Source organism: Phyllobates terribilis, unplaced genomic scaffold, assembly GCF_046119375.1.
Source record: "Phyllobates terribilis strain yellow unplaced genomic scaffold, ASM4611937v1 Scaffold_89__1_contigs__length_6337102, whole genome shotgun sequence".
NCBI classification, from domain to species: Eukaryota; Metazoa; Chordata; class Amphibia; order Anura; family Dendrobatidae; genus Phyllobates; species Phyllobates terribilis.
In genome coordinates, this window is record NW_027362849.1 from 5,822,345 (window position 1) to 5,966,523 (window position 144,179).

The following is a 144,179-nucleotide window of genomic DNA, read 5'->3' on the forward strand; positions in this document are numbered from 1 at the left end:
TCAATGCCCCTTGGAAGAGTGGTGGTGGTTACAGTGGAATTTAAAGAAAATATCAATGCCCCTTGGAAGAGTGGTGGAGGTTACAGTGGAATAAAAAGACAATATCTATGTCCCTTGGAAGAATGGTGGAGGTTACAGTGGAATAAAAAGACAATATCAATGCCCATTGGAAGAGTGGTGGAGGTTCCAATTAAATAAAAAGACAATGCCCCTTTGAAGATCTGTGGAGTTCAGAGTGGTTTAACAATACGGTTTTAATGCCCCTTGGAAGAGACGTGGAGGTCACAGTAGCTTAAAATGACGGTTTTATGCCACAAGGAAGAGTGGTGGTGGTCGCACTGGATTAAAAAGACAATATTAATGCCCCTTGGAAGAGTGGTGGAGGTCACAGTGGAATAAAAAGACAATATCAATGCCCCTTGGAAGAGTGGTGGAGGTTACAGTGGAATAAAAAGACAATATCAATGCCCAGTGGAAGAGATGTGGAGGTCACTGTAGCTTAACAAGACAGTTTTAATGCCTCTTGGAAGCGTGGTGTAGGTCGCAGTGGAATAAAAAACAATGTCAATGCCCTTTGGAAGAGTGGTGGAGGTTAGAGTGGAAGAAAAAGACAATACCAATGCCCCTTGGAAGAGCTGTGGAGTTAAGATTGGTTTAACCAGAAGGTTTTATTGCCCCTTGGAAGAGAATTGGAGGTCACAGTAGCTTAACAAGACGGTTTTAATGCCCCTTGGAAAAGTGGTGGAGGTCTCATTGGATTAAAAAGACAATATCAATGCCCCTTGGAAGAGTTGTGGAGGTCGCAGTGGAATTAAAAAACAATATCAGTGCCCCGTGGAAGGGACGTGGAGGTCACAGTAGCTAAACAAGATGGTTTTAATGCCACTTGGAAGAGTGGTGGAGATCGCAGTGGATTAAAAAGACAACATCAATGCCCCTTGGAAGAGTGGTGGAGGTTACAGTGGAATAAAAAGTCAATATCAATGCCCCTTGGAAGAGTGGTGGAGGTTACAGTCGAATAAAAAGACAATATCAATGCTCCTTGGAAGAACTGTGGAGTACAGAATGGTTTAACCAGACGGTTTTATTGCCCCTTAGAAGAGACGTAGAGGTCACAGTAGCTTATCAAGACTGTTTTAATGCCCCTTGGAAGAGTGCTGGAGGTCGCAGTGGTTTAAAAAGACAATATCACTGCCCCTTAGAAGAGTGGTGGAGGATACATTTGAATAAAAAGACAATATCAATGCCCTGTGAAATAGACATGGAGGTTACAGCAGCTTAACAAGACAGTTTGAATGCCCCTTGGGAGAGTGGTGGAAGACGCAGTGGAATAAAAAGACAATATCAATGCCCTGTGGAAGAGTGCTGGAGATTACAATGGAATAAAAAGACAATATCAATGCCTCTTCCAAGAGCTGTGGAGTTCAGAGTGGTTGAAATTGACGGTTTCAATGCCCCTTGGAAGAGAAGTGGAGGTCACAGTAGCTTAACAAGACAGTTTTAATGCCCATTGGAAGAATGGTGGAGGTCGCAGTGGAATAAAAAGACAATGTCAATGCCTCTTGGAAGAGTGGTGGAGGTTAGAGTGGAATTTAAAGACAATATCAATGCCCAGTGGAAGAGATGTTGAGGTCACTGTAGCTTAACAAGACAGTTTTAATGCCCCTTGGAAGAGTGGTGGAGGTCGCAGTGGAATAAAAAGACAATGTCAATGCCCCTTGGAAGAGTGGTGGAGGTTAGAGTGGAATAAAAAGACAATACCAATGCCAGTTGGAAGAGCTGTGAAGTACAGAATGGTTTAATCAGATGGTTTTAATGTCCATTGAAAGTGACGTGGAGGTCACAGTAGCATAAAAAGACATTTTTAAAGTCCCTTGGAAAAGTGGTGGAGGTCGCAGTGGATTAAAAAGACAATATCAATGCCCTTTGGAAGAGTGGTGGAGGTTGCAGTGGAATAAAAAGACAATATCAATGCCCCTTGAAAGAATGATGGAGGTCGCAGTGGAATAGAAAGACAATGTCAATGCCCCTTGGAAGAGTAGTGGAGGTTAGAGTGGAAAAAAAAGACAACACCAATTCCCCTTGGAAGAGCTGTGGAGTTCAGAGTGGTTTAACCAGATGGTTTTATTGCCCCTTGGAAGACACGGGGAGGTCACAGTAGCTTAACAAGACGGTTTTAATGCCCCTTGGAAGAGTGGTGGAGGTCGCAGTGGAATAAAAAGACAATATCAATGCCCCTTGAAAGAGTGGTGGAGGTTACAGTGAAATAAAAAGATAATATCAATGCCTCATGAAAGAGCTATGGAGTTCAGAGTGGTTTAACCAGATGGTTTTAATGTCCCTTGGAAGAGTGGTGGAGGTCGCAGTGCATTAAAAAGACAATATCAATACCCCTTGGAAGAATGGTGTAGGTTACAGTGGAATAAAAAGACAATATCAATGCCCCTTGGAAGAGTGGTGGAGGTCGCAGTGGAATAAAAAGACAAAATCAATGCCCCTTGGAAGAGTGGTGGAGGTTACAGTGGAATAAAAAGACAATATCAATGCCCATCGGAAGAGCTGTGGAGTTCAGACTGGTTTATCCAGACGGTTTTAATGCCCCTTTGAAGAGACGTGGAGGTCACAGTAGCTTAACAAGACTGTTTTAATGCCCCTTGGAAGAGTGGTGGAGGTCGCAGTGGATTAAAAAGACAATATTAATGCCTGTTAGAAGAGAGGTTGAAATACCAGTGGAATAAAAAGACAATATCAATGCCCCTTGGAAGAGTAGTGTAGGTCGCAGTGGAATAAAAAGATAGTATCAATGCCCCTTGGAAGAGTGGTGGAGGTGACAGTGGAATAAAAAGACAATATCAATGCCCCTTGGAAGAGCTGTGGAGTTCAGAGAAGTTAAACCAGACGGTTTTAATGCCCCTTGGAAGTGACGTGGAGGTCACAGTAGCTTAACAAAACGGTTTTAATGCCCCTTGGAAAAGTGTTGGAGATCGTAGTGGATTAAAAAGACAATATCAATGCCTCTTGGAAGAGTGGTGGAGGTCGCAGTGGAAAAAAAAGACAATATCAATGCCCCTTGGAAGAGTGGTGGAGGTCGCAGTGGAATAAAAAGACAATATCAATGCCCCTTCTAAGAGTGGTGAAGGTTACAGTGGAATAAAAAGACAATATCAATGCCCCGTGAAAGAGACGTGGATGTCACAGTAGCTTAACAAGACGGTTTTAATGCCCCTTGGAAGAGAGGTGGAAGTCGCAGTGGAATAAAAAGACAATATCAATGCCCCTTCTAAGAGTGGTGAAGGTTACAGTGGAATAAAAAGACAATATCAATGCACTTTGCAAGAGCTGCGGAGATGAGAGTGGTTTAAATTGACTGTTTTAATGCCCCTTGCAAGAGACGTGGAGTTCACAGTAGATTAACAAGACTGTTTTCATGCCCCTTGGAAGAGTGGTGGAGGTCGAAGTGGATTAAAAAGACAATGTCAATGCTCCTTGAAGTAGTGGTGGAAGTCTCAGTTGAATAAAAAGACAATATCAATGCCCCTTAGAAGAGTGGTGGAGGTTACATTGGAATAAAAAGACAATATCAATGCCCCATGGAATAGACATGGAGGTTACAGCAGCTTAACAAGACAGTTTTAATGCCCCTTGGGAGAGTGGTGGAAGACGCAGTGGAATAAAAAGACAATATCAATGCCCCTTGGAAGAGTGCTGGAGGTTACAGTGGAATAAAAAACAATATCAAAGCCCCTTGCAAGAGCTGTGGAGTTGAGAGTGGTTTAAATAGACGGTTTTAATGCCCCTTGGAAGAGACATGGAGGTCACAGTAGATTAAGAAGACTGTTTTAATGCCCCTTGGAAGAGTGGTGGAGGTCGCAGTGGAATAAAAATACAATATCAATGCCCCTTGGAAGATTGATGAAGGTTACAGTGGAATAAAAAGACAATATCAATGCCCCGTGGAAGAGATGTGGAGGTCACTGTAGCTTAACAATATGGTTTTAATGCCCCTTGGAAGAGTGGTGGAGGTTAGAGTGGAATAAAAAGACAATACAAATGCCCCTTGGAAGAGCTGTGGAGTTCAGAGTGGTTTAACCACATGGTTTTAATGCCCCTTGGAAGAGAAGTCGACGTCACAGTAGCTTAACAAGACTGTTTTAATGCCCCTTGGAAGAGTGGTGGAGGTCGCAGTGGATTAAAAAGACAATATTAATGCCCCTTAGAAGAGAGGTGGAAGTCGCAGTGGAATAAAAAGACATTGTCAATGCCCATTGGAAGGGTGGTGGAAGTTAGAGTGGAATAAAAAGACAATACAAATGCCCCTTGAAAGAGCTGTGGCGTTCAGAGTGGTTTAACCAGATGGTTTTAATGCCCTTGGAAGAGAAGTCGACGTCACAGTAGCATAACAAGACGGTTTTAATGTCCCTTGGAAGAGTGGTGGAGTTCGGAGTGGATTAAAAAGACAATATCAATGCCCCTTGGAAGAGTGGTGGAGGTCGCAGTGGAATAAAAAGACAATATCAATGATTCGTGGAAGGGACGTGGAGATCACAGTAGATTAACAAGACTGCTTTAATGCCCCTTGGAAGAGTGGTGGAGGTCGCAGTGGAATAAAAAAACAATATCAATGCCCCTTGGAAGATTGGTGGAGGTTACAGTGGAATAAAATGACAATATGAATGCCCCGTGGAAGAGATGTGGAGGTCACTGTAGCTTAACAATTTGGTCTTAATGCCCCTTGGAAGAGTGGCGGAGGTCGCAGTGGAATAAAAAGACAATGTCAATGCCCCTTGGAAGAGTGGTGGAGGTTAGAGTGGAATAAAAAGACAATACAAATTCCCCTAGGAAGAGCTGTGGAGTTCAGAGTGGTTTAACCAGATGATTTTAATGCCCCTTGGAAGAGAAGTCGACGTCACAGTAGCATAACAAGACGGTTTTAATGCCCCTTGGAAGAGTGGTGGAGTTCGCAGTGGATTAAAAAGATAATATCAATGCCCCTTGGAAGAGTGGTAGAGGTCACAGTGGAATAAAAAGACAATATCAATGACCCGTGGAAGGGACGTGGAGGTCACAGTAGCTTAACAAGACGGTTTTAATGCCCCTTGGAAGAGTGGTGGAGGTTGCAGGGAATTAAAAAGACAATAACAATGCCCATTAGAAGAGTGGTGGAGGTCACAGTGGAATAAAAAGACAAAATCAATTCCCATTGGAAGAGTGGTGGAGGTTACAGTGGAATAAAAATGCCCCTTGTAGAGCTGTGGAGTTCAGAGTGGTTTAACCAGACGATTTTAATGCCCCTTGGAAGAGACGTGGAGGTCACAGTAGCTTAACAAGACTGTTTTAATGCCCCTTGGAAGAGAGGTGGAAGTCGCAGTGGAATAAAAAGACAGTGTCAATGCCACTGGGAAGAGTGGTGGAGGTTACAGTGGAATAAAAAGACAATATCAATGCCCCGTGGAATAGACATGGACGTGACAGTAGCTTAACAAGACGGCTTTAATGCCCCTTGGAAGAGTGGAGGAGGTTGCAGTGGATTAAAAAGACAATATCAATGCCCATTGGAAGAGTGGTAGAGGTTGCAGTGGAATAAAAGGACAAAATCATTACCCCTTGGAAGAGTGTTGGAGGTTGCAGTGGATTAAAAAGACAATATCAAAGCCCATTGGAAAGGTGGTAGAGGTCGCAGTGGAATAAAAAGTCAAAATCAATGACCCCTTGGAAGAGTGGTGGAGGTTACAGTGGAATAAAATTACAATATCATTACAACATGGAAGAGTTGTGGAGGTCACTGTAGCTTAACAATATGGTCTTAATGCCCCTTGGAAGAGTGGTGGAGGTCGCAGTGGAATAAATAGACAATGTCAATGCCCCTTGGAAGAGTGGTGGAGGTTAGAGTGGAATAAAAAGACAATACCAGTGCTCCTTGGAAGAGCTGTGGAGTTCAGAGTGGTTTAAATTGACGGTTTTAATGCCCCTTGGAAGAGACATGGAGGTCACAGTGGAATAAAAAGACAATATCAATGCCCCTTGGAAGAGTGGTGGAGGTTGCAGTGGATTAAAAAGACAATATCAATGCCCATTGGAGGGGACGTTGAGGTCACAGTAGCTTCACAATACGGTTTTAAAGGCCCTTGGAAGAGAGGTGGAGGTCGCAGTTGATTATTAAGACAATATCAATGCTCCTTGGAAGAGAGGTGGAGGTCGCAGAGGAATAAAAAGACAATATCAATGCCGCTTGGAAGAGTGGAGAATGTTACAGTCGAATAAAAAGACAATATCAATGCCTCTTGTAAGAGCTGTGGAGTTCACAGTGTTTAACCAGATGGTTTTAATGCCCCTTGGAAGAGACGAGAAGGTCACAGTAGCTTAACAAGACTGTTTTAATGCCCCTTGGAAGAGTGGTGGAGATCGTTGTGGATTTAAAAGACAATATCAATGCCCCTTAGAAGAGTGGTGGAGGTCGCAGTGGAATAAAAAAACAATATCAATGCCCCTTGGAAGATTGGTGGAGGTTACAGTGGAAGAAAAAGACAATATCAATGCCCCTTGGAAGAGTGGTGGAGGTTACAGTGGAATAAAAAGACAATATCAATGCCCTGTGTAAGAAACTTGGAGGTCACAGTAGCTTAACAAGACGGTTTTAATGCCCCTTGAAAGAGTCGTGGACGTCGCAGAGCAATAAAAAGACAATATCAATGCACTTGGAAGAGTGCAGAAGGTTACTATGGAATAAAAAGACATTGTCAATGCCCCTTGAAATAGCTGTGGAGCTTAGAGAGGTTTAAAAAGACGGTTTTAATGCCCCTTGGAAGAGTCTTGGAGGTCACAGTAGCTTAACAAGACGGTTTTATCCTAACCTCTGCAGCTAGACTAATTCACCTGTCCCCCAATTATTCCGCGGCCTCTCCTCTCTGTCAATCTCTTCACTGGCTCCCCATTGCCCAGAGAATCCAGTTCAAAACTCTAACCATGGCATACAAAGCCATCCACAACCTGTCTCCCCCATACTTCTGTGACCTAGTCTCCCGGTACTTACCTGCACGCAACCTCCGATCCTCACAAGATCTCCTTCTCTACTCCCCTTTTATCTCCTCCTCCCACAATCGTATACAAGATTTCTCCCGTGCATCCCCCCTACTCTGGAACTCTCTACCCCAACACATCAGATTCTCGCCGACCGTGGAAACCTTCAAAAGAAACCTGAAGACCCACCTCTTCCGACAAGCCTACAACCTGCAGTAACCACCGCAGCACGACCAGCTCTACCCTCACCTAATGTATCCTCACCCATCCCTTCTAGAATGTGAGCCCTCGCGGGCAGGGTCCTCGCTCGTCCTGTACCAGTCGCTGACTCGTTTTGTTAAGATTATGTAAATGCTTTTGTTATGTATATCCCTATCACATGTAAAGCGCCATGGAATAAATGGCGCTATAATAATAGATAATAATAATAATAATAATAATAATAATAATAATAAAAAGACAATATCAATTCCCATAGGAAAAGTGGTGGAGGTTACAAGTGGAATAAAAAGACAATATCAATGCCCCTTTGATGAGCTTTGGAATTCAGAGTGGTTTAACCAGATGGTTTTAATGCCCCTTGGAAGAGACGTGGAGGTCATAGTAGCTTAATAAGATGTTTTTAATGCCTCTTGGAAGAGTGGTGGAGGTCGCAGTGGTTTAAAAAGACAATATCACTGCCCCTTAGAAGAGTGGCGGAGGTTACATTGGAATAAAAAGACAATATCAATGCCCCGTGGAATAGACATGGAGGTTACAGCAGCTTAACAAGACAGTTTTAATGCCCCTTGGGAGAGTGGTGGAAGACGCAGTGGAATAAAAAGACAATATCAATGCCCCTTGGAAAAGTGCTGGAGGTTACAGTGGAATAAAAAACAATATCAAAGCCACTTGCAAGAGCTGTGGAGTTGAGAGTGGTTTAAATTGACGGTTTTAATGCCCCTTGGAAGAGTGGTGGAGGTCGCAGTGGAATAAAAAAACAATATCTATGCCACTTGGAAGATTGGTGGAGGTTACAGTGGAATAAAAAGACAATATCAATGCCCCGTGGAAGAGATGTGGAGGTCACTGTAGCTTAACAATTTGGTCTTAATGCCCCTTGGAAGAGTGGTGGAGGTCGCAGTGGAATAAAAAGACAATGTCAATGCCCCTTGGAAGAGTGGTGGAGGTTAGAGTGGAATAAAAAGACAATACAAATTCCCCTAGGAAGAGCTGTGGAGTTCAGAGTCGTTTAACCAGATGGTTTTAAAGCCCCTTGGAAGAGAAGTCGACGTCACAGTAGCATAACAAGACGGTTTTAATGCCCCTTGGAAGAGTGGTGGAGTTCGCAGTGGATTAAAAAGACAATATCAATACCCCTTGGAAGAGTGGTGGAGGTCGCAGTGGAATAAAAAGACAATATCAATGCCCCGTGGAAGGGACGTGGAGGTCACAGTAGCTTAACAAAACGGTTTTAATACCCATTGGAAGAGTGGTGGAGGCTGCAGGGGATTAAAAAGACAATAATAATGCCCATTGGAAGAGTGGTGGAGGTCGCAGTGGAATAAAAAGACAAAATCAATGCCCCTTGGAAGAGTGGTGGAGGTTACAGTGGAATAAAAAGACAATATCAATGCCCCTTGGAAGAGCTGTGGAGTTCAGAGTGGTTTAACCAGACGGTTTAATTGCCACTTGGAAGAGACGTGGAGGTCACAGTAGCTTAACAAGACTGTTTTAATGCCCCTTGGAAGAGTGGTGGAGGTCGCAGTGGATTAAAAAGGCAATATCAATGCCCCTTAGAAGAGAGGTGGAAGTCGCAGTGGAATAAAAAGACAATGTCATTGCCACTTGGAAGAGTGGTGGAGGTTACAGTGGAATAGAAAGACAATATCAATGCCCCGTGGAATAGACATGGACGTGACAGTAGCTTAACAAGACGGCTTTAATGCCCCTTGGAACAGTGGTGCAGGTTGCAGTGGATTACAAAAGACAATATCAATGCCCATTGGAAGAGTGGTTGAGGTAGCAGTGGAATAAAAAGACAAAATCAATGCCCCTTGGAAGAGTGGTGGAGGTTACAGTGGAATAAAAAGACAATATCAATGCCCCATGGAAGAGTTGTAGAGGTCACTGTAGCTTAACAAGATTGTCTTAATGTCCCTTGGAAGTGTGGTGGAGGTCGCAGTGGAATAAATAGACAATGTCAATGCCCATTGGAAGAGTGGTGGAGGTCGCAGTGGAATAAAAAGACAAAATCAATGCCCCTTGGAAGAGTGGTGGAGGTTACAGTGGAATAAAAAGACAATATCAATGCCCCTTGGAAGAGCTGTGGAGTTCAGAGTGGTTTAACCAGACGGTTTAATTGCCACTTGGAAGAGACGTGGAGGTCACAGTAGCTTAACAAGACTGTTTTAATGCCCCTTGGAAAAGTGGTGGAGGTCGCAGTGGATTAAAAAGACAATATCAATGCCCCTTAGAAGAGAGGTGGAAGTCGCAGTGGAATAAAAAGACAATGTAATTGCCACTTGGAAGAGTGGTGGAGGTTACAGTGGAATAAAAAGACAATATCAATGCCCCGTGGAATAGACATGGACGTGACAGTAGCTTAACAAGACCTCTTTAATGCCCCTTGGAAGAGTGGTGCAGGTTGCAGTGGATTACAAAGACAATATCAATGCCCATTGGAAGAGTGGTTGAGGTAGCAGTGGAATAAAAAGACAAAATCAATGCCCCTTGGAAGAGTGGTGGAGGTTACAGTGGAATAAAAAGACAATATCAATGCCCCATGGAAGAGTTGTGGAGGTCACTGTAGCTTAACAAGATTGTCTTAATGCCCCTTGGAAGAGTGGTGGAGGTCGCAGTGGAATAAATAGACAATGTCAATGCCCATTGGAAGAGTGGTGGAGGTTAGAGTGGAATAAAAAGACAATACCAGTACTCCTTGGAAGAGCTGTGGAGTTCAGAGAGGTTTAAGTTGACGGTTTTAATGCCCCTTGGAAGAGACGTGGAGGTCACAGTGGATTAAAAAGACAATATCAATGCCCCTTGGAAGATTGGTGGATGTCGCAGTGGATTAAAAAGACAATATCAATTGCCCTTGGAAGAGTGGTGGAGGTCGCAGTGGAATAAAAAGACAATATCAATGCCCCGTGGAAGGGACGTGGAGGTCACAGTAGCTTCACAAGACGGTTTTAATGCCCCTTGGAAGAGAGGTGGAGGTCGCAGTTGATTAAAAAGACAATATCAATGCCCCTTGGAAGAGTGGTGGAGGTCGCAGTGGAATAAAAAGACAATATCAATGCCGCTTGGAAGAGTGGTGGATGTTACAGTCGAATAAAAAGACAATATCAATGACTCTTGTAAGAGCTGTGGAGTTCAGAGTGTTTAACCAGATGATTTTAATACCCCTTAGAAGAGACGAGGAGGTTACAGTAGCTTAACAAGACTGTATTAAAGCCCCTTGGAAGAGTGGTGGAGATCGTTGTGGATTTAAATGACAATATCAATGCCCCTTAGAAGAGTGCTGGAGGTCGCAGTGGAATAAAAAGACAATATCAATGCCCCTTGGAAGATTGGTGGAGGTTACAGTGGAATAAAAAAACATCAATTCCCCTTGGAAGAGTGGTGGAGGTTACAGTGGAATAAAAAGACAATATCAATGCCCTGTGTAAGAAACTTGTAAGTCACAGTAGCTTAACAAGACGGTTTCAATGCCCCTTGGAAGAGTCGTGGACGTCGCAGAGGAATAAAAAGACAATATCAATGCACTTGGAAGAGTGCAGAAGGTTACAATGGAATAAAAAGACATTGTCAATGCCCCTTGGAAAAGATGTGGAGCTCAGAGCGGTTTAACCAGACGTTTTTAATGACCCTTGGAAGAGACTTGGAGGTCACAGTAGCTTAACAAGACGGTTTTAATGCCCCTTGGAAGAGTGGTGTAGGTCTCAATGGAATAAAAAGACAATATCAATGCCCCGTGCAAGGGACGTGGAGGTCACAGTAGCATAACAAGACGGTTTTAATGCCCATTGGAAGAGTGGTGGAGTTCGCAGTGGAAAACAGAGACAATATCAATGCCCCTTGGAAGAGTGGTGGAGGTTACAGTCGAATAAAAAGACAATATCAATGCCTCTTGGAAGAGCTGTGGAGTACAGAGTGGTTTAACCGGATGGTTTAATGCCCCTTGGAAGAGACGTGGAAGTCACAATAGCTTATCAAGACTGTTTTAATGCCCCTTGGAAGAGTGGTAGAGGTCGCAGTGGAATAAAAAGACAATATCAATTCCCCTTGGAAGAGTGGTGGATGTCGCAGTGGAATAAAAAGACAATATCAATGCCTCGTGGAAGAGACTTGGAGGCCACAGTAGCTTAACAAGATGGTTTTAATACCCCTTGGAAGAGAGGTGGAGGTCGCAGTTTAATAAAAAGACAATATTAATGCCCCTTGGAAGAGTGGTGGAGGTTACAGTGGAATAAAAAGACAATATCAATGACCCTTGGAAGAGTGGTGGAGGTCGCAGTGGAATAGAAAGACAATATTAATGCCCCTTGGAAGAGTGGTGGAGGTCGCAGTAAAATAAAAAGACCATATCAATGCCCCTTGGAAGAGTGGTGGAGGTTACAGTGGAATAAAAAGACAATATCAATGCCCCTTGAAAGAGCTGTGGATTTCACAGTGGTTTAACCAGAAGGTTTTAAGGCACCATGCCGCTACTTTCTCTCAGTGGGAGCCCGCCAGAAACGGGGGGCCACTGGTTGAGGTCGCCGGCCCTGGAAGTCTCCAAAGTCGCAGCTATTCTATCCCAGGGGGGCGGAGAAGGAAGCGTGAGGCTGTGTAATGTTGTACCATCTTGGGTATTTGCTGGGACTGTTCTGTGTGTTTATTGTCCGCTTTGTGGTTCAATAATGTATTGCCACACTTTTTACCCTCACCCTACATTGTCTGAGAAGCGTTACGCCCACATAAGATCCCGGGTCTTCACACAGACTACCCTGCATTGCAACATTTCATCAAATTTTCTTTGTCATCCACGACCCGGAAAATTAGCTATAGTGCCATGGGTTATAAACCTCTTGATTATGTTGCACACCATGGACAAAGGAACATCAATCTGGAGATTGTAGATCATTTTCAAAACAATTTTGGTTCTCAAGTCCTCAGACAGTTCTCTTTCTGCTCTCAATGCTTAGTGTGGCACACAATGCAAAGACTGAGGCAACTTCTTCCCTTTTTATCGGTTTTCAGATGTGATTTTCATATTACCCACACCTGTTACTTGCCATATGTGAGTGTGAACGAGAGTCACATGCTTGAAACAAACTTGTTTACCCACAGTTTTGGAAAGGTGCCAACAAATTTGTCCGTCCCATTTTTGGGGGTTTTATGTGAAATGATGTCCAATTTAACTTTTTTTTTTTCTTTTTTTTTTTTTTGTTGTTCCAATCCACACAAATGAAGTACACATGTGTATAACAAAACATGTGTAATTGCAATAATTTTCTGGGAAAAATACTAGATTTTCTGGGACAATGTCAAGGTTGACAACACTTGCAGCCATGACTGTATAATGAATATAATTTCTCTGGTTACCTAGTTAGACTACCTATCTCACCCTTTCCGATCTATGTATATGCATACGGATATTGAAGATAGAAAGATTTAGGGAGTAAATAACATGGAAAATGCATTTAGTTAACATATAGATAATACAGTGCTGGCCAAAAGTATTGGCACCCCAGCAATTCTGTCAGATAATACTCAGTCTCTTCCTGAAAATGATTGCAATCACAAATTCTTTGGTATTATTCTCTTCATTTAATTTGCTTGCAAGGAAAAAACACAAAAGAGAATGAAGCAAAATTCAAATCATTGATCATTTCACACAAAACTCCAAAAAAGGGCCGGACAAAAGTATTGGCACCCTCAGCCTAATACTTGGTTGCACAACCTTTAGCCAAAATAACTGCGAACAACCGCTTCCGGTAACCATCAATGAGTTTCTTACAATGCTCTGCTGGAATTGTAGACCATTCTTCTTTGGAAAACTGCTCCAGGTCCCTGATATTTGAAGGGTGCCTTCTCCAAACTGCCATTTTGAGATCTCTCCACAGGTGTTCTATGGGATTTAGGTCTGGACTCATTGCTGGCCACCTTAGAAGTCTCCAGTGCTTTCTCTAAAACCATTTTATAGTGCTTTTGGAAGTGTGTTTTGGGTCATTGTCCTGCTGGAAGACCCATGACCTCTGAGGGAGACCCAGCTTTCTCACACTGGGCCCTACATTATGCTGAAAAATTTGTTGGTAGTCTTCAGACTTCATAGTGCCATGCACACGGTCAAACAGTCCAGTGCCAGAGGCAGCAAAGCAACCCCAAAACATCAGGGAACCTCCGCCATGTTTGACTTTAGGGACTGTGTTCTTTTCTTTGAATGCCTCTTTTTTTTCCCTGCACACTCTATGTTGATGCTTTTTCCCAAAAAGCTCTACTTTTGTCTCATCTGACCAGAGAACATTCTTCCAAAACGTTTTAGGCTTTCTCAGGTAAGTTTTGACAAACTCCAGCCTGGCTTTTTTATGTCTCGGGGTAAGAAGTGGGGTCTTCCTGGGTATCCTACCATACAGTCCCTTTTCATTCAGATGTCGACGGATAGTATGGGTTGACACTGTTGTACCCTCGGACTGCAGGGCAGCTTGAACTTGTTTGGATGTTAGTCGAGGCTCTTTATCCCCCATCCGCACAATCTTGCGTTGAAATCTCTCGTAAATTTTTCTTTTCCGTCCACATCTAGGGAGGTTAGCCACAGTGCCATGGGCTTTAAACTTCTTGATGACACTGCGCACGGAAGACACAGGAACATTCAGGTCTTTGGAGATGGACTTGTAGCCTTGAGATTGCTCATGCTTCCTCACAATTTGGTTTCTCAAGTCCTCAGACAGTTCTTTGGTCTTCTTTCTTTTCTCCATGCTCAATGTGGTACACACAAGGACACAGGACAGATGTTGAGTCAACTTTAATCCATGTTAACTGGCTGCAAATGTGATTTAGTTATTGCCAACACCTGTTAGGTGCCACAGGTAAGTTACAGGTGCTGTTAATTACACGAATTAGAGAAGCATCACATGATTTTTCAAAGGGTGCCAATACTTTTGTCCACCCCCTTTTTTAGGTTTGGTGTGGAATTATATCCAATTTGGCTTTAGGACAATTCTTTTTGTGTTTTTTTCATTGAAGACAAATTAAATGAAGAGAATAATATCAAAGAATTTGTGATTGCAATCATTTTCAGGAAGAAGCTGAGTATTATCTGACAGAATTGCAGGGGTGCCAATACTTTTGGCCAGCACTGTAGATAGCTAGATATGTAGAGATAGATACTAGAAATTATATCTATCTCCGAGGAGTTTGTGAGTTGTTTAAATACCACCATTCTGATGGAAAAAAAGTATATACATAAAAAGGGGGGCCATTGCGAAATTTGGTAAATAGTGTGGACACTGGATTAAATGCCCAGCGGTAGTGTTGGAGGTATTAGCAAGAGATGTCATATTTAACTTACTTCTCCTTTAAAAACGAACCAATATTTCAGATCTGAAACACCTTACTGTATGTTCCTCATGTTTAAACTGTTGTCTAGTTATTGTACTCGATATATTAAAATGTGAGTTCAGATAAGTGAGAGGGAAGGGTGTGAGGAATCCTATGACAGGCATTGTATTCCTGTCATAAACAATGATTGATACAAAATTGTACTCAATTTGTTGGGATTATATAATATGATTATTTTATCAACCAATTTGTAAGATGCAAAAGTTTGCCCAATAAAAATGTTTTTGATAAATTAAAAAAACGCAAATCTGATTTTGTCCCCACAGGCGTCATTTTTGTATCATCGGCGTCTCTGCATCCTGATAGGCAGAGACGCCGCCCCCCTTACCACTGCGCTCCTGGCCCGGCGTCTTCCTGCTCCCCTGCTGCCGCTGTCGGCGCGCGCAGCTTCCTGGGCACTGTGTTTAGGGCGCGTGCGCTTCCTCCCTCTTAAAGGGGCCGAGTGCCGTTCTAAAGAGTCCCCGGCCAATGACCGAAGGACCTCTCATATATAAGGCACCTCCTCCAAAATGGAGGTGCCAGTGCAAGGTTGTTGCTCTGTGTACTAAACTCTGCTTCAACCCTCAGGTCCCGCTGCCAGTCTGACTACCAGTCCAGTCCGCTAGCCTGACTACCAGTCCAGCCCGACAGTCTGCTTACAGCCCAGTCCGCCAGTCTGTCTATGGGCTTGGCCAGTCCACTTATACGGAGCCTTTACCTGCTACCTGTCTCCGCCAGCTAGTATACACTCCAGCCCAACAGTCTGCCTATGGTCCAACCCGCCAGTCTGTCTATGGGCTTGGCCAGTCTGTTCACCCGGAGAACTTACCAGTAACCTGTGGTGTCTGCCAGCCAGCCTACCTGGAGGCATTACCTAGAGGGGGCTCTGCACCCGGTGGTCATCTACACTGATCACAAAAACCTGGCCTATTTACAAAACGCTCAAAGACTCAATCCGCATCAGGCCCGGTGGTCTCTGTTCTTTGCCTGTTTCAGCTTTACCCTACATTAATACCCTGCGGACAAGAACGTTAAAGCCGATGTTTTATCCCTATCTTTCCTGTCCTCCGATCAAGAGGAGGAGCCTATGTATATCATCGATCCTTCCAAAGTGATGAATGTGGCTCCGTTGGACCTGTCTCGTCTTCCATCCGGTAAGACATTTGTAGCGGTTCCGGATCGTAAAAAGGTTCTTCACTGGGGCCATTCATCTAAACTAGCCGGCCACGCTGGCCAGAGGAAGACCTTCCGGCTCATTACCCAGCATTACTGGTGGCCTTTCCTGCGCAAGGAGGTTGTAGACTTCATCACGGCCTGTTCATCCTGTGCCCGCAACAATGTTCCAAGACATCTTCCAGCCGGCCGTCTACTGCCTCTTCCCGTACCTGCTGCCCCGTGGCAACACAATGCTATGGACTTTATTACGGATCTCCCTGTTTCTGCCGGTTGTGCTATCATTTGGGTGGTCGCTGACCGCTTTTCTAAAATGGCGCACTTTATCCCTCTGCCTGGTCTCCCGTCTGCATCTGTGCTGGCTAAGGACTTCATCCATCACATCTTTCGTCTCCACGGCCTACCCCTCCACATTGTGTCTGATCGCGGGGTCCAGTTCACTTTGCGCTTCTGGAGAGCTACGTGCAAGCTGCAGGATGTCTCCCTGGATTTCTCCTCTGCTTATTATCCTCAGTCCAATGGCCAAGTGGAACGTATCAACCAGATCCTTACCAGCTTCCTCCGGCACTTCGTCAACGCTCACTATACCGATTGGGTAGAGCTTCTACCATGGGCCAAGTTCTCCTATAACAACCATGAGAGCGAATCTTCTTCTAAGTCCCATTCTTTGTGGTCTACGGTCAACACCCCGGATTCAGTTTCCCGTCTCAGCTTCAGTGGACAATCCTGCCGCGGAGTCTCTGGTCAACGAATTTTCTACCATTTGGGAGGACACTAGATCCGCAATTCTTCAATACTCCGAGCGGATGAAGAGACATGCCGATAAGAGACGTCTGGATCCGCCTCAATTCCGTCCAGGAGACAAGGTTTGGCTCTCATCCAAACATGTTAGTCTCAAAATACCCTCATATAAGATGGGTCCGCGGTTCATCGGTCCGTTTGAAGTCCTCAAGCAAATCAATCCAGTGGCCTGCAAGTTAAAACTCCCAGCCACCTTACGGATCCCCAACTCCTTCCACGTATCTCTCCTCAAAGCAGTTGTTCTTAATTCTTTTTCAGACGATCCAGGTACCACCCCAGCTGCGGTCTCCGCTGAGGACGTCTATGAGGTAGAGAACATTCTGGCCACCAAAAGGGTAAGAGGAAAAACCTTTTTTCTGGTGGATTGGAAGAGGTTTGGCCCAGAGGAGAGGAACTTGGGACCCCAGGGAGAATATCCACGCCCCTCTTCTTCTTAAAGAATTTCTTACAGGCCTAAAAAAGAGGGGCCGTAAAGGAGGAGAGTGCTGTAGCATCAGTGTCTCTGCCCCCAGACAGATAGAGACGCCGTCCCACCTTACCGCCGCGCTCCTGGCCCGGCATCTTCCTGCTCCCCTGCTGCTGCTGTCGGCGGGCGCATCTTTCCGGGCACTGTGCTTAGGGAGCACGTGCGCGCTTCCTCCCTCTTAAGGGGGCCACGCGCGCCGCTCTAAAGAGTCCCCGGCCAATGACCGAAGGACCTCTCATATATAAGGCACCTCCTCCAAAATGGAGGTGCCCGTGCAAGGTTGTTGCTCTGTGTACTAAACTCTGCTTCAGCCCTCAAGTCCCGCTGCCAGTCTGACTACCAGTCCAGTCTGCCAGCCTGACTACCAGTCCAGCCCGACAGTCTGCTTAAAGCCCAGTCCGCCAGTCTGTCTATGAGCTTGGCCAGTCCGCTTACCCGGAGCCTTTACCTGCTACCTGTCTCTGCCAGCCAGTACACACTCCAGCCCGACAGTCTGCCTATGGTCCAACCCGCCAGTCTGTCTATGGGCTTGGCCAGTCTGCTTACCCGGAGGACTTACCAGTAACCTGTGGTGCCTGTCAGCCACCCTACCTGGAGGCTCCTGCCTGTTAAATGTCGTGCCCACCAGCCTGGCTCCCTGGAGGCTCCTGCCTGTTACCTGTCGTGCCTACCAGCCTGCCTACCTGGAGGCGCCTGCCTGTTACCTGTCGTGCCCACGAGCCTGCCTACCTGGAGGCTCCTGCCTGTTACCTACCATGCCTACCAGCCTGTCTACCTGGCAGCTCCTGCCAGTTACCCGTGGTGTCCGCCAGTTCGTCTACCCGGACCACCTGTCAGCCTGCCTGCCGTACTCATCTGCTGTACCTGTCAGTCCCTGCCATCTGACCGTGGGAGTCACCTGCTCTCATACAAGGTCTGGCCCAGAGTGGCACCTGGTCCCTCTGCTCGGTCCCTCCCTGGTCACGGAGTCGATTGAGCCGCCGTGCGACCTTGGTCAGTCCGAGTTGATACTTAGTTACGCCCCTCTGGTCCCTCCTTGCACCGCAGCACAGAGGTTCCACCACCCGGATCCGTAACAATTTTCATCAGTATTACAAAGCCAGGATCTCTTTAAACAGACTGTCAGCACAGAATGACTGTCCAAACTAAATCCTGCAGCTCAGTGCTACACGGCGGAGCCAAACATTTAAATACACCTTCCCACCTGCTTGTTTTCTCTCAATATCCAGCCTCATGTTCTTTGATTCACAACTCTGGCATCGTAGATCCAGAGAAGGATGAAGATAGAGGAGCAGGTGAAAAGGTGCACTGAACTGATAGGCCACGCCAAGGGTACAGCATGCTGTGTTGACAGAGTCACTTTAAAAAAAGACGTTTTTGCTTCTTAAAAACCTACTCCACAGCTGCAGTTTAAAAAGTACTAAATGAATCTCTGACACTGCTCTCGGTGTTTGTTATTGTCTACAATGCTGACATCACGCCCAGGGCCGGCGTCAGCACCCGGCGAACCCGGGCAAATGCCGGGGCCCTGAGCAGGCAGAGGGGCCCACTGGCGGTCGCGCACCCCGCTGGGCTATGGGCGGAGGAGAGCGGTGTCAGCGCCCGCCCTTCTCCGCCGCTTGCTCAGGGCCCCGGCAGCTGGATACTTACCTCTCCCCGTGCCGCGTCAGATCCGCTGTCTTCCTGCTCTGCGCTCCCTGTGACGTCTCAGGTCAGAGGGCGCGGTGACGTCTTTACACCGCGCCCTCCCCTGAGCCGTCACAGGGAGCGCTGAGCGGGAAGACGCTGACAACGCTGGAGTTCGGACCCGAGCAGCGGGCAGCAGGTAGCAGGTGAGGAGAAGGGAGGTGAGTATTTGATTTTTTTTTTTTTATGTATGGAGGCATGGGGCAGTATAAAGAGAAGGGGGGGGAGGGGGTGGCATCCTCCATGGAGCATTATAAAGAGAGGGGGGGGCATCCTGCATGAGGCATTATAAAGAGGGGGGGGTGACATCCTGCATGGGGCATTATAAAGAGGGGGGGGACAGCCTGTATGGGGCATTATAAGGTGGGGAACAGCCTGCATAGTGCATTATAAGGGGGGGGGGCAGCCTGTATGGGGCATTATGTGGGGGGTAACAGCCTGCATGGAGCATTATAAGGGGGGGACAGCCTGTATGGGGCATTATGTGGGGGGTAACAGCCTGCATGCAGCATTATATGGGGGCCAGTATCCTGTATGAAGCGTTAAAAGGGGACCGGTATCCTGTATGGAGCGTTATAAGGGGACCGGTATCCTGTATGGAGCGTTATATGGGGGCCAGTATCCTGTATGGAGTTTTATAAGGGGACCAGTATCCTGTATGGAGCGTTATATGGGGGCCAGTATCCTGTATGGAGCTTTATAAGGGGACCAGTATCCTGTATGGAGCGTTATATGGGGGCCAGTATCCTGTATGGAGTTTTATAAGGGGACCAGTATCCTGTATGGAGCGTTATATGGGGACCGGTATCCTGTATGGAGCGTTATATGGGGGCCAGTATCCTGTATGGAGTTTTATAAGGGGACCAGTATCCTGTATGGAGCGTTATATGGGGGCCAGTATCCTGTATGGAGCTTTATAAGGGGACCAGTATCCTGTATGGAGCGTTATATGGGGGCCAGTATTCTGTACGGACCTTATATGGGGGCCAGTATTCCGTATGGAGCCTTATATGGGGGCCAGTATTCCGCATGGAGCCTTATATGGGGGCCAGTATTCTGCATGGAGCCTTATATGGGGGCCAGTATTCCACATGGAGCCTTATATGGGGGCCAGTATTCCGCATGTAGCCTTATATGGGGGTCAGTATTCCGTATGGGGCCTTATATGGGGGCCAGTATTCCTTATGGGGCCTTATATGGGGGACAGTATTCCGTATGGGGCCTTATATGGGGGCCAGTATTCCGTATGGGGCCTTATATGGGGGCCAGTATTCCGTATGGGGCCTTATATGGGGGCCAGTATTCTGTATGGAGCGTTATATGGGGGACAGTATTCTGTGTGGAGCGATTCACCGGTTTCTGAGCTATTGTGGAATTTACAATAGATATCACTCATGTAATGTAAGAAGTGAAATCTTTGCATTGTACTATATATAGTTGACGCGCCCCCTGGGCCTGTGCTGCTGCTGCTGTGCAGGGGGAATACCCGGAGCCGGATCGCTGGGGGTTGTAGTTCTCCGTGGCGGTGACCCGGTCCGTGCCCAGGGTGGTCAAACCAGTGGCAGTCTAAATGTTGTAATAAGTGTCCGACTACGCCACCCGTGGATTGCGGTCAGTGGGGACCGCCGCTGCGCTGCCGACCGCTGAGGCTGATGTTGTTTGCGCAGCTGAGTATGGGATGACTCCCCACGGGAGGAGTATTGCCTCAGGGCAGCTAATGTGGAAGATGATGGGAGTGATGGTGTGAGTGTCCCAGTGCTAGTGGTGCTGGAGCGGCAAGGAATCACAGAGACGTGTGGTGCAGTTTCCAAAGCTTTACTCACAGTTGTTGCTCTGGTCACTTCGGCCAGCAGTGACTGCCCGAGCCGTGCTGCGTCCACCAGGTGAGGGACTCGGTCAACTCCCAGGCAATTCCAGAGTGTGGCTGAAAGCTCCCCTCTCTTCCTTTCTACTGGCCGTCCCCACCAGTGACCCACCTTTGTCCAGCTTCCTCGGGCCTTCTGTTGGTGAAACCTCTCTCCGGTCTCCCTGACCCTATGCGGTATGCCTTTCTGGTGGATGTAGTGAGGGGTCGCACCAAGATGTGGTCACAACCTCCGGTTTTGGCTGAGGATTAGTCGCCTCCACCAATTCGGGTTCCGGTACCCTGCTCTGCCAACCCTTCACCCAGTATCTCCTCTGGGAATATGGGGTTCCTTCTGCCTTCGTGTCTCTGGGCCTTTCTTTGTGTTCCTTGCCTCCTTTCTCCTCCGTTTCAGTTCCTTTCTTACTTTCCTTCCTGTTCCTTCTCCTTTCTCTTTCTGCTGTTTCTGGCCTCCACTCCAGGCCTGCCTCTGGAGCTGGGCCCAGACTGAGCCACAGCTCCCTGTCAGCTCTCTCTGGCTGAGCTCCTCTCTGAACTGACCACTGACCTAAGATAGTGCCCACCTTATATACCTCCTTCTGACACCCGAGCCCAGGTGACTAGCAACCAATGGGCTCCTACCTATGCCCAGAAACCCACCCCTATCTGCTCCTACACCACTGGGTTTTCCTCCCCCTCCCTCCTCCAGCCAGGAACAGAAGCTGTTGTGCCTGCACTCTGTCTAGTGGGAGCACCGTTGGTCTGTTCCTCGGAAATGGGGTGTGTGTGGTGCATGCAGCCTACTGAGCCCCGGTCCACACTCCATCCTTACCCGGGAGTGGAATATCACACCTCTGGTTCGAGGTGCAATACCCCTGTAGCAGCCGAGTCCTCGGGGTGCTACATATATATTTCTCCGCCGTATCTCTGCATCATGAATCATGGTATGTGTTAAAGGGGCCCACTGAGACTCTTTCGCCCGGGGCCCAGAAAAACCTGGAGCCGGCCCTGATCACGCCAACAGCACAGCAGTCAACTGAGCACAGCGAATCCGCCTAGAGTTGACCAAGATCAACAGTGGAGCTTCAATGCGGGGAGTCAGAGAAATTCGAGTAAAGAACAGGCTTTTTAACAGACTGCAGACACTGGACAAAAGGTTTTCCAAAACTCGAAAAATGTCTTAACATGACAATGACATTTAAGGGGTTAATAGCACTGCTTTTTAATGGATTAAAGGTGCGAGAAAAATCAGCCCCCCACCCACTCTGAAGGACCTGCCACCATCATCTTCTACTTTATATAGTCAAAAGGTAATAAAAGTTAATACACACAGGTGCATCTCACTAAATTAGAATATCAAAAAGTTAATTTATTTCAGTTCTTCAATGCAAAAAGTGAAACTCATTATATAGAGTCTTTACAAACAGAGTGAGCTATTTCAAGAGTTTATTTCTGTTAATGTTGATGATTATGGCTTACAGCCAATGAAAACACAAAAGTCATTATCTCAGTAAATTAGAATACTTTATAACAAGAGCTTGAAAAATGATTTTAAAATCCGAAATGTTGGCCTACTGAAATATATGTTCAGTAAATGCACTCAATACTTGGTCGGGGCTCCTTTTGCATCAATGCAGTGTGGCATGGAGGTGATCAGCCTGTGGTACTGCTGAGGTGTTATGGAAGCCCAGGTTGCTTTGATAGCAGCCTTCAGCTCGTCTTCATTTTTGGGTCTGGTGTCTCATCTTCCTCTTGACATTACCCCATAGATTCTCTATGGGGTTAAGGTCAGGCGAGTTTGAAGGCCAATCAAGCACTGTGATACTGTTGTTTTTAAACCAGGCATTGGTACTTTAGGCAGTTTGGACAGGTGCCAAGTCCTGCTGGAGAATGAAATTTCCATCTCCAAAAAGCTTGTCGGCAGAGGGAAGCATGAAGTGCTCTAAAATTTCTTCGTAGACGGCTGCGCTGACTTTGGTCTTGATTAAACAGTTTGTGGAAACTTCACACTAGGCCTCAAGCAGCTTGGATTGTGTGCCTCTCCACTCTTCCTCCAGACTCTGGGACCTTGATTTCCAAATGAATATTGGAACTCTGGGACCTTGTGGAGTGTGTCAATGACTGCCTTCTGGACATGTCAAGTCAGCAGTCTTCGCCATGATTGTGGAGCCTACTAAAACAGACTAAGGGACCTTTTTAGATGCTTAGGAAGCCTTTGCAGGTGTTTTTGTTAATTATTTTAATTTATTGAGATGACTTGTGTTTTCATTGGCTGTAAGCCATAATCAACATTAACAGAAAAACACTTGAAATAGATCACTGTTTGTAATGACTCTATATCAGACCTGGGCAAAGTGCAGCCCGCGGGCAACATCTGGCTGTTCAGTCCGGCCCGCAGACTGAGAGCTGAAGGACTAAAGCAGTGGCCCATGGACCGCACCATACCTGCCCCCTGCTGTCACCGCTGCCTGACCGTGTCTTCATGTGCGCACCGCTGAGTGCATTGGTATAGGAGGGGCCTCCAGCCCCTTCCCCCGCCAATCAGCGTGTGAAGCAGCTGACGCGATGACATCATTGCAGGAGCAGAGGCACAGCACCGGGGGAATGGGAGCAAGGTGAATATGTGTTTTCTTAATGTGTATGGGATGTTTGGCAGGACATGGGCAGGCTATGGGGGGTCTGCTGCAGGACATGGGCAGGCTATGAGGGTCTGTTGCTGGACGTGGGGAGGCTATGGGGCTCATACGGTATATAGAAGGGGTTGTATTCGTGTTCAAACGGTATATAATGGGATGTCAGCATACTTCTGCTCAATATTAAGTCATGCAATTAATATTAATCTAATAATTATAATCAATATATTGATATCAATATGGAGCAAAATTAATTTCAGCCTATTGGTTCGGCCCTCCACAACCATCAGTCTTATGTGGCCCCTCGGGAAAATGAATTGCCCACCCCTGCTTTATATGGTATATGAGATTCACTTTTTTTCATTGAAGAACTGAAATAAATTAACTTTTTGTTGATATTCTAAATTTATTGAGAAAAAAATAAACAAATAGGAAAGGGAAAAGAAGGGAAAAGGGTGTGAGTAAAAGTGAAATTCTTCATTAAATATTAATATTAAAACCTAGTAGATCATTATAATGGATCATGATTATATAAATGGCGTCATGATCCACTAAATTCCTGATAGAGTCAGACAGTAAATCAAATTATTAGTAAAATAAGCCCCTAGCCAATGTCCCTTATAATTGATGGCTGGGTTTATGCTTACAAAATAGATGCCATAGATTATATCAAAAGTGTGCTGAATTGTACTAGTATCCTCAGCCAGGAGAGATTTTATTAAATAAAGGCTCATATGGCCAGTGTGAATTCAATAGTAAAAAATTATCCTAGCCCATTGGATACACTCCCAATATTATATAAGGTGACATCAAAAGTGTGGCAGGTCTAGTAGATATAAGTGTAATGGGCCCTTGTACAGAGGTTATCAGGGCACTGATCAGGGAATTTAGTGGATCATGATCCATTATACATCCCTAATGGGATGTATGATTTACTAGGTTTTAATATTATTATTTAATAAAGAATTTCACTTTTACTCACACCCTTTTCCCTTCTTTTCCCTTTCTTTTCCCTTTTGGTGGTGTTCACCTTTGTGAGTACTGTCTGATGAGATCAGACAATACTTTGATTATAAATTGATTGAGATACACCTGTAGTTGGCTTCTTTTTTTGCAGCTATAACAGCCTCCATTGTCTGTGAAGGCTTTCTACAAGATGGTAAAGTGACTATGGAAATTTGTGGCCAATACACCATTTGTGAGGTCAGGCGCTGATGACTGATGGGATGTTTTGGTTTGTCGGTGCTGTGCCAATGCTTCACTTAGTTGATTGATAAGTTTTGAGTACAGGAATTTGAGTTGTTTGCACAAAGCCTTGACCTCAATCTATGTCATTTTGGACCTTGGTTTTGGCACAAAGCTACAGACATCTTCAAACTTATATTGAAAATTCTGTAAAATGCAACTGTACCTTTCACTGGAAATAAAGGGAGTCCAGCCCAAACCCTGAAAAGTACCCAAATCATATTATACCTAGTCTCTCAAATTTGACAGTCGCCAGTAAAAGGTTTAAGTAGGTGATGTGCGCCAGGATTCGTCCATCAGACTGGCTTATAGTAACACGATTGATCTCTTCAGAGGAAGTTTCCACTGTTTGAGCTGTCATGCTTCTACACCACTCCAGCTGCCGCATGGGTGTAGCTCATAAAATCCTTCTAGGACCTATATTAAGTTGTTATCTTGACCAGTTTAGAAAATAACCAGCTCTTAAGAATCTACATCTCCTCCAAAATTGTTTCCCTTTATTCTGCACCAATTTTACATAGTATACATAGTAACATGGTAACATAGTTTTTAAGGTTGAAGGAAGACTAAGTCCATCTAGTTCAACCCATAGCCTAACATGTTGATCCAGAGGAAGGCAAAAAAAAAATGTGGCAAACACTAAACTCCGCATTGGGGAAAAAAATTCCTTCCCGACTCCATACGACAATCAGACTAGTTCCCTGGATCAACGCCCTATCAAGGAATCTAGTATATATAACCTGTAATATTATACTTTTCAAGAAAGGCATTCATGCCCTTCTTAAATTTAATAGTGAATCACTCATTACAACATCATGTGGCAGAGAGTTCCATAGTCTCACTGCTCTTACAGTAAAGAATCCCCATCTGTGATTATGATTAAACCTTCTTTCCTCCAGACGTAGAAGATGCCCCCTTGTCCAAGTCTCTGGCCTCAGAGTAAAAAGATCAGTAGAAAGGTCTTTGTACTGTCCCCTCATATACTTGCACATAGTAATAAGATCACCCGTAAGCCTTCTTTTTTCCACACTAAATAACCCCAAGTGTAATAACCTGTCTTGGTATTGCAGACCCCCCAGTCCTCTAATAACCTTGGTCGCTCTTCTCTGCGCCCTCTCTAGTTCAGCTATGTCTTTCTTATACACCAGAGACCAAAACTGTACACAGTATTCTAAGTGTGGTCGCACTAATGACTTGTATAGAGGTAAAATTATGTTCTCCTCATGAGCATCTATGCCTTTTTTAATGCCTCCCATTATTTTATTTGCCTTTGCAGCAGCTGCCTGACACTGGCCACTAAACGTCAGCTTGTCGTCCACCAATACACCCAGGTCTTTTTCAGTGACAGTTTTGCCCAGTGTTTTACAATTAAGCATATAATTATACATTTTATTTCCTCTGCCCAAGTGCATTACCTTACATTTATCCCCATTAAAGCTCATTTGCCATTTATCAGCCCAAGCTTCTAGTTTAGATAGATCCTCCTGTAATATAAAATTGTCCTCCTCTGTATTGATTACCCTGCAGAGTTTAGTGTCATCTGCAAATATTGAAATATTACTCTGTATGCCCCCTACAAGGTCATTAATAAATATGTTAAAAAGAAGGGGGCCCAATACTGACCCCTGTGGTACCCCACTATTAACTGAGGCCCAGTCTGAGTGTGTTCCATTAATAACCACCCTTTGTTTCCTATCACTGAGCCAATTCTTAACCCACATACATATATTTTCCCCTATCCCCGTTGTTCTCATTTTATGTATCAACCTTTTGTGTGGAACCGTATCAAAAGCTTTTGAAAAGTCCATATACACAACATCCACTGCATTTCCTTGGTCCAGTCGAGAACTTGCCTCCTCATAAAAACTGATCAGATTAGTTTGACAGGAACGGTCCCTTGTAAACCCATGTTGATATTGGGTCATGAGGTTATTCTTCTTCAGATACTCTATTATAGCATCTCTTAGGAAACCCTCCAGGATTTTACCCACAGTAGAGGTTAAGCTTACTGACCTATAATTTCCAAGTTCAGTTTTTGTCCCCTTTTTGAATATTGGCACCACATTTGCTATACGCCAGTCCTGTGCTACAGACCCTGTTATTATGGAATCTTTAAAGATTAAAAATAATGGTCTATCTATGATGTTACTTAATTCCTGCAGTACTCGCGGGTGTATCCCATCCGGGCCCGGGGATTTGTCAACTTTAGTGGTTTTTAGACGCCGCCGTACTTCCTGCTGGGTTCAGCAAGTGACATTTAATGAAGAATTTTTGAGAGTTCTTCCCCATTTACTGTTGAAATGGTTTCTGCTGAATGTCTTAACACTGTTCTTCCAATTAAATTTCTATTCTGATGAGCTGTAACACACTTGGGTTCCGCCGCTAACAAAATGCACCAATCCAAATTATGAATCATACATGAACAATGCCAATATTTTATTAATATGCTGAGAACAGACATGCATACAGAACTGACATCAGACTGCACAGTACAGTAATAAGTGCTAGAAGAGCAATACATTGCTAACCTGAGACAATGGCATCATGTACAATAAGAACATAGATCCTTAAAGTGGTTTTATACTAGTTTAATAGGGGCACATTTTTTTTGCACAATACTGGTCTGTGGGTCTAATGACTTTAATAACAGCACGAAGAGAACGTGACTTTAGACTGAAGTCTCACTACATGGATAACATACTTTTTTTTTTCTTAAAATAATCTTACAGAATGCTACCACTAATTTCCAAGAATCTTCTAGCTATAAGAATACTAAGGAGGACCCTGCTGTGTATCTCAGATTCAGGTAGTCTCTTGTTAAAAATGAATGGAAAGATAAGGAAACTTCTAGTGTTCTGTTCATCTGTAAGGAGATCACATATAAAATACATATAGGACGATATGTACACAGTTCTCCGGGTAGTAACACAGTTGAACGTTTCCTGTACGTCACCAATAAATAATAACCAGCTTCCTTGGATCTCATCCTTTGCTGCTGGATGAGCTAGAGCTTTTTCTAGATCTTTCTGAGGACTTTACTCTTCCAGCAAATAGTCTGGCAAGCACTGGCTCTTTTCCACTTGATTGTTCGTAGTTAGCAGCGGTACATAAACCTACGCAAATGGAGCACAGAAGACAGTGATCACACATGGGAACACTCACTCTGGTTTTACTAGAGCAACTCGGTGTCCAGGTACCAGACCAAGCAAATGAACTAAAGCAGAAGTCACATGCGATCTTATGGCAACCTGCCTGTGGTTTTTGTCAGTCAAACCACATCTCTAAAACAGCACAACAGTAAGTTGCACAAATGTTTTTGGCTATGTGAGCAGAGTTGCTGGCTAGCCCAAGCCTAACTGTTTTAGATACCAAACCATCAGCTAAAAATGTGTTTGAGCGTACCTCTTTACCATAGTCATTCTTGATCACCTGCTGTGCCTTCAGAACTTTTGTTTCTGCGATTGCCGAGGTTAAACATTGTGAACAAGAACAATTGTGTAATCCATCTACATTTGTGGCACCCTGCTGTTCACAGGTACCACAGGACCCAAAAGGGCGCATGGACGGACTTCTCCTCAAGAGGCCCTCAATACATACAGACACCTCCACCATTCCACCTCATACCACCAGAGGGAGCCCTGTTAGGGATATATATACTGGAGGGTGGAGTTAGGTAGTCAGAGTGTGCTGACGCTAGGAGATCAGCGAAGAAGCAGCACGCTGGCTGCTGTGCTGAGGCAAGCCAAGGCCTACAGCACGTGCTGAAGCCTGAGGGGGCCCCGAGTGTGGCCGGAGGCAAAGCAGAGAGAAGTGATAAGGGGGCAGAGGAGCATCATAGGCTCACCCCAGAATACAAACTTGACACCGGGTCCGCGCCTACAGGGTCCTCTACACCCAGTAGGGATTACCGGCATACCAGGAGGACTACAAGTACTGGTCGACCTGACGCTAAATCCATTTACAGGACTAGGAACCACGAAGGCCCCAGCGTCCAGGGATCGTGGTAGCCAGAAGAAAGTCCTACTACCAAGCCGACAGGTGAGAGAGTGAAACAGCATAGAAGCTAGGCCCAGTTGCAGGCTGGCCAGGAGCTTAGAGAGAGGAAGAAACAGACCAGGAGGCCTTATACCCGCTCACTGGGGAGAGTCCAGAAGTGCACCCTTCCTACCGAGTACCCTGGACCGTACCTGTTATTTACACCAGTAAAGGTACAAAGTGAATCTCCTGTGTGCGTGTCCGTCATTCCCCGTGATCCGACCTGGCCCCCTCTCACCTGCATCCCTAGCGAGCTGGACAGTCTGCGCTCTGAAGTGCGTCAGTTAAGTAAAACTCTGACCACTGTCCTGAGCGCCCTGCAGCTACAGACAGAGCCCGAGACGGATGGAAGGATCCTACTCGCCGACAGCCCTGAGGATGTCCCCTGGATGAGGAGAAGAAGGAGGACAACACCACCCCGTGGGAGGACCAACGATCAACGTCGCCCTCCAAGAGAATTCGTCTGCTACTGTTGCCACAAGGCAGGCCACCCCGCATGGACCTGTAATTTAAACGGGTCGAGGGCCGACACCCAGGAGTAGACCGACCAGGCCCATCAAGCTGGTACTACCGGTTCGTGGGAGGAAGACCTTTCCTGTCCATTGTGCTGGACAGCATCGCAACACCTGCCCTACTGGACACCGCATCACAGGTAACCATCATACCTGATGTCCTCTACAAAAGGTACTGGTCCATAGATTAACTCCACCCGCCAAACCCAAACCTCTCTGTGTATGCCTCCAATGGCCTTCCTCTTAGCCTAGTCGGGGTTAAGGACGTGACAGTGAAGATGGGAAGAGCAGAACTAAAGGACCAAGGACTGATTGTAGTAGAGTCTAACCCTGGCGATACAGACTTATATATGATACTTGGTACAAATGTTGTTGTTAATTGTTTGGGAGAAGTGTTGTTCTTACTCCAACAGATGGCTGACACTGCCAAACCAGGGAAGAGGAAGGTGCTCCAGAAAGAAATTTGAGCCCTCCTGTACCAGCAACAGGTAAAACTAACAGGTGGTGAAATTGGTATTGTACGGGTGACAGACCCGATACCCATTGTGATTCCCCCGCTAAGTGAAATGCTGATTTGGTGTAGGGCAGCAATAGGCCTCAGGGGACAGAACTACCAGGCGGTAGTAGAGCCCGTTAACTCAGAACACAGACCTAACTGCTAGAGGGGTAGTTGATGTGCACAATGGAAGGGTGCCCGTACGCCTCCTAAACTATGGGGGGGGGGGAAGAAGTCAAATTGCCACGATATTCCACTGTTGCCAGATTGTATACTGTGAATAATGATGCTATACACACAGTGGAACCCTTGACCCCACCAGACATGGTGGAGGACAATGACTCCAAAGCTCAGCTGGAGGAATGGTGTCAGCAGCTCCATGTTGGAACTGACGCCACTCCTGTCCATCAAAAACACGGTGTCTACAGGGTGGTTCAGGAATATGAACAGGTGTTTAGTAAACACTCAATTGATTTTGGAAGGGTCAAAGGGGTACAACATCACCTACCCACAGGTAATCATCCACCCATCAAGGAGCATTACAGACTCATACCACCAGCGCATTACCTGAAAGCGAAAGAAATGTTGCATGACATGAAAAGGGCAGGGGTAGTAAGGGATAGCTGTAGCCCCTGGGCAGCTCCCCTGGTCCTGGTCAGGAAGAAGGATGGTATCATGAGGATGTGTGTAGATTACAGGCAAATTAATTGAATAACACATAAAGATGCATACCCTTTGCCCTGTATAGAGGAATCCCTGGCGGCACTAAAATCTGCCAATTACTTTTCCACATTGGATCTCACTAGTGGGTACTGGCAAGTCTCTGTTGCTGAGGAAGACCGGGAGAAGACAGCTTTCACCGCCTCTATGGGATTATGCGAGTTCAACAGTATGCCGTTTGAACTCTGCAACGCCCCTGGAACGTTCCAGAGGTTGATGGAGTGTTGCTTAGGACACCGGAATTTCGAGACAGTGCTGCTATACCTGGATGACGTTATCGTGTACTCAAAGACGTATGAAGACCATCTGAAGCACCTGGCGGAGGTATTTGAAGCATTGTCCCGGTATGGGATGAAACTAAAGCCTTCCAAGTGCCACTTGCTCAAACGGAAGGTTCAGTACCTGGGGCACATAGTCAGCTCAGAGGGAGTAGCACCAGACCCGGAGAAGGTCACTGCCATCCAGAAGTGGCCTGAACCGAGAAACATCAAGGAAGTACGTCAGTTTCTGGGACTGGTCGGGTACTACAGGAGGTTCATAAAGGACTACACCAAAAAGGCAGCACCTTTACAAGATCTCCTAATAGGACAGTCCAAGAGAGGTAAAAGTCCCCCATTCCAGTGGGGCAAGGAACAGACTGAATCCTTTGCAGTGATGAAGGAGATCCTAACTGGTGAAGAAATCCTGGCTTTCCCTGACTACAGCCAACCTTTCCTGTTGTACACCGACGCCAGCAACGAGGGACTGGGAGCTGTGCTATTCCAGAAGCAAAACGGCAGATAAAAGGTAATTGCCTATGCCACCAGGAAGGTTCGCCCTACTGAGAGGAACCCGGAGAATTACAGTTCCTTCAAGCTGGAGTTCCTGGCCTTGGTCTGGGCTATCACTGAAAGATTCAAGCATTACCTAGCCTCAACTAAATTTACAGCCTTTACTGACAACAACCCCTTGACACACCTGGAAACAGCCAGGTTGGGAGCCATGGAACAGCGTTGGGTGGCCAGATTGTCGAATTACCAGTTCACAATCAAGTACCGGGCAGGTCACAAGAACACCAATGCTGATGCCTTGTCAAGAATACCCCACCAGTCAGACACCGAGGATGAAGTGGAGGATCTCGAAGAAATTGAACTACCTGCTTTCCACAGAAATGGAATGGTCCACGAGCAGCGCGCCTCCAGAAGATGTCGTGGTAAGACACTAAACCCTTTACCTCATCACAACTGGAAGGAAACCCAGGACAGTGACCCGGTTGTCAGCCTCATCAAAGGACTGATAACCCAAGAAGGTACTCACCTGGAGAAGGATGCTCCTCCACAAGCCAAACAACTGTGGAATGAGAGAAGCCGGCTGTTCATCTATAGAGAGAAGCTGTGCAGAAGGTATGTCAACCCTAGAACCCATGAAATGGCATGGCAGATTGTAGTACCCAGGACAGACATCCAGATGGTGTTAGAGGCCTACCAGGATCAAGCAGGTCACTTTGGCTGGAAGAAGCTGGAAACCCTGCTGAAGGACCGGTTCTATTGGGTTGGAATGCGGAGCTCCATAGAAAGGTGGTGCCGGAATTGTGGACCCTGTAGCCTCAGAAGGAAAGACTACGGCGGCCAGAAAGCACCCTTGCAGTCCATCAAAACAACCCAACCACTGGAGATTGTCGCTCTGGATCACGTCAAACTGACACCCAGCAGATAAGGCTATTCCTATGCACTGACTATGGTGGATCACTATTCCGGGTTCCTGGTGGTAGCCCCTGTCAAGGATCTGACAGCAGAAACTGCAGCAAGAACGTTCCAAGCCTACTTCTGCAGACCCCATGGATATCTGGAAAGGTGCTCACAGATCAAGGCCCTGCCTTTTTGAAGTCGAGCTATTTAAAGAATTCTGTCACCTGTATGGATGTAAGAAGATCAGGGCTACGCCGTATCACCCTCAAACCAACGGTATGTGCAAGAAAATGAACAACATAGACCTGTTGAAAATCTTACCTTTGGAAGAGAGGAACCAGTGGCCAGATAAACTACCTGACCTGGTAGACCTGTATAACCACATACCTGTGAGTTCTACTCATGAGAGCAAGACCTGGAAAATTGCCCATGAACCTGGAACTCGGAGTGGTAGAACCTACTGCAGATATGTCCACTGAAGACTGGGACACAAGTCGGCAAGAGCAGTACAGGAAAGTACAGGCCTGTGTCGAAGACAGTCTAAACAGAGTAAGGGAAAGGCAAGAAGAACAGTACAATAAGCATGCACCAGCAGAACCCTTGGCACCTGGAGAAATAGTGCTAAAGCGGAAGAGAAGAGGTCACAAGCTCGATGACCAGTGGGAAAGAGAGCCCTACACTGTGTTAAATTGCAGATTTGACAACAGCAAAACCTGCCTGATCAGCAAAAATGGAGGTTAGACAACCGCAACAGTTTCAAGATATCACTTGAAATTGTGCCCAGGTCTACTGAAGACACAGGGGGAAGAAGTACCTCTTATAGTGACGTGCCCCCAGGGCCGTGGGTCACTCGGTGCCGGGCCTATAGATGCTGGGGAAGGGAAATGTCACAGTGGCGGCGGCCCGGTCCGTGGCCCAGGGCGGTCAACAAAAAGGGGAAGGAAAATATTTTTATATGGGATTTGTAGTTCTTAGGAAGTGTTCGTCATGCCACCTGTGGTTTCTGGTAATAGGTACCAGCGCTGCTTCAGACCTCTGGGGCGGTTGTTAGAGCAGCTGGGTTGGAACGGCTCCCCACAGGTGGAGCGGGCCCCAGGGCAGTGTAGTATTGATGGTGGTGATGCTGGGGCTAGAGGTGCAGGAGAGATGGCGCAGCAAAAATAACTGACTGAGGCAGTGGAGTGCAGTCATCCGAGTTTACTCACAGTTCTGTTTAAGTTCCTCAGGTACACTGTACGGGTGTCAGCCTCTTGCGTCGTACTGCGTCTACCAGACAAGGGGTTCAGCACTTTCTCAAGTATATCAGGAACGCTTGACGGAACCCCGCTTTCTTTATGTTCCTTACTAGACCGACTTCCCGCGCTGGGTCTTCTCCCTCCTGCCCTGCGCTTCCCCACACACAGTCCCGATCGGGTGCTCTGAAGTCCTTCTGGGCAACCTGGAGTTCCCGTACCTACTTGATGCCCTTCACAGTGACTAGGTTGAGACTGTGGCAACTGCACCATGGAAGTGCAGAAGCCTCCGGTTTTCCAGCCAAGACCTAGAGTAACACTGCTGGTCCAGGGACCGGTTCCCTTCTTGTGGCCTGATCCCTCTAACACTTGGCAGATTCGGGCGTACGGGTGCCGTCCTGCACTCACCGTACCCCCTGGGATCCCTTCTGTTACCGGAGCCTTCCTCCTCTGCTCCCCCCCCCTGGCCTCTTCTTACTAGGCCCCACTCATGGAGCAGAGCTCCTGAAGAGACTCTGCTCCCCTCTTCTCCTTTCACTGAGTCCACACTCACTAACTAACTAACTAACTAACTCTTTCTAAGATGGCCCCCCTTTATATACACCTCCTCTATAAGTGCTCCACTGTTCTGCATCCTCCACCTACACCCACTACTGGTACCCTCTCTCTTTGGTTCACCTCACTCCATCCAAGGACAGGGCTCAGCAGAACACAGTGCATCTTGCCCTTCCAGCCGGCCTGGAGCAGTGTAGTGTTGAATGCGGGTGTTGGGGTTCCGGGCAGCACTCCCTCCTTACCTGAGAGAAGGAGACACCACATCTCTGGGTGAGGTGCAGTACCTCTGTGGCGACTGAACCCTCAGGGGCGCCACACTAGCATTGGAAGAGCCCAAGGAAGATGTAATTCATACAGTTCTAGGAGACTTCCCTGTGGACTCTCCTCAACTTGATGGAGCAGTTATCATACCAGTGATACACTTCTATCAGCAACCAAAAGAACCTCCACCACAAGTAGAACCTGTAAGCGCCCTAGAAGAACCTGCTCAGGAACAGGAAGAGTCCCCAGTAAGAGGAGGGTCACCAGTTGAAGCAGAGCCTGAAGGCCCAGTAAACAGTGCACTTGCCAGTCCTATAGAGAGATTGAGGCATTTCTATAACTTACCTACATGTAGATCTGATAGGTTAGCAGATAGTGCATACACAGACACCAGTATCACTCCAGTGCTACGAAGATCCACATGCAGCACATAAGGCCAAATCCATGCCAGGTTTAGGGATTAAAATACAAAATGCCTAAAGTGTAAATAGTTACCCAGTTGGGTATTGCCTACTATTATTTATTGTGTGAACTGAAAAAGTTATATATGTGTGTTGCCCAGTTACCCATAAGGGTATAAAGACTTGTAGGCTGAGGACTGTGAGCAGCCAAAAACTGTCATGTAAATAGTTGCACTTATTAAAGTGCCCTTATTGATTGTATGCAACAGATGACCACTGAACAAATACCCGTTTGGCGTGGCGGAAGACGTGGTCCAACGTCGGATCACCTATGCCCTGCAGCCACGCCCAGGGCCTATGTTGAGGGTTTTCGGACAGGTCCCTCATGCTGCTCGATTTGCATCTTTATCAGTGAGATGGACACCTGTTTTATGGAACTCACTGTAACTTTAAGAAAATATATTACTGTTATTATAATTGTCATTGTTGTAACCTGTTACAAAATGCTTCAGTCCAGGAGTACTGAATTTTACTAGGGGGGAACGTGGCACCCTGCTGTTCACAGGTACCACAGGACCAAAAAGGGTGCATGGACGGACTTCTCCACAAGAGGCCCTCACTACATACAGACACCTCCACCCTTCCACCTCATACCACCAGAGGGAGCCCTGTTAGGGATATATATACTGGAGGGTGGAGTTAGGTAGAGAGAGTGTGCTGACGCTAGGAGATCAGTGAAGAAGCAGCACTCTGGCTGCTGTGCTGAGGCAAGCCAAGGCCTACAGTACGTGCTGAAGGCTGAGGGGGCCCCGAGTGTGGCCGGAGGCAAAGCAGAGAGAAGTGACTAGGGGGCAGAGGAGCATCATAGGCTCACCCCAGAATACAAACTGGACACCGGGTCCGCACCTACAGGGTCCTCTACACCCAGTAGGGATTACCAGAATACCAGGAGGACTACAAGTCCCTGGTCGACCTGAAGCTAAATCCATTGACAGGACTAGGAACCATGAAGGCCCCAGCGTCCAGGGATCGTGGTAGTCAGAAGAAAGTCCTACTACCAAGCCGACAGGTGAGAGAGTGAAACAGCATAGAAGCTAGGCCCAGTTGCAGGCTGGCCAGGAGCTTAGAGAGAGGAAGAAACAGACCAGGAGGCCTTATACCTGCTCACTGGGGAGAGTCCAGAAGTGCACCCTTCCTCCCGAGTACCCTGGACCGTACCTGTTATTTACAGCAGGGAAGGTACCAAAGTGAATCTCCTGTGTGCGTGTCCGTCATTCCCCCTGATCCGACCTGGCCCCCTCTCACCTGCATCCCTTCCTCCACACTGCCCTGGGGCCCGCTCCACCTGTGGGGAGCCGTTCCAACCCAGCTGCCTTGTCAACCGCCCCAGAGGTCTGCAGCAGCGCTGGTTACCTATTACCAGAAACCACAGGTGGCGTCACAAGACAAAACTGCTAACCGCTCTATCAAGTGACAAAGCCCCTTTTCAAGAGAGACCCCAGAGTACGGGCCCGGGAGCCGACTGTCATGACATCCTACAACGAAGGTAAATGCCCGGGTACCGAGTTCTCCCATATCCCCCTGGGCGAGTCACATTCATGGGGAGAGGGTGCAAAAAGAAAATGACAAATGTTGTAAGAAGATTACTGTAACCATGACGACTTCCTAACACACTTCAGATCTGTAGAAGCTGAAATATTACGTAAGAGGACATACCCCACTAGAATATACACTCCCCAACACTGAAATTGCAACACTAAGAAGGAATAGTCGTAGAATTATGGAAATCACAGGATTGACAGATATGTTAATGATATGCAAATTAAACAATGGACAGGACATCACCAGGACCCATGCTGCTCATGCCATTTTGAGAAACCTATGAGGCCTAAACATGCTGCAATGGCCTGCAGGGTCTCTGGAAATGTCTTCCATCGATCACATCTGGGATGTCATTGTCTATTACAAAGGGAGCTGCCAGCAGCGGATCTTGATGATTTGAGTGCCTAAGTGTATTCAGCGTAACAGAACATTTCTTAGACAACCATTAATAACTACCCTGATAGCAGCTGAGGTGTGTAATTGTATTTCTGCATGTGACACTCATACTCCATGCTGAATAAATCGAGCGGTTTTGAAAAATTTGCTTCCATTTTGTCAACATGTGCTAATAACATATCTATCCATCCTGTGATTGTCATAATTCCATGACTTTTCCATCTTTGTTTTGCAATTTCAATGCTGAATGCATAGAACTAGCTAGCAGATCGACTGTGCCTCTTGTCAGAGCTTCCTTTTCTTGCTTGCTAAAATGTGCACAAATAACACAATGTTAATTTCTGTAATTAAACTGATCAATTGGTAGAGTAAGGCTATGTGCACATGGAGTATTTGTAACGTGTTGAAACACTCGCCAAACAACGCGTAGATTATTTTCTTGTAGCAGCTTTGAATCATTTCGGCAGAGGTATTTTCCTAAGTTTTGCAGTCTTTTGATTGGATAGCGCTTAGTTTGGAGTGATTTCCATCAGGAAACGCTTACAAAGAAGTGAGATGCACTTTGTTTCCCACCAGGTGTTTTTTAAAACCTGAAGAGGAAAAACATGTTCAAAAGACTGAACATATGAACAGCAAGTTGTTTTACTATACAAATGAAACTCTGTGTGCACATACCTTAAAGTAAACCTGTCACCTGAAAAAGCAGTATAATCTGCAGGCATCATGTTATAAAGCAGGAGGAGCTCAGCAGATTGATGTATAGTGCTGTGAGAAAAGACTAGGTATAACCTGTGTTTTCATCATTTAATACTCTGCTCTTTCTGGCATGTATGGTCCAGTGGGCGGGGCTATCAATAACTGACAGCTATCTGTGTATAAGTGTGCATAGAGAAATAACTGTCAGTCACTGATAGGACCGCCCACTGGACCGGAAGTCCCGGAAGTCCCAGAGAGAGCAGAGCTATAAATAAATGAATAAATCACAGGTTATACTGAATCTTTTCTCACAAAATCACATATCATTCTGCACACCTCCTCCTTCTCTATAACCTGGTGCGCTCAGATCGCATTGCATTTTCTTTTTCTTACAGGTTCACTTTAAGTGTTTTGTATTCATAACGCACCTGTTTTTTGAAGGATACCATTATTTCCACATGGCAGAACAATGAGAATCTGAATTCGACAAGACAGTATCATGTTGTTTACAGCTAGCTGTCCGCTCTTCTGACATATCTCCATGCTGCATAAAACAAGTCCCATAACTCTGCATTGTGCTATATTTCTATTAATCTGACTACTGTACATGGTGTACGACTCTTGGTAAGTGGGCAGAGTCAAGTGTGCGCAAGCCAGTTATTCATACATTTGTTAAAGGACTACTGCGCTAGTGTACTGAGTTCAGGAAAGATACAAGAGGATTGGTTGATAAAAGCGGTTTATTAAATTTAAAAGTAAAAATTCATAGAAAGCAATAATTAAAATTCATAGATAGGGATGATAAATTGCATGGGCAGAGGGGAGGGAAGGGGAATCTTGGCTGGGGAATTTTTTGCTGTTGAGAATATGAGGTACCACTGTATTGAGGGTTGAGGTTCACTTTAGTGGGTCTTTCTGAGTGATCCAAGGCGTGTGGATACTTGTGAAGGGTATATACAATTGCTATAATATGCTGCTTCAGATGAGTTATCAGGTTACCTTTTTAGGAAGTGGACCGTATATACCTGGAGCACAATTAGGTGGTGTGTATGTTCTATTTGAGAGTAGGTAGGCGTCTCTGGTCAGCTGTATACAGGGCGACCAGCTGAAAGGGAAAAAACAACTGGATTAAGGGACGTTGTTTGGCCCCTCTTTTATCTTAGTACAATTGACGCGCCCCCTGGGCCGTGGGGTACTCGGCAGCCGGGCCTCTGGTTGCTGGGGGAATATCACGGTAGCTTGCCCGGTCCGTGACCCAGGGTGGTTAGTAAAAGGGGGAATAGTTTATAGGGGATTTGGGAAAGTGTTTGTGATGCCACCTGTGGAATGCAGCTAAGGGGTGCTGCCACTGCGGAGGAGTCCTCTGGAGTTGGTGTGATGGCAGCAGGGATGGTGCGGCTCTCCACAAGTAGAGATAGCTCCAGGGCAGCGTTGGGTGTAATGGATGGTGGTGCAGGGGACAGACGGCAGGACGGTCCCGGAGGAAAGACGGACACTCACACGGGGGTAAGCTTCAGTACCTTTACTGGTGATGGTGCAGGCACGGTCCAGGGTACTCCGGGCGAAGGGCGCACTTTTGGACTCTCCCCAGTGAGCGGGTATAGGGCCTCCTGATCCGTGGCTTTACTCGCTAAGCTTCTGACCTGCCTGGAGCTAGGCCTAGCTTGGTTACTGTCTCTCTTTGCACCTGCTGACCTGGTGGTAGGGCCTTCTCTTGGAGATCACTCTCCTTGGATGCTGGGGCCTCCGTGACTCCTAGCCCTGGTACTGTAATCAGCGTTTGGTGAACCTGGGAACTGTAGTCCTCCAGGAGTTCCGGTGGTTCCTACTGGGTGTAAAGGGTCCCTGTAGGCGCGGAGACGGTGTCCGGTATATATATCGGGGTGAGCCTGGTATGCTCCTCTGCCCCCTCACTACTTCTTCCTTCTCCTCTCGCCTTCGGCCACTCAGGGCCCTCACTAGGCCTTCACACGTGCTGTAGGCCTTGGCTTGCCTAAGCACAGCAGCCAGCGTGCTGCCTCTTCGCTGCTCTCTGAGCGTCAGCACGCTCTCAGCTCAACTCTGAGCTCTGTCCCTCTCTATGTCTGAGTAGGACCTGTCTGAACTCACTTCAGACTAAAACACAAACTGAGCTGCCTGGCTCCACCCTCCCTATATATATATCCCTAACGGGCTCCCTCTGCTGGTGTGAGGTGGTAGGGTGGAGATGTGTGAATGTGTGAAGGCCTCTTGTGGAGAAGTCCATCCATGCACCCTTCTGGGTTCTGTGGCACCAATGCGCAGCAGGGTGCCACACAGTAAATCTAGATAATTACCTGTTTTAGTTGGCTGAAGAGTGGGTTTTGATTATTGATCCTGGTGTTCCGGGGAGCCACTTGTGTTTGTATGGCTAGAGAGGTAGTTTACTGTGGGGACTAAATGGTAACATTAGGTATGATCTGGACAAATAGACATGTACCTGACAAAACATATAATACACAAATTGCGATAGGGTAAAATACGTTACCAGTAAGGAAATGATGATTGATTAGGTGAACTCTATTTGGTTCAGTTCTACCCAACGGCTTGTTCTATGGTAAGTATGACTACTTCGGTCACAGTTTAGTCCACAATTTCACTGTGTTAACCTGTAGGGACTTGAAGTGAGTTAATTAGTAAGGGTATATTTATCCCTCGTACTGATGTTATATAGTTTATAAAATATAGAATAAAATTACCACTGGCTGGTTTAGGTGGTAAATTTAATTATACTAGGGGGGCTGGTTGGCCGGTGTATTTTGGCTGCAGGATTCCTGTTCCTGTTAGTCTGAGGTACAAACGTTGGTTGGCTATTCAGTTTTAGAATTAGGCATAAGAATTCCCTGTAGTGTCCAGAGAGCCTTTTGGCTCTATAGTGTGTACCATAGGCGGAAGTTCCTATATAGGCAGCTGTCTTGAAAACATTGGTGAGGCAGTGCGGTACCTTAAGTAGTTATTGATCCGTGGTGTTGCGGCTTTCCTCCTGATGCAGTGCAGAGGTGTACTGCTGGCAGAGCAAGGCAGGAGCTGGTGGATGTCGGAGTCCAGGCCGGAGACTCCGGCATCAGCGTGCAGCGTCCGGAAGTAGAGTGGCGTCTGTGTATAAGGACCTGTGTAGCGTCAGGTCTTAGTTGGTCACGTGACCGAAGTTGAAGACGGAGAGCAGGGAGGACCAATGATCCATTACCTATGGGGTATATGGTGCCCCTCACTTCTTGCTGCAAGTAATACTGACTATATCCACCAGCACCCCTAAACCCCACTTTCTTTCTCTACATAGTTATTAATACATATTTCTAGAAGTGTTTATTTAATAAAAAATAGATCTAGATAGAAAAAAAAAAACCTATTGGAAGATCAGGTTTTCTTTGTCTGTCAGGTCGAATAATGCTATTAACCTGCAGGTTAGCAGGTGCCCAGCGGCGGCGAGTCTCCCAGGAGAATATGAACTTTATTTCTCCCCGATACTGGCGACTTTCAGTCATGCAGGTGTGGCACCCCAGGGGTCTGGTTGCCGCAGTGGTAGAAATACCTTGTCTGAGAGCGAGCATGGGTTTTCCTGGTCAGGAACATTATTGCATGCCACACCTCCTGCCCCAGTCCAGGGAGGGGAGGAACCTGCCCTTTATAAACTGGAGCTGGGGCGGGGTTAGTCTAGTCTAGTCCAGAGAGAGGGACAGAGCAGCAGCAAGGAGCTCTGTAGGAGCCAGGAGCTGAAGACCAGGGACTGGAGCCGCGGAGCTCGTCCTGGCAGAAGACGCAGAGAACCGGACACCGGAGTCCGAGGCTGTGGGGATTCTACACCCAGCAGCAGAAACCACCTGGCAGGGGATTTCAGGTCCTCTGGCCATAGAAAGGCCAGACGCTAAGTCACACGCAAGGGACAGGCACCGCCATCGAGGAGCGGAAGTCAACAAAGGCCCCAAGTCACCAGCCATACGGGTGAGCACCACACGGTACACTCAGGGACGTGGGCTACTACACGACTACAGCAGGGTAGCCAGGAAGAGTGCAGTCAGATGGGAAGGCCTACACCTCCACCTGGCCAGGGGGACTCTTGTTCGCTCACAGAGTGACCAGACCTCTAATGTTAGCCAGTACTCCCGGCAGGGCCTTCTTCCTTACCAACAGTAAAGACCCTGAACTGCACTGCACGGACTCTGAGTCATTTCTGCTGCGCCCATGTACCACAACCCTCACCATCTACACACGCTGCCCTGAGGCTATACTCCTCCCGTGGGGAGTTATACTACCCTTTGCTGCGCACACAACATCAGCCTCAGTGACCGCAATCCATGGGTGGCGTAGTCGGACATTTAAACATTACAAAACCAAGTTAACAGATCCGCCACTGGTTTGACCACCCTGAGCCACGGGACCGGGTCGCCGCCACGGAGACTACAACCCCTAGCATCACACAGAGATCCGGCTCCGGGTATTCCCCCACACACGGCCCAGGGGGCGCGTCAACTTTGGCGTAGTCAGCAGGATTTTGTGCCCGCAACCACCGGGTACTGCGTGCCTGAAGAAAGACTGTGATACTTACCGTGGTGAAGTTTCCCGCCATCCGCAACCATTTTCCCACCATCCGCAGCCATTTTCCCGCCATTGGGCGCCATTTCCGGGACGCCGCGCTGGAAGAAGTGGGGCGTGGACACCAAAAGCGCGCGAGAGCTGAAGCCCCACCTTACGCACTGACGCTGTGCAAGGTCCTGGAAGGAGCCCCGCGGACGCCGACATCACCAGCGCGCGACGCAAAGTCCTCGACCCCCGACGATCGACTGCGGAGCCGCGGCCTACAGAGAAAAAGCAACGAAAGGTAGGCCACGGTTAACTAGGGGGGAGGAAGACACCAGGAATGGAGGGAGCTCCCACCGCCAGCGCGGCTGCTGCCGCAGTGATGCCTTTCACGATGCCGTATATCCCAGGAGCGGCATGGTTACCCCAGTACTCAGGGGAGTCGCATACCCTGAGTGACTTTAAAGAAAGACTGTATAGCCTATTCAAAGTATACCCCCTGTCCGAGGAACAAAAAGTGAGCATCCTGACAGGTCAGTTAATCGGGGCAGCCCAAAGAGAAGTAAAGTCCTGGTCAGCCAGGGGAAAGGGGACTGTAAAGGAAATACTGGCCCGTCTAAAGGACACTTTTGATACCCGCACCTCAGCAGAGATCAAGTTAAAATTTTATGGATGCAAGCAACGGGCACAAGACAGTATACGGGACTATGCTTTCAATTTGCAGGAGGCCCTGAGAGCCATTAAGCAGGCAGACCCTGACAGTGTGCAGAATGAGGATAAGCTGTTGACTGAACAGTTCATTGAGGGTCTACTGTCCAGCGCCCACCGAACCCAGTTGCGTGTTATTTCCCTCCAGAACCCTGATTTAGACTTTGCGCAGTTTAAAGACAGGGCCATCTGGGTGCTCCGAGAACCGGCACCAGGTGGCTCTGTAACCCACAGGCGCCCTGCTATCACCTACCACCAGGAGGCGGCGCCCTTGTCTGCAGAGCCTGTGGGAGCTGATGCACAGGCTTTGGACAAAACCCCGGCTGCAGATCTGCACCATCAGGTCCAAGAACTGACCAAAAGCGTTGCCGCGCTAACCAGAACTGTGCAGTCTTTACAGGTGTCTTCCCCAGGAAAGATCCAGCCGGCTTCCAGTCTGGAGGATGTCCCTTGGAGTCGATGGAGGAGGATCCCATCATCCAGAGGAAGGCCAAGCAACCGCTACGACCAGGACGGACAACCCATCTGCCGCCGCTGCAACCAACCAGGACATATGGCAAGGTACTGTCATTTAAACGGGCCCAACATGGGGCAGAGGGCCGACCCCCAGGCATAAGATCTTCAGGCCCATCGAGCTGGCGTGATAAGTACGTAGGGGGACGACCGGTTTTACCCGTGGTGCTGGATGGCATCCCTATGAGTGCACTACTGGACACCGGGTCACAAGTAACCACCATCCCCTATGTGCTCTTTAAGCGGTACTGGAATGACTCGGATATTACCCGCTACCCAGATGACGATTTGAGCATCATTGCCAGCAATGGTCAGCCCGTACCGTAGGTGGGATTCAAGGAGGTGACCATAAAAATTGGTAAAGTTGGACTGCCAGCGCAAGGACTGATTATTGTGGACATTGACCGTCGTGAAAGCCACCCTAAGATAACCTTGGGTACTAATGTTATTGAAAATTGTCTTGTAGAGATAACTGTCATATTACAGCAGCTTGCGATGAACGCCAGCTCCAGCCAGCAGCGTGTCTTACAAAAAGAGATCAGAGCCCTGATGAAAAGGCAACAGGTAGAACTGTCTGGTGGTGAGATTGGTAGTGTTAGGATGAGCGACCCGTTCCCTATCGCCATGCCCCCAAAGAGTGAGATGGTGATCTGGTGCCGGACTGCAATCGGGTTAAGAGAAAGGGACTACCAAGCCATGGTAGAACCTGTCTACTCAGACAGTAGGCCCACCATTTTGACAGCACGGGGGGTGGTCGATGTACCCCATGGGGGGGTACCCGTCCGCATCCTAAACATTGGGGAAAGAGAAGTATACTTGCCCCGGTATGCCACACTAGCCAAATTGTTCACTGTTAACCAAAATGGCCGTGGAACCTTTGCCTCCATCTCAACCAGAGGAGGGTAACGGCTCCAAGAAACAAATGGAGGACTGGTGTCAGAAGCTGCATGTGGGCACCAACTCCACTCCCTCACACCAAAAACAGGGAGTCTACCGGGTGGTGCAGGAGTACGAAAGGGTCTTTAGCAAACACTCGCTAGACTTTGGGCAAGTAAAGGGGGTAGAACATCACATCCCCACGGGAGACCATCCACCCATAAAGGAAAGATACCGACCTGTACCCCCTGCACACTATCAGAATGCCAAGGGAATGTTGCGAGAAATGAAGGAGGCTGGGTTAATCAGGGACAGCTGTAGCCCCTGGGCAGCTCCACTAGTTCTTGTGAAAAAGAAAGATGGCACTATGAGAATGTGTGTCGATTACAGAAAGGTCAACCGTATCACACACAAAGATGCGTACCCGTTACCTAGGATAGAGGAATCTTTAGCTGCATTAAAGTCTGCTAACTTCTTCTCCACTTTGGATCTTACTAGCGTGTACTGGCAGGTTCCTGTAGCAGAGGCTGACAAGGAGAAGACCGCGTTCACCACCCCGATGGGTCTCAGCGAATTCAACTGTATGCCGTTCGGGCTCTGCAGCGCACCAGGAGCCTTCCAGCGGCTGATGGAGTGCTGCCTAGGGCACAGGAATTTTGAGACGGTCCTGCTCTACCTAGACGATGTCATCGTGTGTTCCAAAACATATGAGGACCATCTGAAACACCTGGCAGAGGTGTTTGACGCCCTGGCAGGCTACGGCCTAAAGGTGAAACCCTCCAAGTGTCATCTACTGAAACCAAAGGTACAGTACCTGGGACATGTGGTGAGTGCTGACGTAGTAGCTCCAGACCCTGATAAGATCACAGTGATTAAGGACTGGCCAAAACCCTCCAGCATAAAGGAAGTGCGGCAGTTCCTCGGGTTGGTAGGCTACTACCAAAGATTCATCTCCGGGTTCACCAAGATGGCAGCCCCTATGCAAGATCTCCTGTTGAGTCAGTCAAAGACCAAGAATCAGAAGCCGCCCTTCAGGTGGGACAAGCAGGAAGAGGAGTCTTTCCGCCAGCTGAAGATGGCCCTCACGGAGGATGAGGTCCTGGCTTACCCTGATTACGGCCAGCCTTTCATCCTCCACACAGACGCCAGTAACGTGGGGCTGGGAGCCGTACTATCCCAGATGCAACAGGGCAGAGAACGGCTAATTGCTTATGCCAGCAGAAAGGAATCCTGAAAATTACAGCTCCTTCAAGCTAGAGTTCCTCGCGGTGGTATGGGCAGTGACAGAGCGCTTTAAACATTACCTTGCCTCTTCCAAGTTCACCGTGTACATGGACAACAACCCGTTGACACACCTGGACACTGTAAAACTTGGTGCCCTGGAGCAGAGATGGGTGGCCCGCCTACCCAACTATGAGTTCACCATCAAATACCGGGCGGGACGCACAAATGCGAACGCAGACGCCCTGTCCAGGATGCTGAACTTGCCAGACGGGTGGAAGATCCAGAAGAACTGGAAGAGATTGAACTCCCTGCGTTCCACCGTCGTGGGATTACCCAGTATTCCCACCGTGTAAGGGACAGGCACTCTGCCACGTTCAATCCCTTACCCCACTACAGCTGGGAGGAGACGCAAGACAGTGACCCAGCCGTCCACCTGGTAAAAGAGATGCTGACACAGGCTGGTGCCCGCCTTGACCCAGACGCTCCGGAAGAAACCAAACAGCTGTGGAAGGAGAAGAGTAAACTGTTTCTCTACAAGGGGAAGCTGTGCCGGAGGATTGTCAACTCCCGGACACATGAGCTGACCTGGCAGGTAGTGGTCCGGAGACGAGACGCGGCTATGGTCCTGGAGGCATACCACGACGGAGCAGGGCACTTTGGATGGAAGAAGTTGGAGTTCCTGTTGCGTGAATGGTTCTTCTGGGTAGGCATGAGAGGGGCAAGATAGATGGTGCAGAGACTGCGGCCCGTGCAACCTGAGAAGAAAGGACCATGCCAGCCAGAAGACTCCCCTGCAGTCCATCATTACCAAGCAGCCACTAGAACTGGTAGCCCTGGTCCATGTGAAGCTGGCTCCAAGTAGGTCCGGGTACGTCTACGCCCTCACCATCGTAGACCACTACTCTCGGTTCCTGGTGGTGGTCCCTGTCAAGGACTTAACAGCTCAAACAGCAGCCAGAGCCTTCCAGCAGCACTTCTGCCGTCCACACGGGTATCCGGAGCAAGTGTTGACTGATCAAGGTCCAGCCTTCGAAGCGGAGGTCTTCCAGGAGTTCTGCAACCTCTATGGCTGCAAGAAGATAAGGACAATGCCCCATTACCCCCAAACCAATGGATTGTGTGAGAAGATGAACCAGGTGGTGATAGACTTGCTGAAAACGTTGCCCCTGGAAGAATGCAGTCTGTGGCCTGAAAAACTGCCTGATCTGGTGGACTTGTATAACCACATCCCAGTAAATTCCACCAACTGCACCCCGGCTTACCTAATGAGAGCAAGACCTGGTAAGCTGCCTATTGACCTGGATATGGGAGTCCTGACACCTGAGGACACCTCGCCAGAGGCAGACTGGGATACAGAACGGCAGCAGCAGTACCGGAAAGTGCAGGAGAGTGTTGAGAGAAGTCTGTCTCAAGCAAGAGAAAGGCAAGAGAGGACTTACAACCAGCATCCTCCCGCTGCTCCCCTGGTGCCTGGAGAGCAGGTCTTGAAGAGGAAAAAGCGGCTCCATAAGTTGGATGACCAGTGGGAGAAAGACCTGTACACAGTACTGCCCTCAAGTCATGAAAATCCGAAAGTGTGCATTACCAGTAAGGATGGAGGAGAGACCACAGCCACTGTCTCCAGAGACCACCTGAAGAAGTGTCCCGAGCAGCTGCAAAGCACTGATGAAGACCAAGATAGCCCTCAACCCGCAGAGGAAAGGGAAGAAATGGTCAGTACAGTACTCGGAGAATTTCCCCGGTTCTGGACACAGATTAACAACGCTATTGTGGTACCCGTCCTTACCTTTCTCCAGCCAGCCCCTCAAGGGCCTACAGAAGAGCAAGTAGTGTTGGGAGAGCAACCGGCCCCGGAGGCAGAAGATTCCATATCAGCAGCCCAGGAGAATCAACCCTCTGCTAGTAGTGAGCCTGCCGTGCCCGTGGTATGCCAAAGAGTATGCAGAAAGCTGCCCAGCCTACCCGTAACATCCCCAAACACCTGTAGTGCAGACACTAGCGAGCCCACTACACAAGGGGTGGAAATAGGGGACCCAGAAAGAACACCACCAGATAGTGTGTTACGTAGGTCAACCAGGAGCACTAGAGGTCAGAGGCCCGCTTGCTGGAGAATCTAGAAAAAGAAATGATAAATACCTGTATTTTGCAAATGTTAAAATGTTTTATGTTTGTTACCCGAATACTAATTATGTTTCTCTAGTTACCTGACAGGGTTTATGGACTGACAGGTTATAGACAATGAATAACCGGATCTGTACCTTGTAAATAGTTGCACCTGTTAAGTGCCCCCTTTATGCCAGACCACAGAACAAAAACCCGTGGAGGTGGCTGAAGACGTGGTCCAACGCCAGATCATCTATGCCCTGTAGCCACCCCAGGGCCTACGTGGAGGGTTTGGGACGGGTCCCTCAAAATGCATCTTTGGTGACATGGACACCTGGTTACGGAAGCGCCGTGACCTATAAAAACTGAACTCCTTGTACATATGTTGTTGTGTTATTGCTTATATATGTTGTTAGAAATGTGTTTAGTCTCGGAGTACTAAAATTTACTAGGGGGGAATGTGGCACCCCAGGGGTCTGGTTGCCACAGTGGTAGAAATACCATGTCTGAGAGCGAGCATGGGTTTTCCTGGTCAGGAGCATTATTGCATGCCACACCTCCTGCCCCAGTCCAGGGAGGGAAGGAACCTGCCCTTTATAAACTGGAGCTAGGGCGGGGTTAGTCTAGTCTAGTCCAGAGAGAGGGACAAAGCAGCAGCAAGGAGCTCTGTAGGAGCCAGTAGCTGAAGACCAGGGACTGGAGACGCGGAGCTCGTCCTGGCAGAAGACGCAGAGAACCGGACACCGGAGTCCGAGGCTGTGGGGATTCTACACCCAGCAGCAGAAACCACCTGGCAGGGGATTTCAGGTCCTCTGGCCATAGAAAGGCCAGACGCTAAGTCACACGCAAGGGACAGGCACCGCCATCGAGGAGCGGAAGTCAACAAAGGCCCCAAGTCACCAGCCATACGGGTGAGCACCACACGGTACACTCAGGGACGTGGGCTACTACACGACTACAGCAGGGTAGCCAGGAAGAGTGCAGTCAGATGGGAAGGCCTACACCTCCACCTGGCCAGGGGGACTCTTGTTTGCTCACAGACTGACCAGGCCTCTAATGTTAGCCAGTACTCCCGGCAGGGCCTCCTTCCTTACCAACAGTAAAGACCCTGAACTGCACTGCACGGAGTCATTTCTGCTGCGCCCATGTACCACAACCCTCACCATCTACACACGCTGCCCTGAGGCTATACTCCTCCCGTGGGGAGTTATACTACCCTCTGCTGCGCACACAACATCAGCCTCAGCGGTCTGCCCCGCAGCGGCGGTTTTCAGTGACCGCAATCCACGGGTGGCGTAGTCGGATATTTAAACATTACAAAACCAAGTAAACAGATCCGCCACTGGTTTGACTACCCTGAGCCACGGGACCGGGTCTCCGCCACGGAGACTACAACCCCTAGCATCACACAGAGACCCGGCTCCGGGTATTCCTCCACACACGGCCCAGGGGGCGCGTCACAGGCGTTACTGGAACAATTACAGTCACTACTCACAGCATTAAGAGAGATGGCATATGCCCGTATTCAGCAATGCATCAGTGCAAAGCTAGTTGTCAGTCAGTGCCGGGGCCTGGACACAGCCACTCCGCTCAGTGCTGTGAGCAGTGACTCATTTCTACTAATACACCTGCATGACTGAAAGTCCCAGGCTCCTGGGAGAAATAAAGTTACATTTTCTCCTAGGCAAGCACTTTCAGCACTATGGCAGGGAACCTTCATAACAATATTAACTTGAAGATTAACCCTATAGCTGCAGGTTAATAGCAACACTGGACAAGACAGCTTCCGTAACTAACACTATTCTATCTGTGAACCCTTTCTAGGAAAATCCAGTTCATTTCTTGCACCCTTTTAAAAAGTACTTTTTGTCAGATTTACTTTTAAAACCAGATGAAACAGGACACATGATAAAGGCTACAAGAGCAAGCTCCAGATGGATCATTTACTTTTCACAATAAAAGGTACAGCAAAAGGATAGGCATCCTGTTTTGACAGGTTTTTTTTTTTTCCAATTTTGGCGAGGAGAAAAAAAAAAAAAAAGTTGAGTGAAGTTTCATAGACTAGGTTGTTAAAGGGGTGCTCCAGGAATGTAATGAAATCGCAATCACAATTCAAACACAGCATGTCCTAGTCACATGTCAGGAAGAGCGAAGAAATCGAGAGAAGAGAATAGAAAGAAAAAAGAAATCTTCTTGGCTGACTGAATACAAAGGATATTCGTATGCAGTCTCAGTCATCTGTGCTCAGTCAGCTGAAGAGAAGATTTTCTTCTTCTTCAGTCACAGGCTTCCCCTCAGATCATGTAAGTATGTGTGCGTACGATACAGCTTCTGACAGTTGACACACAGGTCTCAGAAGCAGTGTTTTTTTCAGAGTGCAGCCAGTCCTGACGAGTAGAAAGGGTTGCATTTAAATTATGTGACGGGGCCATTTTATTACGTTCTTGGAGGAGAACCCCTTTAAACAGAAGCTTGCTTACTGGATTAACAAGCATCAAGCTTACTCAGATGTACCGTATTTTTCAGACCATAAGACGCACTTTTCCCCCCCAAATTTGGGAGGAAAATGGGGGGTGCGACTTATGTTCCAAACGCTGCTTACCTGCGGTGGTGGTGGAGCGAGATAGCGGGGCCTCCCTCCTTCAAGAACCCGGTGGTGGTGGTGGCAGCAAAGGAGGTGAGATGCTGCGGGTGTCTGGCTGGGGGCAGACGCGGTTTGGACTTGATACGGGAAGTGTCTGGCTTTGGGCCCTGTGAGCGGCACAGGTTTCCAGTGTGCACGGTCATCTTCCTGAAGCTGTGATCCGCAGGAAAATGGCCACCCGAGCCGGCGCATGCGCTGACTTGAAGCTCAGGCAGCCATTTTCATGTAGATAGCAGCTTCAGGAAGATGGCCGCACACACCGGAAACCTGCGCCGCTCACCTGCCCAAGCCCGCAGCTAGACACTGCCTGCATCCAGTCCATCCCGCACCTTCTCCCAGACAGAAACTCGCAGCATCTCACCTCCTCCTCCTTTGCTGCCGCTGCCACCACCACCGGTCCCCAGGCAGGCCTCAGTGGCGCGCAGCCACGCCAGATCGCCAAGCCCCGGGCCTCAGCCAGGCCACCAGCCATGGACCGGGTCTCAGCCAGGCCCCCAGCCATGGACCGGGCCTCAGCCAGGCCCCTAGCTATGGACCGGGCCCCAGACATGGATCGGGCCCCAGCCAGCCACCGGGCCCCAGCCAGCCACCGGGCCCCAGCCAACTCTTCTGCTGCAGGGCAGTGCAGGGTTGATGGTAATGCTGGGGGTTGTAGTGCAGGAGAGATGGCGCAGCGAAAATAACTGACAAAGGCAGTGGAGTGCAGTCATCCGAGTTTACTCACAGTTCTTTTTAGGTTCCTCAGGTACACTGTACGGGTGTCAGCCTCCCGCGTCGCACTGCGTTTGCCAGACAGGGGTTCAGCACTCTCTCTAGTATATGAGAAGCGCTTAACGGGACCTCATTTTTGTATGTTCCTTTCTTGACCGACTTCCCGCGCTTTGTCTTCTCCCTCCTGCCCTGCGCCTCGCAAACAAAGTCCCGAACGGGTACTCTGAGATCCCGGACCTACTTGGTGCCCTTTTCGGTGGCTTAGATGAGAGTATGGCAACTGCACCTTGGAAGTGCAGAAGCCTCCGGTTTTCTGGCTGAGACGTGGAGTACTCGGCCAGTCCAGGGACCGGTTCCCTTCTTGCGGCCTGATCCCTCTGACACCTGGCAGATTCGGGTGTACGGGTGGCCTCCTGCTCCTTCCATACCCCTGGAATCCCTTTCCTTACTGGAGCCTTACTCCTCTGCTCCCCTCCTGGGCCTTCCTTACTAGACCCCACTGTGGAGCAGAGCTCCTGAAGAGACTCTGCTCCCCTCCTCTTTCTTGCTTCCTCTCCGACTGAACTGAACGCTGTTTCTAAGATGGCTTCCCTTTTTATATCTTCCTAAAGTGCTCCCCTGAACTACGTCCTCCACCCACATCCACTACATGGTTCCCCCTCTCTTTGGTTCCCCCTTCTCCAGCCAGGGACGGGGAAGCAAAACAAGTGCATAAGGCCCTTCCAGCCGGCCTGGAGTAGTGTGGTGTTGAGTGCAGGTGTTGGGGTCCCGGGCAGTACTCCATCCTTACCTGAGAGAAGGAGATACCACACCTCTGGGTGAGGCGCAGTAACTCTGTGGCGACTGAACCCTCAGGGGCGCCACAGAGGGCCCTGCAATCCAGCTCCACCGCAACTCCCCGCTGCTGGAGCACCGGATTCCTGAAGGACCCTGCCTCCTGTGACCTTCGCTCCACTGCCCCCCAGATAAGATACTGTACCTATTCAGACTATAAAACGGACCCCCATCTTATAAAAATATATTTTTTTCTATATTCCACCCCAAAATTTGGGGTGCGTCTTATAGTCCGAAAAATATGGTATATGCCTCATAATAAATTTGGCACATCTTGTGCTGCAGGTGCGCCAACACAAACTCCAACATTTATGAACTGACTCAAATTTCCGCTACAATTTACATCAATCCCTCCCACTAAAACCCACCACACTCTGTTTTATGAAAATTGGTGCGACAGCAGTGTAATTTTTTTTCTCCACAAAACAGCAATCCCAAGTTAAAATATTTTTTCATTTTTTCCTACCTCTGTGACCAGGTCTGGCTTCACTCGCACAGTGCACCTTCTGATTGCTGTCTGAAATGTAAAGCTGATGACACCTTTCACCTTTAATAATGTTTCTTAACATAGGTATTTCCTATCCTGAAAGTCCATAGTGGTCACTTCTTCCTACAAAAAAAAAAAAAATTAAACAAAATAAATTAGGCAGAATTTTGCAGCTTAATATTTACCTGAATAGAGAGATATTTTAAGCCATTCTTTAAAAAAAAAAAATCTTGGACGCCCTTTTAAAAAGTGGATCGAAGCTATAATAAGTTCTGTGTGCAGTATGGCAATATCAAACAGATGACCCTTACCAGATCATCAAGTCCATGGATGTGGAGTGTTATGGTTTCGGCTCTTTTGTTTGCACTTGAAATGAAGAACTGTAGGTTGTTTTGCTTGTTCTTGGTTTCTGGTGTAAGCAAGTGACCTGGCACACCTAATGACACGTGAATCTGATGGGCGAGTACTTTGCTACGATTATTCATGTCACTGAAAAAAAATAGAATTTATCCATATATCACAGGAGAGCTCTGTTGTCTTCTTGTTCTGGAAAAGGTCACTATAAAAAGTACTGATTAAAGGGGTTGTATCATCCTCTTTCTTCAGGAGTGTGCCACCTCTCGGCCTCCTAGCTTCCTAGGGAGCAGTGCTCTTCTGAAGACTGACGGTTCTTTCCAGCGGCATGACTGAGCAGCTCACCCAAAAAACACACTTTCCGCATTGGAAAAGCCGCCATCAGTGCAGCCTAGGAAATCGGCCACTGCAGAAGTGGACAATAACAATAAATAAGTAAATTGCAAAGTTGCCCTGATTTTACAAGCACTTTGCAATATTAACTTGCAAATTTGAGACAACCCCTTTAATAAACATTAAAGAGTTTATTATTATTTGTCTGGCTGTTTTTTTCAGGAAAGTTGTGTCCCAAGGTGCAATTTGTTGTGAAACAAAGAAACTGTGCTTTACTTACTGCTGAGTCGAACCATGGCTCTTATTTTATTATTTGGAGCACTGATATCACGACGACAATGCTGCAGGAAATCAGTGAGGTCAGCGGCTCATGCTGTCTACAAGGACAAAGCCGCTGAGGTCACTGATTGGCTTCAGCACTGCCGACGTGATGACGGCACTGCAGACAATAACAGACACCCGGAGAAGCAGCACTCAGCACTGGATCCTTCGAGGATGCATAATACAGTTCGTTTTTATTACAATAAATTGCGTGTAAGGACAACTTTCCTGAAAATGGAAGACCCCTTTAAATATTACAAAATGGAAAATTGTTCTAGATACACAACACCCGCTTGTCTAGTGCACACACTAGAGCTAATGGTGGACTACATTTAATTCATGACAATTTGTATGAAAAATATGAAGATCATCAAAAGACTGGCTACAGAGAGAGTTGTCCAAACAAGGATACATATGCCAAGGCATACAATGCAGTGAGGACTACCCAAAAACACAGGCCCATGTGCCCAGACATCCAGGGCATTACAGTGACAGCATTTCTGCTGGATGTACACTCACTTTGTACGGACACCACTACTACCAGCTAATACTTCACGACAGCTGTACACAAGCTCAGCCCCAGCATTACACGCAATGAGTTTACCTGTTCTTAATGTTCTCCAGGCTCACCATCATACCTAGCTCACTCCTCGGTCTTTTACAGTGATTAGGATTTTCACACAATTAGTGAATTGCCTGTAAAAGATGTAATACCGTTATATAGAAAATTGGCTTCAAGGGTGAAAGTTATAGTGTTCCCCCAATTATGTTCTATTTTATGTAACTAATGAATGGCCAATTCTTTGTTACCACAAATGAATCCTGAGCAGGCTTTTCAATAGTAAAGGGGGCCTGTCATTCGATTCATGCTGCTCGAACCACGGGCAGGATGAATCAGAGCCTGTCTGTGCGATTGCAGACAGGTAGGTTTGAAAAACCAGGCGGAGACTATTGGGAGAGACCCAGCTAATTTGATGATGTACTCAGCTGGCTTCTTTCCGCCCCACTCCAGATGACTGAGGGAGTCCCTTATCACATCAGACTAATCACATCTCTCTCCTTATGGTTCCTGGACGTCATTTAAAATTATATTTTCTCGGAAACAAGAGAGGGTCAAGAGGAAAACATACTTTGCAGCAATCATGCACAGGGCTGTGGAGTCGGTAAGCCAAACCTCCAACTCCACGACTCCGACTCACTCCCTTATACATGGCTCATGTTTAAGTGATAAATTTACTGTAGCACAGATTCATCTCAGCTAAAAGTCTAGACCCTTTGATCAGGAATAGGACAGACATTTATAGGACATTTCATAACTTTCCCAAATTCTTATGAAAAATATTCCCCACAAACTACATTGAACTACTGTACCCAATTTATTATATGTTTTAGGTGACTCTTCGTCTTCCTTTCCTGGGGCGGTCCTCATGTGAGCCAGTTTCTTTGTAGCGCTTGATGGTTTTTGCAACTGCACTTGGGGACACTTTCAAAGTTTGCCCAATTTTTCACGCTGACTGACCTTCATTTCTTAAAGTAATGATGGCCACTTGTTTTTCTTTACTTAGCTGCTTTTTTCTTGCCATAATACAAATTCTGACAGTCTATTCAGTAGGACTATCAGCTGTGTATCCACCTAACTTCTGCACAACACAACTGATGGTCCCAACCCCATTTATAAGGCAAGAAATCCCACTTATTAAACCTGACAGGGCACGCCTGTGAAGTGAAAACCATTTCCGGTGACTACCTCTTGAAGCTCATCAAGAGAATGCCAAGAGTGTGCAAAGCAGTCATCAAAGCAAAAGGTGGCTGCTTTGAAGAACCTAGAATATAAGACATATTTTCAGTTGTTTCACACTTTTTTGTTAAGTATATAATTCCACATGTGTTAACTCATAGTTTTGATGCCTTCAGTGTGAATGTACAATTTTCATAGTCATGAAAATACAGAAAAATCTTTAAATGAGAAGGTGTGTCCAAACTTTTGGTCTGTACTGTATATGGAGATGCTATCTGCTGTTATTACTCCATGGTGATGGTTCCTCTGTTTCTATATATATTTAAAATCAATGATTTTATTATGTGTAATGTTGGATCTATTTTGGGGGTCGCTATGTGGGGAGGGTCATTTTTTAGCTTCACATATTATCTGCACTTACCCCTGTTGTGTGCCTAATTGATTATCTGTAATAAATTTGTTATAACTTTGTCTTTTTTCCCTGTGCTCTCTATGTCTATTTGACGATGGAGCCTATATTGTCCATAATATGGTAGTATTGAGTATAACATTATATGTAATGGTGATTTAAAATATACATTAGAATTGTGGTGTACATACTACTTTTTCCATGAATTGTGCTATTTTACATTGTTAATGTGGTAAATGACTATTCTAGCTGCAAAAGTCTTGTTTTTATTGCAATATCTACATAGGTGAATAGAGGCCCATTTCTAACAACCACCACTCCAGTGTTTTAATGGTACATTGTGTTTGCTAACTGTGTAAGAAGGCTAATGGATGTTTAGAAAACCCTAGAAAACCCTTGCACAAGTATGTTAGCCCAGCTGAAAATGGTTTGGCTGATTTGAGAAGCTATAAAGTTGACCTTCCATTGAGCTAGTTGAGAATCTGGAGCATTACATTTGTTTGTTCTATGAAACTCTCAAAATGGCCAGAAAAAGAGAACTTTCATGTGAAACTCGACAGTCTATTCTTGTTCTTAGAAATGAAGGCTATTCCATGTGAGAAATTGCCAAGAAACTGAAGATTTCCTACAATGGTGTGTACTACTCCCTTCAGAGGAGAGAACAAACAGGCTCTAACCAGAGTAGAAAGAGAAGTGGGAGGCCCCGCTGCACAACTGAGCAACAAGACAAGTACATTAGAGTCTCTAGTTTGAGAAATTGACGCCTCAAAGCTCCTCAAATGGCAGCTTCATTAAATAGTACACGCAAAACGCCAGTGTCAACGTCTACAGCGAAGAGGAGACTCCGGGATGCTGGCCTTCAGGGCAAAGTGGCAAAGAAAAATCCATATTTGAGACTGGCTAATAAAAGGAAAAGATTAATATGGGCAAAAGAACACAGACATTGGACAGAAGAAGATTGTAAAAAAGTTTTATGGACAGACGAATCAAAGTTTGAGGTGTTTGGATCACACAGAAGAACATTTGTGAGATGCAGAACAACTGAAAAGATGCTGGAAGAGTGCCTGACGCCATCTGTCAAGCATGGTGGAGGTAATCTGATGGTCTGGAGTTGCTTTGGTGCTGGTAAAGTGGGAGATTTGGACAAGGTAAATGGGATTTTGAGTAAGGAAGGTTATCACTCCATTTTGCAACGCCATGCCATACCCTGTGGACAGCGCTTGATTGGAGCCAATTTCATCCTACAACAGGACAATGACCCAAAGCACACCTGCAAATTATGCATGAACTATTTAGGGAAGAAGCAGGCAGCTGGTATTCTATCTGTAATGGAGTGGCCAGCGCAGTCACCAGATCTCAAACCCATTTATCTGTTGTGGGAGCAGCTTGACCGTATGGTACGCAAAAAGTGCCCATCAAGCCAATCCAACTTGTGGGAGGGGCTTCAGGAAGCATGGGGGGAAATTTCTCAAGATTACCTCAGCAAATTAACAGCTAGAATGCCAAAGGTCTGCAATGCTGTAATTGCGGCAAAAGGGAGCATTCTTTGACAAAAGCAAAGTTTGAAGGAGAAAATTATTCTTTCAAATAAAAATCATTATTTCTAACCTTGTCAATGTCTGGACTATATTTTCTATTCATTTGGCAACTCATTTGATAAATAAAAGTATGATTTTTCATGGAAAACACAAAATTGTCTGGGTGACCGCAAACTTTTGAACGGTAGTGTACACACACACACACACAGACACACACACAGACACAGACACAGCCCCTCTGCAGAATATAAACCAGAATGTAAACCTATATTTCTCTGCGGTATCTGTGCATCATGAATCATTGTATGTATTAAAGGGGCCCACTGAGACTCAAAAACCTGGAGCCGGCCCTGTGTGTGTATGTATTTTACACAGGAGCAGTGTGTGTGTATATATTTTGCAGAGGGGCTGTGTGTGTGTGTGTGTGTGTGTGTGTGTGTGTGTGTATTTTGCAAGTCTCCTGTAATGTCCACACCTGCCCCAGGTTAAATCTCTGACTGACGCAGCGCTCTGACTGGCGCAGCGCTCTGACTGATGCAGCCCCCTGACTGATGCAGCGCTCTGACTTACACAGCGCTCTGACTGATGCAGCCCCCTGACTGATGCAGCCCCCTGACTGACACAGCCCCCTGACTGATGCAGCGCTCTGACTGATGCAGCGCTCTGACTGACGCAGCGCTCTGACTGATGCAGCGCTCTGACTGACACATCGCTGTGACTGACGCAGCCCCCTGACTGATGCAGCGCTCTGACTTACACAGCGCTCTGACTGACCCAGCCCCCTGACTGATGCAGCCCCCTGACTGACACAGCCCCCTGACTGACACAGCCCCCTGACTGATGCAGCGCTCTGACTGATGCAGCGCTCTGACTGACGCAGCGCTCTGACTGATGCAGCGCTCTGACTGACGCATCGCTGTGACTGACGCAGCCCCCTGACTGACGCAGCCTCCTGACTGACACAGCCCCCTGACTGATGCAGCGCTCTGACTGATGCAGCGCTCTGACTGACGCAGCGCTCTGACTGATGCAGCGCTCTGACTGACGCAGCGCTCTGACTGGCGCAGCGCTCTGACTGACGCAGTGCTCTGACTGGGGCAACGCTCTGACTGACGTATCGCTGTGACTGACGCAGCCCCCTGACTGACGCAGCACTCTGACTGACACAGCGCTCTGACTGGCGCAGCCCCCTTACTGATGCAGCACTCTGACTGATGCAGCCCCCTGACTGACACAGCGCTCTGACTGACACAGCCCCCTGACTGATGCAGCGCTCTGACTGACGCAGCGCTCTGACTGATGCAGCGCTCTGAATGACGCAGCGCTCTGACTGACGCAGCGCTCTGACTGGTGCAGCGCTCTGACTGACGCAGTGCTCTGACTGGGGCAACGCTCTGACTCACGTATCGCTGTGACTGACGCAGCGCTCTGACTGACGCAGCCCCCTGACTGACGCAGCGCTCTGACTGGCGCAGCGCTCTGACTGACGCAGCGCTCTGACTGACGCAGCCCCGTGACTAATGCAGCGCTCTGACTGATGCAGCCCCCTGACTGACGCAGCGCTCTGACTGACGCAGCGCTCTGACTGACGCATCGCTGTGACTGGCGCAGCGCTCTGACTGATGCAGCGCTCTGACTGGTGCAGCGCTCTGACTGACGCAGCCCCCTGACTGACGCAGCGCTCTGACTGACGCAGCGCTCTGACTGACGCATCGCTGTGACTGGCGCAGCGCTCTGACTGGCGCAGCGCTCTGACTGATGCAGCCCCCTGACTGATGCAGCGCTCTGACTTACACAGCGCTCTGACTGATGCAGCCCCCTGACTGATGCAGCCCCCTGACTGACACAGCCCCCTGACTGATGCAGCGCTCTGACTGATGCAGCGCTCTGACTGACGCAGCGCTCTGACTGATGCAGCGCTCTGACTGACACATCGCTGTGACTGACGCAGCCCCCTGACTGATGCAGCGCTCTGACTTACACAGCGCTCTGACTGACCCAGCCCCCTGACTGATGCAGCCCCCTGACTGACACAGCCCCCTGACTGACACAGCCCCCTGACTGATGCAGCGCTCTGACTGATGCAGCGCTCTGACTGACGCAGCGCTCTGACTGATGCAGCGCTCTGACTGACGCATCGCTGTGACTGACGCAGCCCCCTGACTGACGCAGCCTCCTGACTGACACAGCCCCCTGACTGATGCAGCGCTCTGACTGATGCAGCGCTCTGACTGACGCAGCGCTCTGACTGATGCAGCGCTCTGACTGACGCAGCGCTCTGACTGGCGCAGCGCTCTGACTGACGCAGTGCTCTGACTGGGGCAACGCTCTGACTGACGTATCGCTGTGACTGACGCAGCCCCCTGACTGACGCAGCACTCTGACTGACACAGCGCTCTGACTGGCGCAGCCCCCTTACTGATGCAGCACTCTGACTGATGCAGCCCCCTGACTGACACAGCGCTCTGACTGACACAGCCCCCTGACTGATGCAGCGCTCTGACTGACGCAGCGCTCTGACTGATGCAGCGCTCTGAATGACGCAGCGCTCTGACTGACGCAGCGCTCTGACTGGTGCAGCGCTCTGACTGACGCAGTGCTCTGACTGGGGCAACGCTCTGACTCACGTATCGCTGTGACTGACGCAGCGCTCTGACTGACGCAGCCCCCTGACTGACGCAGCGCTCTGACTGGCGCAGCGCTCTGACTGACGCAGCGCTCTGACTGACGCAGCCCCGTGACTAATGCAGCGCTCTGACTGATGCAGCCCCCTGACTGACGCAGCGCTCTGACTGACGCAGCGCTCTGACTGACGCATCGCTGTGACTGGCGCAGCGCTCTGACTGATGCAGCGCTCTGACTGGTGCAGCGCTCTGACTGACGCAGCCCCCTGACTGACGCAGCGCTCTGACTGACGCAGCGCTCTGACTGACGCATCGCTGTGACTGGCGCAGCGCTCTGACTGACGCAGCGCTCTGACTGACGCAGCGCTCTGACTGACGCATCGCTGTGACTGGCGCAGCGCTCTGACTTTTATATGTATGTGCACAGCGCTGACCCACTACCCGCGTCACATGACTATGGGAGACATACATGAGGGGCCAGGTGGTAGACTTTTGGCTGGTGTAGAAATTAAAGTTTTGCCCTTTTTCCATCACAGGTGAGAAAGGCTGCAGAGTCCGGCTCCACAGTCAGGAGCCATCATAGGAGCACACAGGATGCAAAGTATGCTGGCCCTGTGACGCAGGAACACTTCCATGGAGCCAGAGGCTGGAGCTCATAGAGACCGCGGCGGTGAGCCCTCTAGCACCCGGCCACCCCCCATGTATACACGGCCACTTACACCTCACCGGCCACTCAGCTCTCCTGGACGCAGCACGTACACCGGGGTCACACAACAACCTCTCCAGCCTCAAGCACACGGCGACCGTTACCTAACCCCGCCCACAGCGACACCTGCAGCTGATTGGCTCTGGAATCTGTCACATGTCTTCACACAGCTGGACGTAATCTCACAGCGCTGGGTTTGAATGAGTCTCGTCCGTTCTCCTCGTCCTGTCCCGGAGCTGCGCGGAGACACCGAGAGCTGACACTACCCCCGGGCGGACACGGTGAGTGACGTCCTGTGCTCCGTACATACCGGGGCCTGTTTCCGGCCTAAAGTGGCTGATCACAGAGAACAATAGCTTGAACGTAAAGTGACTGATACCAGAGAGCACCAGCAGGCATAGATTGCTGCAGCCAGGTCAGTGAGCTTTCATTGTTGTTTTCCAGGAGGAAGGAATCCTGTGTCCGCCATCACCTCTGCAGCTGGAGCTGATCCACCAGCTGTCGGAATACCTGGGAGTGCCCACTGAGCAGGTGAGTGGTGATCGGGCCTGGGACTGGCGCACATGTATAGGGGCTCCAGCCTTATGTTGTACTTTATATATGGTACCAGTGATTGCTCACTGACACCCCCATGTTCCTTCATATCGCTACCCGTAGCGACCACGCACCAATGGCAGAAAAGGAGAAGTGACCTCTCCAGCAGGACAGGGGGGCATGGGGGATTCATAGCTGAGTATACTCAGGACATACAGTACAGACCAAAAGTTTGGACACACCTTCTCATTTAAAGATTTTTCTGTATTTTCTTGACTATGAAAATTGTACATTTACACTGAAGGCATCAAAACTATGAATTAACACATGTGGAATTATATACTTAACAAAAAAGTGTGAAACAACTGAAAATATGTCTTATATTCTAGGTTCTTTAAAGTAGCCATCTTTTGCTTTGATGACTGCTTTGTACACTCTTGGCATTCTCTTGATGAGCTTCAAGAGGTAGTCACCGGAAATGATCTTCCAACAATCTTGAAAGAGTTCCCAGAGATGCTTAGAACTTGTTAGCCCTTTTGCCTTCATTCTGTGGTCCAGCTCACCCCAAACCATCTCGATTGGGTTCAGGTCTGGTGACTGTGGAGGCCAGGTCATCTGGCGTAGCACCCCATCACTCTCCCTCTTGGTCAAATAGCCCTTACACAGCCTGGAGGTGTGTTTGGGGTCGAAAAATAAATGATGGTCCAACTAAACGCAAACCGGATTGAATAGCATGCCGCTGCAAGATGCTGTGGTAGCCATGCTGGTTCAGTATGCCTTCAATTTTGAATAAATTCCCAACAGTGTCAAAAGCAAAACATCCCCACACCATCACACCTCCTCCTCCATGCTTCACGGTGGGAACCAGGCATGTAGAGTACAACCATTCACCTTTTCTGCGTCGCACAAAGACACAGTGGTTGGTACCAAAGATCTCAAATTTGGACTCATCAGACCAAAGCACAGATTTCCACTGGTCTAATGTCCATTGCTTGTGTTCTTTAGCCCAAACAAGTCTCTTCTGCTTGTTGCCTGTCCTTAGCAGTGGTTTCCTAGCAGCTATATTCCGATGAAGGCCTGATGCACAAAGTCTACTCTTAACAGTTGTTGAAGAGATGTGTCTGCTGCTAGAACTATGTGTGGCATTGACCTAGTCTCTAATCTGAGCTGCTGTTAACCTGCGATTTCTGAGGCTGGTGACTCGGATAAACTTATCCTCAGAAGCAGAGGTGACTCTTGGTCTTCCTTTCCTGGGGCGGTCATCGTGTGAGCCAGTTTCTTTGTAGCGCTTGATAGTTTTTGCAACTGCACTTGGGGACACTTTCAATGTTTTCCCAATTTTTCACACTGACTGACCTTCATTTCTTAAACTAATGATGGCCACTGGTTTTTCTTTACTTAGAATTTGTATTATGGCAAGAAAAAAGCAGCTAACAGTCTATTCAGTAGGACTATCAGCTGTGTATCCACCAGACTTCTGCACAACACAACTGATGGTCCCAACCCCATTTATAAGGCAAGAAATCCCAGTTATTAAACCTGACAGGGCACACCTGTGAAGTGAAAATCATTTCTGGTGACTACCTCTTGAAGCTCATCAAGAGAATGCCAAGAGTGTGTGACGCGCTCCCTGGGCCGTGGGGCACCCAGTGCCGGGCCGGTAGATGCTGGGGGATGTCACAGTGGCGGTGACCCGGTCCGTGACCCGGGGCGGTCAATAAAAGGGGTTATTGATAGGGGATTTATAGTGACTCTATAAAGTTTGTGACGCCACCTGTGGTACGCAGCTAAAGGGAGCCACCGCTGTGCAGCAGGTCCTCTAGAGCTGATGTTACTGAAGCAGGGATGGTGTGGCTCTCCACAGGTAGAGCTTAGCTCCAGGGCAGTGTAGATGTTGTTGTAGGTGATGCTGGGCGTTGTAGTGCAGGGGTTGATGGTGCAGTAATAAACACAGAGGTAGTGTAGTGCAGTCCTCAGGGTCTTTACTCTCGGTTGTTGCAGTTCAGGTTACAGGTACCAGTGTAACTTCCCTCGACGTGCTGCGCTTACTCAGGGAGGGGTTCAGACCACCCCCAGGTAACTTCAGAGTACTTAACAGAACCCCCTTCTGTGTGTTCTCTCTCTCTCTGGCCTTCTCCCTGCACCTCACACCTAGTGCCCCCAATCCGGAACCAGCGGGCCTTGGCGGGTGACATCTGTTCCATTCCCTGGGTCCTATATGGCTACCTTCTCGGTGAGACTGGTGTGGACTTGTGGCTACAGGACATAAAATACTGTAGCCTCCAGTTTCTAGTTAGGCATAGAGTCCTCTGCTAGTTGAGGGATCGGTTCCCTTTGTACGGCCTGACCCCTCCACCGCCTGATAGATTCGGGCGTACGGGTGGCCTCCAGCACTGCCCGTACCCCTGGCGTCCTTTCCTTATTCCTGGAGCCTTTCTCCTGCTCCTCTCTCCTTTCCTTTCAGTCCTGGGCCTCTCACCAGGCCCTCCTCCTGAGCAGAGCTCCTACAGAGCCTCTGCTCCTTCAACTTCTCCTCCTCTGACTGAACCTCACTTCACAAGATGGCTCCTGTTCTTATATCATCTCTCCAGTGCTCCCCTGAACTGCTTCCTCCACCCACACCCACTACATGGTTCCCCCTTACTGTGGTCCCCCCCCCCACTCCAGCCTGGGACCAGGGACTGTGCTCTCCAGTAGGAGCAATCTCGCCCTGCCCTCTGTACTGGAGTAGTGTAATGTTGGATGCAGGTGTTAGGGTCCCGAGCCGTACTTCTTCCTTACCTGAGAGTGAGACACCACACCTCTGGGTGAGATGCAGCACCTCTGTGGCGACCGAACCCTCAGGGGCGCCACATACCCCCCTGGTAAAGCACAGCACGTCCGCGGGCTGGAACAGAGTAAAAAACAGGGTATTTTTAAAGACATGCAAAATTTTGGAATGCATTTGTGGCGCCCCTGAGGGTTCGGTCGCCACAGAGGTACTGCACCTCACCCAGAGGTGTGGTGTCTCCCTTTCTATCAGGTAAGGAGGGAGTATTGCACGGAACCCCAACACCTACATCCAACACTACACTACCCCAGGCCAGCAGGAGGGGCAAGACGCAATGTAGTTTTCTGCTGAGCCCTGACCCTGGCTGGGGTGGGGGGAACCCAAAGTTAGGGCGAACCAGTAGTGGGTGTGGGTGGAGGAGGTAGTTCATGGGAGCACTTATACAGTAGATATATAAAAGGTAGACATTTTAGCATTGGGGAGTTGAAGAACAGTGTGTGGTTGAGTAGGAACAGTCCGGGAGCAGAGTCTCTTTAGGAGCTCTGCTCCACCACAAAGGGCCTAGGACTGAGGCCCAGGAGGGGAGCAGGGAGTAAGCTCCGTTCTATAGAAGGGATCCTAGGGGGTACGGCGAATGCAGGCGGCACCCGTACACCCCGAACCTGCCAAGCGTCAGGAGGATCTAGGTCGCAAGAAGGGGACCGGCCCCTGGCCCAGTCGTGCAGCTTCAAGCCTCGGCTGGAAAAACCGGAGGCTTCTGGCTTCTATAGCCACAAGCCAAACCCTCACTTCAATCCAAAGTAAGGTCAAGCAGGTCTGTGCAACTCCGACGGACAGGGGGGACCTCGCAGCACCCGAACAGGATTCACAGTGGCAAGCGCATGGCAGGAGGGAGAAAGACCCAACGCGAAGTCAGTCTAGAAAGGTACATAAGAAAGTGGGGTTCTGCCAGGTACACCCAAGCTGCCTGAGGAAGGACTGAACCCCTGCCCGGTGAACGCAGAGCGACGCGGGAGGCTTGCACCAGTACAGTTCACCTGTGGACTGTCTAAGAACTGTGAGTAAATCTTGGATGACTGCACCGAATTGCCTCCGTCCCTTCCTTTCACCAGCGCCGTTTCCCTCCCTGCACTACAACGCCCAGCGCACCTGCATTTATTCTACACTGCCCTGAGGCCTGCTCCACCTGTGGGGAGCCGTTCCATCTCAAGCTGCCCTAACACCTGCCTCAGAGGACTGTCGCAGCGCTGGTGATCCTCACCAGACACCACAGGTGGCGGCACGACATATCCCCTATAAATATCCCCCTTTTGAGTGACCGCCCTGGGCCACGGACCGGGCCAGCCACCGTGATATCCCCCAAGAGCAGCCATAAGGCCCGGCTGCCGAGTACCCCACGGCCCTGGGGGCGAGTCACATTCACATAGAAGATTATGAATATAACATTTCTTCCCTTTATGGGAGGCACATTTCTTGAACGTTACTGGTTGTCAAAACATTATAAAACACTTTTAATAACATTCTTCAACAAGTTACAGCACGATCTGTAACCGGGTGTCCATTTTCTTTAGTAAGGTGCTATTCAGTGAACATGAGGGACCCGCCCGAAAACCCTCAACGTAGGCCCTGGGCGTGGCTGCAGGGCATAGATGATCCAGGTGTTGGACCACGTCTTCGGCCACGCCAAACGGGTTTTTGTTCGATGGTCTTTTTACATAAAACCAATAGGGGGCACTTTAATAAGTGCAACTATTTACACTGGAAAGTTCTTCGGTTATTCACCGTCCATAACCTGACAGTTTTTGTACCCTTTCCAGGTAACTGGATAAACACACTCACATCTCAAACTTGCAGTGTCTCTGCCATACCCCTACGGGTAACTATATACTGTTCAAGTTCCAGCTACTGTGCTCAGTAGTGGTGTTCCCTCCTGGGAAGCTCTTGTCCACTATAGGCTGGCCCAGCCAGGTCATCTGCGCTGTAGGATGAGGAACTGCTCACTTTCCCCACCCTGTAGACATTCAGGGCATACCAGTTCCTCTCACATCTATGCCTGGTGTAGGTGACGTAATCATCCGGGTACAAGTTCCGATCCGGATGTCCTTCTTTAAGGTGGGACTCCACGTCCCTCTGATTCACGAAAAGGTCCGTCTTGGCCTGTGGATCCCGGATGAAACCCCATCCTCCATGCTGGTTGAACTTCACTACGGTCCCTTCGGCACGGGGACCTTATGCTGACTTCCTGTCCTTGCGGGCCCTGGCCTTCTCCTCCATGTTCCGGGCCTCCAGTCTCTCCTAACGCACCCGCCGGATGTGGCACTCCTTCTCGAGCTGCTCCACTTCCCTCTTGCAGTCCTCTCTTCTGCGGGCAGCCTCTGCTTTTGTTTCTCGGGGAAACCCCATGAGGTCTTCCCCAGGGTTATCCCAGTCAAATTGATCCTCCTCACTTCGGGAGACGGCGGGGGGTGGGGGAGCTGGTAATAGTGGGAGCCGCTGGTCTTCCACCTCTGCGGTCCAATCCCAGGGTCGGCGTCCGTACACCCACTCGGGTGTCTGGGTAAGCGGTTCCCGTAAGGGGCCCAGGAGCGGGCCGGTGTTGCTGGTGCCCAGAGGTGACGGTCCCGAGCCCCAGAGGACGTCTAGGGCGTGCGCGCCCGGGGACAGATGACCTGGAAGGAGGGCCCGGAACGGGTCCGCGTCTTCCGCGCCCGGGGGCGGAGGGCCTTGCTGGGGTGTCAGGAGCGGGTCTGCGTCAGTAGCGCCCGGGGTCGACGGTTCCACCAGAGGGCCAGGAGCAGGTCAGCGCCTCTAGCGCCCGGGACAGGGAGGCTCCTCTTACCTGCTCCCGCGGCCGCTCTTGCGCTGCACTCTGCCTCCTGGTGCTGGTCCGGATCCGCCAAGGCTGGGGCGCTGCCTGTGCTTTGCAGCGCTGGCTGCTGCCGGTTCGCCATCCTCTCTACTATCTCCTTTTTCCAGCTGGCGATGGCATCTTGCTGGGCCCTCTCCATTCTCCCGGTCAGGTCCTCCATCCCGGCATAGAGGAACTCCGAATCCTCCCGGCAAACTACCTCCTCCAGGGTGAGGGGTGCCTCAGGTCGTAGCAGGCCGCTGGCAGGGACTCCTGGTGCACTTCCCTTCATGTTGCCTGCCAGGTGCGGTCTGTCTAGACTGGTCAAGACCACACCCTGTCTCCCAGTTTTCTTCTCTCCTCTCCCCTTTCTGGGGCGGTCCCATGGCTGCTTGCTGTCGGCCACACCCGGAGGTAGCCTCTCCATATATGGCTACCTTCTCGGTGAGACTGGTATGGACTTGTGGCTACAGGACATAAAATACTGTAGCCTCCGGGTTCTAGTTAGGCATAGAGTCCTCCGCTAGTTGAGGGATCGGTTCCCTTTGTATGGCCTGACCCCTCCACCGCCTGATAGATTCGGGCGTACGGGTGGTCTCCAGCACTGCCGTACCCCTGGGGTCTTTTCCTTATTCCTGGAGCCTCTCTCCTGCACCTCTCTCCTCTCCTTTCCTTTCAGTCCTGGGCCTCTCCCCAGGCCCTCCTTCTGAGCAGAGCTCCTACAGAGCCTCTGCTCCTTCCACTTCTCCTCCTCTGACTGAACCTCGCTTCACAAGATGGCTCCTGTACTTATATCATCTCTCCAGTGCTCCCCTGAACTGCTTCCTCCACCCACACCCACTACATGGTTCCCCCTTACTGTGGTCCCCCCCCACTCCAGCCAGGAACCAGGGACTGTGCTCTTGTGTCACCCTGGCCTGGATGCCACAAAATCTAATAAAGCTGTGTCTTTAGAGCAAGGGGGAGGTTCTCTAGTCAAGGGAACATTAGCATGCAATACCTCCTGTCTCAGGCCAGTAGGGGGAGCCGGCTGCCCCTATAAAAGCTGGAACTGGGGGCAGGGTTAGGGAGAACTGGACGACCTGTCTCAGGACTGAGAAGCATCCCAGAGCAGAGAGGGACAGTTGTATTGCACCCTAAGAGGAAGTGTGGCGGTAGGAGAGCCACAAGCCAGAGACAAGAGGCGAAGTGAGCCTGTCTTGGCAGATAAAGAACTCAATTTACCAGACTTTGGTGTCTGAGGCTGTGAGGATTCCACATTCTCCAGCAGATAACCAGTCCGCAGGGGACTGTAGGTTCCTTGGCCTAAGACGCCTGAATGCCCTGCCACAACAGAAGGGACCAGAAAAGCCGTACCAGGCCGGGAACAGAAAGGAACCCACGTCGCAGGCGATACAGGCGAGAATACACGGAAAGCTCGGAAACGTGGGCTGTTACCCTATAAGGAGGAGATAGCCAGAAGGAGCACAGAAAGCACGGTAGGCCTACACCCTCACCCTGACCAGGGCCAATTTCCCAATTGCTCTCAGACATCCAGGTCCCCTCCTAGCCGGGACTGTTTATGGGTCAGTTTACCTGTTCTAGTAAAGACCCTGGACTGCAACCTGTTGTCTGTGTGCTCCTTCGCACCTCCAGCACTACCGGTACTGGGACTCTCACCACCATCACTCCCACCATCCATTATACTGCCTGGGGCCGCACTCTTCCCGTGGGGAGTCACACTACCCCAGCTGCACACCTCATCAGCCCCAGCGGTCTGCATGCAGCGGCGGTTCCTAATAACGGCAATCCACAGGTGGCGTAGTCGGACATTATCAATAGTGCATAGCAGACTATCACTGGCCTGACCACCCTGAGCCACGGAACCGGGTAGCCACTACTACCCCCATCGTTCCCCTGTTGCCCGGATCCGAGTGCCCCACGGCCCAGGGGGCGAGTCAGCTTTGGCGTAGTCGGCAGGATTGCAACCAACCCACCACAAACGGGTATTGCGTGCCTAGAAAAGACTTTGCACTTACCTGAGTGAAGTTTCCCGCCATCCGGAACCGTTTCCCACCATTTCCACACCGTCTCCCGGCATCTTCCATCGGTTCCCGCCATCTTCAGCCGTTTTCCCGCCATCGGACGCCATCTTCAGGACGCCGCGCGGGAAGAAGAGGGGCGTGGACGTCCAAACCGCGCGAGACCTGAAGCTCCGCCCCACGCACTGACGCTGCGCAAGGTCCTGGAAGGGAGAGAGAGCGACGCTGACGTCACCAGGACGCGACGCAAAGTCCTCGTCCGGAGCAGCACCAGCGGAGCCGCGGCCTACAGAAGAGGATCGTCGGAAGGTAGGCCACGCTTGACTAGGGGGGAGGAAGATGTCGGACACGGAGGCGCCCACTACCACCAGCGCAGCTGCAGCAGCGGTGATGCCATTTTCCCTGCCCTACATTCCTGGAGCGGCCTGGCTGCCTAAGTATTCAGGGGAGCCCCATGCCCTAACTGACTTTAAGGAAAGGCTGTACAGTTTGTTCCAAGTTTACCCCCTGACAGAGGAACAGAAGGTCAGCATACTAACAGGGCAGTTAAATGGCGCAGCCCAAAGGGAGGTAAAATCATGACCCACTGAGGAGAAAAGGACCGTGAAGGGTATTCTGGCCCGGCTGCGGGGTACCTTTGACACACGTACCTCTGCTGAAATTAAAATGAGGTTCTATGGATGTAAGCAGCGGGCACAGGACAGCATCAGAGACTATGCCCTAAATCTGCAGGAAGCCTTGAGGGCTATCCAACAAACTGACCCTGGCAGTGTGCAGGAAACGGATAAGCTACTAACAGAACAATTCATAGAAGGTCTGCTGTCTAGCGCCCACAGGGCCCAACTGCGCCTCATGTTCTTTCAGAACCCTGATCTGACCTTTGCCCAATTTAAGGACAGGGCCATAAGGGTGCTCCGTGAACCTGCAACCAGTGGCGCTATAAACCCCCGGCGCCCTGCTCTCACCTACCACCAGGAGGCGGCGCCGTCCTCTGTGGACTCCGTGGGGGCTGAAGCACAGGCCCTGAGCCAAGCCCCGTCGAAGGATCTACACCACCAAGTCCAGGAGCTGACCAGGAGCGTTGCTGCATTGACCAGGACCGTCCAGGCATTACAAGTGGACCCGTCAAGACCCATTGAGTTGGCTTCAAGTCCGGAGGATGTCCCGTGGTGTCGACAGAGGAGGATCCCGTCGTTCCGAGGGAGGCCCACAGACCGCTACGCGGAGGATGGACAGCCCATTTGCCGTCGATGCAACCAGCCCGGACACATTTCCAGGTACTGTAATTTAAACGGGTCCAACCTGGGGCAGAGGGCCGACCCCCAGGCATAAGATCACCAGGCCCTTATAATTGGCGTGATAAGTACTTTGGGGGGCGCCCGGTTTTACCCGTGGTGCTGGACGGTATCCCTATGAGCGCCTTGCTGGATACTGGGTCGCAAGTAACCACTATCCCTTATGTACTTTTTAAGCAGTATTGGACTGATGCTGATATCACACGGTATCCAGACAGTAACTTGAGCATCATCGCCAGTAATGGCTTACCCGTGCCGCAGATGGGGTTCAAGGAGATGACCATTAAAATTGGTAAAGTTGAACTACCAGCACAGGGAGTGATTATTGTGGACATTGACCGTCGTGAAAGTCACCCTAAAATAACTGTGGGTACTAACGTGATTGAAAATTGTCTTTCAGAGGTAATTGTAATTCTACAACAGGTGGCGGTGAATGCTAGTTCCAGCCAACAGAGAGTCCTCAACAAGGAGATAAAAGCCCTGATGAGACGGCAGCAGGTAGAACTATCTGGTGGTGAGATCGGTAGCGTAAGAATGAGTGACCCATTCCCAATTTCCATGCCTCCCAAAAGTGAAATGATGATCTGGTGTCGGACTGCAATCGGGTTGAGAGGTAGAGACTACCAAGCCATGGTAGAACCCGTGTACTCGGACAGCAGGCCCACCATTTTGACAGCCCGGGGGGTGGTTGATGTCCGTCATGGAAGGGTGCCCGTCCGCATCCTCAACATTGGGGAGAGGGAAGTACACTTACCCAGGTACGCTACACTCGCCAAACTGTTTGTTGTGGAACACAAAGCTATCAGGGCCGTGGAACCCTTGCCTCCATCTCCACAGGCGGAGGGTAATGGCTCCCAGAAACAAAAGGAGGACTGGTGCCAGAAACTCCATGTGGATGCTGACTCCACTCCCCTGCACCAAAAACAAGGAGTCTACCGGGTGATACAGGAGTACGAGAGAGTCTTTAGTAAGCACCTGCTAGATTTCGGCAGAGTAAAAGGGATAGAACACCACATCCCCACAGGGAGCCACCCACCAATAAAAGAGAGACACAGGCCTGTACCCTCTGCACATTATCAGAATGCCAAGGGTATGCTAAGAGAAATGAAAGAAACTGGGGTCATTAGAGATAGCTGTAGCCCCTGGGCAGCCCCCTTGGTTCTAGTGAAAAAGAAAGACGGCACCATGAGAATGTGCGTAGACTATAGACAAATCAACCGTATCACCCATAAAGACACATACCCGCTGCCTAGAATAGAGGAGTCTTTAGCCGCACTAAAATCAGCTAACTTCTTTTCTACTTTGGACCTTACTAGCGGGTACTGGCAGGTTCCTGTGGCAGAGGCTGACAAGGAGAAGACCGCCTTCACCACCCCGATGGGACTGAGCGAATTCAACTGTATGCCTTTCGGGCTCTGCAACGCACCAGGGACCTTCCAGCGGCTGATGGAATGCTGTCTAGGGCACCGAAACTTCAAGACGGTCCTCCTTTACCTGGACGACGTGATCGTCTATTCGAAGACCTACGAGGGCCATCTAAAGCACCTGGCCGAGGTGTTCGAAGCCCTGGCAGGCTATGGCCTGAAGGTGAAACCATCGAAGTGTCACCTGTTGAAACCGAAGGTCCAGTACCTAGGGCACGTGGTAAGTGCGGAAGGAGTAGCCCCCGACCCTGACAAGGTCACGGCAATCAAGAGCTGGCCAAGCCCCTCGAATATCAAAGAGGTGAGACAGTTTCTCGGGTTGGTAGGCTACTACCGAAGGTTCATCCCCGGGTTCACTAAGATGGCAGCTCCTATGCAGGACCTCCTGATTGGACAGTCTAAGTCCAGAAGTCAAAAGCCACCCTTCAAGTGGGATAAACCAGAAGAGGAGTCCTTCCTCCAGCTAAAGATTGCCCTCACAGGGGATGAGATCCTGGCTTACCCTGATTATGGCCAGCCTTTCATTCTCCACACAGACGCCAGTAATGTGGGACTGGGAGCCGTACTGTCCCAAAACCAACAGGGCAGAGAAAGGGTGATCGCGTACGCCAGCCGGAAGCTGAGGCCCACCGAGAGGAACCCGGAGAATTACAGCTCCTTCAAGCTAGAATTCTTGCCCGTGGTGTGGGCCGTGACGGAACGCTTCAAGCATTACCTGGCCTCTGCAAAGTTCACCGTGTACACGGACAACAACCCGTTAACACACCTGGACAATGCAAGACTGGGTGCCCTAGAACAGCGGTGGATGGCCCGTCTCTCCAATTACGACTTCGTGATCAAGTATCGGGCAGGCAAAACCAATGCCAACGCTGATGCCCTATCGAGAATGCCTCACTTACCTGAAGGTGACGAAGACCCAGAAGAGCTGGAGGAGGTAGAACTCCCCGCGTTTCACCGGTATGGAGCCGCTCAATACTCCCACCGCGTGAAGGAGGAGGATCTAACAACCATGATGATCAATCCCCTACCTCACCACATCTGGGCCGAGACCCAAGATAGTGACCCTGCCATCCGCCTGGTGAAAGATCTGCTGACCCAGGAAGATGCCCGCATAGATCCGGATGCTCCAGAGGAAGCCAAGCAGCTATGGAAAGAGAAGAGCAAGCTGTTCCTCTATGAAGGCAAGCTGTGCAGAAGGATTGTCAACCACCGGACGCACTAGCTGACCTGGCAAGTCGTGGTCCCAAGGCGGGTTGCAGCTATGGTCCTGGGGGCTTACCATGACAGAGCGGGGCACTTCGGTTGGAAGAAACTGGAGTTCCTGCTAAGAGGATGGTTCTTTTGGGTCGGCATGAGAGGGGCTGTAGAGAAGTGGTGCAGAGACTGTGGCCCTTGTCACCTAAGGAGGAAGGACCGTGCCAGCCAGAAGACACCCTTGAGGCCCATCATCACCACGCAGCCTCTTGAGCTGGTAGCTCTGGACCACGTCAAATTGGCTCCAAGCCGGTCAGGATACATCTATGCCCTGACAATCGTGGACCACTATTCCCGTTTTCTAGTGGTAGTCCCGGTGAAAGACTTGACAGCCCAAATGGCGGCCAGAGCCTTCCAGCAATACTTCTGCCGTCCACACGGGTATCCGGAACAGGTCCTGACAGACCAGGGTCCAGCGTTCGAAGCTGAAATCTTCCAGGAGTTCTGCAACCTCTATGGCTGTAAGAAGATTCGTACAACGCCTTACCACCCACAAACCAACGGGATGTGTGAGAAAATGAACAATATAGTCATTGATCTCCTGAAGACGTTGCCCCTGGAGGAACGCAGCCTGTGGCCAGAAAAACTGCCGGACCTGATAGACTTATACAATCATATCCCGGTGAATGCTACCAACTGCACCCCGGCTTACCTGATGCGAGCCAGACCAGGTAAGCTGCCCGTAGACCTGGAGATGGGAGTCCTGACGCCTGAGGACACCTCCCCGGATGCGGACTGGGATACGGAAAGGCAACTGCAGTACAAGAAGGTACAGGAGAGTGTGGAGAGGAGCCTGGCCCAGGTGAGAGAACGGCAAGAAAGACTCTTCAACCAACACGCCCCTGCTGGTCCCCTAGAACCTGGTGAGCAGGTCCTGAAGCGGAAGAGAAGGCTACATAAGTTGGACGACCAGTGGGAAAGGGAACCCTACACCGTACTGCAGTCTGATCACGACAACCCGAAGGTGTGCGTGATCACCAAGGACGGAGGTGAAACCACTAGCACCGTCTCCAGAGACCACCTCAAAAGATGCCCCGAGCAACTCCGTAGTGCAGAAGAGGATCAGAGTGACCTTGAACCCGCAGAGGACAAGGAAGAAATGATCAGCACCGTTCTCGGAGAGTTCCCTCAGTCCTGGACTCGCATAAATGATGCCATAGTGGTACCCGTCCTGCATTTCCTGCAACCGGCACAGCAACAACCAACACCAGAGCCGGAAGGTGAAGAGGAGCAAGCGGTTCCAGAGGCAGAAGAGCCTGTACTAGCAGCCCAGGAGAGTCAACCCTCTGCTGACATTGAGCCTGCCATGCCTGCGGTAAGCCAAAGGGCCCGCAGACAGCTGCCTGCCCTACCTGTACACCCAGCTGGTAGCTGTACCCCTAACGCTAGTGGGGAAAGTCAGGTCAGTCCACCACCAGACAGTGGGTTAAGGAGGTCAACCAGGAGCACAAAGGGGCAGATACCCGCTCGCTGGAGAAAACTGTAAATAACCTTGCTGCCAAATGTTGAAATGTTTGCCAAGTTACCTGCATGATTGTTAATAGTGTATTTCAGTTTCTTGCAGTTACCGTACGGACTCAAAGGTTATGGACTTTTTTATAACCGGGACCATGTATGGACTGCGTTCGGAGCCTAACCCAGGAATGAACTAAGACTGTAAAGGATTTGGGGTAGGACAGACCCCCCCATCTGGTTAAGGCTCCCCGTTGTGCTGGTGATATGGACACCCGGTCACAGACCACACTGTGACCTTAAGAACTCAATCTGTGCGTCGTTTGTCTATTAATGTTTTATAGTCATGTATATTATCTTTGTTTATTGTTTAGTCCCGGAGTACTAAATTTTACTAGGGGGGAATGTGTCACCCTGGCCTGGATGCCACAAAATCTAATAAAGCTGTGTCTGAGAGCAAGGGGGAGGTTCTCTAGTCAGTGGAACATTAGCATGCAATACCTCCTGTCTCAGGCCAGTAGGGGGAGCCGGCTGCCCCTATAAAAGCTGGAACTGGGGGCAGGGTTAGGGAGAACTGGACGACCTGTCTCAGGACGGTGAAGCGTCCCAGAGCAGAGAGGGACAGTTGTATTGCACCCTAAGAGGAAGTGTGGCGGTAGGAGAGCCACAAGCCAGAGACAAGAGGCGAAGTGAGCCTGTCTTGGCAGATAAAGAACTCAATTTACCAGACTTTGGTGTCTGAGGCTGTGAGGATTCCACATTCTCCAGCAGATAACCAGTCCGCAGGGGACTGTATGTTCCTTGGCCTAAGAAGCCTGAAGGCCCTGCCACAACAGAAGGGACCAGAAAAGCCGTACCAGGCCGGGAGCAGAAAGGAACCCACGTCGCAGGCCATACAGGCGAGAATACACGGAAAGCTCGGAAACGTGGGCTGTTACCCTATAAGGAGGAGATAGCCAGAAGGAGCGCAGAAAGCACGGTAGGCCTACACCCTCACCCTGACCAGGGCCAATTTCCCAATTGCTCTCAGACATCCAGGTCCCCTCCTAGCCGGGACTGTTTATGGGTCAGTTTACCTGTTCTAGTAAAGACCCTGGACTGCAACCTGTTGTCTGTGTGCTCCTTCGCGCCTCCAGCACTACCGGTACTGGGACTCTCACCACCATCACTCCCACCATCCATTATACTGCCTGGGGCCGCACTCTTCCCGTGGGGAGTCACACTACCCCAGCTGCACACCTCATCAGCCCCAGCGGTCTGCATGCAGCGGCGGTTCCTAATAACGGCAATCCACGGGTGGCGTAGTCGGACATTATCAATAGTGCATAGCAGACTATCACTGGCCTGACCACCCTGAGCCACGGAACCGGGTAGCCACTACTACCCCCATCGTTCCCCTGTTGCCCGGATCCGAGTGCCCCACGGCCCAGGGGGCGAGTCACTCTCCCTTAGGAGCAATCTCGCCCTGCCCTCTGTACTGGAGTAGTGTAGTGTTGGATGCAGGTGTTAGGGTCCCGAGCTGTACTCCTTCCTTACCTGAGAGTGAGACACCACACCTCTGGGTGAGATGCAGCACCTCTGTGGCGACCAAACCCTCAGGGGCGCCACATGTGCAAAGCAATCATCAAAGGAAAAAGGTGGCTACTTTGAAGAAACTAGAATATAAGATATTTTCTGTTGTTTCACACTTTTTTGTTAAGTATATAAATCCACTTGTGTTAATTCATAGTTTTGATGCCTTCAGTGTGAATGTACAATTTTCATAGTCAAGAAAATACAGAAAAATATTTTAATGAGAAGGTGTGTCCACACTTTTGGTCTGTACTGTATGTAAAATACAGCAAAAACCCTTTACCAGGTCCACTGCCCTGGCAATAAGCTGTGTAAGAAACTTTGTAATGTATTTGAGAGAAAAGTGCTTCTTTCTCCACTTATGAGCCACTTCATCTCCTCCCCCTTCCTCCTAAAGTTATCATACTGTTAAAGGCATTATCCAGGACTATATTATTTTTTTTACAGCAAGCAGGCAGGTAGTTACTAAGGGGTCACAGACCAATTCTGCGGCAGCTGCTTCTCTTCCGCTCTGCTCTGTTGACTACTCACACTGTGCTGACAGCCGGCTCCTCACTGCCTAACTGCGGGAATCCAGCTGTCAATCAGCATGACGTCAACAGTCAACATAGCAGCCCGGAAAAAGAGGTGCTGTGTTGACCTGGAGCAGCTGAATCGCCGACAGGAGCGGTCGGTGACTGCTTTGAGCCGGCGCCGGATACAACAAGCAGATAGTTAGCAACTACCTGCTGATAGCAACAAAATAATTTAGTCCTGGATAAACCCTTTAAATCTGTCTCAGTGAAAACAAGACAGACTGATAGCTCACTGAGGGATCTGATTACAGCTGTCTTTTAAAGTCAATGGAAAGGGAAGATCTGAGAAAGAACCAGAGACACGCATAGACCCGTGCTGCTGCTTGCTTTCTAGGAAGTGTATAACTAAACTTAGGTAAAGGCCTGTCAGCCATCACTAAGTGTACATCATGGGGTGGCGAGGGTCTCATGAAGACAACCCCCAACCATGTGGCTTTTCTGGCATATAGATGTTATAGGCGACAGGGAGCACCCTGTATGTGCCAAAGTGAAGAGCCAATCCGTAAGAAGGACTCTGCGCTGGTGACTTGTGTGATGTTCACCTGATTGTCCTCTGCTGCCCAGGAAATATCTGACTGTCTGTAGCTTCCTCTGCTCTTCTCCCACACTCCACAACCATTCTGATACAGTGTCATCCTATGGAATTCACCCTAGTGTGTGTATGAGACAGGGAAATTGGATTGTGAGCCTCATTCAGACAGGGACTAATGAGTGATGGCATATGCATTCAGACTGTCCAGCATATTAGAGCCACTTCCTTCAGTGTTTGAGACTGAGTACAGGGCAATATCTCCATAGTCACCACTCTATTCAACCTCCTCACCATGGAAGGAGAAGGGGTCACTGGACCCCTGTTCTGAAGATCAGTAGGTCCCCAATAATCAGACATTCTTAAAGTTAATTTCCAGCTTTCTATTTTTCATATATTTCACCCTTGTTAGTTATAAGTAAAGTGTGCGCATTAATTTACCTACCGGTTGTCATCTTCTACCGTTTCCAGCACCGCTCAGATACTCTCCTGTCTCATGTGAACGGAGATATCACTAGCCGGATCACCACAGCGTTTCTTTGTCTCTCACTTTCTCAATATAAGTTTGAGGTTCGGCGTGAAGCTCTCATAGACTTACATTAAGAAAGGAACTAAAGGTCTGCGGTGTGAGCCAGTAAGGGAGAACTGTAGTCACATGATACAGGGGAGAACTGGAGCAGCGCTGGAAACGGCAGAAGACAGCAATCAATAAGTATTTAAGATGCACATTACTGATAACTAAAAAAAGGGTGAAATAATAAAAAAAAAACAACTACAATTTCTGGAGTGGGAATTCTTGTACAGTGGTGGCCAAAAGTATTGGCACCAGTGCAATTCTGTCAGATAATACTCAGTTTCTTCCTGAAATGATTGCAATCACAAATTCTTTGGTATTATTATCTTCATTTAATTTGCTTGCAAGGAAAAAACACAAAAGAGAATGAAGCAAAAATGAAATCATTGATCATTTCACACAAAACTCCAAAAATGGGCCAGACAAAAGTATTGGCACCCTCAGCCTAATACTTGGTTGCACAACCTTTAGCCAAAATAACTGCCGCTTCCGGTAACCATCAATGAGTTTCTTACAATGCTCTGCTGGAATTGTAGACCATTCTTCTTTGGCAAACTGCTCCAGGTCCCTGATATTTGAAGGGTGCCTTCTCCAAACTGCCATTTTGAGATCTCTAGACAGGTGTTCTATGGGATTCAGGTCTGGACTCATTGCTGGCCACCTTAGAAGTCTCCAATGCTTTCCCTCAAACCATTTTATAGTGCTTTTGGAAGTGTGTTTTGGGTCATTGTCCTGCTGGAAGACCCATGACCTCTGAGGGAGACCCAGCTTTCTCACACTGGGCCCTACATTATGCTGCAAAATTTGTTGGTAGTCTTCAGACTTAATAATGCCATGCAGACGGTCAAGCAGTCCAGTGCCAGAAGCAGCAAAGCAACCCAAAACATCAGGGAACCTCCGCCATGTTTGACTGTAGGGACCGTGTTCTTTTCTTTGAATGTCTCTTTTTTTTCCCTGTACACTCTATGTTGATGCTTTTTCCCAAAAACCTCTAATTTTGTCTCATCTGACCAGAAAACATTCTTCCAAAACGTTTTAGGCTTTCTCAGGTAAGTTTTGGCAAACTCCAGCCTGGCTTTTTATGTCTCGGGGTAAGAAGTGGGGTCTTCCTGAGTACAGTCCGTTTTCATTCAGACGCCGACGGATAGTACGGGTTGACACTGTTGTACCCTCAGACTGCAGGGCAGCTTGAACTTGTTTGGATGTTAGTCGAGGTTCTTTATCCACCATCCGCACAATCTTGCGTTGAAATCTCTCGTCAATCTTTCTATTCCGTCCACACCTAGGGAGGTTAGCCACAGTGCCATGGGCTTTAAACTTCTTGATGACACTGCGCACGGAAGACACAGGAACATTCAGGTCTTTGGAGATGGACTTGTAGCCTTGAGATTGCTCATGCTTCCTCACAATTTGGTTTCTCAAGTCCTCAGACAGTTCTTTGGTCTTCTTTCTTTTCTCCATGCTCAATGTGGTACACACAAGGACACAGGACAGAGGTTGAGTCAACTTTAATCCATGTTAACTGGCTGCAAGTGTGATTTAGTTATTGCCAACACCTGTTAGGTGCCACAGGTAAGTTACAGGTGCTGTTAATTACACGAATTAGAGAAGCATCACATGATTTTTCAAACAGTGCCAATACTTTTGTCCACCCCCTTTTTTAGATTTGGTGTGGAATTATATCCAATTTGGCTTTAGGACAATTCTTTTTGTGTTTTTTCATTGAAGACAAATTAAATGAAGAGAATAATACCAAAGAATTTGTGATTGCAATCATTTTCAGGAAGAAACTGAGTATTATCTGACAGAATTGCAGGGGTGCCAATACTTTTGGCCACCACTGTATAGGCGTGAAATTTCCTTTTATAGGACAATCCCTGCACTGATAATTGTCAGCCGCCATGGTTGTATTTCTGATCTTAGTGACTACTGATGATCTCAATATTGTTTGTTTTTGCCCTTTAAAAAGAAAAATTCTATTCTCTTTTTCCCAGCTAGTGCCAGTATGGGAACGGTTTACCCGCAGACGGAGTTTTGTACGTGCTATTGCAAGTCGTCTTCCTCATGTGCTATTTGAAGAAATTGATATGCAGGTATAGTAATGAATGCTTTATCTTTTAATGCCAACATCTAGAAAATTATGGGGGCAATTCATCGTTCCTTCAATGCCGTTTCTCTGGTGCCAAAAATTAAAAATAAATTTGAAGCAGGGTGTATTTGTGCAAAAAATGTGGTGACATCTTGCCCGCTCTGGCACTTTGTTAAATAGTGGGGCATGGATAACTTACTGTAATGTACCCCAGATACGTAATGTCACTATATAAGCTAAATTAATTGCAATAGCTAGCAGAATAGGGACCCCCTTTGTGTCTGAGCAAAAGAACCACGTTGCCCGAGCTGGCACATGCATTACACGGGGAAGGGGGTTTAAATGGCCATAGTATAATGCTACACTTACCCATTGGTGGCTACATGCAGCTTCGCACAGTGAAGAAATGTTTCAACAACCAACATAAAAATGTGGCCCTATGTTTTAGCGTCACATGCATGATGGCACAGCAGGTAGGTCCTGGCCAGTGTGGTATTGTTATGTCACATGAAGGTTTGCATGCAGGTACCAGCTTTCAAGAGCTGGGACTGCAGACAGATTTTACAATGCAATGCACGGAAAAATGTAAAGTATTAAAGTTTTTTTAACTTTTTTTTTTTAATATTTAATTTGTGTTTTAATAGTATAAAATAACTAAAATAAAGTTCTGATATTCCCAACCATTAAGTAGTAGGGATAGAGTTGCTGATATTTGCCAAAAAAAACTAATGTAGTGTTAACTGGCATTATGACTGCAGTAAATATGGGGGATCTGCTCCATGTGTCTGACACCCCCCCCTTCCTTCTGAGTGTTTGCAAAAGGATAAAGGAGGATGAAGTTTAGGATCACAGTCCAGAGACCTTTAGTTTTTGACCACAATGTTATATCACAGATGATACGATTAGATACATGGCTCTGCAGACTGCATCTCACAAGATAGGATTAGATACATGAACTTTATGACACATAACATTAGGTATATGCAGGGCCGGCTCCAGGTTTTTCTGGGCCCCGGGCGAAAGAGTCTCAGTGGGCCCTTTTAACACATACACGATTCATGATGCAGAGATATGGGGGAGAAATATATATATAGTACACAGGGCCCAGCCTGCCACCTCATCCTTCACATATGCAGACATGCGCACACACACGGTACGCAGACATATGCGCGCACACACACGGTATGCAGACATATGCATGCACACACACGGTACGCAGACATATGCACGCACACACGGTATGCAGACATATGCACGCACACACGGTACACAGACATATGCACGCACACACGGTACGCAGACATATGCACGCACACACGGTACGGAGACATATGCACGCACACACGGTACGCAGACATGCACGCACACACGGTACGCAGACATATGCACGCACACACACGGTACGCAGACATATGCGCGCACACACACGGTACGCAGACATATGCACGCACACACACGGTACGCAGACATATGCACGCACACACGGTATGCAGACATATGCACGCACACACGGTACGGAGACATATGCACGCACACACGGTACGCAGACATGCACGCACACACAGTACGCAGACATATGCACGCACACACGGTACGCAGACATATGCACGCACACACGGTACGGAGACATATGCACGCACACACGGTACGGAGACATATGCACGCACCCACGGTACGCAGACATGCACGCACACACAGTACGCAGACATATGCACGCACACACGGTACGCAGACATATGCACGCACACACGGTACGGAGACATATGCACGCACACACGGTACGCAGACATATGCACGCACACACGGTACGGAGACATATGCACGCACACGCACGGTACGCAGACATATGCGCGCACACACACGGTACGCAGACATATGCACGCACACACAGTACGCAGACGTATGCACGCACACACGGTATGCAGACATATGCACGCACACACGGTACACAGACATATGCACGCACACACGGTACGGAGACATATGCACGCACACACGGTACGCAGACATATGCACGCACACACGGTACGGAGACATATGCACGCACACGCACGGTACGCAGACATATGCGCGCACACACACGGTACGCAGACATATGCACGCACACACAGTACGCAGACGTATGCACGCACACACGGTATGCAGACATATGCACGCACACACGGTACACAGACATATGCACGCACACACGGTACGCAGACATATGCACGCACACACGGTACGGAGACATATGCACGCACACACGGTACGCAGACATGCACGCACACACGGTACGCAGACATATGCACGCACACACGGTACGCAGACATATGCACGCACACACGGTACGGAGACATATGCACGCACACACGGTACGCAGACATATGCACGCACACACGGTACGGAGACATATGCACGCACACACACGGTACGCAGACATATGCGCGCACACACACGGTACGCAGACATATGCACGCACACACAGTACGCAGACATATGCACACACACGGTACGCAGACATATGCACGCACACACGGTATGCAGACATATGCACGCACACACGGTACACAGACATATGCACGCACACACGGTACGCAGACATATGCACGCACACACGGTACGGAGACATATGCACGCACACACGGTACGGAGACATATGCACGCACACACGGTACGCAGACATATGCATGCACACACGGTACGCAGACACACGCACGCACACACGGTACACAGATATGTACACATACAGACATACACACATTTTTACACAAATTCTTAAAAACATATATAAAACAGACAAATATATATACACCGTTATACACACTGACATTCACATACATGCACTCACACAGACCCATTACAAATATTTTTAATATGGGGATTGGGGAAGCTTCACTCACCTGTCCCCGGTCCAGTGTCCTGTCCAGCAGATCTTCAGGTATGGGGCAGTGCAGGGCCCCCGGCGTGTCACAGACATCATGGCCCTGGACCATCAGAGGGGCCCACTTGCGGTCGGGTCCGGGTCGCTCCCCCCCATCTGTGCAGGACCTCCGACGGTGCTTGATTGCCGGCACTCCCCCAGACATGGCCGCGCGCTGTGCGGCAGTGTCTGCTAATAATGACAGGAACGACACACAAGCACAATTGAAGGTGCAGTGCCGTCGACCCTTCCGTGTCATTACTAGCAGACACAGCCGCACAGCACGTGGCCATGTCTGGGACTGGGGGAGTGCCGGCAATCAAGCAGCGCCTGCGTCACTGAACAGGTGCCGAGGAAGTGGCCAGGGCCCTGACAGTGAGTGGGCGGTGGGCCCCGACAGTGAGTGGGCGGTGGGCCCTTCTGATTTTCCAGGGCCCCGGCACTTGCCCGGGTACGCCGGGTGCTGACGCCGGCCCTGGGTACATGCCTTTGTGGAATGTATGACATGATATGATTACGTACACAGCCCAGCAGACTGTACTACACATGATAGGATTAGGTACACAACTCAGTGGACAATTACTGCGGTCAGTGTAGATGACCACCAGGTGCAGAGCCCCCTCAAGCAAATAGCGCCACTCCTCCAGCGCTAATTTGATGGCCAGCAGTTCTCGATCTCCTATGGAGTAGTTGCGTTCGGACGAGGAGAAGAGCTTGGAGAAGAAGCCGTAGCTCACCATTCGCCCGGACGAGGATTTCTGGGTGAGCACTGCTTCGGCCCCAGAGGAGGAGGCATCAATCTCCAGGAAGAACTGCTTGTTGCAATCCAGACGGTATAGCACAGGAGCGGAGGAGAAAGCTTGTTTAAGGGAGACGAAGGTCTTCTCCTCCTCGGAAGTCCATTTCCTGGGATTTGCTCCTTTACGAGTGCGCGCAGAGATGCGAGCAGTCCGGGAGGAGAAATGAGGAATGAAGAGGTGGTAATAGTTTGCGAAACCCAGGAACCGTTGAATCGCCTTCAACCCCTCCGGTCGGGGCCACTTTAAGACGGCAGACACTGTCTCTGGATCCATCCGCAGTCCGGTCTCGGAGATGATATAACCCAGAAACGGCAGGAAGGTCTGCTCAAAGAGGCATTTCTTGTATTTAGCATACAGGCGATTCTTCCGGAGCCTCAGCAGAATCTGACGAACATCCCTCCGGTGTGAGGGCAGATCCGTGGAGAACACCAAGATATCGTCCAGGTACACCACCACGCAGGAATACAGGAGATCTCGGAAGATGTCGTTAACTAGCTCCTGGAAGACGGCTGGAGCATTACAGAGACCGAAGGGCATCACGCGGTATTCGTAGTGACTGTCCCGGGAGTTGAATGCCGTCTTCCACTCGTCTCCCTGGCGAATCCGGACTAGATCGAGCTTGGTGAAAATCTTTGCGCCTTTTAGGCGATCAGACAGCTCCGAGATGAGAGGCAGGGAGTACTTATTTTGATGGTAATCTGGTTTAGACCCCTGTAGTCGATACAAGGACGCAGAGAGCCGTCTTTCTTCTCGACAAAGAAGAATCCTGTTCCAGCTGGAGAGGTGGATTTCTGGATAAATCCCCTAGCAAGATTCTCCTCTATGTACTCAGACATAGCACGGGTCTCGGCCAGAGACAAGGGGTAGATTCGCTCGCGGGGAGGTGAAGCACCAGGTACTAGGTCGATGGGGCAATCATACGGCCTATGAGGTGGTAGTGTCTCCGCTTCCTTTTTGTCAAAGACGCCCACATAGGACCAGTAGGGAGCCGGCAGGCCAGTTAGGTTAGCTGGATTAGACGGGGGTCAAGCAGGATGAACCATGAGTCCTGTCTGGTTCCGGCATTCCTGACCCAAACGGATCACTTCACCAGATCTCCAATTCAGGACGGGCTCATGTCTCTGTAACCAGGGCAGACCAAGCAAGAGGAGATGAGAGAGACCGGACAGCACATGAAAGGAGATCTTCTCCGAGTGCAGCATTCCCACCTGAAGAGTTACAGGCTCAGTGTCAAGCCAGATGGTTTCCAGGATAAGCTTCCCATCCACAGAGGAAACCGCCAAAGGTTCAGCCAGATGTATGGTAGGAATCTGATAATGCTCCACAACGGCCTGTTGAATGAGATTCCCAGCGGCTCTGGAATCCAAATAGACAGTATAGAAGAAGCAGGTCTCACCACTGGTGACAGAAACGGACAGAGTCAAGGACGGAGAGGAAGAACTCTTGCCTAGGACGAGCAGTCCTAGACACTGGAGTTTCCCTGTCTCACCGGGCAGGAACGGATCAGATGCTCTATACTGCCACAGTAGAAGCAACGCCCCTCGGCGCGGCGTGTCTCCGGGCGAGACTTGACCATCTTGATTTGGTCACTTTGCATTGGCTCTGGAGAAGACACCCAGGGATGGCTGGTTGAGAGACTGAGTTTTGGGAGGTTGGATCGAGACGCGGAGGTCTTCTCTCCCAGGTCGTCTCCTTAGCACGCTCCAGAAAACGGATGTCAATCTGGGTAGCTAATGACACCAGGTCGTCCAGGGTGGGAGGTATGTCATGGCCTGCTAGCTCATCCTTGATCCATCCGGAAAGGCCTTCCCAAAAGGCGGACACCAGTGCCTCATTATTTCAGGCCAGTTCAGATGCGAGGGTACGGAAACGCACGGCATACCGTCCCACAGAGAGACTCCCTTGACGGAGTCGGAGAAGTGAGGAAGCAGTAAAAGATCTTCGTCCAGGTTCATCGAACACCTTCCGGAAAGCCGCGAGGAAGGCCTGGAGATTGGACACCAGAGGATCCCCTCTCTCCCACAGAGGGTTAAGCCATGCCAACGCTTCTCTGGTGAGGTGAGACATGACGAATGCCACCTTGGCCCGGTCGGAGACGAACTGGTGTGCCAGAAGTTCAAAGTGCAGCGTGCATTGATTTATGAAGCCCCTACATAGGACAGGGTCACCATCAAAACATGGAGGCGCAGAAAGCCAGGATCCGAAGCCAGGTGCCATAGCGCCACTGGGTTGAGGTGCTGCCGGAGTGGGTGCCCCTCGGTTAGAGACGGACACAGTTGGGGTGGACAGCGTGTCCAGGCGGGAGTTGACTGTCCGCAGATAGAACAGGATAGTTTCCTGTTGGGATCTCTGACGAGAGACCTCCAGGTACAGGTCTGAGAGAGAAAGGAGCCTGGGGGCCACCGGATTCCATGGCCTGTGCAAACTGTTACGGATTCGTGTGGTGGAACCTCTGTGCTTTGATGCAAGGAGGGACCAGAGGGGCGTAACTAAGTGCCTACTCGGACCGACCCAGGTCACACGGAGGCTTAGTTGACTCCGTGAACCAAGGAGGGACCGGGCAGGTGAACCAGGTTCCACTCTGTGACCAACCTTGTGTGAGAGCAGGTGACTCCCATGGGTCAGGTGACAGAAGCTGACAGGTACAGCGGATAAGCACGGCAGGTAGGCCGGCGGGTGATCCGGGTAGACAAGCAGGTGGGTATGGCAAATAGTCAGACAGGTGCTCCGGGTAAGCAAGCAGGCGGACACGGCAGGTAACCTGGCAGGTGCTCCGGGTAGGCAGGCTTGCGGGCACTGGAACCTGAGGGCTGAGGAGAGTGTTGGTGTGTGACTCAGCGTGGTCTCCAATAAGGCCTTACCCTGGGAGATGGGGGACTCGGAGTCGGGTCCTGTGATGTAGAGATGGGGTGCAGCCGTGGCCCGGACCCGACCCGTGCCCAGGGCCGTCACACTAAAACAAAGAGATGGGCTTATCCGGGTTGAGTGGCTGATCTCGACTACGCCACCTGTGGCACCTGGTGAAGGCCACCAGCGCTGCTGCAGTCCGCTGAGGCATGGTGTTATTGCAGCCATGGTTGTTACTACTCCCCACAGGCGGAGCAGGGCCTCAGGACAGAGGGACAGGACGACAGGGGTAGTAGTCCAGGGGAGTCTAGTGCTGCGTAGTGTGGTGTAGTGCAGAACAAAGAGTCCGGAGGCCATAGGGGTGAACTTCCAAGGCTTTACTCACTAAAGAGATGGCAGTAGGAAGGCGACTCCCTGCTCCTCGCGGAGTCCTGCGGTCACCAGAGACAAAGAGGGTCCGACAACCTCCGAGTAAGTCCAGTGTCAAATCAGGACCCTACACCAGAGTGTTCCTAGACTTCAGACCGGGTCCTTTCCTGTCTGTGTGTAGATAGGCCTTGTCTCCCTCTGAACTCCTCTCAGAAAAAGGGTACGGGTGGCAGCGCCATTCCTTCCGTTACCCGGTGGGATCCTCAGGGCCTACCGGGCTTTCCCGACCAGGACGTGGAGTAGCAAGGTCAGGTGTCGGGGACCGGTTCCCCTCTTGCAGCCGGAATCCCACTGAATAGAACAGGTAGGCGAGGACAGGTGGCGTACTCTGCTCCGTCTGCATCCTCCCTGGGATCCATTTGCTGTGGAGCTACACTCTTAAGCTCCGGGCCTTCTTGGTCATGGTCCTTGACCGGGTTGAGACATCCATTATCTGCAACCTGCCCCTCGACCCAAGGCTAAGGTACGAGGGCTGTGTCTCCGTCCTCTGCAGGCCCACACAGGATCCACGCTCAGGGAGGGAGATCACAATACAAAGACCCAGAACCAAAATGGCTTTTTTTTATTAAATATGAAATTTACAGTGTCACCAAAATGTGAGTCCTCCATCCTCACCCATTAAATGGTTCCCCTATCTCTTGGTTCCCCAGTCTCCCTGTAACCAGGAGGGCAGCACCTGGTGCAATCTAGTCCCCTCTGGTGGGAGAAGTGTGGTGTTGGATGTGAAGGAAGGTTCCTGACCATCGCACTGTTCTTACCCCAGAGGAGAAACATTACACTCCATTAAAGAAATGCAGCATCCTTGTGGTGGTCAAACCCTCAGGGGCGCCACATTGGCACACAAACAACAACCTTGCACAGGCACCTCCATTTTGGAGGAGGTGCTTTAAATAGGGGAAGTCGTCCAGCCATTGGCCGGGGACTCTTTAGGACGGCGCGTGCGCGGCCCCTTAAAAAGGGAAGGAGGGCGCGCGCCCTAAGCACAGTGCCTGGGAAGCTGCGCACGGTGCGCACCACAGCAGCAGGGGTGCAGGAAGACACCGGACCGGGACCGCGGCGCTGATGGGAACGAAGTCTCTGCCCGGCAGGAGGCAGAGATGCTGATGCTACACTTTGTTCTACCTGCTCGTATTCAGTCATAGGGGTGTGATTCTCACATTCAGTCATGGGCAGCACCGCATTCAGTCACTGCTGAAGCCACCCATGTATTTGAATATTGCAAGGTTGTGTATAGATCGGAGGTGATTTTTTGTGCTCCTCACTTTAGCCACGCCGCTCTAGACGCTTCACTGCTGAGGAGACTAGATCGGAGTTGCTGGAGTGAGGTCCTCAAAAAATCCCCTCTGATGTAGACAGTTCAGCACTGTCACCACTAGACCGATGTAGACAGTTCAGCACTGACACCACTAGATCGGAGTTGATTCAAGGATCCTTATACTCACTGCTGTCTAGTCGCCTCTACTGGCTTTTTAATGTTTTTCTTATGCTTTTTTATGCATTTGCTCATGTGATGTTTGCTCCATTAAAAACAAATCAAAAATGATTTTTTACACTGTTATATAATTTATGTATTTTTACACTGTTATATATTTTATGGATTTGGGCAAAATTCTTTTTTTTCCTGATTAATGAAACTTATATTTTTATTGTTGCTTTATGTAATATAAAAATTCCCCTTATCGCTGATTGTTCAGTTTTGCCAGAATGTGACTTCTCCCATTTGTCCACAGTCCTGTCCGCAGCACCGACATTGTGAAGAGTGGAGGGAGCTCCACGGGGAGAGGCGTAAAAGAGCGCCCCCGACAGTCACCATAATGTACAACATGGAAGTGACAAATTATTACAGGAATGTCTAAGGTCACTGGAGAACTGTTATAATTTATGCTACTTTTGTGCTGTGCATTCTGATGATTCTGCCGGCTGCTTCGTCACTGGCTGAGACTTGTGGACATACAGGAAAATTTGAATTCTAACAAAACTGAACAATCAGAGCTGTGTGTAATTTTTTATATTACAGAAAGCGATAATAAAAAAACCTCACTTTATTAAAAAAAAAAAAATTCACAAAGTGGCCGAGCTTTCTCCCTCTCACAAAAAAATCACCTCCAATCTAGACACAACCTTGCCGGGAGCAGTATTCAAATACATGGGCAGCGCCAGCAGTGAGTGAATGAGGTGCTGCCCATGACTGAATAGCAGGATCACACCCCTATGACTGAATACGAGCTGCTAAGACAAAGTGTATATAAAGTTCATCATTATGCTACCATCGATTTTAATGCAAAAAGCTTGTTAGTGATGCACATTGCATCACTAACAAAGCAATGGGGGCAGTATACATAGCAACTAGGACGTGACAGGTTCCCTTTAAAATACAACATTTTATTTTGTTTTTAAAAGTAAATTATTATTATGAATTATATAATCATTAATACAAAAATAAAAATTGTGTCACATTCCTTTTAAATAGGACCTTTCACAAATTGAAAACAAACCTGTCCGCAGGATTTTGCTAAGTAAACTTCAGGCAGTGTCATGTTGGGGCTGCTGCACTGATTAAAATGATACCTGAGGTGAAGAAATCCGTCTTGTGGTTCTTGTGTAATCATTGTTTGCAGTTTTGAGTTAATGAGATTCTTGTGCTCTGGGGCGGGACTGTAGGTCGGGTCTTATCCTGATACTCTGGGCCAGATTAGCAAGAACAGATCTGCCCACAGGCCGCCCCAAAGGACAAGTATGTTCTGTATCATAGAGACAGCCAGAAAGAGAGACAGATAGGGGCGGCCTGTAGACAGGGTTTTATCTTGCTGATCTGGCCTAGAGCACCAGGATAAGACCCTGCCTACAGTCCTGCCCCAGAGCACGGGCATATCATTAACTAAAAACTGCAAACACTAATTACACAAGAACCACAAGACGGATTTCTTCACCTCAGGTATCATATTAATTAGTGTAACGGCACCAGCATGACAACGCCTGTAGTTTACCGTATATACTCGAGTATAATACGAATTTTTCAGCATTTTCATTCTCTTTAGTAGTGGGCACGGTACTAAAGAGAATGAATATTCACTCTTCTTCTCCACACTGCGAGGCAGTGAGAGGGATCATATGCGAGGGACGATATGTGTCTCCTAGGATGTGCATAGAAGCATTTTGAACCCGCTGGAGTGCATGGCAATCACAGACATAGCTGTGGTTGCAGTGCAGGATAAAAGTAAAGTTTGAACTTGGTCAAGCTTTTGGCTAAGTTAGATTTAAGAAAACCCAGCATGGGCTTTTATTCTTGGAGTAGACTACAGGATGACAGTGGGGCGGTCCACTCCCTCCAGCCCGGGTCTTGCATGTGGCTCATGTCCACAGTTCTTATTTAAAAACCTGCAGCAAAGGTTTGGATGTGTCAGTGTTTTGTCTACAAGTTGCAGTGCAGCTGGCTTTGTAATACAGGCCTGTGTGAAGCTGAGCACAGAGCCAAGAGAAGCAAAACTCCTGGCACTCCTCAGCGTGACACGTCGGTGCCGTCGCCCACGGTAACGGGTTTGGAGAAAGACTGTGTTACGACCCAGCTGTGATCAGGAGGATACCGTTTACCTTTACTTTGTGAGTTTGTTAAGTATAAAGACATTTAAGTTAAACTTTACTGGGTCAGTGCCTCATTACCGCACAGTGTGAATACCACCGCAGTACAACGCACATAGTCCCGGTGTGGAGAGGAGTGAACATGCCGGCAGCAGCAGCTCACATCAGCGTCTGCTCAGATGCTGACATGAGCTGCTGCAGGAGAACAGGACGCAGTGCTGGAGTAGAGGTGAGGAAGGAAGGTGAGTATAAGTGTTTATTTTTTTATGTGTACGGTGATGGGGCCATGCATATTAGGATTGGCGGATGAGGAAACCATACATACTAGGATTGGGGGATGAGGGGGCCATGCATGCTAGGATTGGGGGATGAGGGGACCATGCATACTAGGATTGGGGGATGAGGGGGCCATGCACACTAGGATTGGGGGATGACGGGACCATGCATACTAGGATTGGGGGATGAGGGGGCCATGCACACTAGGATTGGGGGATGAGAGGGCCATGCATACTAGGATTGGGGGGTGAGGAGGCCATACATACCAGGATTGGGGGATGAGGGGGCCATGCATACTAGGATTGGGGGATGAGGGGGCCATGCATACTAGGATTGGGGGATGAGGGGGCCATGCATACTAGGACTGGGGTATGAGGGGGCCATACATCCCAAGATTGGGGGATGAGGAGGCCATGCATACCAGGATTGGGGGATGAGGAGGCCATGCATACCAGGATTGTGGGATGAGGAGGCCATGCATACCAGGATTGGGGGATGAGGAGGCCATGCATACCAGGATTGGGGGATGAAGGGGCCATGCATACCAGGATTGGGGGATGAAAGGGCCATGCATACCAGGATTGGGGGATGAGGAGGCCATGCATACCAGGATTGGGGGATGAGGAGACCATGCATACCAGGATTGGGGGATGAGAAGGCCATGCATATCAGGATTGGGGGTGAGGGGGCCATGCATACCAGGATTGGGGTTGAGGGGGCCATGCATACCAGGACTGGGGATGAGAGGGCCATGCATACCAGGATGGGGAAATTTACCAGTAGCTGCTACATTTCCCACCCAAGGCTTATACTCGAGTCAATACGTTTTCCCAGGTTTTTTTTTGTAAAATTAGGTGCCACGGCTTATACTTGGGTCGGCTTATACTCGAGTATATACGGTACTTAGCAAAATTCTGCTGACAGGTTCGCTTTAAGCATTATAAACTCTAGATTCCTGCATGTAATGGCAGAAATTTAGATGAAAAAGTTACATTTTATAATTTTTCTTCTTCTGCACTCTGTTGTGGAGATATAGGGTGCCACAATTTCTGGTGCCAATTTTCTTCTCATTCAACTTGACGTTTCATTTTGTTCAACTCTGTGGACATGTACTTTCAACCCACTATGAAGCTGTTCAATCATAAAAGGAATAAAATATAGCTTTTATTAAATATAGTTTAAAAAACACACATATGTACATATCCAGCACAGTAGACATGAAAACACATTGTTAGCAAATGTGTCCACAATCACAGCACAAATACACAAAAACAGAAATGAATGTACCAGCCTATATTGTCTGCATGGACGGAGTAACAGGTTCAGTACAAATGGAAACATACGATTATACAGAAATAAATGTACACCAAGACCATATATATCAGAAAACATAATCAAATATTATTAATTACAACAATACAAAAAATATATAAAACATGTTAAAAATGGGAAACCACAAGATAAGATCCCTATAAACCATAGAAAGCTATGATACCAGCAGGAGATGGATAAGTTAGACATATGTGGAATTGAGAAATAATCTAGATCATTTTCATGGAAAAGGCTGTTGTTTCATACTACTGCTGGGATTGTGGCGCCATCTTGTGGTTTCCCATGTTCAACATGTTTTAATAATTCAAAATGTTTTTGCATTGTTGTAATGAATACAATTTGATATGTATTTTGATATATAATATATGGCTCTGGTATATATTTATTTCTGTATGATTGAATGAAAACATATTGGTAGGTGAACCAACTGGGACCCTAGTTGTCATGGATGACAGAGTGGGCCAAAAAGAGAAGCTGTCAGCACAAAATTGGAATTTAAAGTAAAGACATACTTTAGATGGTGCTGTAATATTGATTAAATTGATACCTTTGGTGAAGAAAGCCGCTTTGTTGTTCTTCTTTAAATCACCACGTCAGTGTTTTTTTTTATTACAGCGCTGGAGTGGTGCTTCTAATCTAAGGTCCCTGCCCCCAATCTTTTTGTTACCAGCCGCCGTCTTCACCTTCTATGAGCGCCGCTCCAGTCGTCTTCTGCAGTTTGTGACCTGCCGGATCGCTCCAGTGTTTGCTGGACAATCCGGAGGTCAATTTTCAATGCAAGATCTTATGACTATTACCTTTTGACTTCCGATCAGTCAGAAGTTGCGGTCACAAGGTGGCGCAGCGGGACTAGAGCAGCGTCGATGAAAGGTGAGGACGACGGCGGGTAAGTATTATACTAGGGTCAGGGACCTTAGATTAGCACTGCAATAATAAAAACCTGCTGGAGTGGTGCTTTAATCCCCATTTGAAGTTTTCTTCTAATCAGATCTCGTTCACAGGGGCTGGACTGTACACTCTGTCTTCTCCTCCCTGTCTGTGATTCCCGGCCCCTCTGGTCTGTGAATAATAGGACCCTGCTTTTTCAGTGACCTTCCTGCTCTTTTCGAAATCTCGCACCATCATTACCATGGGCAGCGAATGCGCAGATTGAGTTTTCAGCTCAATGACATCTTTTAGAGATGACTACATGCGCTGCCCATGGCAATGATAGAGCCATGTTATTGTAGGTCAGCCGGGAACTTAATCTGCGCCTGGGGTAGGGCCTTCCATTGCAAAGACAGTGTGAAATCTCAGCAGAGCAGGAAGGTGACTGAAGAATCACTACTCTGACAACCCCTTCTCCATCACTATGTTTCCCCAAAATATATTAACCCCTTCATGACTGGAGCATTTTCCGTTTTTGCGTTTTCGTTGTTTGCTCCCCTTGTTCCCAGAGCCATAACTTTATTATTTCTCGGTCAATATGGCCGTGTGAGGGCTTATTTTTTGTGGGACAAGTTTTACTTTTGAACGACATCATTGGTTTTATCATATCATATACTGGAAAACGGGAAAAAAAATCCAAGTGCTGTGAAATTGCAAAAACAGTGCAATTCCACAGGTTTTTTTATTTTTTTTTACCACGTTTACTGAATGCTAAAACTGACCTGCCATTATTATTCTCCAGGTCATTACGAGTTTGTAGACACCAAACATGTATAGGGTCTTCTTTATTTAAGTGATGAAAAAAAATTCAAAGTTTGCTAAAAAAAAAAAAAAAAAAAAAGGCACCATTTTCCAAGACCCCTAGTGTCTCCATTTTTTGGGATCTTTGATCGGGTGAGGGCTTATTTTTTGCGCGCCGAGCTGATGCCATTTTGGGGTAGATCCAATGTTTTGATCGCCTGTTATTGCATTTTATTGCAATGTTGCGGCGACCAAAAAAAACGTAATTCTGGCGTTTAGAATTTTTTTCTTGTTACGCCGTTTACCGATCGGATTAATTTTTTTTCATATTGATCGGGAGATTCTGAACGCGGCAATACCAAATATGTGTATGTGTTTTTTTGTTATTTTTTAATTGTTTTATTTTAAATGGGGCGAAAGGGGGATGATTTAAACTTTTTTATATTTTTTTAACATTATTAAAAGTTTTTTTTTTTTTACTTTTTGCTTGCTTCAATAGTCTTCATGGGAAACTAGAAACAGCACTTGCCTGATCGGCTCTGCTACATACAGGCAATGAGCAGATCGCCTCTGTGTAGCACAAATGCTCACTTGCTATGGGCTCATAGCAATCTGGCCATGACCATCACTGGGGTCATGCCAACCAATCGGTGATCCATGATCATGTAAAAGACGCGCTTCCGGCGTGGTTAAATGGCGCTGTCAGAGATTGACAGCAGCATTTAGCTAGTTAACAGCCGCGGGTGGATCGCGATTCCACCCGCTGCTGTTGCGGGCACATGTCAGCTGTATGGATGAGGTTGATGATCCGGGGGTTATGACGTGGTGTGTACTATTACGTACCACGTCATAAAGAGGTTAATAACCTCTATACTCACCTCTTGGTGTCGGCATTAGCTCTCCCGGGGCTCCTGTAACATAACTTCATTCCCACAGTCCTGATCGAAATGTCATGCCCACTGAGAAGGTCAGAACTGTGCCAGCGTGGTCACTTGACTGTGCCGACTTCTCCCTAACTGTATGTTTTTCTGGCTTATTCCTCTGTAGGGTATCCAAATTTTGGAGCGTAAGACATATGGCTGGACCCGTAGTGTGGTTCAAATTATTGGAACATTACTGCCATTGGAATCGTGCCCTCGACCTCATTTCCAGGTTGGTGCACTTCTAAGTCATGTGAATCCACAGTGTATTAAAATGAACCGGTTGTGTGAAAAAACGCTATTAACCTGCCGATATGGGTTTAATCTGCAGGGAAATAGCATTCTGACCATGTGTTGCCACTGCACTAGGAGCCTGTCTGCCGGGAGGAAATTAACTTTATCCCCCGGAAGCCTCCCGCTTTCAGTCATAGGGGTGTAAACTGTAACAATGCGTGCCCAGGATGGGTTGCATTTTGAAATATGTAAAGGCGGCCATCTTGGATAACTTTTTTGGAAAATCCTTTTAAATGGAACTTATCTGGCCAAATCACTGACTGTGGCCTCCAATGTGAAATCAAGCAGTGATGTCAACACTTGTGAATTATTAGGTAGCATCATTATTCACAGTAGAGGCTAAAGCGGATCTATTCCTCCTGCTGCTGAGATCTCACACTTCTCAGTACAAGCTGCAGCTGCAAGTCAGGTTGGGTGGAGATTAAAAACACTACAGCTTCTGAGCTCTCTAACTCTGTAGGTGGACTCATAAAAATGACCATCCTATTATATCAGTATCATACAGCCATTCTGACCTGTTTCGCTAGGTTTAAGCCATCTATCTAACAATGTATATGATTTGAATTGTGGAATCCGTTGACAGATTCACTGTAAAGAGGACACACCACTCTTTTTTTGCATATACCACTCTTGTTCTCAGTATCTGTCATCACGAATGTCCAAGAGGTTCCAGAAATGAATCTAAAGGTTTGCCATCCCTTATGATTTCATGCCTATACTTGTGGCATCACCACTGTTTGTGGAGCCTTAAAGGGAGTCTGTCGGAAGGATCAACCAACCTAAGCCGTCTATGTGGCGTGTAGGTCATAGAAAGTTGAATACAATGATACCTTCATGTCTGCGATCTGATGTCTTATTCCAGAGAAATTCACATTTTCTTAATATGTAAATGAGCTGTGGGTCGGACGTGGGTCTCCCTGAGAATCTGCCTCCAGAGTTTATTGAGCTTATTTTAAATGAAAGGACACATTACCAGTGTGAGAGATGTAGATCAGGAGAGCAGACTGTCAGTCATTACATGTCTCACACTGGTAACAGAACCTTTCATTCAAATTGAGCTCTGGAGTCAGATTCTCCAGGAGATCTATGTTGGGGCCATGATTAAGAGCTCGTGTAGACCGTTGTGCTAACATGTTTTAAATTTTACTTTTTCATGTTTTAATCTACAAATAAATGTGATGTTTTAATGAATTTTGTGGTTGCTGGATTTTCCACTTTTTTTCACAGCTCATTTACATATTAAGAAAAATGTAGATTTCTTTGGAATAAGCCATCAGATCGCAGATATCAAGGTATCAATTTAGTTAGCTTCCTATGACGTACATGCCCATATAGACGGCTTTGGAGGGTTGATCCTACTGACAGATTCCCTTTAAATGGTACAGTGATAAAGTGTAGTTAGATTATATATATATATATATATATATATATATATATATATACACTGTGCAGACCAAAAGTTTGGACACACCTTTTCACTTAAAGATTTCTCTGTATTTTCATGACTATGAAAATTGTACATTCACACTGAAGGCATCAAAACTATGAATTAACACATTTGGAATTATATACTTAACAAAAAAAGTGTGAAACAACTGAAAATATGTCTTATATTCTAGGTTCTTCAACGTAGCCACCTTTTGCTTTGATGACTGCTTTGCACACTCTTGGCATTCTCTTGTTGAGCTTCAAGAGGTAGTCACCGGAAATGGTTTTCACTTCACAGGTGTGCCCTGTCAGGTATAATAAGTGAGATTTCTTGCCTTATAAATGGGGTTGGGACCATCAGTTGTATCGTGCAGAAGTCTGATGGATACACAGCTGATAGTCCTACTGAATAAACGGTTAGAATTTGTATTATGGCAAGAAAAAAGCAGCTAAGTAAATAAAAACGAGTGGCCATCATTACTTTAAGAAATGAAGGTTAGTCAGTGCGAAAAATTGGGAAAACTTTGAAAGTGTCCCCAAGTGCAGTTGCAAAAACCATCAAGCGCTACAAAGAAACTGGCTCACATGAGGACCGCCCCAGGAAAGGAAGACCAAGAGTCACCTCTGCTTCTGAGGATAAGTTTATCCAAGTCACCAGCCTCAGAAATCGCAGGTTAACAGCAGCTCAGATTAGAGACCAGGTCAATGCCACACAGGGTTCTAGCAGCAGACACATCTCTACAACAACTGTTAAGAGGAGACTTTGTGCAGCCGGACTTCATGGTAAAATAGCTGCTAGGAAACCACTGCTAAGGACAGGCAACAAGCAGAAGAGACTTGTTTGGGCAAAAGAACAAAAAGAATGGACATTAGACTAGTGGAAATCTGTGCTTTGGTCTGATGAGTCCAAATTTGAGATCTTTGGTTCCAACCACCGTGTATTTGTGCGACACAGAAAAGGTGAACGGATGGACTCTACATGCCTGGTTCCCACCATGAAGCATGGAGGAGGAGGTGTGATGGTGCCAGGGTGCTTTGCTGGTGACACTATTGGGGATTTATTCAAAATTGAAGGCATACTGAACCAGCATGGCTACCACAGCATCTTGCAGCGGCATGCTATTCCATCCGATTTGCATTTAGTTGGACCATCATTTAGTTTTCAACAGGACAATGACCCCAAACACACCTCACTGGCCTCCACAGTTACCAGACCTGAACCCAATCGAGATGGTTTGGGGTGAGCTGGACGGCAGAGTGAAGGCAAAAGGGCCAACAAGTGCTAAGCATCTCTGGGAACTCCTTCAAGATTGTTGGAAGACTACCTCTTGAAGTTCATCAAGAGAATGCCAAGAGTGTGTAAAGCAGTCATCAAAGCAAAAGGTGGCTACTTTGAAGAACCGATTATAAGACATATTTTCAGTTGTTTCACACTTTTTTGTTAAGTATATAATTCCACATGTGTTAACTCATAGTTTTGATGCCTTCAGTGTGAATGTACAATTTTCATAGATTTCTGAGGCTGATGACTCGGATAAACTTATCCTCAGAAGCAGAGGTGACTCTTGGTCTTCCTTTCCTGGGGCGGTCCTCATGTGAGCCAGTTTCTTTGTAGCGCTTGATGGTTTTTGCAACTGCACTTGGGGACACTTTCAAAGTTTTCCCAATTTTTCGCACTGACTGACCTTCATTTCTTAAAGTAATGATGGCCACTCGTTTTTCTTTACTTAGCTGCTTTTTTCTTGCCATAATACAAATACAGTCTATTCAGTAGGACTATCAGCTGTGTATCCACCAGACTTCTGCACAACACAACTGATGGTCCCAACCCCATTTATAAGGCAAGAAATCCCACTTATTAAACCTGACAGGGCACACCTGTGAAGTGAAAACCGTTTCTGGTGACTACCTCTTGAAGCTCATCAAGAGAATGCCAAGAGTGTGCAAAGCTGTCATCAAAGCAAAAGGTGGCTACTTTGAAGAACCTAGAATATAAGACATATTTTCAGTTGTTTCACACTTTTTTGTTAAGTATATAATTCAACATGTGTTAATTCATAGTTTTGATGCCTTCAGTGAGAATGTACAATTTTCCTGGTCATGAAAATACAGAAAAATCTTTAAATGAAAAGGTGTGTCCAAACTTTTGGTCTGTACTGTATATATATATATATATATATATATATATATATATATATACACACACACATATGTATGTGTATGTGTATGTGTCTATATAATATATGTATATATACATATATGTGTGTGTAGACACTGGTTAGGCTGCTACTGTAACGGCTTGAATATATATGACATTGATCAATTATCGTTATGGCCTCTGTTAGGTAATTACATAGATGATGCTCAGTGACGATAGTAAATGGCCCAGTAATACAATATGGGAGAAGAAAGGTGACACTCACCATAAGGGTCTTGGTATCTTTATTGGCTAAAAAATAGCAGCTGACCTGTTACAGGAGAGCGTGGGTGCACGCAGGTGCCGACCATTTCCTGTTATTGTGCGCTTCATTTGGTGTGACTAATAAGACAAATAAATATACCAAGATACTTCTTACTTCTGGTGAGCTCTGATTGTCTTCTCCCAAATTGTATGAGCTCAGTCTAACCCAACCTGCACCCAGAGCTGTGGAGTCCATTTTCGTGGAGTCGGAATCTGTATAAAATGTACCGACTGCGACTCCTAACCTAAAATATATAATAAATTGGGTACAGTAGTTCAATGCAGTTTGTGGGGAATATTGTTTCATAAGAATTTGGGAAAGTTATGAAATGTCCTATAAATGTCTGTCCTATTCCTGATCTAAGGGTCTAGACTTTTAGCTGAGATGAATCTGTGCTACAGTAAATTTATCACTTAAACATGAGCCGTGTATGAGGGAGTCGGAGTCATGGAAATTGAGGAGTCGGAGGTTTGGCTTACCGACTCCACAGCCCTGCCTGCACCATTGATTTACAGCTTTCTGTCTACACTGTGCATAGACAACGCTGACAGCGGAGAGGGACATGGTTAGCCAGAGCTCATGAATATTAAGGACTGCATAGCAGGAGCTGATCATTGAGAGGACTAGCAGAGCTGAAGAAGATAACACAATTATTTATCAAAACTACAGCAAAGAGCCCAGTAACATCACTGGATTCGGGGTCTCGGCCCCCACATCATGCTGCTCTCAGATGAGGTAGCATAAACCTGGTGACAGATTCCCTTTAGTAACTACTACTTTTTAATGGTTCTTTAGTGACAGTGACCTTTTTCATCAGACACGATCTTCAATCCAACAAGTCCATGGACCCGAATAATTCAGACTCAGGATTTCTGACTATGATGTCGGCCAAGAGAGTGTGTGAAAAGAGTCTCCTTCCTGCAGACGATCATGCCTTTCAGAAAATCGCAGCTTTGGAAGATGAGCTGCTGCAGCTGAGAGCACAGATTGCTGCCATTGTTGCCCTACAACAGTCACAAGCCGCACAGTCTCGTAAGCCATTGTTTTTGTAATCCTTATTAATCACTTAATGGGTTAAACAGGTCAAGCTTTTGCTATGTATTTGGTATGATTTGATCTTGTCTTTTTTTCTCAGATACAGAATCACTGTACTCATTTGGCAGCCCACGTAATGCCCTCCCACCCCCATCTTCAGCTTCTACACCACTTTCCGCACAGTTTTTACAATGTACAACCCCAGTAGCTCCGCTGCCCCTTCCTCCTCCTCCTCCTCCACCACCCCCAGTCCCATCTACCCAACTAAAATCTGCACTTGATCTTATAAGAGAATGTAAAGGGTTTCACAAATGCAGCCCGACGGAAAGCGAGGCTTCAGAGAAAGGCAGTGTGGATCAGCTCCCCAGTATGATGGATGTGTTAAAAGGCATGAATTCCATCAAGCTTCGGGCGGTCGAAAGGTAAGATCATTTTATAGATTTTCTTTAAATACAGTATATATTTTTTATTACAGACATGCGTGAAATAGAATGAAGGAGAAAACTGTATATAAAAAAAAAATCTGGCTCTGAGCCCGCATCTTTCCCCGCACATGACTGCTGATCTTGATGCGCCCATGGTGTTGGGGGACGACTCGGCGCCCGGGCCTTGCTGTTAGATTTGGGGGATGTCGCGGTGGCCAGCTCCCGAGCCCGTACCCTGGGGTCACTCTTAAAAGCAAAGGAATGGGGGAAAAGGTGTATGGGATAAGGGAAAGTTTGTGACGCACCCGTTGGGTCTGGTGGGAATCACCAGCGCTGCTACAGTCCTCTGAGGCCGGTGATCAGTCAGCTTAGTTGGGTGCGGCTCCCCACAGGTGGAGCGGGGCCTCAGGGCAGCATAGGAGAAGGGATGCAGGACAGAGGGGACCCAGCCGGGTCAGGAGAAGAATAGGCACACTCACAACAGTTCACTTCAGTACCTTTACTGGTGGTGTTTCAGGCACGATCCAGGGCACTATAGGGTGAAGGGTGCATTTCAGGACTCTCCCCAGTGAGTGGGTGTGGGGCCTCCTGTTTCTTGCCTTTTCCTGATAAGTTTATGACCTGCCTGAAGCTAGGACTAACTTGGTCTCTGTCTCACACCTCCTGACCTGGTGGTAGGGCCTTCTGATAGAGATCACACTCCCTGGTCTCTTGGGCCTCTGTGATTCCTGACCCTGGGATAACGGTCAGATTCTGGTGTTCCTGGGACATATAGTTCGCCAGGGGTTCCGGTTGTTTCTGCTGGTTTTAGAGATCCTTGCAGACACGGACCCGGTGTCCGGTAAATGGTTTTGGGGTGAGCTGGCTAAGCTCCTCTGCCCCCTATGTAGCTCGCATACTCCACTTGCCTTCGGCCGCGCTCGGGGCCCTCACTAGGCTTCACACTGGCAGTAGGCCTCGCTACTCTTCACCGCTCTTATGGCGTCGGCACGCCGTAGGCTCACTAACCTGAGCTCACTGAGTCTGTGCTGGACTGACTTTCTCACAGGCTTCACTCTCTGTGGACTCCAGAATTAGACTAACTGCCTAGCTCCACCTTCCCTATTTATATCCCTAAAGGGCTCCCTCTGGTGGTCTGAGGTGGAAGGTGGAGGTGTGTGAATGCTATGAGGGCCTCTTGTGGAGGAATCCGTCCATGCACACCTCTAGGATCTATGGCACCAATGCACAGCAGGGCGCCACATTCCCCCCTAGCAAAGCTCAGTACTCACGGACTGAAGTACTTTTTATAACAACAATAACAATAACTCTTCCCTTTATGGGAGGCACTTTGCTTGAACGTTACATATAAAACATTATAAATAATAAATAGGTACGTACAATTCAATAAGCAACCTCAGAATTCAAGTCTCTTCCTGTGAGGTTCCCCGACAGTATGTCCATCTCACAGGGTAGAGTACTTGGTAGCTTGAGGGACCTGTCCAAAGCAAACCCTCCACGTAGGCCCTGGGGTGGCTGCAGGGCATGGCGATCCTGAGTTCGACCTCCGCTTGTGCCACCCAGACAGGTTTTTCTTCTGAGGTCACCTAAAGGGGCACACCAGGGAGTGCAATTATTTACTGCAACAGTTTTTGGGCTGCACATAGTCCTCAGCCACAAAGTTCTTTATGTACCCTGGCGGGTAGTTAGAGGCAAACAAGAAAAGTGTCCATTTCACTTAGATTGTCCATTAAAAGGCAAAACACAAGTGAATAGATACATATACATGAAAATACACAATATAATACCCCAAGGGCAACTATCTACACTGTCAGTGTTATGATCTGCTACAAGCACTAAGGAAAGACAGGAGATCTGTCCCTACAATAGAACTAAGCTGGATCCCTACGATGTAATGGGGAACCTGATCCTGCGATTAGACCCGCTAAAGTCCTCGGCTAGTCTGAACGAAGTCCTATAGATGTGAGGGAGGGATCCCTATAAGAACTAGGGACTGGGAAAAAGATGGACACCTCCTAGCAGAAATTGTAGCAGAAATAAGACACACAAACAACATAGAACATAGAGGTCCGAAGACCCAGCAAAACCAACTGAGAAAGGCAAAAGAGCACCAAGCTAGTTCAAGAGTAGAAATTACAATGAAGTCCAGCAAGGCTAGGAGGGCGGAGCAGGACTAAATAGGCAAAAAAGGTCATGTGACCAGCAAGATAGATAAAACCTAACAGGAGAGTTCTAACAGTACCCCCTCTTCTAAGAGGATCCTCCGGATCCCCTAGGCCCAGGCTTATCAGGAAACCTCCTGTGAAACGCTCTGACAAGTCTGGAAGCAGAAACATCATCCGCCCTCACCCATGAGTTATCCTCGGGTCCGAAATCCTTCCAAGCGACGAGATATTGCAAACTCCCCCTATACCGTCTAGAATTTAGGATGCGGGAAATTTCATATTCCCCGTCCTCCACCACCGGAGGAACAGTGGCAGAGGCGTCACCATCCGACACATCAGCTCTTTTCAACAGAGAAACATGAAACACCGGATTAATCTTCCAGGAGGTAGGAACCTCCAACTTAACAGCAGATTGGTTAACTATCTGAAGCACCTTAAAGGGCCCTACAAACTTGGGACCCAAACCATGTCACCAATAGCAAACGAAACCTCTTGCCGTTTCCTATCAAAGTACCTCTTAGATTTTTTGTTAGCCTCCTGAAGATTAGCACGCACATCCGTCCAAACTCTCTCCAAATCACCGGAAAAAATTCTCCTCAGGCACAGTCGATACCAATTTGGAGAATGACCCAAAAGACGGATGTCTCCCAGAACAGCAAAAAAAAGGCGAACACCCAGCAGAAGAGGATGTATGGTTGTTAAGAGCAAACTCAGCAAGTGGCAAAAACTCAGACCACCCCTCTTGATTGTCTGCCACAAAGCAACGCAAGAACTGCTCAACATCCTGGTTCTTTCTTTCTGTCTGGCCATTAGACTCAGGATGATATCCGGATGAAAACGACAAATGAACTCCCAACCTGTCACAAAAGGCACGCCAAAAACGAGCCACAAACTGAGGTCCCCTATCAGAAACAATGTCAGTAGGAACGCCATGTAGTCTGACAATTTCCTTGACAAAAGCCTTAGCGAGTGTCTTAGCGCAAGGCAGTTTGATGAAGGGAACCAAGTGACACATCTTGCTAAAATGCTCCACGACCACCTAGATGACCGTGAAACCCTCAGAGGGGGGAAGGTCAGTAATAAAGTCCATAGCCAGATGTATCCAAGGTGCACTAGGAACCTCTAGAGGGCAAAGCAACCCCGCAGCAGGAGCATGCGAAGACTTAGATCTAGCACACACAGTACATTGACGCACCCACTTAATGACTTCCTTCTGCCATCCAGGCCACCAAAAACTGCGACCCACAAGTCTGTTGGTCTCAGAAATTCCTGGATGACCTGCCAACCGAGACTCATGACACTCAACAAACAAATCTCTCCTAAAGGTCCTAGGCACAAACAACCTCCCATGGGGAGTGTTAGATGGGGCATTCTCCTAAGCTTTAAGAATCTCATCCTCCAAAATGGAGTCCAAAGCATCAAAAACAACACCTTCTTGTAAAATGCTCTCCTCCTCCTCCTCAGCACCGACCATGGGAGAAAAGCTGCGAGACAACGCATCAGCTTTAACATTCTTGGTACCCAGGATGTAAGTAACGGAAAAATTAAACCGCGAGAAAAAAAGTGCCCACCTAGCCTGACGGGCATTCAAGCGCTTGGCAGCATCAAGATAGATCAGATTTTTATGATCAGTGAAAACCTGAATGGGAAATTCAACACCTTCCAAGAGATGACGCCAGCGTTCAAATGCGAGTTTAATAGCCAGCAATTCCCGATTACCAATATCGTAATTAAGTTCAGTCTCAGAAATTTTTTTTGAAAAAAAGGCACAGGGATGTACTCCATCCTAGTTTTCCTGAGACAACACCGCACCGACCCCCACAGAAGAAGCATCAACCTCAACCAAAAACGGCTTAGTCACATCAGGCTGCATAAGGATGGGAGCAGAGGTGAACCTCTCCTTTAGAAACACAATAGCTTCAATGGCCTCAGAAGTCCACTGAACTGCATTAGCACCTTTCCTGGTAAGATCGGTCAGTGGTTTGACAATAATAGAATTTTTTTTTTATGAATTTTCTGTAATAATTGGCGAAACCCAAAAACCTCTGTATTGATTTCAAACCAATAGGCCTAGGCCATTCCTGCACAGCTTGAACTTTAACCGGATCCATCTCAAAACCTTCACTGGAGATAATGTAACCCTAAAAACTAATTCTCTGTACAGCGAACTCACATTTCTCTAGCTTAGCAAAAAGCGAATTGTCCATTAATAACTGTAAAACCTCACGTACGCTCCGCCAATGAGACTCCAGCTCCGGCGAATAAATCAAAATGTCATCCAAATACACAACCACATTTTTGCCGATCAAAGGTCTAAGGATGTCATTAATAAGATTCTGAAAAAATGCTGGAGCATTGGTAAGACCAAAAGGCATAACCAGATTCTCAAAATGACCCACAGGAGTGTTAAAAGCAGTCTTCCATTCATCACCCTCCTTCATGCGCAACAAATTGTATGCCCCCCGGAGATCAATTTTAGAGAACCACTTGGCCCCCACTAACTGGTTAAACAAATCATGAATCAATGGCAGTGGGTAAGGAATGCGTACAGTAATTTTATTAATCTCACGAAAGTCCAGACAAGGACGTAAACCGCTGTCCTTTTTTTTAACAAAAAAAAATCCAACAGCCACAGGAGACTTGGAAGGCCTAATGTGACCGGCGGCCAAGCTTGTCTGTATGTATTCCTCCAAAGCCTTTCTCTCAGGAATAGTAAGATTAAATAAACGACTTTTAGGAAGAGTCGCTCCAGGGACAAATTCAATGGTACAATCATAGTCTCTATGGGGAGGCAAAATTTGCGATTCTTTCTCAGAAAAAACTTTCCAAAAATCCTGAATAGGTACAGGTAATTCCCCTTTATCCACAGCAGCAATGCGCCCGTTACAACACTTGTCATAACACTTAGGGCTCCAAGACTTAATTTCATTGGTAGACCAATCCAGTACAGGATTGTGCAATTTTAACCAGGGTAACCCCAACACTACAGGAGAAGGCAAATTATTTAATACTACCAAATCCAAATTCTCTTGGTGAATACCATTAATAGTGAGGGGAAATTCACAGACCTTGTGAGTAACACTCTTTAAGGGAGAGCCATCGACAGAAACCACGGCAATAGGGGATGACAAAGGTTTGGGTTTTAATTTAAGTTTTTCCAAGAACCCCCCATCAATCACATTCAGAGTACAACCACAATCCACAAATACCCGAAATTCAATTAATTCTTCCTGAGCAGTGGTAGTAGCAGAAAGAAGTACACCCTTAGTATTTAACCCCTTAATAACATCTGACGTACTAATACGCGTCTGTGCCCTGGGACTTAAGAGCCAGACCCGTATTAGTACGTCATCGCGATCGCGCGCGCACACAGGCTGTGCGGGCGCGATCGCCGCCGGGTGTCAGCTGATTGTCACAGCTGACACCCGGTACTATGTGCAGGGAGCGGTCTTGCACCGCTCCCAGCACATTAACCCCCGCGATGCTGCGATCGAAGTCGATCGAAGTCGATCGCGGCATTGCGGGGGCAAGGGGAGGTGATCGGCGATACTCACCTCCTCTTCCGGCTTCCAGCGCAGTCTGCAAAGGCTTCCCGGGTGTTGCCATGACGACCCGATGTCGTCATGACAACATCCGGGTCACCAGAGAGCAGGAAGATTGCTTGGACATGCGCAGTGCATCTCCAAGCAATCTTCACACTGTGCACTTCTGACAGCCTTCATGGCATAGGGATGGTGCTCCATTCCTGTGCCATGCAGGCGATCAGAAAAAAAAAAGTGAAAGTCCCAGAGTGGGACAAAGTAATAAAGTATATAAACTGTGTGAAAGTGAAAAAAAAAAAAAAAAAAAAAATGTGCAAAAATATTATAAAAAAATAAAAAAAATAATACACCAAAAATAAAAATATAATGCACCCATCAATAAATATTATTATAAAAAAAATTAAAAAAAAACAATAAAAGTACACATATTTGGTATCGCCGCGTCCGGAACAACCTGACCTATAAAACTGTCCCACTGGTTAACCCCTTCAGTGAACACGGTAAAAAAAAAAAAAAAAAAACGAAGCAAAAAACAATGCTTTATCACCATACCGCCGAACAAAAAGTGGAATAACACGCGATCAAAAAGACGGATATAAATAAAAATGATACCGCTGAAAACGTCATCTCGTCCCGCAAAAAACAAGCTGCCATACAGCTCCATCAGCCGAAAAATAAAAAAGTTATAGCTCTCAGAATAAAGCGATACTAAAAAATATTTTTTTCTATAAAATAGCTTTTATTGTGTATAAGCGCCAAAACATAGAAAAATGATACAAATGTGGTACCGCTGTAAACGTACTGACCCGAAGAGTAAAGCTACCTCATCAATTTTACCACACGCGGAACAGAATAAAAAAAAAAAAAAAAACAATTCCTGAATTGTTGGTTTTTGTTTATTCTGCCTCCCAAAAATCGGAATAGAAAGCGATCAAAAAATGTCACGTGCCTGAAAATGGCACCAATAACAACGTCAAGTCATCCCGCAAAAAACGAGCCGTCACATGACTGTCTGCCAAAATCTGGAAAAATTATAGCTCTCAAAATATGGCGATGCAAAAACTAGATTTTACAAAAAATGCGTCTTTTAGTGTGTGACAGCTGTCAGTCATAAAAACCCCATATGATTCTGGCATTGCTGTAATCGCACCGACCCGAAGAATAAAGTCGTCTAATCACATATACCGCACAAGGAACGGCGTCAAAAATAAACTCTTGGGTTAGGATTGGGCTAGGGTTAGGGCTGGGTTTGGGGCTAGGGTTGTGCTGGGGCTAGGGTTGTGCTGGGGCTAGGGTTGTGCAAGAGCTAGGGTTGTGCTGGGGCTAGGGTTGTGCTAGGGTTAGGGCTGGGGTTGGGATTTTTTTCAAAAGTAAGAAAAAAAGATGACGATATGGCGACTAGTGTTGAGAGCAAGTGCTTGCTACTTGAGTTTGCATCGGGTGCTCTGGTATGCATTGAGTATCGTGGGTATTTGAGTGACACGCTCGAGTCTCTGCCCCATATGCTTCGCGGCCAAAAAACTTTACGGGGATTGCCTGCCATGCACGAGCGATCCCCGCATGTTTTTTTTGGGTGTCTAATAACTGTGAAACATGCGGAGCAGGGACTCGAGCATGTCACTCGAGCACACGCTGTACATGGTGCATACCTGAGTACCCGATGCAAACTCAAGTAGCGAGCACTTGCGCTCAAGAATAATGACAACTTATTCAATATGATGACCTAATGTAAACAAATAATGTGCTGTACCTCTGGGTCCAAAATGTTCACTATACACCTTAATAAAATCCTTGAGGGGTATAGTTTCCAAAATGGGGACACTTGTGGGGGAGCTCCACTGTTTAGGCACATCACGGGCTCTCCAAACGCGACATGGTGTCCGCTAACAAATTGAATGGAAAATCGGCTCAAATTGTTAGCGGACGCCATGTTGCGTTTGGAGAGCCCCTGTGTGCCCAAACATTGGAGCTCCCCCACAAGTGACCCCATTTTGGAAACTAGACCCCCCAAGGCACCTATCTAGATGCATAGTGAGCACTTGGAACCCTCAGGTGCTTCACAAATTGATTCGTAAAAATGAAAAAGTGAAAAAAAAACACTTTTTCATTTTTATGAATCAATTTGTGAAGCACCTGGGGTTCCAAGTGCTCACTATGAATCTAGATAGGTGCCTTGGGGGGTCTAGTTTCCAAAATGGGGTCACTTGTGGGGGAGCTCCAATGTTTGGGCACACAGGGACTCTCTAAATGCAACATGGTATCCGCTAACAAATTGAATGGAAAATCGGCTCAAATTGTTAGCGGACACCACATTGCGTTTGGAGAGCCCCTCTGTGCCCAAACTTTGGAGCTCCCCCACAAGTGACCCCATTTTGGAAACTAGACCCCCCAAGGCACCTTTCTAGATGCATAGTGAGCACTTGGAACCCCCAGGTGCTTCACAAATTGATTCGTAAAAATGAAAAAGTGAAAAAAAAACACTTTTTCATTTTTATGAATCAATTTGTGAAGCACCTGGGGTTCCAAGTGCTCACTATGAATCTAGATAGGTGCCTTGGGGGGTCTAGTTTCCAAAATGGGGTCACTTGTGGGGGAGCTCCAATGTTTGGGCACACAGGGACTCTCTAAATGCAACATGGTATCCGCTAACAAATTGAATGGAAAATCGGCTCAAATTGTTAGCGGACACCACATTGCGTTTGGAGAGCCCCTCTGTGCCCAAACTTTGGAGCTCCCCCACAAGTGACCCCATTTTGGAAACTAGACCCCCCAAGGCACCTTTCTAGATGCATAGTGAGCACTTGGAACCCCCAGGTGCTTCACAAATTGATTCGTAAAAATGAAAAAGTGAAAAAAAAACACTTTTTCATTTTTATGAATCAATTTGTGAAGCACCTGGGGTTCCAAGTGCTCACTATGAATCTAGATAGGTGCCTTGGGGGGTCTAGTTTCCAAAATGGGGTCACTTGTGGGGGAGCTCCAATGTTTGGGCACACAGGGACTCTCCAAATGCAACATGATATCCGCTAACAAATTGTCGGCTCAAATTGTTAGCGGATATCATGTTGCATTTGGAGAGTCCCTGTGTGCCCAAACATTGGAGCTCCCCCACAAGAGACCCCATTTTGGAAACTAGACCCCCCAAGGCACCTATCTAGATGCATAGTGAGCACTTGGAACCCCAGGTGCTTCACAAATTGATTCATAAAAATGAAAAAGTGTTTTTTTTTTCACTTTTTCATTATTACGAATCAATTTGTGAAGCACCTGGGGGTTCCAAGTGCTCACTATGCATCTAGAAAGGTGCCTTGGGGGGTCTAGTTTCCAAAATGGGGTCACTTGTGGGGGAGCTCCAAAGTTTGGGCACAGAGGGGCTCTCCAAACGCAATGTGGCGTCCGCTAACAATTTGAGCCGATTTTCCATTCAATTTGTTAGCGGATACCATGTTGCATTTAGAGAGTCCCTGTGTGCCCAAACATTGGAGCTCCCCCACAAGTGACCCCATTTTGGAAACTAGACCCCCCAAGGCACCTATCTAGATGCATAGTGAGCACTTGGAACCCCTAGGTGCTTCACAAATTGATTCGTAAAAATGAAAAAGGGTTTTTTTTTTCACTTTTTCATTATTACGAATCAATTTGTGAAGCACCTGGGGGTTCCAAGTGCTCACTATGCATCTAGAAAGGTGCCTTGGGGGGTCTAGTTTCCAAAATGGGGTCACTTGTGGGGGAGCTCCAAAGTTTGGGCACAGAGGGGCTCTCCAAACGCAATGTGGCGTCCGCTAACAATTTGAGCCGATTTTCCATTCAATTTGTTAGCGGATACCATGTTGCATTTAGAGAGTCCCTGTGTGCCCAAACATTGGAGCTCCCCCACAAGTGACCCCATTTTGGAAACTAGACCCCCCAAGGCACCTATCTAGATGCATAGTGAGCACTTGGAACCCCTAGGTGCTTCACAAATTGATTCGTAAAAATGAAAAAGGGTTTTTTTTTTCACTTTTTCATTATTACGAATCAATTTGTGAAGCACCTGGGGGTTCCAAGTGCTCACTATGCATCTAGAAAGGTGCCTTGGGGGGTCTAGTTTCCAAAATGGGGTCACTTGTGGGGGAGCTCCAAAGTTTGGGCACAGAGGGGCTCTCCAAACGCAATGTGGCGTCCGCTAACAATTTGAGCCGATTTTCCATTCAATTTGTTAGCGGATACCATGTTGCATTTAGAGAGTCCCTGTGTGCCCAAACATTGAAGCTCCCCCACAAGTGACCCCATTTTGGAAACTAGACCCCCCAAGGCACCTATCTAGATGCATAGTGAGCAGTTGGAACCCCCAGGTGCTTCACAAATTGATTCATAAAAATGAAAAAGTGTTTTTTTTTTCACTTTTTCATTGTTACTAATCAATTTGTGAAGCACCTGGGGGTTCCAAGTGCTCACTATGCATCTAGATAGGTGCCTTGGGGGGTCTAGTTTCCAAAATGGGGTCACTTGTGGGGGAGCTCCAATGTTTGGGCACACAGCAGCTCTCCAAACGCAACATGGTGTCGCTAACAATTTGAGCCAATTTTGCGTTAAATTTGTTAGCGGACACCATGTTGCATTTAGAGAGCCGCTGTGTGCCCAAATATTGGAGCTCCCCCACAAGTGACCCCATTTTGGAAACTAGACCACCCAAGGCACCTATCTAGATGCATAGTGAGCACTTGGAACCCCCAGGTGCTTCACAAATTGATTAGTAACAATGAAAAAGTGAAAAAAAAAACACTTTTTCATTTTTATGAATCAATTTGTGAAGCACTTGGTGGTTCCAAGTGCTCACTATGCATCTAGATAGGTGCCTTGGGGGGTCTAGTTTCCAAAATGGGGTCACTTGTGGGGGAGCTCCAATGTTTGGGCACACAGGGACTCTCTAAATGCAACATGGTGTCCTCTAACAAATTTAACGGAAAATCGTCTCAAATTGTTAGCGACACCATGTTGCGTTTGGAGAGCCGCTGTGTGCCCAAACATTGGAGCTCCCCCACAAGTGACCCCATTTCGGAAACTAGACCCCCCAAGGCACCTATCTAGATGCATTGTGAGCACTTGGAACCCTCAGGTGCTTCACAAATTGATTCATAAAAATGAAAAAGTGTTTTTTTTTTCACTTTTTCATTGTTACGAATCAATTTGTGAAGCACCTGGGGGTTCCAAGTGCTCACTATGCATCTAGAAAGGTGCCTTGGGGGGTCTAGTTTCCAAAATGGGGTCACTTGTGGGGGAGCTCCAAAGTTTGGGCACACATGGGCTCTTCAAACACAACATGGCGTCCGCTAATTATTCAAGCAAATTTTACAATCAAAAAGTCAAATGGCGCTCCTTCCCTTCCGAGCCCTGCTGTGCGCCCAAACAGTGTTTTTTCCCCAAATATTGGGTATCTGCGTGCCCAGGGGAAATTGCACAACAAATTTTGGGGTCCATTTTTTATTGTTACCCCTGTGAAAATAAAAAAAATTGGGTCTAAAGTAACATTTTTGTGAAAAAAGTTAAATGTTCATTTTTTTCTTCCACATTCAAAAAATTCCTGTGAAGCACCTGAAGGGTTAATAAAGTTCTTGAATGTGGTTTTGAGCACCTTGAGGGGTGCAGTTTTTAGAATGGTGTCACTTTTGGGTATTTTCTGTCATAAAGACCTCTCAAAATGACTTCAAATGTGATGTGGTCCCTAAAAAAATGGTTTTGTAAATTTTGTTGGAAAAATGAGAAATCGCTGGTCAACTTTTAACCCTTATAGCTCCCTAACAAAAAAAAATTTTGGTTCCAAAATTGTGCTGATGTAAAGTAGACATGTGGGAAATGTTATTTATTAACTCTTTTGTGTGACATATCGCTCTGATTTCAGGGCTTAAAAATTCAAATTTTGAAAATTGCAAAATTTTCAAAATTTTCGCCAAATTTCCGTTTTTTTCACAAATAAACGCAAGTGATATCGAAGAAATTTTTCCACAATCATGAAGTACAATATGTCACGAAAAAACAATCTCAGAATCAGGGGGATCCGTTGAAGCGTTCCAGAGTAATTACCTCATAAAGTGACAGTGGTCAGAATTGTAAAAATTGGCCCGGTCATTAACGTGCAAACCACCCGCGGGGCTTAAGGGGTTAAACAGGCTATACGGGCATAACTGACCTTTTTTTTTCTTTGTTCACACGAAGCACACAGTTCCTAATGAAATGGTCAGACCCACCTCAATAAAAGCACAAACCTTCAGAAAATCTGCGGTCTTTTTCCTGAGAGCGGGGTGACATCGCCCCAATCTCCATCGGCTCTCCAATGTCAGTACAGACCCTCTCAAGACTCGGAGCTGACATGGCAGAGGTTTTACTCTCATTAACCCTTGCACGCAGTCTCCTGTCCACCCGTATAGCTAATTGCATTGCCTCCTGCAAGTTTCCAGGTGAAGGATAAGCAATCAGCAGATCCTTAACCCTTTCCCCTAGCCCCGCAAGAAACAAACTTTTCAAAGCTGAATCGTTCCACTCCACCTGTGCAGACCACCGACGGAAGTGAGTACAATAATTTTCCACATTACCTGATCCCTGCCTCAAACGTCTTAATTCAGACTCAGCAGATGAGACACGATCAGGATCATCATACAACAACCCCAAAGCAGAAAAAAAACTATCCACTGATCTAAAGCACGGATCACTAGGTTGGAGAGAAAAGGCCCATCCCTGAGGTTCTTTGAGCAAAAGTGACATTATGAACCCTATGCGCTGTGATTCATCACCAGAGGATCTGGGTCTTAAACGAAAATACAATAAATAAGCATTTTTAAAGGAAAAAAAATCTTGTTGTTCACCAAAAAATAAATCAGGCAAACGTACCTTTGGCTCTACAAAATGTGCTCCAGAACAGCTACTCACGTGTTGTTGGAGCTTGGCCACCTCCAGAGAGAGTCCCTGCAAGCGTTGAGCCAAATCCTGAACCGAGACCATGATGGAAACTGGAGGTCTTTCCTTAGAGAAATTTTTTGGGCTGGACTTACTGTTATGATCTGCTACAAGCACTAAGGAAAGACAGGAGATCTGTCCCTACAATAGAACTAAGCTGGATCCCTTCGATGTAACGGGGAACATGATCCTGCGATCAGACCCGCTAAAGTCCTCGGCTAGTCTGAACGAAGACCTATAGATGTGAGGACGGGATCCCTATAAGAACTAGGGACTGGGAGAAAGATGGACACCTCCTAGCAGAAATTGTAGCAGAAATAAGACACATAAACAACATAGAACATAGAGATCCGAAGACCCAGCAAAACTGACTGAGAAAGGCAAAAGAGCACCAAGCTAGTTCAAGAGTAGAAATTACAATGAAGTCCAGCAAGGCTAGGAGGGCGGAGCAGGACTAAATAGGCAAAAAAGGTCATGTGACCAGCAAGATAGAAAAAACCTAACAGGAGAGTTCTAACATTCAGAGTTTCCTTCTTTACTCTCTGTATCTGACAGGGGTCTGACCTCGTGTGCTACGTGTCAACCTATGTGGTACTGGGATGCGTGAGGCACTAGTATTTGCACTACCTCCCATTCTGTCAGCTCTAAGTGTTGGGGAACTGCAGGGTTGCCTTAACCTGTCTACAGGACTGGCAAGTATACCATTGGCTGGGCCTTCTTGCTCTGCTCCAATCGGGGATCCTTCTTCCGGGGATTCTTCTTGAGCAGGCTCTTCTGAAGCACTTACGGGCTCTACTTGCTGTGGAGGGTCTTCTGGCTGTTGAAAGAAGTGGATCACAGGGATTATTACTGCTCCTCCTAGTTGAGGCCAATCTGCCGGTAAATCTCCTGTCAGTATGGAGTACTGCTTCTTTAGGCTCCTCCGGTACGGTGAGAGGCACTTCTTCTTGCGGCTTTAGCAGGTCTGGACACAACCTCAGATGATCTCTAGATACCGTTGCAGTCGTCATTCCTCCGACTCTACTAATTAGGCAGGTCTTCTTGTTATCAAATCTTGAATTTAACACAGTGTAGGGTTCTCTCTCCCACTGGTCATCAAGTTTGTGGTTTCTCCTTTTCCTCTTTAACACCACTTCTCCTGGTGTGAAGGGTTCTGCGGGCGCACTTTTATTGTAGTGGGCTTCCTGCTTGTCTCTTACCCCAGTGAGACTGTCTTCGACACAGGCCTGTACTCTTCTGTACTGCTCCTGTCTGGTCGTGTCCCAGTCCTCAGTGGACCTATCTGCTTCCGGTTCTACTACACCAAGCTCCAGGTCCATGGGCAACTTCCCGGGTCTTGCTCGCATGAGATATGCTGGAGTACAATTGGTGGAACTCACAGGTATGTGGTTGTACAGATCTACTAGGTCAGGTAGTAGGTCTGGCCACTGATTTCTCTCCTCTAGTGGTAAGGTCTTCAGCAGGTCAATGACGATGTTATTCATCTTTTCACAGAGACCGTTGGTTTGGGGGTGGTACGGTGTTGTCCTGATCTTTTTACACCCGTACAGATGGCAGAACTCTTTAAACAATTCGGTCTCAAAGGCTGAGCCTTGATCTGTCAGCACCTGCTTCAGGTGTCCGTGGGGCCTGCAGAAGTACGCCTGAAATGTCTTCGCCGTGGTTTCGGCCGTCAGATCCTTGACGGGGGCGACCACCAGGAACCAGGAGTAGTGATCCACCATGGTCAGGGCATAGGAATATCCTGACCTGCTGGGTGACAGCTTGACATGATCCAGGGCTACGATGTCTAAGGGACGAGTCATCTTCATGGGTTGCAGGGTTGCCTTCTGGCTGCTGTAGTCTTTTCTTCTGAGGCTACAGGGTCCACAATTCCGGCACCACCTCTCAATGGAACTGCGCATTCCTACTCAATAAAACTGACACTTCAGAAGGGTTTCTAGCTTCTTCCAGCCAAAGTGCCCCGCCTGATCGTGGTAGGCTTCCAACACCATCTGGATGTCTGTCTTGGGCACCACTATCTGCCATACCATCTCATGGGTTTTGGGGTTGACGTACCTCCGGCACAGCTTCACCCTATAGATGAACAGCCGGCTCTTCTCATTCCACAGCTGCTTGGCTTGGAGAGACGCTTCCTTCTCCAGGGAGGAACCTTCCTTGGTTATCAGTTCTTTGATACGGCTGACAACCGGGTCGCTATCCTGGGTCTCCTTCCAGCTGTGGTGATGCAGGGGGTTTAATGTCTTACCACGTTGCCTCCTGGAAGCTTGTTGCTCGTGGACCACTCCATTCTGATGAAAGGCAGGTAGTTCAATCTCCTCCAGGTCATCCACTTCTTCTTCAGTATCCAACTGGTGAGGCATCCTGGACAGGGCATCGGCGTTGGCGTTCTTGCAGCCTGCCCGGTACTTAATAGTGAATTGGTAGTTTGACAGCCTAGCCATCCATCGTTGTTTCATGGCTCCTAGCTTGGCTGTTTCTAGATGAGTCAAGGGGTTATTATCAGTGAAGGCAGTGAACTTATTGGAGGCTAAGTAGTGCTTGAACCTCTCGGTGATGGCCCAGACCAGGGCCAGGAACTCCAACTTGAAGCTGCTATAGTTCTCTGGGTTCCTCACGGTCGGGCGGAGCTTCCTGCTTGCATAGGCGATCACCTTCTCTCGGCCATTCTGCTTCTCACTCAGTACAGCTCCTAATCCTTCATTGCTGGCATCAGTGTACAGCAGGAACGGTTGGCTGTAGTCAGGGTAAGCTAGGATCTCTTCGCCGGTCAGGATCTCCTTCATCACCTCAAAGGATTCAGCTTGCTCCTTTCCCCACTGGAACGGGGGGTTTCTGCCTCTCCCGGACTGTCCTACCAGGAGATCTTGCAAAGGCGCCGCTTTCTTGGTATAGTCCTTCACAAACCTCCGGTAATACCCGATTAGTCCCAGGAACTGACGTACCTCCTTGAGGCTCTTCGGCTCCGGCCATTTCTGGATGGCAGTGACCTTCTCCGGGTCTGGTGCTACTCCCTCTGGACTAACGATGTGCCCCAGGTACTGTACCTTCCTCTTGAGCAGGTAGCACTTTGAGGGCTTCAGCTTCATCCCATACCGGGACAGCGACTCAAATACCTCCGCCAGGTGCTTCAAGTGGTCCTCATACGTTTTGGAGTACACTATCACGTCGTCCAGGTATAGTAGTACAGTCTCGAAGTTGCGGTGTCCCAAGCAGCACTCCATCAATCTCTGGAACGTTCCGGGGGCATTGCAGAGTCCAAACGGCATACTATTGAACTTGCAGAGTCCCATCGGGGTTGTGAAGGCCATCTTCTCCTGATCCTCCTCAGCAACAGCTACTTGCCAGTACCCACTAGTGAGGTCAAGGGTGGAGAAGTAATTTGCAGACTTTAAGGCAGCCAGGGATTCCTCTATACGAGGTAAATGGTATGCATCTTTATGTGTAATGCGATTTACTTGTCTGTAATCTACACACATTCTCATGCTTCCGTCCATTTTCCTGACTAGAACTAGGGGAGCTGCCCAGGGACTACAACTATCCCTTACTACCCCTGCCTTCTTCATGTTGTGCAACATCTCCTTCTGGTAGTGTGCTGGTGGTATAGGCCTGTAACATTCTTTGATGGGTGGATGGTCACCTGTGGGGATATGGTGATGAACCCCCTTAATCCTCCCAAAGTCAAGTGGGTGCTTACTGAATACCTGCTCGTATTCCTGAACCACCCGGTGTACACCCTGCTTCTGATGGGCAGGAGTGGTGTCTGTCCCAACATGGAGCTGTTGACACCAATCCTCCATCTGGGTTCCAGGGTCATTATCCTCCACTTCGTCTGGTGAGGTTAAGGACTCCGCCGTGTGTAAGGAGTTGTTATTTACTGTGTACAGTTTGGCAACAGTGGCGTAGTGTGGTAATCTAATCTCGTCCTCCCCATAGTTTAGGAGGCATACGGGCACCCTCCCATTGCGTACATTCACTACCCCTCTGGCAGTCAAGAGTGTAGGTCTATGTTCCGAGCTAAGGGGCTCTACTACCGCCTGGTAGCTCCGTACTTTGAGACCTTTTGCTGCTCTACACCAAATCAGCATTTCACTCATCGGGGGGATCACAATGAGTACCGGGTCTGTCACCCGTACGTTACCAATTTCACCGCCTGTTAGCTTTACCTGTTGCTGGTACATAAAGGCTCAGATTTCTTTCTGCAGTGCCCTTCTGTGCCCTGGTCTGGCAGTGTCAGCTATCTGTTGGAGCAAGAACAACACTTCCCCCAAACAGTTACTAACAATATTAGTGCCAAGTACCATATACAAGTTTGTATCATCAGGATTAGTCTCTACTACAATTAGTCCCTGGTCCTTCAGTTCCACTCTTCCCACCTTTACTGCCACATCCTTAACCCCGACTAGGTTAAGGGGGAGGCTGTTTGAGGCATAGACGGAAAGATTTGGATCTGGTGGGTGAAGTTCGTCTATAGACCAGAACCTTTTGTAGAGGACATCAGGCGTGATGGTTACCTGAGATCCTGTGCCCAGCAGAGCGGGTGTCGCGATGCCGTCCAGCACGATGGACAGGAAAGGTCTTCCTCCCACGAACCTGTGGTACCAGTTTGATGGGCCTGCGGGGTCTACTCCTGGGTGTCGGAACCTCGGCCCCAGGGTTTTCTCGTTTAAAGGAAAGCTCTGAATAGCGTGACCTGTCTTGTGACAGCGGTGGCAGACAGGGTCCCTCGGCGGGCAGCGTTGGTCGCTGGTCCTCCCAGGGGGTGGCATTGTCCTCCTCATCCTTCTCATCCAGGGGACATCCTCAGGGCTGTCGGCTAGCAGGATCCTTCCTTCTGCCTCAGGCTCCGTCCTCAGCTGCAGGACACTCAGTACAGTGGTCAGGGTTTTGCTCAGGCGGCACACTTCAGAGCGCAGGCTGTCCAGCTCACTAGGGGACGTTGCTGGAACCTTGGCTTCAGCAGCCACCGGGGAAAAGGTGGATGCTGCAGGCACTGGGGTGGCCCCACCCTGGTAACATTGGATAGCAGTTGTTTCCAGGGGCTGCAGTCCTTTTATAGCCATGTCCTTAAGGGTGTCAAAGGTGCCATCTGGATGATCCAGGGACCACCAACGCACAGTCCTGCTCTCCTCTTGGGACCTCAGTCCCTGGATAAACTGTTCCTTCAGCATTTTATTTTCATCATTGAAGCTGGTTGGACTAACCTGTTTCAGAGCTCGCAGGGCCCCTTGTAAATGCCAGGCATAGTCCCGAACACTGTCTTCCGGTTGCTGAGAGCAGTTGTAGAACCTCATCCGGAGGTCTGTCTCAGTACAATTCTCAAAGACAGTCTGTAACTTTTTAGAGATTGCGGACACTGACTCCTGGTCTGCGGCCGACCAGCTTTCTACTTCTCGCTCCGCAGCATCGGTCAATTGTCCCAATACAACATCAGCTCTTTGCTTGCCTGTCATAGAGTACATGTCCAGTATACCGCATATTTTCCTTTTGAATCCAGACAGGGTATCTGGTTTGCCGCTGTACTGGGGGAGCCACTTCGCTCCAGGGATGTACGGTAGGGCCATGGGTATGACAGGGGTTACAGGCCCTGCTGGTGGAGCGGCTGCTTCGGCCTGCTCGGCGCCGAGCACGGGTTGGACATCAGGGCCATTAACCGGTACTCCGGCGTTGTGCTGTTCTTCGGACATTCTGGCGCCCCCCTAGCGAACCGTGGCCTACCTTCTTTTCTTTTCTTCCGGTAGGCCGCAGCTCCGCAGGTGATGGTCTTCTTCAGGACCTTGTGTGACGCCCTGCTATGCATGAGTGCCACAGATCCTAGAAGGGTGCATGAAAGGATTCCTCCACAAGGGGCCCGCACAGCATACACACACTTCCACCTTCCACCTCAGACCACCAGAGGGAGCCCGTCAGGGATATAAATAGGGAAGGTGGAGCTAGGCAGTGCAGTCTGGTCTGGAGTCGAGCCTGTGAGAAGCTGAAGTTCAGTGCTGTCTGAGAAGAGTTACCTCAGGGGACAGAGCCAGTTCCAGCTCTTGCAGTTGTTAGCCTGCAGTGCAGCGCAGTCCAGACTCGCCTAGCTCAGGTTAGTGAGCCCAAGGCGTGCCGACGCCATAAGAGCGGTGAAGCGCGGCAAGCTGCCGTTAGTGTGTGTAGCCTAGTGAGGGCCTCGAGCGAGGTCGAAGGCGAGTGGAGAGTGAGTAACATAGAGGGCAGAGGAGCTTAACCAGCTGACCCCGAAGCATATACCTGACACCGGGTCCGAGCTTACAGGGATCTCTATGACCCAGTAAAGCACAACCGGAATCCCTGGAGAACTACAGGTCCCAGGAACACCAAAGAGCTGATACGTAACAGAGCCAGGAAACGCATAGACCCCGTAAGCTGGGAGCGTGTACTTCAAGAGAAGGCCCTACCACAAAGTCAGCCGGTGCAGGACAGAGACAAAGTTAGGCCTAGCTCCAGGCAGGTCAGAAACTACTACGCAAAGGCAAGAAACAGGAGGCCCTATATCCGCTCTCTTGGGAGGATCCTGAAATGCACCCTTCACCCTACAGTGCTCCGAGACGTGCCTGATTTCCCATCAGTAAAAGGTACTGAAGAGAACTGTATGTTTGCCTGTCTTTCCGTAGGCCCGGCTGGGCCTCCCTGTCCTGCATTCCCCCTTCATACGCTGCCCTGAGGCCTAGCTCCACCTGTGGGGAGCTGTTCCATCAAGCTGCCTTATCACCGGCCTCAGTGGGCTGCCGCAGCGCTGGTGCTTCTCACCAGATACCACAGGTGGCGTCACGAACTTTTATATAATTATAAACCCCTTTTAAAAGAGAGGCCCAGGGTACGGCCCCGGGAGCCGACTACCGCGACATCCCCCCATAAACCAGAACAACTAGGCCCGGGCGCCGAGTCATCCCCATCCTCTGGGCTATTCATCTCTTGCGTCGCTTGCGTCCTACGTCAGAGCGCTCACTGAGGCTCCTTCAAGGACCTGGCGCTTCCTGGTATGACTTCGAGGTGTGGGGTGTGTCCGGGGCTTCGCGCGCTTCAGCAGGTACGCCTCTCAGTTTCCCGCGGTTACGCCCTTCTTCCCGCTCGGCGGCACAACAATGGCGGCAATCTTTCACCACAGTTAAATACACAGTTTTTATTAAAGGCGCACAGTACCCGGTGGCAACGGGCACAACACTCCGTTGTTGCAGTGGGCACGGGATCCTGTTTGTGATGCCAGGAAGAGATGACGCGCCCAGGGTGTTGGGGGACGACTCGGCACCCGGGCCTTGCTGTTAGATTTGGGGGATGTCGCGGTGGCCGGCTCCCGAGCCCGTACCCTGGGGTCACTCTTAAAAGCAAAGGAATGGGGGAAAAGGTATATGGGATAAGGGAAAGTTCGTGACGCCACCCATGGTATCTGGTGGGAATCACCAGCGCTGCTACAGTCCTCTGAGGCCGGTGATCAGGCAGCTTAGTTGGTGCGGCTCCCCACAGGTGGAGCAGGGCCTCAGGGCAGCGTAGGAGAGGGGATGCAGGACAGAGGGGACCCAGCCGGGTCAGGAGAAGTATAGGCACACTTACAACAGTTCACTTCAGTACCTTTACTGGTGGTGTTTCAGGCACGATTCAGGGCTCTATAGGGTGAAGAGTGCATTTCAGGACTCTCCCCAGTGAGCGGGTGTGGGGCCTCCTGTTTCTTGCCTTTTCCTGATAAGTTTATGACCTGCCTGAAGCTAGGACTAACTTGGTCTCTGTCTCGCACCTCCTGACCTGGTGGTAGGGCCTTCTGATAGAGATCACACTCCCTGGTCTCTTGGGCCTCTGTGATTCCTGACCCTGGGATAACGGTCAGCTTCTGGTGTTCCTGGGACATATAGTTCGCCAGGGGTTCTGGTTGTTTCTGCTGGTCCTAGAGATCCTTGCAGACACGGACCCGGTGTCCAGTAAATGGTTTTGGGGTGAGCTGGCTAAGCTCCTCTGCCCCCTATGTAGCTCACTTACTCCACTTGCTTTCGGCCGCGCTTGGGGCCCTCACTAGGCTTCACACTGGCAGTAGGCCTCGCTACTCTTCACCGCTCTTATGGCGTCGGCACGTCGTAGGCTCACTAACCTGAGCTCACTGAGTCTGTGCTGGACTGACTTTCTCACAGGCTTCACTCTCTGTGGACTCCAGCCTTAGACTAACTGCCTAGCTCCACCTTCCCTATTTATATCCCTAACGAGCTCCCTCTGGTAGTCTGAGGTGGAAGGTGGAGGTGTGTGAATGCTATGAGGGCCTCTTGTGGAGGAATCCGTCCATGCACCCTTCTAGGATCTTTGTCACCAATGCATAGCAGGGCGCCACAATCTCATGAGCTGTCATGTGCCCCTAACAGCCGTCGGCGGATCCGAGATAACCAGTTAAATATCACAGTCAATCACTGGCAGTGGCATTTAACACACACCTGCCAGAGGCTCGTCACAAGACACACCCATAGGCGCCCCTGTCATGTGATTGCGGGGTGCCAACGTGTTGTCATGACAGCGGGGGGTCTGCAGAAGACCCCCGTGGCTGTCATTGTAGATCCCCTGTGGCCGGCATTCATAGGAAATTGTGATTTCTGCTATACATAGCAGTGCTGAAGCCCTGCTATGTGTAGCTTAGGTGAAAAGATTATTGCAGCTTCAAGTCTCCTAAGGGGGCTATTGCAGTCAGTAAAAAGTAAAATAAAAAAAGTAAAAAAAAAAAATAAAGGTTTAAATCACGCCCTTTTGCCCTATTGAAAATAAAATCATTAAAAAATATACACATATTTGGTATTGCTGCGTTCAGAAATGTCCTATCTATCAAAATATAAAGTAAATTAATCAGATCGGTAAACGCCGCAATGAGAAAAAAAATCTAAACTCCAGAATTATGTGCGTTTTTTTTGCCTCTGCAGCTTTGCAATAAAATAAAATAACAGGCGATCAAAACATTGTATCTACCTCAAAATTATATAACTAAAAACGTCAGCTCAGGGCGCAAAAAATAAGTCCTAACCTGGCCCCAGATCCCGAAAAATGGAGACACTTCGGGTCTCGGAAAATGGCGAAATAAGCGATTTTTTTTTTCTTTTTTCTTACAAACTTCTGATTTTTTTTCACCATTCAAATATAAAAGAACCTATACATGTTTGGTATCTATGAACTCGTACTGACCTGGAGAATCATAATGGCTGGTCGGTTTTAGCATTTAGTGAGCATGGTAAATAAAAAGAACAAAAACAAAATACAATTGTGGAATTGCACTTTTTTTGCAATTTCACCACACTTGGAATTTTTTTCCCGTTTTCCACTACACGATATGCTAAAATAAATGGTGTTAATCAAAAGAACAACTCGTCCCACAAAAAAGAAAGGTACATTGACAAAAAATAAAAAACGTATGGCTCTGGGAATAAGGGGAGAAAAAACGAAAGGGCTGTACCCTTCTCTGGAAGTCCCACATATAATAATGTAGCAATGGTGTGAATGCTTGAGAAGGCTCAAAAATAATGTGTCTCTTCCAAGCCCCATTCATGGTGGGGGTCTTCCATGCGGACCTCCTGCGACCCGTGGATAGGTGATAACTTGCAAAGTTAAAATTAACTAATGCAAGCATGATTTCAATAATGATGTTAGATTTAACATTTCAGAGTAGTCTGTCCCTAATTATAAATATGCTGTATTAGCCCCACTAATAGGATCTTAGACAAGTCTTTTCCGAAAATGGATAGCAGGTGATTGATGCATTTTTGTAGAAAAAATCTGTAAAAAAATCTTATTAGACATAGCAGCAATGAATGAAAAGTGGTTTGTATGAAGAGCTAAGTTATAGCCTGTCAGCCCGTCTGTTACAGAATGGCAGTGATGTTTATGTTCACCGCTTTTTCACTTTAGATCCCCTGGTGGGAAACCCTCAACCAGGAAAGACAAGAAGAAACGTTCACTTAATGATCCCACAGACCCTGCAGCCATTATAGCCAAAGCCTGGAAGCATAAGTTTGCGCACAGAAATGGTGATGACGCTGTCAATAAAGAAAATAGATCTCATGACGAGTCTCCGTTCTCCAGCCCCAATGGTACTGTTTGTAAATCTTACATGACTGACCAACCAAAAATCAGGCTTATGAAAGATCATGAATGGGAGGTTTGTTGCTGGATCTTTAAAGGGTTTATCCAGGACTATTTTATCTTTTTACTATAAGCCTAAAAACTAACAGGCAGGTTGTTACTAACAGAGGCAACTACCTGCCTGTTGTATCCGGCGCCGGCTCGGAGAGGTCATCGACCACTGTCACCAGCGATTCAGCTGCTCCAAGTCAACAGAGCAGCTCTTCTTCTTCCAGGCTGCTCTGTCGACGGGGCGTTACTGCCGATGTTAGGCAACTTGTGAGTCGGCTGCCAATCAGCATGACGTCGGTGACACGCCCCTGGGGCAATGGGGTACTCGGCAGCCGGGCCTATGGATGCTGGTGGGGGATATGTCACAGTGGCTGGCCCGGTCCGTGGCCCAGGGCGGTCAACCAAAAAGGGGATAGTAACTTGGATAGGAAAAATAAAAATAAAGTAAATAGTTCGTGATGCCACCTGTGGTAGCTGGTAATGATTACCAGCGCTGCTGCAGACCTCCGGGGGGGTGATGGGATGGTAGCTGAGGTGTTTCTGCTCCCCACAGGTGGAGCGGACCCCCGGGGCAGTGTGGAGTTTGGTGGGTGGTGATGCTGGGGCTTGTAGAGTGGTATATGGGTATTGTAATATGTCACCACATTTAAAGTATTAAGATAAACGTCCCTGACGCGCGTTTTGCCGGGGTTACCGGCTTTTTCTAAGGGCCCATATACCACTCTCTGTCATGCTGTGTGCCGTCGCTATCTCACTTCAATTTCCACTCTGCCGGCTTAATATATAAAGTGGCATTGACCACGTGCAGATAACCTGCACGCCACCTGAGTGAGAATGCTGTGGGGGAGATAGGGTGCTCTGACCTCCATGTGCTTAAGCTAATGATACAAACTGGCGGTTGACCGCATCCTTAATCTCTGTAATTAACAACAGTGATTGTAAGCAGACCATCCGCACACAGCCAGAACGAACACGCTGCGGGAGAGACAGAGCACTTTTATCTCTAGGGGCATGATTTAGTAGACCAGCGGTATTAACCGCTTACATTACCCATATGAGATTAATGCTTGGCTCTTAGATGTAAGCTCAGCCATAATAGCTGTTGCTTTAATGCCACCTGTAGCAGTGAGATTGAACAAGCATAACATTTATATCTCCCTATGCAATACTCTTACTAATTTACTTACAGCTTAGAGAATGTAAGAAGCCACAAGAGGCTCACTAATGGAGAATAAATGATCACTCCTCACATTTCAACGGTATCCCATATATGGAATCAATAATAACAAAATTATCTGACAGAGAGGGTTGGGATATTTGGGATATACAACTTATAATACCCAGCCAACAATTATAGGGACATTGGCTGTGGACAATTTATCTCTGTGTCCTCACATTTAAAATAGGAACTTTTGGGCTATAACTGCATAAAATTATATAGTAGTAGCCCTATATACATCCTTAGATGTATGATAATTCATTTACAAATAACTTTTTATTAAACAAGAGTTTTTAATTATACTAATAAAAGCTAAATTTTATTCACACATCTTTCCTTTCTTCATACCCTTTCCAATTTATATTAGCTATTTGAATCAGTGGTGACCACTAGTGTGAATTTTGACCATTATTCTAATCAGTATTCTATGTAATCTGGGTATAAAGGCACCCTGTAGGCGCGGACCCGGTGTCCGGTTTGTATCTTCGGGGTGAGTCTTATGATGCTCCTCTGCCCCCTCAACTCCTCTCTCCTTTCTCCTCTTGCCTTCGGCCACACTCGGGGCCCTCAGAACTCTGCAGCAGACACGCTGCGTCTTCGCTGCTCTCAGCGTCAGCACGCTCTCAGACTCTGTCTCAGTCTGACTCCTTACTAACTGAACTGCCTGGCTCCACCCTCCATAGATATATCCCTAACAGGCTTCCTCTGGTGGTGTGAGGTGGAAGGGTGGAGGTGTTTGTATGTAATGAGGGCCTCTTGTGGAGAAGTCCGTCCATGCACCCTGGATCCTGTGGTACCTGTGCGCAGCAGGGTGCCACATCGGCAGTCACGATCCATCAAGAGACCAGAGCGGAAGAGAAGCCGCTGCTCTGTAGACATGATATCAGCAGAAGCCGCTGAATCGCTGTGACCGCTCTGTGTAAGCAGAGATTGGTGCCAGGCACAACAGGCAGGCAGTTAGCAACTATCTACCTGTTAGTTCTTAGGTCAATAGTAAAAAAAAATAAATAGTCCTAGATAACCCCTTTTAACATTATATACTTGCCAGCAATTATCTATTGTGTGACGTGGTCATAAGACTAAGTAAACTGAGTAACCTGGTCTATTACTGTATAACAAGGTCTATTACTGTATAACATGGTCCTTGACTGTATAACATGGTCTATTACTGTATAACATGGTCTATTACTGTATAATATGATCTATTACTGTATAACATGGTCCTTGACTGTATAATATGGTCTATTACTGTATAACATGGTCCTTGACTGTATAACATGGTCTATTACTGTATAACATGGTCCTTGACTGTATAACATGGTCCTTGACTGTATACCATGATCTATTACTGACCAGTGATAAATGGGGTTGTCCGTGCTTTTATACTTTTTTATTTGAAATATGGTTTCTAATGTTGGGGGCACTAGCTACAGGTATAGACCCTAATTGCTCTATAGGGGTTGTCCATCAATAAAGACAATTTTTTTTTATTACTTAAATGCATGCATTTTTAGCTAAAAATAATTTTTTGTAATTGGATTTGATTAAAAATTTTGAACTGTTTGCCTTTTGTAGTCTCTATCTTGCACTGTCTAAGAATCCATCAGTGAGCTTATTATAACAGTTCAATAGGAGAGAACTGTTATAACAAGAGAAGGAGAGTAACTTTTTTTATGTCTTTTTCTGACCTCATCTCAGCTGGTTTAAGACCACTGACCACATCAAAGTTGAATGTGCAGGGAAACAAATAGTCTCTAAATGCCAAATGGTGCAATATATTTAATGAAACCAAAATGCACAAAATATATCTTTAAGTCCACATAGGTGTAACATGCACCAATTGGCAGAATGGGGAATTTTTTATCCCCAATGGTGAACTTTTATCCCTATTACAAAATATGTGCCGCAGGTCAGATGCATGACCGCTGGGAGTCTACCGGAAAAAGCCGAGCATCCACCTAGGGAATGAATGGAGCAGCTGTCAAGCATGTGCCTTTGCTGAAGCATTTGTCATCGAAACCAAGTTTTTACACTGTTGAAACTACATAGTAAAAAAAACATAGTTCTTATAGATGCTATATAACCCTTTTAAGGCAACCCACATACTCTAAAATCTAGACCTTTATTGGGTAGAAGTGTTTTAACTAATTGAATCGTTGACTGATCCTTCACGATTTTCCCAGTGTATATATGAATGTATATCTGTTTCTAACTTTTCCTATGTTCTTCACTTGTAGTTTGGGCGCCACCTGCTAAATCCTATTAGGAAAATAACACAGAAGGAAATTACAAGAAAGCAAGTCCATGTCTGAGTTGATGGACATGTTTCAGAGGTTTTTGGGAAAAGCATGTGAAAATTTGACAATTACTCCGAATAGCCTAATGTAACAAGCTGCTCCTCTTTTTTCATTTATTCCTTAGGATTGCCATTGGAAGGTTTATCTTACTGTACAAGTCTCATGGTTCCACCGTAACACGATTCGTTGGGCAATTTCAACATATATTTTTTTAATTGCTTAAAATAACATTTTGATAAGTACTATTATTAAGTGGCTAAATCATAAATGTTTGGGTCAGCTTCCACCAGCCAGAAGAAGGTCCTTTGTGCTCTTCTACAACCATAATGCGTACTTACTCTTTAGTCCTCACACACAGTCTCATCTTTTGGTGTGATACAACACTCCGGTATGCTCGGTGGTCAAGTTCTAGTGGCTACTGTACCACGGCAGGAGACACTTGGGCATGGGTCCTATTCCATATCAGAAGGTCATACATGAGGGAGCACACAAGTCTAGGTACACTATAAACCTGCAGCAAAAAAATAGAGGAGCAGACCAATGACTCTATTAGACCCAGACTTCATTGAAGTGACATCATAACCTCTGCTTCTTTATTCCCCAGGTTAGAGCAGTAACATGGGATCCCACGTTTTTCCAATTTCTGGATGTCTTGACAGAGGCACAACCAGATATTTATCTCATATGTTATGGATATGTCACTTTTCTCAGTTCCCTTTTACCATGACACAAAGTCATGCTACTAGTTTTGTAACATACTGGGGCCATTCATTATTTAACTCTGGTCTATCAAATGCTATTTCCCGGCTGCTTTATGCAATATAGCTACATAACACCAAAGGAGATAACAAAATTTGGTACATACTATACATAGTATTTTTTTTTATTAAAATGCAGTGTATTTGAGATTACAAATAATTTTTGGGTTTCATTGTTCACCGTTTGGCTTTTACAGGCTGTTTGTTTCCCTGCACATTCAACTTTGATGTGGTCTGTGGTCATAAATGAGCTGACAGGAGTTCAGAAAAAGACCGATTAATAAAGCTCTATAAACTCTCCCATTAAGACTTTTAGAAAGGGCTTACTGATGATTCTCAGTTAACTCATTCTGCAGCCAGCAACAGACAGTGCAACACAGAAGCAAATGGTACAATTTTTTTAGTAAACATAATTGCAAAAATGATTTTTAGCCTCAAATACATGCATCTAAGTAAAACAAAAAATACCCTAAATTGCAGACAATCCCTTTAATTAGTTTGGCAAGACTCTAAATGGAGATGGGGAAGGTGTAGTGTGAGTACATAACTAACCAGAGTAAAAGCCACATGCAGTTGATAAATATGTGTGGAAAACTCTTAAAATAGCAAAGGAAAGCCTGCATAGGAAAACCCTTCCATGGCAGGTGAAGCTTCATGGGTACTGTTATATGTAGACCGAGATGATGACATTTGAAGGTCCTGTTAGTTGCTGATTTTAGTAATGAATAAATACTGTGCATGTAGAATTGCACTTAAAAGGAGTTCTCCAGGCATATAATAAAATTGTCCCCATCACATAATTCAAACGCAGCCCGTCCTAGACACGTGTCAGGACGGGCTTCATTCTGAAGAAACACTACTTCTGAGACCTGTGTCCCAACAGACAGGAGCTATATTGTAAGCACACAATACCTCTGTGATCCAAGGAAAAGGGTGTGACAAGAAGAAATCAATCTTCTGGGCTGACTGAGCACAGTCTCCACCCTCAGTCCCTTGTGCCCAGTCAGCCAAGAAAATTGATTTATTCTCTCATATGCAAATTGCCTCTTCAGAATAAAAGAGGACTTGTACTCTATAGCGCCACCTGTTGGAAGCAGCAATCCTACAAGTCATAATCAACCCTTTAACGAGTCGTGCAATATGACTTAGGATAAAAGCCAAATCAGAATCTCAATTTGCAGACACGGTGTTTCGGGCTGTTGGCCCTCATCAGTGCAAAGTATGAGTTCTGATTTGGCTAGGTGAGAGGCTCTGGACTGAGGTCTAAGGGGTAGCGTTTCTCCTTATGGAGAGTGACACACCAGCTCTGGCACGGCAAGGTAAGGAGGCTTATTCGCCGTGCAATTCTCTCACATACTTCTCCTCGGCTCACAGAGGTACATGTGCTTACGATACAGCTCCTCTGACATTGAGACACAGGTCTTTGGAGCAGTGTTTCTTCTTCAGACTGCAGCCCATTTTGACGCGTGACTAAGACGAACTGCCGTTTGAATTATGTGACAAGGGACATATTAGTGCATTCTTGGACAAACTCTTTAAAGTGCATTACTTGCATTGTTAAATGCTGCCTTCTTATTCTCCCTCAAGCAGTCTGTTTTCTTTTTAGCATGTCCATTCTTGTATAGCTGATAAACCTGTGTTGGAAGGACAGACAGGTGACTGGACCGATGAAACATATGAATTCTTACCAGGTTTTGCTAGCTAAAAATCGATGGCTGTGTTCCATGCAAGAACCCATGCTTTTATATGCTTTTCCTTTTAAGTCTACGTTCCCACAATGAGTTTTTGGTGAGTTTTTGATGTTGCAGATGTGATTTTAACTTTTTCTAGGCTTTACATTTGCAATCAGGGAGAACCATGAGATGCTGCTTTGTTTTATCTGCTGCTCGTGTTCACAGGAAATGATGTACATTCTGCTATTTAGTATATAGTTTTTAAAATAAATTTGTTTTCACTTCCAACTTCTTTTGACCTCTTTTTTCTTAATACATTAAGTGCAAAGTTTCCACCAAACCAAAGGAACAGAGAAATAGGCAATTACTGCTATGGTGTAGGTGTGAGCCAATGAGTGGCAAAAGGGTATTGATAGAAGTTGTCTGTCCAGTTTCCATAACACTGGCTAACACCACCTAAAGTAATAGCAATGCTAGATATTAATGATGGTAGGTGTGTGTCCAGTTTACATAATTCTGGCTCGTACAATGCTATGAAGTCTACTTCTACCGGTAGCAGCTATATACAGTACTGGGTCAAAAGTTTGAACACACAAAAAAATCGCCCAAGTTTTCTGGATTTTTGATACATTCGTCTGTCCCTGGCCTTACTTTAATGGCCACTATACACATCCTTGGCATTCTCTCAAGACCTTCTTTAGGCATTCACATGGAACAGCTTCCAATAGTCTTGAAGGAGTTCTCAGAGGTGCTGAACACTTGTTGGTTGCCTTATCTTCACTTTTCTGTCCAACTCATCCAAAACCATCTCAATTGGACTGAGGTCCTTCTTCTTGGTCACATAGCTTGAAGTTTTTTTTGTTGTTTTTTTTTTGGGGGGGACTGGTCATTGTCCTTCAGTCTGAATCTACAACGTGCCCATTGTAATAAGAACAATTTTGACCGGTTTTATTTTAATGGTGACATGCATCAGTCCAGTTTATAGAATACTGGCTCACAATGTGCTCTTTAAGCTGCTTGACAGCTGCCACCAAAATGTGAAGATCCTTGGTCTTCCGTGGGCATAACGCTACTCAGACAACACAGGGTGAGGGTAAAACAGTGTGGCAATATTTTATTGAATCACAAAGTTGACATTAAACACATAGAACAGCCCCAGCAAATACCCAAGATGGTACAACATTACACAGTCCTCACACGTCCTTCTCCGCCCGCCTGGGATAGAACAGCTGAAACTTTGGAGACTTCCAGGGATGACTACTTCAACCAGTGCCCCCCCGCTTCAGGCTGGCCCCCAGAGAGAGAAGGTAGCAGCAAGCTTAGAAAGCTAGCAGTCCATCGAGATCCAAGACCAGGAGGGTCCCAACCTGGCCTCTCCTCAAGTTTCCATGGGGCCACATGACCGGTGGGTCCCAATCTGGCTTCTCTGAATGTCTCTGTGGGTTGCAGGCAACCGGTAGGTCACTCCTGGCAACTCCAAACAACATATCCATGGGGCCAGGTGACTTTTTTGTCCCAACCCTTGTCTCCCCAAAATGTATCCATGTCTCTCTGATGGTCAATGGAGCAGATCCGAATCTTTCCAGTCAGGACGAATACCCTTAAACTAGAATCATAGAATACAAATCTGTGTCTCTTTGGGTGCCATGCTACTTTCCTGAAGGATGTCTCTCATTCTCTTTGTAAAGTCTTTCTGATGCTCCTTGACACTCTGCCCCAAGTCTGACAAAAAAACATGTATCTTCTGCTTCTCTGGGCTCAGCCCCCTGAATGACAGAACTGCTCTCATTCTCCTCCCCCAAAGCTAAGTGTGCATTAGTGGAGGTATCTTTCTCAGGTGACCTCATCACCTGGGTCTACATGTGAGACTCCCTGTGGTGAAGGCTCGGCCGGATCTTTTTTCAAGACTTACACAATGGGGCTAGACTATTTTTTGAACAATGGTTAGATGCTCCTGAGGTACTAATGAGATTAGTAGAATGCAGGACACTTTACAAGTTAAATTAGTGTACATAACCTGATAAGCAAGCAGAACATTAGAAAAACACAGCCAGCAATCTCTAATAAAACACAATAAGGTATTTCTCTTGGATTAACAAATCTAATCGTCTGGCTAATTAAGATTTTAGGCTGTATTATCACAGTCCCCAATACAGATTCCTAGGTAGCCCATTAGTAGCAGTGTGTGAACAAAGTTTTGCTGATATGCAGCATTCACATGTACAGAAAAGATGACAAGCGACTCGTCAGATGTATAGTATTGTATATAGAGATGAGCGTTGTTCGACTCGAATTGTTCGCCAATCTCAAATTCGAGCTGTTTTGGGCGGTGTTCGAGCCGTTCGGCGAACACGAACGATTTGAGAAAAATTCGGCTGTTCGAGGTTATGTTCGATAACTGTTCGTGCACCAAAATCATAACTGGATTTTTTCTCAGTAATGATGAAAATTAATGTTAATACGCAGTTTGAGTGTACAGCGGGGCGGGGGGAGGGGCAGGGGATGGATCTCTGCAGGAATAATGAAGATCTCCATTTTTTTTTCTCTTTCCCGCATTTACAGTGGGGAGGTGCAATCTGTCAGCCTATCAGCAGCGCACACACGGAGCGAAGTGCTTTTTTTCACACAAGCAAGGGCATGTGTCATTGGCAGTGTATGTCACATGTCCTTGCCCTATAAGACCAAGCCATTTTCCCCGTCGCCACCATTTTCTCACTGCTGCAGCTGCGTGTTAGACGGCACCGCTGTTGCTGTGTGCGCTATACCTTGTTAATTTCAAGCCAATTTTCGCACAAATCTACAGATAGCTTGGGAGTAGGGAATAGTTGTGATTGCAGTCCTTTTAAGGACTAGGTTACAGCATTTCCTACGACTTTTATCAGGCAGGTCTGTGCTCTTAAATAGATAGATTGTGGGAGTAAAGACTAATTGTAATTGCAGTCCTTTTCAGGACTAGGTTACATCAGTTCCTATCAGTTTTTGCCAGGCAGGTCTGTGCCAGTGCTGTGCAAGTTTTTTTCACAGCATTTGGCTGAATCTAGCAAAGCTAATCCTTTTTGGCCTATTGCAGAGTGTGTTAGTCAGTGGAGTAGCCTATCTGTGTTGCAAGATATACCACCTGTGTATAGAATAGCAATTTTTTTACTGCACCTAGTGAAGTAAAATCTTTTGGGCATAGCATCATTCTATTAGTCCATCTATACTGACCTCCATCAGGTTGCAAATTGAATATAATTTTTTTCTGCATCTAGCTCTGAAAAAATATTTGGCCTTCTAGCAGTGTGTGGGACTTGGTCTATTAGTCCATCTATACTGACCTCCATCAGGTTGCAAATTAAAAATAATTTTTATCTGCATCTACCTCTGAAAAAATATTTGGGCTTCTAGCTGTGTGTGGGACTTGTTCTATTAGTCCATCTATACTGACATCCAGCAGGTTGCAAACTGAATATAATTTTTTTCTGCATCTAGCTCTGAAAAAATATTTGGCCTTCTAGCAGTGTGTGGGACTTGTTCTATTAGTCCATCTATACTGACCTCCATCAGGTTGCAAATTAAAAATAATTTTTATCTGCATCTAGCTCTGAAAAAATATTTGGCCTTCTAGCAGTGTGTGGGACTTTCTCTATTAGTCCATCTATACTGACCTCCATCAGGTTGCAAATTAAAAATAATTTTTATCTGAATCTACCTCTGAAAAAATATTTGGGCTTCTAGCTGTGTGTGGGACTTGTTCTATTAGTCCATCTATACTGACCTCCATCAGGTTGCAAATTAAAAATAATTTTTTGTCTGCATCTAGCTCTGAAAAACTATTTGGCCGTCTAGCAGTGTGTGGGACTTTCTCTATTAGTCCATCTATACTGACCTCCATCAGGTTGCAAACTGAATATATTTTTTTTCTGCATCTACCTCTGAAAAAATATTGGGCTTGTAGCTGTGTGTGGGACTTGTTCTATTAATCCATCTATACAGACCTCCATCAGGTTGCAAACTGAATATATTTTTTTCTGCATCTACCTCTGAAAAAATATTTGGGCTTCTAGCTGTGTGTGGGACTTGTTCTATTAGTCCATCTATACTGACCTCCATCAGGTTGCAAACTGAATATAATTTTTTTCTGCATCTAGCTCTGAAAAAATATTTGGCCTTCTAGCAGTGTGTGGGACTTTCTCTATTAGTCCATCTATACTGACCTCCATCAGGTTGCAAACTGAATATATTTTTTTCTGCATCTACCTCTGAAAAAATATTGGGTTTCTAGCTGTGTGTGGGACTTGTTCTATTAATCCATCTATACAGACCTCCATCAGGTTGCAAACTGAATATATTTTTTTTCTGCATCTACCTCTGAAAAAATATTGGGCTTCTAGCTGTGTGTGGGACTTGTTCTATTAATCCATCTATACAGACCTCCATCAGGTTGCAAACTGAATATAATTTTTTTCTGCATCTAGCTCTGAAAAAATATTTGGCCTTCTAGCAGTGTGTGGGACTTTCTCTATTAGTCCATCTATACTGACCTCCATCAGGTTGCAAATTAAAAATAATTTTTATCTGCATCTAGCTCTGAAAAAATATTTGGCCTTCTAGCAGTGTGTGGGACTTTCTCTATTAGTCCATCTATACTGACCTCCATCAGGTTGCAAATTAAAAATAATTTTTATCTGCATCTACCTCTGAAAAAATATTTGGGCTTCTAGCTGTGTGTGGGACTTGTTCTATTAGTCCATCTATACTGACCTCCATCAGGTTGCAAACTGAATATAATTTTTTTCTGCATCTATCTCTGAAAAAATATTTGGCCTTCTAGCAGTGTGTGGGACTTTCTCTATTAGTCCATCTATACTGACCTCCATCAGGTTGCAAATTAAAAATAATTTTTATCTGAATCTACCTCTGAAAAAATATTTGGGCTTCTAGCTGTGTGTGGGACTTGTTCTATTAGTATATCTATACTGACCTCCATCAGGTTGCAAATTAAAAATAATTTTTTGTCTGCATCTAGCTCTGAAAAACTATTTGGCCTTCTAGCAGTGTGTGGGACTTTCTCTATTAGTCCATCTATACTGACCTCCATCAGGTTGCAAACTGAATATATTTTTTTTCTGCATCTACCTCTGAAAAAATATTGGGCTTGTAGCTGTGTGTGGGACTTGTTCTATTAATCCATCTATACAGACCTCCATCAGGTTGCAAACTGAATATAATTTTTTTCTGCATCTACCTCTGAAAAAAATATTTGGCCTTCTAGCAGTGTGTGGGACTTTCTCTATTAGTCCATCTATACTGACCTCCATCAGGTTGCAAATTAAAAATAATTTTTATCTGCATCTACCTCTGAAAAAATATTTGGGCTTCTAGCTGTGTGTGGGACTTGTTCTATTAGTCCATCTATACTGACCTCCATCAGGTTGCAAACTGAATATAATTTTTTTCTGCATCTAGCTCTGAAAAAATATTTGGCCTTCTAGCAGTGTGTGGGACTTTCTCTATTAGTCCATCTATACTGACCTCCATCAGGTTGCAAACTGAATATATTTTTTTCTGCATCTACCTCTGAAAAAATATTGGGCTTCTAGCGGTGTGTGGGACTTGTTCTATTAATCCATCTATACAGACCTCCATCAGGTTGCAAACTGAATATATTTTTTTTCTGCATCTACCTCTGAAAAAATATTGGGCTTCTAGCTGTGTGTGGGACTTGTTCTATTAATCCATCTATACAGACCTCCATCAGGTTGCAAACTGAATATAATTTTTTTCTGCATCTAGCTCTGAAAAAATATTTGGCCTTCTAGCAGTGTGTGGGACTTTCTCTATTAGTCCATCTATACTGACCTCCATCAGGTTGCAAATTAAAAATAATTTTTATCTGCATCTACCTCTGAAAAAATATTTGGGCTTCTAGCTGTGTGTGGGACTTGTTCTATTAGTCCATCTATACTGACCTCCATCAGGTTGCAAACTGAATATAATTTTTTTCTGCATCTAGCTCTGAAAAAATATTTGGCCTTCTAGCAGTGTGTGGGACTTTCTCTATTAGTCCATCTATACTGACCTCCATCAGGTTGCAAATTAAAAATAATTTTTATCTGCATCTAGCTCTGAAAAAATATTTGGCCTTCTAGCAGTGTGTGGGACTTTCTCTATTAGTCCATCTATACTGACCTCCATCAGGTTGCAAATTAAAAATAATTTTTATCTGCATCTACCTCTGAAAAAATATTTGGGCTTCTAGCTGTGTGTGGGACTTGTTCTATTAGTCCATCTATACTGACCTCCATCAGGTTGCAAACTGAATATAATTTTTTTCTGCATCTAGCTCTGAAAAAATATTTGGCCTTCTAGCAGTGTGTGGGACTTTCTCTATTAGTCCATCTATACTGACCTCCATCAGGTTGCAAATTAAAAATAATTTTTTTTCTGCATCTACCTCTGAAAAAATATTGGGCTTCTAGCTGTGTGTGGGACTTGTTCTATTAATCCATCTATACAGACCTCCATCAGGTTGCAAACTGAATATAATTTTTTTCTGCATCTAGCTCTGAAAAAATATTTGGCCTTCTAGCAGTGTGTGGGACTTTCTCTATTAGTCCATCTATACTGACCTCCATCAGGTTGCAAACTGAATATATATTTTTTCTGCATCTACCTCTGAAAAAATATTTGGGCTTCTAGCTTTGTGTGGGACTTGTTCTATTAGTCCATCTATACTGACCTCCATCAGGTTGCAAATCGAATATAATTTTTTTCTCCATCTAACCCAGCCAATAGTTTTGGCCTAATACCACAGTTTGGCCACTCAGCTCTGCTCAGTTCCCATCCATTGTTTTTTTGTGCAAACAACTCCAGAGTTGTGAATTAGTTAACCACCAAAATGAGTGGAAAAAGGCCTGCTGCTGGTGGAAAGGGGAATAGGCGTGTTGGGAAGGGGAAAAAAGGTTGTGTCCGTGGGGTAGGTGTTAAAGCAACAGTAACATCTGCAGAAGAAAGACCATCTTCCAGCCAAACTAAAATGTCTACTTCTTTTAGCGGACAATGTGATAAGATCCCTTTCTTACGGCAACGCCAATCGCTACAAATTCCAGATGAGGCACTAAAACAGCAGGTGCTTCAACGGATATCAAGTGCTCCTTTAAGTGGGCTCTCCTCCACATCAACTTCAACATCACAAATACTCCAGTCCTCAAAGGTGTCACCCCAATCGCACTTGCTTCCTCACAGCTCCCAAATCTCCAGCTGCCCGTCTGAGTATGAGGTAGAACAGATGGTTGAGTCTGCAGAGCTGTTTACTCATACTATAGCCTGGGAATCAGAGGTCAACTCCAGCGCTTCTGTGAATCCAGACGAGGAAATGATCTGCACTGATGCCCAGAATCTTTATGAGTCGGATCCAGGACCAGACGCAGAAGGTTCTGACCATAATGTAGACCCTCATTCCCAAACTGTAACTCCTGTTGGTGGAGACAATGAGGAAGACGATGATGAGACTCAAATACCTGATTGGAGCGACAACTTTAGTTTTTTGTCAGGGCAGGAACAGGTTGGCTCTGAGGACGACGGGTGTGATAACGCACAGGGTGATGATGATGAGGTTGGAGATCCCACTTACTGTCAACCCACAGTCAGCCAAGAGATAAGGTCAGCAGAGGAGGTGGAGGAAGATGCTAGTGACGACGAGGTCAGGTTGCGCCTTCCTGGACAGAGACGTAGTACTGGAAGCACGTCAACAACTGCATCCTCAAACACAACTCTGCCTCTCACCACTAGTCGTGGTGGCTCTTCAGGTCGCATGGGTGCTAAGCCTTGCATAGCCTGGGCATTTTTTCAGATCGATAAAGATGACCCAACTCGTGTTATCTGTAACATTTGTCAGCAAAAGCTAAGTAGAGGCCAAAAAATACATAGTTTGAGTACTTCATGCATGAACCGGCACATGGACATGAAGCATAAGTTGCAGTGGGAAGCTCAGTGTGCTACAATGCGGCCTAGCCGGCCGGGCCAACCACCGTCTGCCATATCTTGTGCATCCGCGGCCTCTTCATCCTCTGTGACTGGGGGGACAGCAGTCACACCTGTTTTGGGGCGCAGACCTGCCACCTCTTTACCTGCAACAGCCAGCGTGATTGGCAGGTCATCATTTTCTTTGGAGGTGGTAACACCAGCTGGTGTTGAGCGCTGTCTGACATCGATAGCACCAGCTTTGGATCAAGGCAACCTAACATGTCCGCCTGCATCTTCCTCACAGACTGGCAGTTTGCCGGGGACACCCTTATCAACCCCGTCTAAGCACAATAGCCAGCCCTCGGTCCCTCAGATGTGGACAAGTAAAAGACCATTTCCTCCTAGCCATGAGAAAGCTAAGAGGTTGAATTTCACCTTCTGCAAGCTCTTGGCTACAGAAATGCTGCCTTTCCGCCTGGTGGACACAGAGGATTTTCGAGACCTTATGTCCGTCGCAGTGCCCCAGTACCAGATGCCCAGTCGGCACTACTTCTCAAAGAAAGGTGTGCCTGCGCTCCACCAGCATGTCGCACACAACATCACCGCTTCTTTGAGAAACTCTGTGTGTGACAGGGTGCATTTCACCACAGACACTTGGACGAGTAGGCATGGACAGGGGCGTTACATGTCGCTGACTGGGCACTGGGTAACTATGGTGACAGCAGGACAAGGGGCTGCTGTCCAAGTCTTGCCGTCCCCACGAGTTGTGCGTCAATCCTCTTTATGTCAAAGTTCCTCCACTGCTTCTGCCTCCTCAACCTCCTCTCGGTCTTCCACCTGCACCCAAAGCCTGTCTGGTCATGCCACAAGCTTTCTAACTGCGCAGAAGGGATCCTGCACACCTCCTTACTATGCTGGCAGTAGGGCTCAACGTCATCAGGCGGTTTTTACTTTGAAATGTCTGGGAAATGTGAGTCACACAGCTGAGGAGTTGTGGTCAGCTCTGGAGAACCAATTTCATGAATGGTTGTCTCCACTGGACCTGAAACCAGGGAAGGCCGTGTGCGACAATGCTGCAAACCTGGGTGCGGCCCTTCGCCGGGGCAATGTCACACACGTGCCTTGTATGGCTCACGTGTTGAACCTGGTTGTCCAGCAATTTTTAGCCCACTATCCCAGACTAGATGGCCTTCTGCAGAGGGCACGGTCGCTGTGTGCTCACTTACGCCGTTCGCATCCCGCAGCTCAGCGACTTACATCTCTACAGAAGTCGTTGGGCCTGCCACTTCACCGGCTAAAATGCGATGTGCCTACCCGGTGGAATTCAACTCTGCACATGTTGCAGCGACTGTGGCAGCACCGACAAACCCTGGTGCAATACGTTCTGACGTATAGCCTGGGCCAACGAGATCCAGAGGTGGGGCAAATCACGCTGGAGGAGTGGTCTCAGATCAGGGACCTATGCACCCTTCTGCACAGTTTTGAAATGGCGACGAAGATGTTTAGTGCTGACGATGCCATTATCAGCATGACTATTCCGGTGATTTACATGCTGGAGCACATGTTAAACAGAATTCGGAGTCAGGTGGTGGCACAAGAGGAGGTGGAGGAAGTAGAGGAGGAGGAGTTGTATGCGGAAGGGCTAACATCTGCAAGGTCCAGACGGTCGGCAGCACCAAGGCGGCAGGCATGCGAGGGTGGGGGAGATGGTTTTATCAGGGCGCATGGTAGCAGCCAAACTAGTGAGGAAGGTGCAGGAGCCCAGGAAGAAGTGGAGGACGAACTGATGGAAGACTCATCAGATGAGGGAGACCTTGATCACATTTCTGTTGTGCGAGGTTGGGGGGAGAGGACAGAGGAAGGAAGCATGATTGTTACCTCGCCACCAACACAACAGGAACTTGGTGCTCCTGGATGCGCAACACACATGAGTGCCTTCTTGCTGCACTACCTGCAACATGACCCTCGAATTGTGAGAATTAGAAATAATCCTGACTACTGGGTTGCCACACTGTTAGATCCCCGGTACAAAAGTAAATTTGCCGAAATTATTCCTGCCATAGAAAGGGATGCACGCATGCAGGAGTATCAGCAGAGACTGTTGCAGAATCTTACATGTGCTTTTCCACAAAACACCAGTGGTGCACGTAGTGAATCTCACAGTTCCAACTTGCCAACCGTGGGACCGTCAAGTGTTCAGCACTCAAACCGTAACAGAACCACAGTATCTGCTGGTAACATCAATTTTGCGGAATCATTTCACCACTTTTTTAGCCCATCCTTTGCAAGGCCACAGGAGACAAGAAGTCTGACACATAGTCAACGCCTAGAGACGATGGTACAGGAGTATCTCCAAGTAAACATTGAAGCCATGACTGTGTCACTGGACCCTTGCTCTTTTTGGGCTTCCAATCTGGATAAATGGCCGGAGCTAGCCACTTACGCCTTGGAGATCTTGTCATGCCCCGCAGCCAGCGTTCTGTCTGAACGTGTGTTCAGCGCTGCTGGTGGTGTGCTGACAGATAAGCGCACGCGGCTCTCCACTGATAATGTAGACAGACTCACGTTCATAAAGATGAACAAATCATGGATCCGAAACGACTTTTCTACCCCTGTGTCATCCTGGGGAGAGTAAAAGCTTGATGATTGGTTAAAATCACCCTACCAACCGTTTTAAGCTTTCAAATTACTAATCATGTTTATCTGTATCTTGGCTGGAAAATAATTTGGGCTTTGTAGCAGTGTGCAGCACTGATTCTATTAGGCCATCTATAATAAGCTCCACCAGATTTAAAATTACTAATCATGTTTATCTGTATCATGGCTGGAAAATAATTTGGGCTTTGTAGCAGTGTGCAGCACTGATCCTATTAGGCCATCTATACTAAGCTCCACCAGATTTAAAATTAATAATAATTTTTAGCTGCATCTAGCCCGGAAAATAATTTTGGGGCTCCGAGATGCGCAAGACACACAAGTGCCTTCTTGCTGCACTACCTGCAACATGACCCTCATATTGTCAGAATTCGAAGTAATCACGACTACTGGGTTGCCACACTCTTAGATCCCCCAAACTTTTCGATCAACCTTTTCATTTTAATAAAGACCAAAAAAATTGTCATTTTTGAAATTATAAGCATTAGCAGGTTATTAGAAACTGAAATCAAACAGTTTTCAACTCAAAACTTTATTCTAGGTGATGTTACATTTTCACATAGGACCCCTTGTTCGAAAGGAGCTTCTGAACTCTCTCGTCCATTGAATTTGTCAGGTTTTGGATGGTTTCTGCTTCAATTGTTTTGCATGAGGACAGAATACCCTCCCAGAGCTGTTGCTTAGATGTGAACTGCCTCCCGCCATCATAGACACTCCTTTTGATGATGCTCCAGAGGTTCTGAATGGGGTAGAGGTCAGGGGAGCATGGGGGTCACACCATAAGTTTGTCCCCTTTTATGCCCATATCAGCCAGAGATGCAGATGTTTTATGTGCAGCATGAGATGGTGCATTATCATGCAAAAAAATGATCTTGCTGTGAAATACACGGTTCTTCTTCTTGAACCATGGCAGGAAGTGCTGTTTGAGAAAATCCACATACATTATGAAGTTCATCTTTAGTGCCTTCAGGGATCCTAAAGGGGCCGACAATCTCTCTCCCCATGATTCCAGCCCAAAACATTACTCCACCTCCTCCTTGTTGGCGCTGTAGCCGTGTTTGCGTGGGGTGTCCATCAACCAGCCATCCTCCACTCCATCCATCTGGACCATCGAGCGCTGCACGGCACTCATCCGTGAACAAAACAGTTTTGAAATCAGTCTTCATGTAATGTTTAGCCCACTGGAGCCGTTTCTGCTTGTGTGAAGTGGATAGAGGAGGTCGACAGGATGGCGTATGCACAGCTGCAAACCTCTGAAGGACCCTGCATCTTGTTGTTCGGGGGTCGTTGGAGGCACCAGCAGCTTTAAAAACTTGTCTGCTGCTATGACAAGGCTTTTTTGCCGCTGCTCTTTTAACCTGACGTAATTGCCTGTAGGAAAGAGTCCTCAATTTGCCCTTATCAGCACGCACACGTGTGTACTGTGAATCAGCTACATACTTCTTGATTGCCAAGACACTTCATCCTGATCATCGCACAATGTTGATTGTAGTCATGCCTTGACCTAAACACTCCACAATTTGTTGCTTCTCAGCAGCCGACACATCCTTTTTCTTTCCCATTTTGGCAGAAAATGTAGGCTGCTTAATAATGTGAGACAGCCTTCTTAAGTAGTCTTGCCTTTCATTGGACACACCTGCCAAACTAATTAGCACAGGTGTCTGCAATTGCTTACAGTGATATAAAGAGCCCTGACACACATCACCATCAATGAGTTTAACTGACAAACAAACAAATTCTTCCCTTATCACTCCTAAACACTTTTTGCATAATAATTTGGAACACAGTGTACATGTGCTTTTCCACAAAACACCAGTGGTTCACGTAGTGAATCTTACAGTTCTAACTTGCCAACCGTGGTCTGTATGGAGTTGTTCAATAAAGGGCCAAAAATTAAGATAACATAGATGGGAGAGGTCTCTATGAATAGGAATTCCTAAGTATTTGATACCCTGTGAGGGCCAGGCAAAGGGAAAGTTGGACTGGATGGAATCCTATATGGATTTGGGGAGGGAGACATCGAGGGCCTCAAACTTCGCTGCATTGATTTTAAAATTTGACCATGTAACAAAGTGATCTATTTCAGCCATACCAGCATGGATGGATATATGTGATTGAGTGATATATACTAGGACATCATCAGCAAATAGAGAGCACTTGTACTCGGTGCCTCCCACCTCAATCCACCTAATATTGGGGTTATGGCGAATTGATGAGAGCAGGTGCTCCGTCACTAGGATGTATAAGAGAGGGGACAGAGGACATCCCTGCCTTGTCCCATTGGTGATTGTGAAAGGTGATGAAAATGTTCTGATGCACCCCCTGGGCCTTGGGACACCCGGAGCCGGACCCTTTTTGGTGGATGCTGGTGGTTGTAGTCTTCGTGGCGGCGACCCGGTTCCGTAGCTCAGGGTGGTCAAACCAGTGGCGGAACTATTTATGTGGTTTTGATGTTTAAATGTCCGACTACGCCACCCGTGGATTGCGGTCAGAGTGAACCGCCGCTGCAGGGCAGACCGCTGAGGCTGGTGTTGTGGGTGCAGCAGAGCGTAGCATAACTCCCCACGGGAGGAGTATAGCCTCAGGGCAGTGTATGCGGAGGATGGGGGTGATGGTGCAGGGCAGCAGCAGTAACGACACGGAGTCAGTGATGCAGTCCAGGGCCTTTACTCACAGTTCTTATTATCCAGACCACGTCTGCAGGTAACGGCTGCCCACGTCGTACTGTGCTCACCAGGTGAGGGGCTCAGACAACTCCCAGATAACTTTGGAGCGCTTCACAGGACCCCCTTTGTGTGTCCTTTGTCTGGCCTTTCTTACCAACCCTTCTGTCCGGCTGCCTCGGGCCTCCTCTTGGTAAACTTGGCGCCAGTTTCCCTGACCCTATGTGGTGCCTTCCTAGCGGGTGTAGCGAGGGGCTGCGCCACATAAAATGTCACAGCCTCCGGTTTCTAGCTGAGGGTCGTTTCCTGCCTCCACTAGTTTCGGGGACCGGTCTCTCCTTTTGGCCTGACCCCTCCACGCAGGTGGATTCGGGCGTGCGGTGGCGACTCGCCCGTCCGCACCCCTGGGATCCCTTCATTCCTCGTTCCTGGAGCCTTCTCCGCTCCTCTTCCTTCCTTCTCCCTCTTCCAGGCCTGGGCCTCTGTTACTAGGCCCACCTCCGGAGCAGAGCTCATGCAGAGCCCCTGCTCCCTGCCACTTCTGCTCAGACTTCTCTGCACTGAACTAAGATGGTGCCCACCTTTTATACTCCCTTCTCAATGCACCCAGGAACTGCTTCCTCCCTGCTCCTGCACTACAGGGTTCCCCTTCCTCAGTGTTCCCTCCCCCCACTCCAGCCAGGGACAGGGACTGTCGTGCCCATCTCAGAGGCATATTGGTCGCCCTGCCCCACGGCAATGTGGTGTAATGCATGCAGGTGTCGGGTCCTGATCCACACTCCATCCTTACCTGAGAGTGAGATATCACACCTCTGGGTGAGGTGCAATACCTCTGTAGCAACCGAGCCCTCAGGGTGCTACAGTTCCATTCATCTTCAGCCTAGGTGACGTATTGTGATACAGGGCCGTGATTTTGGCTATAAAAGGGTCCCCTAGACCCCTACCCCAAGCTTTTTAAGAGAATCATATATGGCGTGCCAGGAGACTCTATGGAATGCTTTCTCAGCATCCAACGAGAGTATCTAATTACAAATTTTTAACTGCATCTAGCCCAGGAAATACTTTGTGCCTAGTAGCAGTGTCTGCTAGTCAGCGGATTATCCCGGCTGTTAAGCAAGCTACACCACCTGTAGTTTGGACACTTAATTTTTTCAAAGGAAATGCTTCGGGACCACGGGATACTCAGTGAAGAGCATCAGGAGGCACCCCAAGGCATAGGGGCTGGGACTGGCAGTAGGATGCCTTGCGGTGGACAGCCGAGCTCGATCCTTATAAAAGCTTTTTAACTGCAGCAGCTTTAGTGGACGCTACTGGAGCTGGAATTACGTGGCTGCTGGCATGAGACTTGCCCTCCAATAGATCCTTGTAAATGGATTTAAAGTGTATTCATTCAAATTAGAGAGACAATTTAAATTAAAAAGCTTAGAACTGCCTCCACCACAGGGGGGCTCGCTCGACCCACCAGCGGACAGGCACCAGTATTGGGAGAGGAGGGCTGGCCGTCAGGGTTCACCGCGGCTCTGGCACAAACCCGGCAACGCGGAGGTGGCACGGGCAGGAGCGGACTGAACGTGTCGGCTTCTCACTTTTTGGATTTTAGAAGGGCATGACATGCGTATATCTGTGTCTCCCCCTCCTTTTACTCCTCCACCTCTTTTCTTTTCGCATGACTATATGTACTTGTCACTTTTCCATGTGTTAGTTGTGTCTTCTGAGCAGTTTGTCAGCTTTTGGACACCTTTGAAGGTGTTTTCTATGTGTTTCTATGTGTTTTTGTTTGCCTGCCATTGGTTTTAACGGTGTTCGAAGGTGTTCGACGAACAGTTCGACGAACAGTTCGGCGAACACACGGGTGTTCGACGAACCGAACCGAACTCGAACACTATGGGGGTGGCTCAACACTAATTGTATATAGTACTGAGACTTATTAGTATAAATATTATTTTGTGTTATATACCTCATTATTCTTTACATTTATTCTCCAGTGGATGTCATTTTTGTATGTTATATCATATTGCTCCATTAGGGGGCATCATTGGCCTTTAAACAGAATTTCAAATATTTTATCTAAGGGGTAGCGTTTCTCCTTATGGAGAGTGACACACCAGCTCTGGCACGTCAATGTAAGGAGGCTTATTTGCGATGCAATGCTCCTCTGGGAAATTTAATATGCAAATTGCCTCTTCAGAGAAAAAAAGGACTTGTACTCTATAGCGCCACCAATTGGAAGTAGCAATCCTACAAGTCACAAGCAACCCTTTAACAAGTCGTGCAATATGACTCAGGATAAAAGCCAGATCAGAATCTCAATTTGCAGACATGGTGTTTCGGGCCGTTGGCCCTCGTCAGTGCAAAGTATGAGAACTGATTTGGCAGCTATGAGCACCTGAGCTTGTGGCATGCCGCCCCATGCAAAACGTACCTTTCCATCTGGAATGTTTCCAGATCAAACCTATTTTGCACAAGCACTTTACATATCTATAAATAATACATGTATTATTACATGTATTTATTGATTGTGTTGAATATGAGACCTGTTAAATCTGTGTCTTGATGTGCTACTTGTGCTTGTGGCCAGTATTGTCCTGTGAGCGGTTGGTCATACCTTTTAGTATCACTTTTGGTGACTATTTGAAGATATATAGACCTCCTATGCCCGTCATGTAACGTCACGTCATAAACACTTTTTGTTTTCTTTGTTTACATCTTTGATTATTATGTGATTTATGTATTTTATAATCTAATACATTTTTATCTATTCTTTACTATTTTGGACTGTTGACTCCATGTCTCTTTTTGGATCTATTGCATGATATCATGAATGATATCATTCAAAAGTACAAGCCATTCCCTAGAAAACAAGCCCTCATAAGGCTACGTGGACGGAAGAATAAAAAAAACATCAAATCTTCAATAAAAACGTATTGAAAAAACCCAAAACGCCGTGTCAAGTACACACCAAAACCATATCAAAAATGGAAAAAGCATAAAAAATGCAACAATATTTATACATGCACCTTTGTATGTGTTCAATGCCTATGTCTAGGTGGTTCTTCCAGTTGGGAATGTCCCATGACCACTGCAACCAATCAATGGCCACTGATTGGCTTCAGCTGGCACATTTCATAAAAAAAAAATTCTCCAGCATAGGGAGCCAAGATACCAACGGGAATAAACAGAAGTAAAATTTTTCCCATATACTTTGCCGATCATTATGATGTCTTTCT

General features: G+C 47.5%; 2 protein-coding genes across 5 annotated transcripts; one reads left to right on the plus strand and one right to left on the minus strand.

The window, feature by feature from the left end:
* Positions 1–27,028: 27,028 nt before the first annotated feature.
* Positions 27,029–59,787, minus strand: LOC141197825 (armadillo repeat-containing protein 1-like). 4 transcript variants are annotated; one of them, XR_012269865.1, is made up of 7 exons: positions 59,673–59,787; positions 53,249–53,340; positions 51,948–52,125; positions 51,616–51,732; positions 39,507–39,636; positions 39,316–39,414; positions 27,029–27,540 (listed from the first exon to the last, which is right to left on the minus strand). XR_012269865.1 is itself a non-coding variant. In XM_073662900.1 (7 exons), the coding sequence occupies exons 2-4, from the start codon at positions 53,278–53,280 to the stop codon at positions 51,712–51,714; spliced, it is 258 nt and encodes an 85-aa protein (XP_073519001.1). In that variant the 5' UTR covers positions 53,281–53,340; positions 59,673–59,787; the 3' UTR covers positions 27,029–27,540; positions 39,316–39,414; positions 39,507–39,636; positions 51,616–51,711. The 4 variants fall into 4 exon arrangements, 2 of the variants coding, with proteins under 2 accessions (XP_073519001.1, XP_073519002.1); XM_073662900.1 differs by having other exon boundaries at positions 51,616–51,759; XM_073662901.1 differs by lacking the exon at positions 27,029–27,540 and adding an exon at positions 37,724–38,105 and having other exon boundaries at positions 51,616–51,759.
* A 32-nt stretch (positions 59,788–59,819) lies between these two features.
* On the plus strand, positions 59,820–98,991 carry LOC141197829 (mitochondrial fission regulator 1-like). The gene is made up of 6 exons (XM_073662902.1): positions 59,820–59,940; positions 60,104–60,190; positions 78,502–78,600; positions 93,474–93,578; positions 98,348–98,562; positions 98,666–98,991. The coding sequence occupies exons 3-6, from the start codon at positions 78,572–78,574 to the stop codon at positions 98,989–98,991; spliced, it is 675 nt and encodes a 224-aa protein (XP_073519003.1). The 5' UTR covers positions 59,820–59,940; positions 60,104–60,190; positions 78,502–78,571.
* The last annotated feature ends 45,188 nt before the right edge of the window (positions 98,992–144,179 follow it).

Bases quoted from the DNA above. Each gene is read 5' to 3' on its own strand.
- LOC141197825 (XM_073662900.1), bottom strand. From the start codon at position 53,280: ATGATGGTGAGCCTGGAGAACATTAAGAACAG. The intron at 52,126-53,248 runs GTAAACTCATTG...ATTTTTTTTCAG, and splicing joins CTGGAGAACATTAAGAACAG to TGACATGAATAATCGTAGCA. The intron at 51,760-51,947 runs GTAAGGGTCATC...TTTTTTTTGTAG, and splicing joins TCCATGGACTTGATGATCTG to GAAGAAGTGACCACTATGGA.
- LOC141197829 (XM_073662902.1), top strand. From the start codon at position 78,572: ATGTGCTATTTGAAGAAATTGATATGCAG. The intron at 93,579-98,347 runs GTTGGTGCACTT...CTTTTTCATCAG, and splicing joins GCCCTCGACCTCATTTCCAG to ACACGATCTTCAATCCAACA. The intron at 98,563-98,665 runs GTAAGCCATTGT...TTTTTTTCTCAG, and splicing joins GTCACAAGCCGCACAGTCTC to ATACAGAATCACTGTACTCA.